Below are 116,035 nucleotides of genomic sequence, written 5' to 3'. Positions count from 1 at the left end.
GGAGGTTTTCAATGTTTAAAATCCCTTCTTGACCTCACAGTTTGTGAAAATTAATTCTAATACTTTTTGATTGGTTGAAAAACGGAGACACTGAGCATCCCGTGATGGGAACTGAAGCCTTCGCTTGGGCGTGATGGGGGCTTGTGGTCTGAGGGGCCAGCTCTGTGGAACGCTTTGGCTCCTGAGAATACAAGAGACTGACGTTGTGATTGTGGGGCACCGGAGTCTCTGTGTACCGACCGACCTAGGGGCTCATCTTCTGACATCATATCTTTTTGTGTTTTCATGCTGTTCATGTGTTCTCAAGGCAAAAGGACAGATGTGGCTTGCTATTCCCTCCTCTAGTGGACTGTGTTTTGTCAGAACTCTCCACCATGACCTGGTCCGTCTTGGGTGGCCCTGCACAGCATGGCTCATAGCTTCATTGAGTTACACAAGGCTGTGGTCCACGTGATCATTTGGGTTAGTTTTCTGTGACTGTGGTTTTTGTTCTGGAGCGCACTGACCGTGTGTGAAGTTCACAAGCAATGGCAAATAGGGAAGGCTGAAGGACAGTGAGGAGTATTGATACTTTGCAGCTTCTGAGCAGGTTGATGACCCTGACTCTGGGAAAGATTGAGGGCAGGAGGAGAAGGGGGCCACAGAGGATGAGATGGTTGGATGGTATCACCGACTCAATGGACGTGAATTTGAGCAAACTCCTTGAGATAGTGAAGGACAGGGAATCCTGGCGTGCTGCAGTCCATGGGGTTGCAAAAAGTCAGACATGACTGAGTGACTGAACAGTAACACCCAGAGTCTGGGCAAAACGCATGCCCGTCCTTTCCCTCTCCGTGGTGAGCAGAAATAAAGGGAACGGCGGGACCCACGTGGCTCACAGGGACCCTTGGGTCAGAATCTAAAGGGCCAGGCCAGCCACGTGGAGCGCAAATAGCACTGTGAGTGACCTTGTGAAGGGGCTTTCTCTTGTGATGGCAGGGATGGAAAAGGGCTTCCAGAAAGGACGGAGAGTAAGCCTTTGGATAAAACCGTGCTTGTTTCCAAAAGAGTCAAGCACTCGGCTGTCCAGCCGTCTAGGATCCTCAGCTTGGTACAGTTCTGCACTCGGGCCTTCTCTTTCTCCCGAGAGGCCCACTCTGGTGCCCACAACCTGCCTGCCACAAGTGAACCAGAGGAGGCCCCCCTGCTCCTGGCACATGCAGGAGCGCAGGACGGAGTGGAACTCTGGGCCCCAGTCACACAGCAACCGAGGGCCTTCCAGGACCCCGCGCTTCATGCCCTCATTGAAATTCAGGAAGCAGTCCCCCTTCCCTGGCTCAAGTGCAATTCTGCCGGGCTTTTGTTCCGTCTGTGAATAGTCCTCACTGGACGCCAAGGCACAGTGACTCAGTAACAGGAGCCCATCGCCCAGAGACCAGGGCTCCCGCCACCAGAATCACCACAGAGGTAAGTGCGTGGACAGCTGGGGACCCCTTGGGTGGGGTACATCTGTGATCTCTTGTCTGGTCACCACCCGGGACCTGGGGTAGCCGGCACATCAAGGGATTCGTGGATGCAGCTGCCGGTGGACAGTGAGATGTTGAGGGGGCAGCCCCAGTTCAGCAAGGTGCCTAAGTCCCTCCATGAATCTGGAGTGGTCAGGGTGGTTTTACTGGGAGAGTGATTCTATTCGCTTGTGAAATTAAGTGCTGGTTTTCTTCTTCAGATTCACAGTACTTCCATACGTATGATATTTCTTTTATTGAAAACAACTTGAAAACAAGTCTTTAAAAAACTTTTAAAATACTTTTTAAAACACTTATTTTTGGCTGTGCTGGGTCTTGGTGGCTGCACGGGCTTTTTCCAGCTGTGGCGCCTGGGGTCTGCTCTGTAGCTGCGGTGTGGGCTTCTCGTTGCAGTGACTGCCCTTGTTGGGGCGCACAGGCTCCATGGGTGTGGCTCATGGGCATAACTGCCCCTTGGCGTGTGAGATCGTCCCGGAGCAGGGGCCAGATCTGGCATGTGGACTCTGTACCAGTGAGCCATCAGGGAAGCCCAGACAAGTGTTTACTAAAAGTCACTTCTTTGGGAGGTTTTCAGAGTGATCAAAGTGTAATTTGTAATCTTATCGCACATAAGGACGGGGCTGCGTGGTGAGTGCTGTGCTGCGGCTGCTCACGCCAGCTTTGGCTCCAGCCGGCCCATGGCCCGCGAGGAGCAGTGCCGGGAGGGCCTGGCCTACGACCGGATGCCCCCGCTGGAGCGCGGGAGGCCAGACGCCGTGGGCTACGCCCCGGACACCAAGCCCGGCGACCTTCAGCTGTCGTCGAGGCTGCCCCCGTGCTTCAGCCGCAAGACGTGGGTCTTCTCTGTGCTGATGGGGGTGAGTGCTCCCCGCCAAGGGGCCCCTCTGCCTGCGTGTGGCTCCCGGGACCCGGGCCACTGCTGCGTCTGAGAGCCTCACGGGTGTGACGTGCTCACTTGCTCGTGTGCTTTCGATTCTTTCCCTGGTGGCCGCTCTGGTTCCCGGCTGGGTTGGGACAGTCTGGGGCCCACGCTGCCCGTCAGCCAGGTCCCCTGTTGGGCCAGGGTGGCCTGCACGACCGCCACCTCCTGGGGGCTCTGCAGAGATGGGGAGGAGGGGCTCCGCTCTCAGGACGGGCCTCTGGCAGGGTGAATAGCGGAATGGGGTCCTGAGGCAGGAGGCCAGGGCCATGGGACAGTGAAGACCGAGGGGCAGGGCCAGCAGGGAGCTGGGGGCAGGCCCAGTGGACCTTGCCTGGGGTCCTGGGACATCCCTTTTCTGACAGCTTGTGTAGGCACTTGGACAGTAGAGAGAGCCATTTTGGCCTGAGCGAGCACAGCCACCTGGGCTGGCCGCTGGCTCAGCTCTCTGTGGGCAGGACCTTGGGGCTCTGTGTGCCCAGGCCAAGACCCAGGATCCAGGCTAGGCACTTGCCCCTCCCTGGGCCCAGGCCCTACAGGCTGGCCCTGCAGCACCCTGGTGGTCCTGCCTACCCTCCCCCACACTGCGACCCTGCCCCACTGAGACTGGAACCCCCCGCTACGTGTGTCTCAGAGGAGCCTCCTTCCCCTGCCCCCATGTGGACGCCAGCAGCTGGTCAGCCTCCTCTCATTCACGGGGGCCAGGGCTCTGTGCCTTCGGCCGCAGCGCATGGTCCTGCTGTCTGCTCCTCCCTTGGGGATGTACCGAGGTCCCCTCTGTCCCCGCACCCTCAGGCCCCGTGCTCCTATTCCATGGTGCACGAGGCCCCCGTCCAGACCCCGGGTCTGAGAGACCTCTACCTGAGACCTCCACCCCACGGCCTTCCCTGTGGGGTGAATTTCCACCTCCGCCTCCTGGAGCAGGACAGGGTTGTGCGCTGGGCGCCGTCCCCAGGCCCACTGCATGCGTTGAGGTGAAGGCGTCTGGGAAGTGGCACTGCTGCTTCTTGCTTTTGGTTTTGACAGTCTCCCGTCCCCCTAGTGAGTGTTGAGGCCCACAGCCTGAGCCTGGGGGGGTGGGCAGCTGTTGTCCTTCAGGAGGGCGTCAGGTCCAGCAGGATCCAGGCGTGGGTGCTGTTAGGCCGTGGACAGAGGGTGGGCTGCCCAGCCACCTGAGCCTCAGGCCTGCTGGCGTCTCCTGTGCTCATGCTGTCCCGCAGAGCTGCCTGCTTGTGACCTCGGGGTTTTCTCTCTACCTGGGAAACGTGTTTCCTTTGGAGATGGACTACCTGCGCTGCGCTGCAGGCTCGGTGAGTAGCGGCCCTCTGTCAGCACCGAGCTCTTGACTCTGAGGTCGACCCGTAGCTGTTGCTCGCTTCTCATTCAAAAATCCTCTCTATACTTCGGCTTCTGCCACTTCTGAAACGGACGAATGAAGCCAGCCTGCCTTCCTCCACCAACTCCAGGGTGAGAAGCGGCCCTTCGACTTCTCACAGGTGGCTGCGTGCTGCTCTGGGCCGTCCCACGAGCCGGCAGGGAACCCCCTCCATGGTTTGGGGGCTGCACCTGCCCTCCCCAGAGCTTGTGCCTGCTCTGGACTCAGAGTGCTGAGGCCCAGGGGAGAAACAATTGCACGGAGAAACAGCCAGTGACCTCTGGCCAGCTCGAGCACGGGGCATGTTCCCTGGGGTCTCGGGGGGGTGCCCTCGCCCACCTGCTCCAGCCCTGTCAGCACTCCCAAGTGTCTGAAAACTCGAGACCAACATTTCCTTACCCTGTACCCGCGCAGGGTGCCCAGCCTCTGCTCTCTTAACGAAAACCTGTTGAAAGAATTCCACTCACCTGCTGCCCTTCTGTCTAGAACCTCCTAGGTGGCCCTTGCTCTTCACCACTGGAGCAGCCCTGTTTGGGGGTCACAGCGACCTCTGACCCAGATGGCTCCAGAGCCGCACTGACCTAGACAGATGTCCCAGCAGAATCATCAGGGGTGATGGGGTGGGGGTGGGTCAGGTGGTCCCACTGGCTCCTCCCCTGGCGCAGCCCCCGTCCACCCCCTGCCAGGCTCTGCCCCTGCTGCCCCCTCCAAGGCTGGGGGCCCGGGGCTGCAGCGACACTGGCGTGGCCCCCGAGGCTCAGGCCCCCGGCCCCTCCCTGCTGCCCAGGCCCCCTCTTTCATTGTCCTCGGCCCTTGGGACGCCACAGTGGGAGCCCCCGACAAGGACCCCAAGGGGCCTGGGGTCTCCTGGGTAGTTCTTAGCAAGCCGCGCCTGGTCTCGGGTGGTAGGAGACGACATCTGCTCCAGGCGCATCTGGCTAGGAGTCTTCACCTTCAGGTGTCTTTCCGTCATCAGAACAGTTAAAGCTGTTCCCGGAAGAATTATTTCGAAAGACCCAGAACCCTCCAGCTTTGAGCGAGACCCCTGGGCAGAGGGGACATGCCTCGGGCCCTGCAGGTTTTTAGAACACAGAGCAGCCAGCGGGATGCTCACCCACTCTCTCTTTTCAGTGCATCCCCTCAGCCATCGTGAGCTTTGCCGTCTCGAGGAGAAACGTTAGCGCGGTGAGTCCAGCCTTCTGTCTGCATAGCTTGAGGGCGGCACCGGAGGCCCCAAACTGCAGGGTGTGCTGGGGGACGGGCCCAGGCTGCCCTTGTGGCACCCCCTTCTTCCTGCCCCCATGAGGACAGACGGGCCGAGCTCACAGGCACCCCCGCTGATGCTAAGTGCCTGTCCTCAGGATGGGTGGTCAGTGCCCAGGAGTGAGGTTGAACCTCACACACAAGTGAAGGAAAGCCTCCCGTCTTGTCTTCCAGATCCCCAACTTCCAGATACTGTTCGTGTCCACGTTTGCCGTCACCACCACCTGCCTGATCTGGTTCGGCTGTAAGCTTGTCCTGAACCCGTCAGCAGTAGATGTGAGTCCGCAGAGAGCCATGCAGTCTCCCACAGCTGCAGGCACCGAGGGCTCGGCTCCTGCCGAGTCTGTTCAGCCCCATGGGCCTGGAGCGAGTGTCGGCGAGCTGTCTGCTGGGCAGTTACATAGGGATGTGTACCGTGGCTCTCGAGTCTGAGAACCCCACCTGTGCTGCTGAAGAAAAGCACTGTCTTCAGCGCGGTCATTGGTGTCAGTGGATGGATTCACTGATTTTTTGTGTCTCTTTCACGACAGTTCTTAAACGTTCAGTTCAGTCGCTAAGTTGTATCCGGCTCTTTGCAGCCCCATGGACTGCAGCACGCCAGGCCTCCCTGTCCATCACCCATTCCCGGAGCTTACTCAAACTCATGTCCATTGAGTCGGTGATGCCATCCAACCGTCTCATCCTCTGTCGTCCCCTTCTCCTCCCACCTTCAATCTTTCCCAGCATCAGGGTCTTTCCCAATGAGTCTTAAACAGGGTCTTAAACATTAGCAGTACATAATAGTGTATTTTGTTAAGTGTGTGATGCTGCTGACTAAAGTCTCATTATTACTTTATTTTCTGCTAAGAAAAATGGAAGAGCCTTGTTATTTAAATCACAAGGAAGCAGAGAAGGATCTCTAGGAAACAGGACCTGATTAGGGATGCCACTGCTCTGTGTGTAACAGTGAATGCGTGTCTTTAAGATCAGGAAAAGGGTGCGGAGGCCAGAGACACCCCAGCCAGGCGTCTGGGCGAGAAGGTGACAGACGCTCGGGTCTGATAGGAGCCTGTCTGCTGCCTGTTCTGCAGGAGACGATTCTCTGCTTTCTCGACGTTTGATCATTAAGTGCACGTAGCAAGGTTGTTGGGTGTGAAAATCCACGTAAAACAATTATTTATGCCAGAAACATATACTGTTGAAAATGTTACTGAAATACAGGTATTACTTTATGAAATACAGTATCAGGTTCCTGGGCATAAATGCAGCAGAAGGTCTGGAGACTGTAAGAAGCTGCAAAGCCTCACTGTAACTGCGATGCTTCTTCACTAAGGAAACCCTGTGTAGAGGTGCCGCCAGCCTGTGGGCCCACAGGCAGGCCCCAGCAGGTCCAGGTGGTACCAAGGGCTGGGGCGGAGCCCCCTTAAAGTTCAGGTGGGGGTCTCCCCGCCACTGCACAGCTGCCCTGCCAGGAGAGGATTTCCAGGCAAAGGCCTGGAATTTTTCGGTCCTTTCGGAAGAGGTGCAGACCTCAGAGACACTCACATGACGACCAGGCAGCGTGCTCCTAGCAGCCCTATTGATGGTGGCAGAAATCCCAGACCAGAACATAATCCAGCATCCATCACCCAGGACGGCGCCTCCCACACAGAGTGGATGGAGAGACTGAAGATGCGCGAAGCTTCGCACACAAATTCTCCTACCCGGTGGCCTCCCCTGGGCTGGGCCCCAGTGCCCACTGTTAACCAGACCCATGGGCCCCTGCACCTCCAAGGTCCAGCCAGGCCACGTAGAGGATGTGACGCTCAGACACCTGAACACACGGAAGGACCCCAGGACCACGAGGTCGGGACCCCCAGTATCCAAACAGGGTCACATACCGTGAAACAGGAAGCCCAAAAGCCCCCCCGTGAGGCCACCAGGGTGAAGGGGCTGCTCCCCTCCCCCTTCTCCCTGCCGAGCAGGAGCTGGACTTGCCCCTCCCCAGGGGGAAGCCACGCGGAGCTCCAGCAGAGCCTCTGCTGCCTCCGTCCCCGCACTCCCCACCCAGGCTGCTCGCTGTCCTCCTGGGCGCTGCCTTCTTAGGGAAGGGCCCAGCTCCATGGCCTCCAACTCTCCCCTCAGCAAACGAGGCCAGCGTGTCACGTCTCCGTGGGCTCCTTGGATGCCCAGAGGGGCCATGAACCCAGCTGACACAGCAGGGTCCATCCTCCCTGCGGCCGGAGGCTGCCCGGTCACGCAGCCTTCCCTGCACGTGGCGTCTCCAGCCACTGCGTTGTCCCATCTGATGACTGTGGTGTGGCTTCCAGTTGCTACAGGTCACCCTCTGATCACTGCCACTTCTGAAGCCCTCTTCCCAGGCGGGTACCCTCCTGGACTTCCTTTCTGTCTGCTGGCTGCTCCCGTCCTCAGCTTGTCCTGAGTTGGGTCTCTCCGTGGTCAGCGGCTTGGGCTGCGCCACGCGTGTCAGCCCCACCCCCACCCCCGCGGGCTGCTTGGCGGCCGAGGCGAAGCCAGGCTTGTCCGTGTGGCTTCATGACTTCAGCTGTCTTCCTTCTTCAGAGTCGACTGCTCTTAGTTCCAATATATTAGAGGATAAGTTTGCTGAGCTCCTCAAAAAGTACAGCTGAGATTCTATTGCGATCAGTTGAAGTTTATAGAGTAACCTTGTGAGAACTAACAGCTTTGTTGTGTGACGTCACCCACCAGGGGCACAGACTGTCTCCCGCTCACAGCATTTGCCCTGTATCAGAGTCAGAATGTTCCTGTACTGGTTAGACAGTCCTACATAATTCACGGGCGTGTTGCTAGTGCACAGAGAAGCTTCTGAGTTTCCTTTTTTCCCTTTATTTTCAAGTGTTAGAGACTCAGAAGAATTTGCTTGCACAGTGCGGAGCATTCCCGGGTGTCCTTTATCTAGTTGCCCCAGTGACAGCGTCTTACGTTGTCACATCAACTGACAGCATGTGTTAATTTAGCCTTTGTTGGAATTGAAGCCGTTTTTAGAAATGGGTTCCCATAAGTGGACTCTGTGTGCAGAAGCTGTACTGGACCCCCATCCTCCGAGCTTTCCTGCTGGTTGCGCTGGCTGCTCTGTGTAGGTCTCTGTGTCACCCACACAGGACAGTTTAAGCGCCCTGCTCAGGCGACCCCTCCAGTTCCTTTGTCTTCACGGCTTTGGCCAGGACTTCTGGCACCCTGGGCCTGTGTCTTTTTCCCAGTTTTAAATGGGCTGGATCTAAGCTTGCCGTGCGGTTTCCTCTTCTTCCTCTCCGGCCGTGCTGCCTGCAGACAGTTGCCTTAGGGCTCGCCCAGCGTGGGGCGTGGGCTTGGTTGCTCTGCGGCACGTGGGAGTTCAGTTCTCCAACTGGGGAGCGAACCCGCATCCCCTTCCGTGGAAGGCAGCCTCTTAGCCACTGGCCCGCTAGGGCAGCCCCTCCACTAAGTGTTTTATACATAACTCTCACCAAGTGAAAACCTTGTCTTCAGCTCCCGGTTTGCTGTACGTTTTTTGTTTTAAAAATACAAACCTGTGCTGCTTGTTCTTGGACTCTGAGGTGCTCTGTCATCACTTAGTTTGTTAAATGCACCAGTTTTTCTGGTGGTGAAACGTTCCTTCCTGAGATTAGCTTTACCTCATCACAGTGTATTATTTTCAGTGTTTTGATGGGCTGACCAGCCAGTCTGGTGGTTAGGGTTGTTCGTCAAGTTTCCTGAGTGAAATGGACCTATATTTCCTTTGTCTGGTTTTAGAACCAAGGTTTTCCTGTCTCATAAAATGAACGCAGAAGCTCTTACCTCTTTTTTGCTTTTTTGCAACATCTTGACACGGTGAGAAGTCACTGCTTCTGGAAAGTCTGATCGAACTCACCTGTAAAGTCATCTCCATGAAGACTGTTGGTGAGGGGGCATCTTTCATCATTAGTATTAAAGTTTTCTGTCTGCCGTGGGGCAGCTCAGTCAGTGCACCGCAACTACTGGGCCTGCGTGTTCTAGAGCCTGAGAGCCGCACCAAGAGAAGCCACCGCAATGAGAAGTCTGAGCACCGCGGCTAGAGAGCCCCCTCTTGACTCCCCTAGAGAAAGCCCACGCACAGCAGGGAGGACCCAGCAGAGCAAGAAACAGAAAAGAACCGAACTCGGGCCCGGGCACGAAAAGTGCCAAGTCCTAATCACTGACCGCCAGGGAATTCCTGATGAGTTGGTTTTATCAGTTCAGTCCAGTTGCTCAGTCGTATATGACTCTTTGCGACCCCGTGGACTTCAGCACATCACTTGTCCATCACCAACTCCCAGTTCAGTTCAGTTCAGTTGCTCAATCGTGTCCGACTCTTTGCGACCTCATGAACTGCAGCATGCCAGGCCTCCCTGTCCATCACCAACTCCCGGAGTTTACCCAAACCCATGTCCATTGAGTTGGTGATGCCATCCAACCATCTCATCCTCTGTCATCCCCTTCTCCTCCTGCCCTCAATCCCTCCCAGCATCAGGGTCTTTTCAAATGAGTCAGCTGTTTGCATCAGGTGGCCGAAGTATTGGAGTTTCAGCTTTAGCATCAGTCCTTCCAGTGAATATTCAGGACTGATTTCCTTTAGGATGGACTGGTAAGATCTCCTTGCAGTCCAAGAGACTCTCAAGAGTCTTCTCCAACAACACAGTTCAAAAGCATCGATTCTTCAGTGCTCAGCTTTCTTTATAGTCCAATTCTCACATCCATCATGATTACTGGAAAAACCATAGCCTTGAATAGACGGACCTTTGTTGGCAAAGTAATGTCTGCTTTTTAATATGCTGTCTAGGTTGGTCATAACTTTGCTTCCAAAGAGTAAGTGTCTTTTAATTTCTTGGCTGCAGTCACCATCTGCAGTGATTTTGGAGCCCAGAAAATAAAGTCAGCCACTCTTTCTACTGTTTCCCCATCTATTTCCCATGAAGTGATGGGACCAGATGCCATGATCTTCATTTTCTGAATGTTGAGTTTTAAGCAAACTTTTTCACTCTCCTCTTTCACTTTCATGAAGCGGCTCTTCAGTTCCTCTTCGCTTTCTGCCGTGGGTGGTGTCATCTGCGTATCTGAGGTTATTGCTATTTTTCCCAGCAATCTTGATTCCAGCTTGTGTTTCATCCAGCTCAGCATTTCGCACGATGTACTCTGCATATAAGTTAAATAAGCAGGGTGACAATATACAGCCTTGATGTACTCCTTTCCCGATTTGGAACCAGTCTGTTTTACCATGTCCAGTTCTAACTGTTGCTTCTTGACCTGCATACACGTATCTCAGGAGGCAGGTCGGGTGGTCTGGTATTCCCATTTCTTGAAGAATGTTCCACAGTTTGTTGTGATCCACACAGTCAAAGGCTTTGGCATAGTCAATAAAGCAGAAATAGATGTTTTTCTGGAACTCTCTTGCTTTTTCTATGATCCAACAGATGTTGGCAATTTGATCTCTGGTTCCCCTGCCTTTTCTCAATCCAGCTTTAACATCTGGAAGTTCACGGTTCACGTACTGTGGAAGCCTGACTTGGAGGATTTGGTCGTTACTTTGCTAGCGTGTGAGATGAGTGCAACTGTGCGGCAGTTTGCACATTCTTTGGCATTGCCTTTCTTTGGGATTGGAATGGAAACTGACCTTTTCCAGTCCTGTGGCTGCTGCTGAGTTTTCCAAATTGGCTGGCACCTTGAGTGCAGCACTTTACTACAAGAGTTATCCCAGGTGTCTCTTGACTTCCTACTTTTGCATTCCAGTCCCCTATAATGAAAAGGACGTCTTTTTTGGGTGTTAGTTCTGGAAGGTCTTGTAGGTCTTCATATAACCGTTCAACTTCAGCTTCTTCAGCATCACTGGTCGGGGCAGAGACTCGCATCACTGTGATGTTGAATGGTTTACCTTGGAAATGAACAGAGATCATTCTGTCATCTTTGAGACTGCACTCAAGTAGCGCATTTTGGACTCTTGTTGACTATGAAGCCTACTCCATTTCTTCTAAGGGATTCTTGCCCACAGTAGTAGATGTTATGGTTTTATATCACTCAGTTAAATTGACTTGTTGGGTACTGTGTGAATTTAAGCACAGGTGTGGATTCTTGTAACCGTCAACAGTCAGGATGTGGGTCAGCCTTGTGACCCCCAACAGCCTGGTGTTTTCCACCTGAGGCAGCTACACACAGAACTGCTGTAAACATGGGCAGGCTTTGGTGTAAATGTAAGTTTTCATTTCTTTAGGGTAAATACCCCAGAGGGACCAACTGCCAGGGAAGCTTGAGGTCAGGGTTGGCAGACTACAGCACAAGGTCAGTTCCAGCCTATGAGCCAACAGTGGTTTAAGAACAAAAATCCACAACCAAGAAGGAAAAGACTTGCCTGGTGTCTGACTTTGGACAGGAACTGTTGCCCAGACTTCAAAGAGGCCACTAAGCCCCTTCATGGGACTGTCTGTGTTCACTGGATGAAAGCGGAGAAGCCAAGTTTATAAATGTGTATGTCTTCCTTGGGCAGATCAACTTCAATCTGATTCTGCTGCTGCTGCTGGAGCTCTTCATGGCGGCCACGGTGATCATCTCTGCACGGTCCAGCGAGGCACACTGCAAGCAGAAGGTGGGTCCAGCCTGTGGCAAGGCTGCACCACAGCCCAGCTGCAGAGCGAGGGGTCGATGGCCCCGGGGAGGCAAACACAGGGATGCAGACCATCTCCTCCCTCGTCTGATGCTGACCAAGCATCTTCCCCACCCCGAGTAGTGCCACAGACAGAGCCAAGTCCACCTAAAATATCACCTTGTAAACTAGGACTCCAGCAATCACACATTTCCATGTGCAAAGAGAAAGTCCATGTTTGAGTTTCTGCTCTCAAGCCTGAAGATGCAGAAGCATCACCCAGAAGCTCCCATTTCAGACCATCCCTGGAGCGATGGCCTGGACATGGCCGCCCCTGTAACGGGGTTTGTTTCTTTACAGGGTTCCATCTCTGAGAGCAGCAGCGTTCTGTATGAAGTGACATTTCCTGCTCGGGTCCTGAAATCCTACTCTGTAAGAAAGGCCTTTTCCCCTCTACTTTGCTTCGTGGAGTGGTGGGGGCAGGGAGTGCGTGATAAATACGGGACGGGCATGTCCGCGGCCACAGGCGCCGTGCTGGTCGGCAGTGCACCCGTTACTCTCAAAGTGTGTCCACAGATCACATGTTAGTTGTGCTTTAAGCCCTTTCCAAAATCTTTTAGTCCACTGGTTGTATTACTGAAAGGCCTGTTGAAAACCTCCCAGCCTGAGTGCAGATTACGCATCTGTCTCTGTAACTCTGTAGCTTTTCACCGTAGAGTTCTGGAGCCTGGCTTTAGGAGGCACGACCTTAGAATCCCTTCCTTCTGCCTGCCCCTCCACCCGCCTCCCCGCGTCTCTTTTTAAACCATTACAAGCCACTCTCCATAGTCATGGCTCCTGCCAGGACAGTGGCGCGCTATCTGTGCGAGCTGCCTCCTGTCCCTGTCTCCCGCCAAGTCTTTCCCTCTCCTTCCAGTCCTTTCTTTCCTTACGTCTGGGTGGCCTCTGTGCAGCGTGTAGGGGCCGTGCAGACGGAGCCAGGCCATCCGGAGCCAGGCCACCCGGAGCACGATTCCTGCCGCCTTCGTATTTACGTATTTCTCTGTGTTTTTCCTATTTTCTGTGCCTTTTCCCACTTTCCTTTGAAAAGTTTCCTCCTTCCTTTTCCCCCAGATTGGGGTTGGAATGCGCATTTTCAATATCCCTTTGGAAATAATCCTCCATGTCACTGCATGGGGTGGAGGGGGCGCCCTGCTCCTCGGCCCTGAGCTCGCAGGAGCCTCCCCACCTGCCTCCCGGGGCCCTGGGTAGCCGCCCCCGGCCCAGGCGATGCTGACCTTCGCTGTCTGCCTGCCCCCAGGTCATCGAGGTGGTTGCGGGGGTCTCGGCCATCCTTGGGGGGGTCATTGCTCTGAACGTGGACAACGCCGTCTCGGGCCCGCACTTCTCGGCCATGTTCTCCTGGATCTTAGTGGCCGTGAGTACGCGGGGTGGTGCCCGTGGGGGTGGCCAGCTTCTGAGCTCAGCTTTGGGCAGTCAGGCAGGGTCGCGGTGGGAGGGCCAGGGGCACCCGGGCTGTTTGGGACCAAGGAATGAGCGAGTCAGGCTGTCGGCTTAGCTGATTTATGTTTGTATTATTTTCCCAGGGAAATACTTGCTTTATCATGCTGTGTAATTCTGTAGTGCACAGCATCCACACGGTTCACATTTCGGAATGACACACGTGCGTCGTTTTACACCGACGGCAGCTACAGCACAGGCTCAGCCGGGCAAGTGCTTGCTGCTCGGTCGCTGCTGTGGGCGGGGACTTTCACCCTTGTATGAGCAGGTCTCAGTTGGCTCACATAGTTTAATGCTGTTCGCCGCTGAAACTGGAAAGCACCCTGTGGAGCGCCGGCCCCCGGCCCAGCCACCCTGCGGCTGTGCTGCGCCGGGGTGCCTGGATCCCAGTCTGCTTGCGGCAGTTACCAGGGTCCCCCGTGCCCCGAGTCTGCCTGCGTCGTGTGACGCCCCAGCCGCACAGTCCCCTGCGCCCTGTGCTCCCACACCGGCCATGTGGCCGCTGCCTTCACCGCTGTGGCCACGTGGACGGCTGGCTGGGGTTTGGGCACACCTGGGCTCGGCAGGCTGTGTGGGCGGGGACGGCGAGGGCGCCGGCGCCTGGCGGGGTGGCTGGGTGTCCAGAAGGCGGCTCGGGGGTTGGCGGCCTCGAGGAAGTTCCGCCCCTGAACTTCCCCCTGCCTAGGTCCTGGCTCCTTCAAATGAGTGGAACAGGCCTTGATTACTAACAAAGCGGCAGGGATGCTGGCCCAGTAGAGGCGCCCCCGTGGTTGAGGCATGATGTGCAGTGGCAGTGTCTCTAGGGCCCGAGTCTGACGGCCCGCCCTGCTGATGGCCCAGAAATGCCAGGGGCGAGGGCCAGCTGAGGGGACCCAGCAGACGAGAAGGCACAGGCGAGGGCCAGCTGAGGGTCCCCACAGAGAGAAGCACGAAGCTCCGTCCTCACCTGGACCCTGAGCCGCGAGCAGACCCACCTGGACCAGGACATGGTGGGCGCGACTGCAGCTGGACGCAGACCCTGCCTTGCACGCAGCGGCTGTTGAGTCCCTGCCACAGCCCCGGCGCGACGCTGAGTTGGGAGGGAACAGGAGACAGGCGCTTGGTGTTTGGTGGGGCGCCCACCCCCCGGCCGGCCCCCAGCCTCTGTGGCGCTGAGCAGTGGGGCGCAGGGAGCCTCTGCCCTCCAGCCCCAGTGGCCGGCTCTCCCGGCCACCAGGACGGCCTGAATGAGCACGGGAGGGCACGTGTGGGGCCGGACGCGGGCTGTCAGCTCTGAGGCCTTCTCTTTCCTCCTCTCGCAGTGTTTCCCCAGCGCCATTGCCAGCCACGTGACGGCGGAGTGTCCCAGCAGGGCTCTGGTAGGTGACGCCCGGCTGGGCCCAGGGGCCTCCTGAGCAGCCCGCTGGCCTGAGTGGGGTGGGGCGAGCACCGAGGGGCGTCTGCAGGGCCTGCAGGAGGGCTGGGCAACTGTGGAAATAAGCAGCTGCGGCAGGTCTGGCGTGAGGGTCAGGAGAGATTCCCGGGACTCAGCAGAGGCGGCGTCCTCCTGCCCCAGCGAGGATATTGAATGCCGACTGTTGCCAGATCCAGTTTGAATGCCCCGAGGCGTGAGCGTCTGAGCTCCGCCGACCCCTGGGGCCACGTGGCTTGTCTTGGGAGGTCAGGGGAGCAGGTTGGAGGGCATGGGGAGGAGGCCACAGACCATTAAGTGCTGTTTTATGAAGAGAGTGAATTGTGCATCAATTGAGAAAACAGCACCCAGTGCGTTTTGACTCAAGGAGCACACTGAGCACAGAGACTCAGCAGACACCCCCCTGCCAGCCCAGGCCGTGCGGGGCCCTGATCCATGCTGGCGGGTGCTGGCCTCCCCCGCGCCCGCCCCGCTTCCCGCCAGGTGGAGGTGCTGATCGCTGTGTGCAGCCTGGCGGCCCCGCTGCTCTTCACGGCCTCTGGGTACCTGTCCTTCAGCATCATGAGAATCATGGATGTTTTCAAAGACTACCCGCCAGCCTTCAAGGTCTGTGTGCTTTTGTTTTAATTAAACCCGTAGAGACACGGTGCCGCTGAGCCGCTGCCCGGGTTGGGAATGCCTGCCTTCACAGGCGTGGCTCATTTTCTCAGCCCTTTCTACGTTCGTGTTTTAGAGTCACATTCATCCAGTCTCATGAGACACCCCATTGGTTCCTGGGTAAGCTGACGGGAGCGAGAACCTCCTCTTTAAGGAGATTCTTGCGGGTCCAGTGTCCCCCCCCACAGGCTCGGGCATCAGGCAAGGTTAGTCTCAGATGCCCTGGATGATCCCAGTAAGACAGTGTTCTGAGAAATTTCAAACATATCAGAAGAGTTGAAAGGTTACTGCAGTCAACACTGAGGTTCTCTGGTGGTTTGTGTCCGTGTGTGTGTGTGTGTGTGTGTGTGTGTGTGTGTGTGCTGACGGGTGGGCAGAGCACGCACAGGCATTGTTTTCTGGAGGCATCTGAAAGGGAGTGGCAGACGCCTGAGGTGGTCCTTGGCCTTCGATCCTCTGCACATCAGCAGTGAGGTCAGTCCCTGCACAGCTGAGGCAGCCGGCGTACCAGCTCACAGCACAGCATCCCCTCGGACTGTCCTGAGAAGCCCCTCTGAGGGCAGCGGTCCTCGGAGCAGTGAGGCTCACCCTTGCACTCTGGTGTCTTCAGGTCTGGGCAGACCCCGCTCCCCGCCAGGCGCTGGCCTTTTGGAGTACAGGCCTGTTGCCTGGGAGACGGCCCCCGTGGGTCTGTGTGCTGCCGCGTCGGCAGGAGTGAGTCCAGGAGCGCTGGCGCTGCCGTGCCGGCCCGGTGGCAGTGGCTGCCAGCGGGCTTCCCGGGAGCTGCAGCTCCGTGAGGGAAGGAAGTCCCAGCGCCGGCGCCTGTGGGTCAGCGCTGTGGCAGCATGCTGCCTGGGCCACAGATGGGGCCAGGGTGTGCCCCTGTGTCTGCCCAGGAATCCGCCCCCCACGCCCGGGGCACATGCGCTGGCCGCTGTCCACAGCACGCTGCATCCCTGTTCTCTGCGCTCCCAGACGCCAGCCCATCAGCCTCTCCCAGCAGGTGCTCGGGATGGCCCGGCTCACCTGGCCCAGGTGATATCATTCCTGCGGGGGTATCATCACTCCTAAGCCCGGTCAGTGGACAGAGCTGAGAAACGTGTGTACTTACAGATCCTGAATGTATATTGGTGTCTCCAGTTCAAAATTTTACATGTTAGGATTCCCCCAGCCTCTGCTATTTTATATTTGCCTTATTTTTCTCTTAGTCCAGAGACCTTGTTTCCTGGTAGCACTGACTGTGGTTCAGTTCAGTTCAGTTCAGTTGCTCAGTCGTGTCCGACTATTTGTGACCCCATGAATCGCAGCATGCCAGGCCTCCCTGTCCATCACCATCTCCCAGAGTTCACTCAGACTCATGTCCATCGAGTCCGTGATGCCATCCAGCCATCTCATCCTCAGTCGTCCCCTTCTCCTCCTGCCCCCAATCCCTCCCAGCATCAGTCTTTTCCAATGAGTCAGCTTTTTGCATCAGGTGGCCAAAGTACTGGAGTTTCAGCTTTCGCATCATTCCTTCCAAAGAAATCCCAGGGCTGATCTCCTTCAGAATGGACTGGTTGGATCTCCTTGCAGTCCAAGGGACTCTCAAGAGTCTTCTCCAGCACCACAGTTCAAAAGCATCAATTCTTCAGCGTTCAGCCTTCTTCACAGTCCAACTCTCACATCCATACATGACCACAGGAAAAACCATAGCCTTGACTAGACGGACCTTAGTTGGCAAAGTAATGTCTCTGCTTTTGAATATGCTGTCTAGGTTGGTCATCACTTTTCTTCCAAGGAGTAAGTGTCTTTTCATTTCATGGCTGCAATCACCATCTGCAGTGATTTTGGAGCCCAAAAAAATAAAGCCTGACACTGTTTCCACTGTTTCCCCGTCTATTTCCCATGAAGTGATGGGACCGGATGCCACGATCTTCGTTTTCTGAATGTTGAGCTTTAAGCCAACTTTTTCACTCTCCTCTTTCACTTTCATCAAGAGGCTCTTTAGCTCCTCTTCACTTTCTGCCATAAGGGTGGTGTCATCTGCACATCTGAGGTTATTGATATTTCTCCCGGCAATCTTGATTCCAGCCTGTGTTTCTTCCAGTCCAGCGTTTCTCATGATGTACTCTGCATAGAAGTTAAATAAGCAGGGTGACAATATACAGCCTTGACGTACTCCTTTTCCTATTTGGAATCAGTCTGTTGTTCCATGTCCAGTTCTAACTGTTGCTTCCTGACCTGCATACAGATTTCTCAAGAGGCAGGTCAGGTGGTCTGGTATTCCCATCTCTTTCAGAGTTTTCCACAGTTTATTGTGATCGACACAGTCCAAGGCTTTGGCATAGTCAATAAAGCAGAAATAGATGTTTTTCTGGAACTCTCTTGCTTTTTCCATGATCCAGCGGATGTTGGCAATTTGATCTCTGGTTCCTCTGCCTTTTCTAAAACCAGCTTGAACATCTGGAAGTTCACGGTTCACGTATTGCTGAAGTCTGGCTTGGAGAATTTTGAGCATTACTTTACTAGCGTGTGAGATGAGTGCAACTGTGTGGTAGTTTGAGCATTCTTTGGCATTGCCTTTCTTTGGGATTGGAATGAAAACTGACCTTTTCCAGTCCTGTGGCCACTGCTGAGTTTTCCAAATTTGCTGGCATATTGAGTGCAGCACTTTCACAGCATCATCTCTCAGGATTTGGAACAGCTCAACTGGAATTCCGTTACCTCCACTAGCTTTGTTCATAGTGATGCTTTCTAAGGCCCACTTGACTTCACATTCCAGAATATCTGACTCTAGATGAGTGATCACATCATCATGATTATCCGGGTCGTGAAGATCTTTTTGTACAGTTCTTCTGTACAAAATCCCTCATTCCATAGTTTATCAGGCTAGACCATTTAGGTATGACCTAAATCAAATCCCTTATGATTATACAGTGGAAGTGAGAAATAGATTTAAGGGACTAGATCTGATAGACAGAGTGCCTGATGAACTATGGGGTGAGGTTCGTGACAGGAGACAGGAGACAGGGATCAAGACCATCTCCAAGAAAAAGAAATGCAAAAAAGCAAAATGACTGTCTGGGGAGGCCTTACAAATAGCTGTGAAAAGAAGAGAAGCGAAAAGCAAAGGAAAAAAGGAAAGATATAAGCATGTGAATGCAGAGTTCCAAAGAATATCAAGAAGAGATAAGAAAGCCTTCTTCAGCGATCAATGCAAAGAAATAGAGGAAAACAATAGAATGGGAAAGACTAGAGATCTCTTCAAGAAAATTAGAGATACCAAGGGAACATTTCCTGCAAAGATGGGCTCAATAAAGGACAGAAATGGTCTGGACCTGACAGAAGCAGAAGATATTAAGAAGAGGTGACTGTGGTTACTGCCCCCTTTATCTGACCGCACACACACATGCGCAGAGTGACGGCCGTTCCCGCCAGCCGCGCCTGCTGGGCGAGCTGACGGCTCCTCCACTCACTCCTTCAGGGAAGGAATCCTCTCTGGGTGGCCCTGCTGCACAGCTAAGTTTAATGGTTTCTGTTTGTATTCAGTTTGGGGCTTTGGTGCTTTTTTCCCTCTTGTTAGGACTTTTGAATATATAAAATTTTACATGGTTCAAAAGTCAAAATCAACCCGAAGGCAAACTGAGAGGGGCTGTAGTCCCATCCACGGCCTCCCACTGCTCCCACAGGCAACCGTGTGTGTCTTTCGTTTCCTTCCTTCCTAGGGAACAGGCCACTCTAATCATGCCTCTGTTCCTTGCCTTTCTTTTTTTAAACTTAATTTATCCTGGTGCTTCCTCATCACCCAGAGGACAGATGCATTTATAGTTTAGTTGGATGTTGGCAAATCCCCTGGGAGGCTTCTGTTTTTCCTCCACTAGCGGTATGAGAGCACCTGTGCCCCGTAGCCCGGGAGGGGTGTCCCCCGGGGCCTGTGACATGGCTGAGAGCTGGAGCCTCAGGGGGGCCAAAGCATGTGTTTGAACACACGGGTCAGTGAGGCCCTTTCCTCTGTCCTGGGCTCTGCCTTTCCCCTACAAGCTCGCCTGTGTCTCTCGCCCGTTTCCAGCGGGCTTTGATAACGCCGTCAACACAGGAAGCCCAGTCCTCCGTCAGACACGGAAGATGCAAACTGCGGCCTCAGCTGGGCAGCTGCTCCGTTCTGCTTGCTGGTCTGTCTCGCATGGAAGTTCTGTTGGTGTTTTACACAGTTAAATTTGTCCATGTTTTCCTTCACTGCTTCTGGATTTTGAGTCACAATTAGGAAGGCTCACACTCGTGTTTCTGCTGGAGTTTAGCCTGGAGCTTGGCGCGAGGAGTGGGCCCGGTCGGACTTTACTCGACTGGCTTGTCCGTGAATAAAAGGTTCAGCTCCTCTTATTAGAAAGCCCCTCTTTTTCTCAGTCATCTGAGACTCTGAGCTTCTGTCTGCTGGGTCTCTTTCTGCCCTGACTGTCGTCTCACAGCCAATCAATCTGTGCTGCTCTGCCCACCCCAGAGGTTGGCACCAGGGCATCACCACCTGGCTGGCTTGATGACGACTGCCCTGCATCTCGGGGCTTCCTTGCTTCCATCATTGTTTGTTCTTTTATATGAATTTTATCTTTTAGATTTTTAAGAAACACTTATTCATTTTGAGCTGCTTCGGGTCTCGGTTGCAGCATGTGGGGTCCTTCCTTGCAGCCCGTGCATCTCTCTCGTTGGGGCCTGCGGGCTCTCAAGTGCAGACTCGGTGGTTGTGGCACTGGGGCTGAGTTGCCCTGCAGCAGGTGGGATCTTAGTTCCCCAGGCAGGGATCAATCCAATGGCCTCTGCCTTGGGAGGCAGATTCTTAGCCACTGGGCTACCAGAAAGCTCCTACGTGCATTTTAGAGTCCCCCTGCCTGACTCGTGTTGCGTTTTTAAAAAAGCTGGACTCACCCGTAAGTGTGCAGGTTAACTTGAGAGATGGTGAGTTTTTTTTTTCTTTGTCTTAATGTTTGGTTGCTTTGCATTTCTGAGGTTGGAAGGTCACCCTGCAGTGTGAGGAGGGAGCCAGTGGTCTGTGGGTGTCTCTACAGACCCTAGGCCTCCCGATGTGTGGGTGGCAGCCCCTTCCCCAAGCCGTGCCACACCCTGCTCCTATGGTACCGGGCGGACGCCTCCTCCCAGTAAGTCCAGGCCCCCCAGCTTCTGCTGGAGCTGGCCTACTGGTCTTTCTTTGGAGCCCGTGTCCCTGTTTTTCCTCCAGCTCTGGGCTTCCACTGGCGTCTCACACAGAGCTCGCCTTTGCCTCACTGGGCACTCTCCGGGAGGCCACAGGTGGTTTCAGCGGCTCCTCTATGGACCTGCTGGGGGGCCTGGAGGACAATCTGTGTCATGTTTGTGTAGATCTTCCATTAAGAAGGACGACAGAGCTCAGACCAGAACTGAGCTCCTCAGCTCTGGCTCACTGAGACTGGGATCACTGCCCCGGCTGGTAGGGCCCCCAGAAATGGGAAGCTGGAACCACTCCAGCCCAGGGCTCAGGGTCTCTGCTCTGGGAGCCTCCTGGCTGAGGGTGGCTCCCGCAGTGGGTGGGGGCGGCTGGGGGGCAGGGCTTGCGGCCTGTCATCCCGCCCCACCCTCCAACCCCATCTCCCGCTCACCTCTTGCCCCCAGCAATCCTACGACGCGCTGCTGCTGCTGCTGATGCTGGAGCTGCTGCTGCAGGCGGGCCTCAACACAGCCACCGTCGTCCAGTGTGTGCGCTTCAAGGTGGGCGCCTCCTGGGACACCATGGGTGCACCGCCCAGCCCGCAGGAACGCCCGGCAGCCGGGGATGTGAGTGACCTCTGAGCCCGTCTGGAGGGGAGGGGAAGGGCGGCCTGCCCTCCTGGGACCCTGGGCAAAGCGACGCCACCCAGGCTGACTTCTTTTAAGACCTGTTGGGTCACTTTCTCTTTAAAACAAAGAAAAATCTTGAAAAGGTGCAATACATTTATACACTTTTTAAGCCAGCCAGGCAAACACAAGTCTATTGCTGAAAAGATATTATGGGCTGAATGCTCCCAGTCTTACTCTTATAAGTGAGCTGAGAGCTTGGCAGCCATCTTCTGGACCACAGGGCTCTCCCTTCAGCAGCCCGGCCGGAAGGGGAGCCCGCCCCGCCCACTGCAGGCGTTTGTCCAGGGCCCGAGGCGGCGGCTCTGGGAACTCACGGCAGCCCTTCCACGAGGCTCATGGCCGCTGCACTCCGCCCAGGCCCCGCCCCTCGTCCCCGCAAGTGGACACTCCTCCCTGGGTGCTGTCTGCTGCGGCTTTTGCTGGGCACACCCGCCCGCTGTCCCCCGGGTGGCATCATGCTCTGGGCACCTGAGGAGGCCTCTCTGGGTGGACTGGACATGCCACCTGCCCAGCTGCTACCTGGGCCCACCCAGCTTACTTACTGGCTGTGCAGCACATCCCAGCAGGGACCAGGGCCCTTCCGGAAAAACTGGGTTTAAGTGTAAAAAGAGGTCAGAAACAGGCCCGTGGGTTTCTCATGGGGACACCACGAGTCGAGTGGGGGCTGCCCTGCGCTCTGCACAGCGCCTCCTGGACATGCCCAGCGCTGCCAGCCCCCCAGCTTCACCCCTGGACGCTCCTCAGGTGGTGTCATTTGGTGGTCCTTTCCACGTGGCTGTGGTCAGTCTCTCACAGGCACGTCTGTGTCCCCGGGCCCCACGTGAGGTTCACCTGCTTCCATATCAGGACGTCAAGGTGCAGCGTCAAGCCAGTGGGTCCTCTTGGCTGGTTCCAGAGCTGCCGGTTCTGGGGCTCAGGAGTGACGATCTGGGCAGCGGTCCGCCCTGTTTGGTGACCACTGGCTGCTTCAGACGCCCTCCCTCCCAGGGGTCACGGCCCTGGAGCTGCCTTCACAGCCTCCAGGGCCAAGTCCAGCCTCGTGGTGGCGGGGGCATCTGTCTCCTCCCCCAGGAAGAGCTGGCGGGACTTACCGCTGCGCCCTGGAAAGTATCATTGCCCGTCTGCAGCACTCACTGAGCACCTACTGTGTGCCGAGGCTGCTCTGCCGGGTGCAGGATGTGGGCACGCAGGAAGAGGCCTCAGGAGGCAGGTGTGGGTGCCAGCCCAGCCCGTGCGGAGGACAGGGTGGGGAACATCTGGGAGAGCGGAGGGGCTGGCGAGGGGCTCGGCCTCCCCTGCTTCCTGCACGGGGCTGGGCGGCCCCGGACAAACACGCTGTCCCATCTCAGGTGCAGGTGGCCAGAAACCCCCTGAAGGAGTTCGACAAGGAGAAAGCGTGGAGAGCCGTCGTGGTGCAGATGGCCCAGTGACCGCGCAGGGGCCGCCGAGGCAGGGCAGCCTGACGCCAGCTGCCTCTGAGCTGCAGCCCTGCCTGCCCCTCCCCTTCCTGCGGGCGCCGGGTTCAAGGTGGAGTTCTCTCATTTCTGTGGTTTAATTTTGAAATAGGCAAATGTTGACTGCTTTGTGCTTACTGAGGGGGGATCAGTTCACTGCTGCCGAGATGGCCTGGCCGTAGGAGTTGCGGCACGGGGCCCCTGGTGAGGAAGGGCCAGGCCGGAGCCGAGCCCTGCCGGCGCTGACCCCTGGGCAGCCCCGGGCTGCAGGCTGCAGGTGCGCTCGCCGCGCCGGGCCTGGCCTCCCTGCCCGGCTTTGCTTTGCACCTGCTGTGTGCCCCTCCCTGCGGGGACCTTGCCCATCTCCGCGCCTCCTATCCTCCAGGCCAGGAGGCAGCCTGCCAAGCTTCGAATCCCCCCCAAGGGGGCAGAGCTGCTTCCTGCCTGCCTGCAGAGCCCACAGGGCTGCACCCTCAGAGCTACAGGCGCAGGCAGCCCCCACTCAACCCGCGGTGTCCCCATGAGAAACCCACGGGCCTGTGTTTCTGACCTCTTTTTACACTTAAACCCAGTTCTTCCGGAAGGGCCCTGGTCCACGCTTGGCTGTCCTGCACAGCCGGTAGAGACCCAGCTCAGTGCTGGTCAGCATGTTCTTGTCCTGAAGCCTCTGTCAGCAACTCAGAAGTCCACCCTGACCACTGAGGCAGCTCGGTGTTCTCCGGATGGGCCACTGTCCACAGCCCTGAAAATGGACGGGCTGCATCTCCGTGCCTTGATGGCCTCGTGTCCCAGGCAGGCCGGGCAGACACAGGCCTTGGTCAAGTCCCCAGACAAGCACGGGAGCGTTGAGGGGCTGCCTGCACGCGAGCAGACCCCACCCACATGCAGCCCGAGGGGGCCGCCTCCCCTCCGCAGCTCCTCAGGCTGGAGAAAGCCACAGGGATAGCGCGGGTGACACGGCTGTCTTTGGGGCCAGGAAGCTGGAGCCTGAGAGCTGGCGTGAGCCCCTGGGGGCTGGGCACAGGCACTCCGCACTCCAGAGACCTTGGGACATTCGCACGAGTGGGGTTTACAGCTGCGCAGTCCTGTCTGTCAGTGTGCGTTTGTATGATATAATGTAGTACTGCCTGAGCAATAAACGCTAACACATCGTTGTGGCCAGTGGCCTATTTCACTTTGGGTCGCCCTGCGTCTCTGTGCCCAGGTTCTGAAACGACTGAGGTAAAGCATGGGGAGAGGGGTGCTTTTAATTCATGACTTGCCATAGCCCTGAGCCAGTCTGCAGGTGGGATGGCTGGAGACTGGAAAGGCACTGGCGCCTCCCCCTCCACCCCAGGCCCCTCCCCCACAGAATGGGCACAGAGCCTCACTTTGGAGTTATCTTGGGAAGTTAAGTGCAAAATAAAGATGTTTAAACCAAATAAAGATGACATCTAGATTTTGGAACGTTACCAGGAGCAAGGCACTGTTGGGGTAGGTGGATCTTTCCTATTCACCCCTCCCTCTACAAAGATGCTGGACCAGAGAGGCTGGACATCTGGATGGCCGGGATGCTGGCTGGTGCTCGGAACTCCCGGGGCGGCACCTCAGGCCCCACGAGTGACCCAGCGAAGACGGCACAGCTCCTGGAGGCCTGGGGTCGTCTTCCCGAGAAACACTGGATGTTAAGCGGGGCGGAGCCTGACCTGGATGGTCGGCTTATCCTGCAAGGGCGGGGTCCCAAGTGTGTGACCTTGGGGTCTTTATGACTTGGGGGCGCTCTGACTGCCAAGGCAGGTCTGTGTGACCCCGACACCGCGCGAGGTGGGATTGCGTGACCCCGGGCTGGGCGCATGCCACTCGTGGGCCCTCCTCCCCGCGGACACCATGCTCCGTGCCCCGCGCCTCGGTCCCCACGCCGGCCGCGGCCGCGTCTCAGACTGCAGCCCCCGCCCGGAGCGCCGCTTAGGTGCTCTCAACCGTGGCCTGCGGGACCCCACGCCCCCGACGCCCACCGCGCGCCGCCGCGCTCGGGGCCGCGCCCGGGGCCGCGCCAGGAGCCGCCCCCGCCGCCGCCCCCGCCGCACCCCGCCGCCCCGGCGTCCGCGAAGCCCCACGCCCCGCGCGGGCAGCGGCGCCCCGCCTGCGCGGCTCTGCCGCTGGCGCCCCCGGGCTGCACAATGCGCCGCGCCGCTGGGGTCCGTCGCCCGGGGCAACCGCAGGACGCGAGACAGCGCGACGGGGGCCGGGGGCACGCAGACAGGCCCGGGTGAGCAGTGAGCCCGCCTCCCTCCGAACCCTAGGCCTGGGCCCGCCGTCTGCCCTACCCCGCCCCCGCCCCCGGGATTCCAGACCACTCCCGTGGAGCCCCAGACCTACCCTTCCTTTAGAACTCCAGGCCCGCCCAGCCCTCCACCTCTGAACCCCGCCCTTGGGGGCCCAGACCTGCGTCTCCCCAACCCAATCCTGCCCCCCAACCCCCAGACTCCCCCCAACACCAGACTCCCCGACCTCAGACTTCCCCCTCCACCGCAGCCCTGCCCTTCAACCCCAGACACCCCTCCAGACTCCCCCTCCATCCCAGCCCTGCCCCTGAAACCCAGACCCTCCCAACCCCAGGACCCCCAACCCCAGAGCCCCCCAATCCCAGACTTCTCCCTCCACCTCAGCCCTGTTCCCCAACCCCAGCCCTGCCCACCCAACCCCAGAATCCCTCCTCCACCCCAGACTCCCGGGCCTGCTCACACCTCCCCTTCCTGCCCCCCTCCACCCAGTCTATGCTCCCTCCTTCCATCCTGCGCTTACACCCCTTTGCAGGGGCCCAGGTGGTGGAAGGGAGCAAGGACGAGGTGCCGGAGGCCAAGGTTGAAGCAGGGATGGAGCCAGGTGAACCGAACAGGCTGCCATCCGAGCCCACGTCGTTGGAAGGGGAGCGAAGAGCAGAATCTAGTCAGTATTGTACTGGGCCCCTCGCCTTCCTGAAAGTGACTGTCAAGTTCAGGCTCTGGATGCCTCCATCTGTCCTGTTGATCTATCTGCCTATCCTAACATCAAACCACCTGCTTTAATTCCAGTAACTTCATAAGTCACTATTTCTCTTTTTTTTCCTTCAAGATGTGTTCAGGGTTTCTTGGACTTTTGCATTTTTAGAATCAATTATTAATTTACCCCCCCCCAACACACACACACACATACACACACACACACACACAGAGACAAGTCCTGCTGTGTGATTCCACTGATATATAGATGGGAAGAGAATTAATATCTTAGTATTCAGTGTCCTGATCATGAACATCAACTCTTTCAATTTTGTCGGCAAGGTTCCCACTTTTAGTTACAAGTATGTACCACCTCTTTGTTAGAATCACTCCCAGATAGTCCATGCTTAACACTACTGTGGATGGCATTTTTGAGTTCCATTTTCTAATTGTCTGTCAGTTCAGTTCAGTTGCTCAGTCCTGTCTGACTCTTTGCGACCCCATGAACCGCAGCACGCCAGGCCTCCCTGTCTATCACCAGCTCCTGGAGTTCACTCAAACTCACGTCCATCGAGTTGGTGATGCCATCCAGCCATCTCATCCTCTGTCATCCCCTTCCCCTCCTGCCCCCAATCCCTCCCAACATCAGTGTCTTTTCCAATGAGTCAACTCTTCGCATGAGGTGGCCAAAGTATTGGAGTTTCAGCTTTACCATTAGTCTTTCTAAAGAACACCCAGGACTGATCTCCTTTACAGTGGACCGGTTGGATCTCCTTGCAGTCCAAGGGACTCTCAAGAGTCTTCTCCGACACCACGGTTCAAAAGCATCAATTCTTTGGTGCTCAGTCTTCTTCACAGTCCAACTCTCACATCCATACATGACCACAGGAAAAACCATAGCCTTGACTAAACAGACCTTTGTTGGCTGAGTAATGTCTCTGCTTTCGAATATGCTATCTAGGTTGGTCATAACTTTCCTTCCAAGGAGTAAGCGTCTTTTAATTTCATGGCTGCAGTCACCATCTGCAGTGATTTTGGAGCCCCCAAAAAATAAAGTCTGACACTGTTTCCACTGTTTCCCCATCTATTTCCCATGACGTGATAGTTATACAGATACAGTTGAGTTCATTTTCCTGCCTTGGTGGTTGGTGACCTTAGTGAATACTCTTGCTAATTCTAACGATTAAATGTGTGAGCATGCACAGTCGTCGCCTGCAGACCTTCTCAGTCTTTATGCCTCTTATCTCCTTTTCTTGCACTACTGCACGGGCTAGCGCTTTGAGCATGACGTTGAGCAGATGTGATATAGTGGACATCTTCTTTTGTTTCTGAACTCCAGAGGAAAGTGCTCAGTGTTTCACCATGAAGTATGATGTTGCTATGAGTTTTTTTAAAAGCAAAACAAAAAGCCAGGATTTACTTTTCCATATTTCTTTAGCTGTCAGATTTTCTTTGGCAAATTTATTAAAAATACTAATTTTCATTTTAGAACTGAATTTATATTTCTATAACAGAAGTCCTAAATGGATCCAGGTTCACCAGGATACCTTCCTCTAAGCCCCATTGGTTAATATTTTCCCTTTAAAGTGTACAAGTAGTATGTTCTAAGTTGTCATTCACAAAAATTATGAATTAAACACCCATAAATTCTTGCTGCTATAAGTTTGAAAGGAAGTTCCCTTTTATTCCTGGTTTACTGAGAGTTTTAAAATGAACACTTGTTACATTTAATCATGTTTTCTTCTGCATATTTTTATTTACTTATCAATGGATTATGTTATGGATTTTCAAATATTAGCAACCTTTGTATTCTTAGAACTCTAATCATAATTTTCTTTATATTCTAATGCTTTGGTGGGCCATATTTTCATTACTGTACAGTCCTCATCATTTCTACTTGATTTCTCCTTTGAGCCATGCTTTATTTTTAAAGTGTGCTGCTTATTTTGGGGGGCTCCATGATCACTGCAGATGGTGACTGCAGCCATGAAATTAAAAGATGCTTACTCCTTGGAAGAAAAGCTATGACCGACATAGACAGCATATTAAAGAGCAGAGACATTACTTTGCCGACAAAGGTCCATCTAGTCAAAGCTATGGTTTTTCCTGTGGTCATGTATGGATGTGAGAGTTGGACTATAAAGAAAGCTGAGCTCCGAAGCATTGATGCTTTTGAACTGTGGTGTTGGAGAAGGCCCTTGAGAGTCCCTTGGACTGCAAGGAGATACAACCAGTTCATCCGAAAGGAAATCAGTCCTGAACATTCACTGGATGGACTGATGCTGAAGCTGAAACTCCAATACTTTGGCCACCTGATGCGAAGAGCCAACTCATTGGAAGAGACCCTGATGCTGGGAAAGATTGAAGGCAGGAGGAGAAGGGGATGACAGAGGATGAGATGGCTGGATGGCATCACCGACTCAATGGACATGAGTTTGAGTAAACTGCGGGAGGTGGAGATGGACAGGAAGGCCTGGCAGGCTGTGGACGGTGGGGTCGCAGAGTCAGACACGACTGAGCGACTGAACTGAACTGAATTTTTGAACATTTAGGAAAATTTCTAGTTACCATTTTGTCATTAATTTCTAGTTTCCTTCAGTGGTAAAGAATTTAATCTGTATCATTTTGATCCACTGAAGTTTGTGGAGGCCCTGTGGCCCAGTATGTGATCTGTGTTGGAAGAGGTGTGTGAAGAGACAATGTGTCCTCAGCCATGGATTTGATTTCTGGGTGTCATTTACGGCTGATTGATTCAAATCTGCTATATTTTAATGATTCTTTGTTTATGCTTTCCTTTTCTGAGCGTGTGCTAAGTCACTTCAGTCCTGTCTGACTCTTTGCAGCTCTGTGAACTGTAGCTCACCAGGCTCCTCTGTCCACGCGATCCTCCAGGCAAGAATGCTGGCCTGGGTTGCCACGCCTTCTTCCAGCAGATCCTCCTGACCCAGGGCTCGGACTCCTGTCTCACGTCTGCTGCCTTCAGTTCAGTCAGTTCAGTCGCTCAGTCGTGTCCGACTCTCTGCGACCCCATGAAGCGCAGCACGCCAGGCCTCCCTGTCCATCACCATCTCCCAGAGTTCACTCAGACTCACGTCCATCGAGTCCATGATGCCATCCAGCCATCTCATCCTCGGTCATCCCTTTCTCCTCCTGCCCCCAATCGCTCCCCAAATCAGAGTCTTTTCCAATGAGTCAGCTCTTCGCATGAGGTGTCCAAAGTACTGGAGCTTCAGCTTTAGCATCCTTCCTTCCAAAGAACACCCAGGCCTGATCTCCTTCAGAATGGACTGGTTGGATCTCCTTGCAGTCCAAGGGACTCTCAAGAGTCTTCTCCAACACCACAGTTCAAAAGCATCAGTTCTTCGGCGCTCAGCCTTCTTCACAGTCCAACTCTCACATCCATACATGACCACAGGAAAAACCAGAGCCTTGACTAGACGGACCTTAGTCGGCAAAGTAATGTCTCTGCTTTTGAATATACTATCTAGGTTGGTCATCACTTTTCTTCCAAGGAGTAAGTGTCTTTTAATTTCATGGCTGCAATCACCATCTGCAGTGATTTTGGAGCCCAAAAGAGTAAAGTCTGACACTGTTTCCACTGTTTCTCCATCTATTTCCCATGGAGTGATGGGACCGGTTGCCATGATCTTCATTTTCTGAATGTTGAGCTTTAAGCCATTGGCAGGCTGGTTTTTTACTACTAGGCCACCTGGGCAGCCCTTCCTTTACTGAGACAAATGGTTCACTGAAGTATCTCAATATGAATTTGAATTTTCTATGTCTTTTTAAAAAAAACCTCTGTCCACTTGTGTTTTCATATATTTGAAGACTTATTAGTAAGTATGTACGTTTGGAAGTTTATGAAATGTCTCTGAGGGCCAGCTGAGTGCCACGGGGGGCTGAACACAGGGATCAGACTGGTGTCTCCTGAGTCTGAATGTAACTGGTTTGGTCTTGCCTTTGCCTTCACGTGTGTTTTTCTTTTACAGAATTAAAACAAGGAGTTTCCCAAGACTTGGTTTCTTCCCCCAGATTAGACAGATTCAAAATAGCAAAACAACTAACAGACAAGGCAATCAAGGTAAATACTCTCTGGGGCTCAGTGGGGACGGAATCTTTTTAAGAATGGGATTCATTTTGGAGTTTGTAGCGCGAGTCCGTAGCCCGTGGCGTGCCCTGCGGCTGAGGTACGCCCCTAGTCCGGGCCCCAGCGTGAGGCTTGTGCCAGAGTTCCTTTATATTACACCCTTACTTTTGAACTAAGTGATACTTTTAAAATGCAAAAAGTGTAGACACGTACACGGTAGAAATCTCTCGTGCAACCACGTGGCCATGGTGTCCCCCTCATGTGACTGCAGCTGTGGACACACGTCTCAGACAAGGGACAGACTCGCAGTGACGCACAAACCATCCCACGCTCCGCCCAGGCCCCCAAGTGACGTGGCGAGAGCGCTTGTGTGTGAGAGGAGCTCTGGTGCTCGTATGGGCCCCGGGGACACCCACCCATGTCCCCAAGGGAGAGGCCCACCTTTCGTCAGAATGGGAGCATTTGGGGGGAATAGTGAACTCCTGGAGGTGGTGCTGGACAGGGAGGCCTGGCGTGCTGCGACTCATGGGGTCGCGAAGAGTCGGGCACGACTGAGCGACTGAACGGAACTGAGCTGAAGGAAGGGCAAGCGTTCTTCAGATGGTTCCACAGCTTCCACTCTGAGAACGGGATTCTCTTCTTTCTCGTGCGCTCGCCGCGCTCAGGCCAGGACGGTGGGGAAGCACGAGGGATCCAACAGACGGTGACATGTGGAGGCGCGCTCGACCCTTGATGTCCTTCCAGAGCACAGCGCACGTGAGAGTGCACCGGCCGCAAGTGCGCAGCTGGGGCCGCGATGGGCAGGATGCGCCTGGAGAGAAGCACAGAGCAGGAGGCACACGTGGCCCGCATCGGCCGGCGCGGCCGCCGCGGAGCACGTCCGCCCTCTCGGAAGCCGCCGCTTGCCCTAGTTATTCCCAGATCCTGGCAGCCACGGATGAACTTTCCGTGCTTCCTATCACTGTCCTTACTGGGGTTTCCTATAAGTAGAATTTAACCTTTAGCTTTAACTTCAGATTTTCTTTTGAGACCTTAAAACATATAAACGTTTAGGGCTGCAAATATCCCTCTAAGTACTGCTTTAGTTGCATTTCAGTAGATTTCATTTTGTGGTATTTTTGATGAGATAGAGTTCAAAGTATTTAACAGTTTGGACTATTTTCATTGATAGTGGGTTACTTAAAAGTGTGGTTCTTAATTTCTAGACTGGTAGATTATTAAAATCCTAAAGACGATGCTGTGAAAGTGCTGCTCTCATTGCATCAGCAAGTCTGGAAAGCTCCGCAGTGGCCGCAGGACTGGAAAGGGCCCGTTTTCATTCCAGTCCCAAAGAAGGGCAATGCCGAAGCAGCTCAACCTACTACACAGTTGTATTCATTTCACATGCTAGCAAGGTTATCTCAAAATCCTTCCAACTAGGCTTCAGCAATATGTGAACTGAGAACTTCCAGATGTACAAGCTGGGTTTAGAAAAGGTAGAGGAACCAGAGATCAAATTTCCAACGTTTGCTGGATCATAGAGAAAGCAAGGAAATTCCAGAAAAACATTTAGTTCTGCTTCATTGACTATAATAAGCCTCTGACTGTGTGAATCACAGCAAACTATGAAAAATTCTTAAAGAGAAGGGAATACCAGACCACTTTACCTGCTTCCTGGGAAACCTGTATGCAGGTCAAGAAGCAGAAGTTAGAACTGGACATGAAACAATGGCCTGGTTCAAAATTGGGAAGGAGTACATCAAGGCTGTGTGTTGTCACCCTGCTTACTTACATGCAGAGTACATCATGCAAAATGCCTGACTGGATGAAGCACAAGCTGGAATCAAGACTGCTGGGAGAAATATCAATAGCCTCAGATTTGCAGATGACACCACCTTAGGCAGAAAGCAAAGAGGAGCTGAAGAGCTTCTTTATGAAAGTGAAAGAAGAGAGTGAAAAAGTTGGCTTAAACCTCAACATTCAGAAAACGAAGATCATGGCATCCAGCTCCATCACTTTAGTTGGGGAAACAATGGAAACAGTGAGAGACTTTATTTTGGGGGGCTTCAAAATCACTGCAGATGGTGACTGCAGCCATGAAATGAAAAGACACTTGCTCCTTGGAAGGAAAGCTCTGACAAACCTAGATAGTATATTAAAAAGCAGAGACATTACTTTGCCGACAAAGGTCCATATAGTCAAAGCTACAGTTTTTCCAGTAGTCGTGTACAGATGTGAGAGTTGGACCATAAAGAAGGCTGAGTGCCAAAGAACTGATGCTTTTGAAAACTTGGACAGCACAGAGATCAAACCAGTCAATACTAAAGGAAATCAACTGTGAATATTTGTTGGAAGGACTGATGCTGAAGATGAAACTCCAATACTTTGGCCACCTGATGTGAAGAACTGACTCACTGGAAGAGACCCTGATTCTGGGAACGATTGAAGGCAAACGGAGAAGGGGACAACAGAAGATGAGATGATTAGATAACATCACCGACTCAAAGGACATGAATTTGAGCAAGCTCTGGGAGATAGTGGAGGACAGAGGAGCCTGGCGTGTGCAGTCCTTGGGGTCGCAAAGAATCGGACATGGCTAAGCAGTCGACTGGACAACAATAAAGAAGGTTGTTTCTGGTTATTTTGTTACTGATTTCTGGTTTGATTAACTGTGGTTGAGAATGTAATCGGTATAATGTATTGCCGTTGAAATCTATTCAGACCTGCTTTCTGCCCAGCGTTTTGTTAATTTATATAGACGTTGGTGTAGAGTGCTCTGCTCACAGTCATCAGGGAAGAGGTTTTCATTTGAGTTCTTCAAGTTTTCCAGACTTGAGGGGTTTGTTTCCATTTTTGTTTTGTCTCTGTGTTCCTTAATTTACTGAGAGAAGCATGTTACATTTCCTGGTGTAACTGTGGAATCGTCTGCTTGTGTTTCTCCCAGTTTTTGCTGTATGTAATTTATAGTTCTGCTAATGGGTGCAGACAAATGTATTATGCCAAGTGAATGTTTGCTTCACATTGTACAATGCTTTTCTTTACTTTAGTGACGGATATTTGTCGCAAAGCTTTCCCTGCTTCATACTTGGATCATTTTATTCTCTACCTATCTGTAGGCTTGTACTTTTGATCTTCTCTTGTGAAGAGCATAGATTGAGATGAGAAAAAGATGTAGTCTGGCACTTCCTACCTTTTCGCGGGAGCATTTTGTGTGTTTGTCCATAATTACAGTGCTGGCATATTCCCGAGGGGCCTCATCCATTCGGTTTCTGCTCTTTTTTCCTCTCCTTTCCTGCCTCCTTGTGGACTGGCTCCTTTTAGAACTGCATGTTCCCTCTCGTGTTAGAAGTTCTCCGTGTTGCCCTTTTCTAGTTCCCTTCTGTTCTGTACTCTGTTGGCTTGTTACAGCCAGTCAAGTTTTCTGGAGTCGTTCAGTCTGACGCTAGCTCAGCAGAGAGCCTGGGGATGTGGGCAGGGAGTCTTGCCAGAGCTGTGGGCGCCGAGACTGCTGCCGTCGTCACCCCCGCCCCTCCTCACTGCGGCCCCTGTCGTGGTGCACAGCCCTCGCCCTGCAGCGGGGCAGGCCAGGCTCCGGACCGTGTTCTGAGCAGAAGGAGCCCTGCGGTCCCCTGAGGGGGCACTGGAGCTGGGCTGCCAGCCTCTGGCCACAAGCCCGCACGTCCTTGGCAGGAGGCCCTGGCCCTCCCGCCAGTGCTGTGTGACGGACCACCACGGCCTTAGCTGCTTAGACGCACCCACGTGCTCTCTTCCGGCTCCTGTGGGCCATGACGGACCACCACGGCCTTAGCTGCTTAGACGCACCCACGTGCTCTCTTCCGGCTCCTGTGGGCCAGGGTCCAGGCCGGGCCCTCTGCTCAGTGTCTGTCGAGGCACCGAGCTGGCGGGTTGCATCTGGAGGCCCACAGCGGGAGGAACCCCTCGGAGCTCTCTCAGCTTGTCGGCAGGATTGATTTCCCTGAGACTAGAACGTGCGGCACCTTCAGAGCCAGCAGTGGGGAGAGGCCGTCCCTGCTGTTCTCCATTTCTGACCCTCTTTTCAGGGGCACCCCTGATTAGGCCAGGCCCACCCAGGGTCACCTGCCTTTCAAATTCAGAGTCTAATTAGGGACCCCGTGAGTCTGAGCCGCCTCCCGCTCCTGCCCCTGCCCCGTCCTGCTCTCACAAGCTCATGAGGCCTTAGGCTCACTGCTGCCCACGGCCCTGGTCCCCACCGCTGCCCACGAGATGTGTTCAGGTGGGTCCTCAGCAGTGTGGGCGCCCGACCCCAGCATGACCGTCCCTCTCCTTGCTCAACTGTCCGCTGGGAAGCAAAGGGCTGTCTGCCTCTGCCTGGCCCCAGGCAGCTGGCTCATCCCCACAGTAGTGGGTGGGGTCCCCCGTCCCTGGCGCCAGCCCTGGGTGGGGGCACCGCCCCTCTGGCCCCTCCTGGGCATCTGACTGCCCCCCGACCCCTCCTCAAACCTCAAGCACCTCCTCGTCCCCAAGTGTGCGGGACAGTCACCTTGGCACAGGAAAGAAAGACATAGCGCACAGATCCCGGGCCCGCCCCGAGGCCCGCCTTTCAGACCTCGACCTGCCCCGAGCTGAGGTCCGAGCCTCCAGAAGCCCCAGGGTCCTGCCTGTGCCTCCTCTGGGTGAGTGTGAGCGAGGCCTGTGTGTGCAAGGCCCCCACACCTGGGGCCGTGGGCACAGAGCAGACGTGGGCCTGCCTGGGGGCTGCCTGCCCCACCCTGGCAGCTGCGCTGATTCTCAGAGCAGAATGGAGCGTCTTCCCACCAGGACCATCCCTCACCCTGACTGCAGACTCCTCTTACAGGGACAGGCTTAACTCGTTTTCCATTCTTTAATTTCAAATACACTTGCAATTTGAGGAAAAGAAGATCTTCTCCATCTGCGGACACTACCCAGTGATCCGGACCGCCCTGCGGAGGAAGGGCTGGGTGGAAAAGAAGTTCCACTTTCTGACCAATCTCGTGCCAAGCGTAGACAGCGACGGGGAAACGGTGCCAGGTAGAGTATCGGCGTGTGTGTTCTGCGTGAAATGCGTGTGTCTGTCACGGAGACCCAGAGTGCGTGGGCTCCATGTGGAGCTGCGGGCCCTGCGCTGTGGCTCTCCCCGGGGGAGGGGCCGGCCTCTCGGCCCCGCCCCAGGCGTCCAGGCGGCGACGAGCCCTTTCAAACCCTGGTTCTGGTCACTTTCAGGTGTCTCCCCATCCACGTCCAGGCCTCCCCATGCCCGGACGTTGTCCGCTGTCCGTCGGCGGCCTGGCCCTCGAAGGCCTTCTGGGCCCAGCTCCCTCCTGGCCCCTGCCTGGCCCCCTGCCGCACTTGCTCCGCCTCGTCCTCCCCGAGCCCAGCCAGGCCTGTGCCCCCTCCCCACAGAGCCTGCACCCCCCTGGCTCCAGGGACTCCACTCGGCCTGCACGCAGTTCACGGCCCAGGACCGTTCAGTGGACGCTCGAGGGGCACCACGGCCCAAGCCTGACTTAGCCGGGCTCCTCATGGGACCCGTGGGGGCGCTGCTCTGCCCTGGGCCCCGTGGTGGGCCTGGCTGTGGTCAGTGACTCTCTGATTTCCTGTATGTTGTGTTTGCAGAAAACAAACGTGCTGAAGGCAAAGAGAATCAAGATGTGGCTCTGGAGAAAGCAGACGACGTCCACGATGTGATGGTAGGTCCTGTGGGCTCGTGGGGAGCCTCGGCCAGGCTCTCACCTCCTCCTCTGTGCCACACCCTGGGAGGCGGGGGTGGCGGCAAAGCCCCAGTCACACCCAGCTTGGAGGACGCGCCTTTGTACACGTGCCCTGTGTGTCCACGTGGGCCTCCCCGTGTGCCCGTGTCTGTGTGTCCACGTGTGTGCCTCCCCGTATGCCCCGTGTCTGTGTGTCCACGTGGGCCTCCCCGTGTGCCCTGTGTGTGTGTCCACATGGGCCTCCCCGTGTGCCCGTGTCTGTGCTCCCGTGTGAGCAGACGAGCTGAGCCTGCCATCTGTGGAGACCTCGAGGGTCAGGGTTGCACAGCCCCCAGGCAGCGATGGTGGAGCTGCAGTCTGCTGTACCTAGGACTGGGCTCCTAGGCCTTGATGCTGACTGGGCGGCAGGTCAGCCATCATGGGCTGGGCAGAGCTGGCAGTGGACAGGGAGGCAGTTGCGTGGGGTTGTGGGAGGCTGCTGGCAGGTAATGGAGGGTTACTGAGACTCAAGGGAAGAAAAGGAAGTTAAAACCAGGCCAGAAAGTGTGCACTGTGAGAATGGGATGCGTCGACCACATTGATGTACAGAGCTGCCGGCTCCCAGAAAACCCTGTGAACAGAACAAAGACCAGTCCCTCGGGGAGAAATTTGCAGGGCGTGTGACTGCCCAGATCTGCTGCTCAGAGTACGTGAAGCGCCCACCCACCAGAAGAGAATGTTGATCGAATGGAAAGCGGGCAAGGGCCTGACAGGCCGGTGGGCGCATCATGCCCGTTCCTAGCACGGATCCCTTTCTGCGAATCGACCACGAGGCTGGGGAGGTGCTGTGGGTCGGGGGTGTGGGGAGCCTGGGGGGCAGGAGTGTTAGCTCTGGACCGGAGGCGGGCCTCCACTCGGGCGCCTGGGTGGCCCCCATGCTCTCTATACATCCATCTGCGATGCTTCATCACGCCCTGTAACAGATGAGATTTACTTGGGCAAGGGGCTGCAGGAGCTGCCACGTCACTCTGAGAGCAGGAGGAAGGACCAAGGGCTTGAGCCCGAGTCCAGGGACCCGGCCGGTGGAGTTGGCAGCCTGGCCCCAGTAGGGGCCCCGGCCCGCCCCCGGCCCGCCCCCGGCCCGCCCCCGGCCCGCCCCCGGCCCGCCCCCGGCCCGCCCCCGGCCCGCCCCCGGCCCGCCCCCGGCCCGCCCCCTCCCCGGCCCGCCCCCGGCCCGCCCCCTCCCCGGCCCGCCCCCGGCCCGCCCCCTCCCCGGCCCGCCCCCGGCCCGCCCCCTCCCCGGCCCGCCCCCGGCCCGCCCCCTCCCCGGCCCGCCCCCGGCCCGCCCCCTCCCCGGCCCGCCCCCGGCCCGCCCCCTCCCCGGCCCGCCCCCGGCCCGCCCCCTCCCCGGCCCGCCCCCGGCCCGCCCCCTCCCCGGCCCGCCCCCTCCCCGGCCCGCCCCCCCCCCGCCCGCGCCCCCGGCCCGCCCCCCGGCCCGCCCCCCGGCAGCAGCGCTGTGTGATGCTATGCCGGAGGAGCCATCCTGCTGGAACACAGGGCTCAAGATGGGCTGACCTGAGCCACGGGCATCAGGTGGTCTTGACATGCTGTCTGCGGACGTGACCCAAAGGGTCTTCTCCAAGGTTTTCGGGTCATGTCCAGGGGCAGGATCGTGGAGAATCTTTTCCCCTCCTCATATCTCTTTGGTTAGAATTTTTGACCAAGCAGAAGAGTACAGACACCAAGGACTCCCAGTCTTGCTTCAGCCGAGGTCCTGGGCCCTTGCACCCTGATGGCTCGGGGCGGCAGAGGAGCCTGCGTCCTGGTGGCCGGGGAGGGGGCTCTCCTGGGGCCGCGGCCAGCGTGTCCCGGAGCGAGCACCTGTGGGGTGGGCAGCATAGACCCCGCTTGCCGCCCCTGCCGCCCGGAGTCCGAGCCCCTCGTCCCCTTGCGTGGGAAGCCATGTGCGGTCACAGCGGCTCCACACGGGCCGGCGGGAGGCCCTCAAGGAACGTGCGAGGCTGCCGTCAGGACTGGAGCTGCATGGGAACCACACGTGCTTCTCAACCTAAACCCCGAGCCCTTCGCCTTGGGCCTGCCCTACCCTCAGAGACCTGAGCCTTGGGTGCTGGGTACTGATAAAGGTTTCTTCTTGCCAGTCCAGGTTGGTAAAAAACGAAACACCCTACTTCCTCTGGACGATCAAAAGGGACGTCATCGACTATCACAGCCTGAGCTGCGACCAGATGCTAAACCACTATGGGAAGACTGCGTCCTTCACCACCAAGGTGAGTGGGGGGACTGGGGCAGGCTCCGGGCAGGGGGTAGCGCCCTGCCTCCTGAGATGCCAGCGCCTCCAGAGCTGGACAGCCCCATGGGGCGCCGGTCACCTCGCAGCTCCTCCCCAGGACTGGAAGCTCCTGGCCTGGCCAGAGGCTGCCTGGCATCTGTGTCAGAGACGCTTGGCACTGCTCCTCGCAAACCTCCCCAGAGCCTCTGCGTCTCCCACCGTGTCCCTGGGTGGGCCCAAGGCCACAGAATCACTCTCCTCTGGGCTGCAGGGCAAGCCCTAGACAGGGCCAGTGACCGCTGCCCCCGCAGCCTGGCCTGGGCCCTGGGCCCTGGAGCGGCTCTGGGTCTGTGGGGTGGCAGGGTGGGCCACCCTCACCTGCGCTGTGACTTCCAGCTGTTGGGGACACTGCCACCCACTTCTCACCCTCACTCACTTTCAGCCACCAGCCACCCCAGGCAGCCATTCCCCATGTACCCTGAAGGCTGAGGCTGGGGTGGGGCCAGCCGGGACAGATAGGCCTGCACGTGCCCCTCAGCAGCAGGTGGGACGTACCCTCAACAGTCAGAGAGGACCTCAGGCCACTGGTGTGCTTCTGGGCTGGGGGCTGCCTGCAGGGGTGCAGTGGGCCTGGGCTCCCTGCAGAGACCCCAGGCAGTGATGGCCTCATGGCTCCGGGGCGGGGGCCCGTTTCCCTAGACGGGCTGCCGGGCTGGGCCTGCCCAACCACAAGCGTGGCGTCAGGCAGGCGCAGTGTTGGGAGAGGGCACACTGTAGACTGGGGCGTTCCCTTCTCCGCCCCTCCCGGCTGGAGGCCGAGCATGCAGGGATGGGGGGTGGGAGGGTGGATGCGGTACCCTCTGCCCTGGGCACTCCCAGACGGCCCTGTCCACCCTCGGGCCTGCTGCAGCCGCCGCTGACGACAGGGTGAGCCGAGGCCCTGGCCAGCTCGCCGGGTAACCTGGGTGTTTGGCCAATTGGCTGGGGGGCAGAGAGGCCGGGGGCCAGGGAGGGTCTGCTCCCCAAGGTGCCCACTGAAGCCAGCGCCACCCAGCCAGGCCCACGGGCTCTCAGATTGGCCAAGCGGGCCTGGCGCAGCCTGCGGGCCTGACGTGCCGCTGTCTCCGGAGATTGGGCTGTGTGTGAGCATGCGGAGCCTGCCGTGGTACGTCCAGGCCAACCCCGACACCTTCTTCCCGCGCTGCTACAGCCTCTGCATCGAGAGCGAGAAGCAAGAGTTCCTGGGTGAGTGGGGCCGGGAGACCTGGGGCCTCTCTGTGGCCTGGCCCCCCGCCCGCAGGACAGGCCTCAGGGCTGGAGGTGGGCCAGGCCCGGTTCCATCTCAGCCCTCAGCTCTGTCTCTGGGCTGGGGACAAAGGCTGCTTCCTGGTTGGACCTGCCCAGGGGTACAGGAGAGAGAAGGACAGGACTGGGCAGGCAGGGGGTTGTGCGGGGGTGCCGGTGTCTCCTGAGCACCCATCTGGGGGCCGTGGAGATGCGGCCGCTGTCCAGCACACTACCCTGCCCCCGGCCCCCAGGCCGGCCCCCAGGAGTGAGTGGCTGGATGCAGGCCAGGCAGGGTCAGTGGGAGACAGTGGGCGGGGCCTTGCGAGAGCGGGTGTGGGCAGAGACCCAGGAGGGGCGCGAGGGCGGCAGGCGGGGAGCTCCTGGCCCTGAGCAGGCAGTGCGCCCGCGGGCCTTGGGCTCAGGGCTGTCCATGCATCAGGACGGGAAGGGGGCGAGGGGCGCTCTGCTTCTGGGTGTCTCCAGGGTGGCCGGAGCTGCTGAGGGGGGCCTCCCCTGAGGTGTGGAAGGAGGGGGTTTGCTTGAGAAACTGTGAGGATATCTTACAGACCTCTGGGTGGTCTGAGCTCAGAAGCAGAGGTTTTGTGGCGCCCTCATCAGGAGCGCTGTTGGAGGCATTAGAGTCTGGAGTCGGGGTGGGGAACAGCCGCTACTGCCCCTGCATGGTGACAGGCGTCCGGAGCCAGCCCCGGGCCCAAGCCTGAGTTTGGGGGACCCTGAGCCACCCGCACTTAGAGCTGTGGACCCAGCTTCCAGGGAGGCCCCTCTTGTGAGGGGGAGTGCACCGCTGCTGTCCGCAGAGGGCACTCCTGGAAGGATCCGTCTGTGCAGGGCTGAGGACGCTGGGCAGGCAGAGGTGCTGAGGGTGTCCCCGGACCGCGGCCCGGGTAGCACAGGAGAGCGGCAGCAGAGGGGGTGCCCGGCTCCGCCTCTGGGCCCGCGGGCAGGTGGATGCATGGTCGCGGGGGAGGTCCCGGCTGTGAGAGTCCTCTCTGCAGAGGCTGGGGGACGAGGTTGGACGGGCGAGGTGTGGGCGAGGGGGCAGTGGGGAGAGCTTGGCCCCCCAGAGGGCCACGAGGCAGGAGCCCGGCCCCGCACCTCCGGGCAGGACGTCGGGGCTGAGCGTGGCTGGCGCGCCGAGGGCCCGTCCCCGGCTCAGGCAGAGGGGCGAGGCCTTGTGTGCTTGCAGACGACTTCCGGCGCACGGTGGCCTCCAGCATCCTGAAGTGGGTGGTCAGCCAGCAGAGCAGCAGGAGCAAGCCAAGGAGCAGGCGGGAGGAGGCCCGCCACTTCGGGGCCAGCGGGAAAGGTGTGCGGGTGGGCGGGGCGGCGGGGCGGGACGAGGCCGGGGCGGGGCTCCCGGGACGCGGCGGCGGCTCTGCCCCGCCCCCAGTCTCAGCCCGCCGAATCCGACGGGAATGGCACTCCTGGCTCACGTCGGAGGCGTGGCCCACTGTGGGATTAGGCCTACAAGACTCAAATTTGAGTCTTTTTTGGTTGTTATTCACTTGAATAGAACAGTTTCAGAGCAAGACGGGAGCAGGAGGCCCAGAGATAGCACATGTACCCTCTGCCCTGCCTCCCCCACTATCAACATCTCCCCAGACAGTACATTCCTTGTAACTGATGAACCCACAGTGACACGTCATCATCAAAGTCCACAGTCTATGCCAGAGCTTCCTCTTGGTTTGGACAAATGTACTATCACACGTATCCACCAACATAGTATTGTTCAGAGCAGTTCACTGCCCTAAAAATCTGCTCAGTGGTAAAGAATCTGCCTGCCAACGCAGGAGACATGGGTTCCATGCCTGGGTCAGGAAGATCCCCTGGAGAAGGAAAGGGTAACCCACTACAGTATTCTTGTTTGGGAAAGCCCATGGACAGAGAGGCCTGGTGCGCGACAGTCCACGGGGTTGCAAAGAGTCAGACATGGCTGAGCAACTAAACAGCAATAAAAAGTCCTCCACGGTCAGCCTGTTCACTCCTTCAGCCCTGACAGCTGATCCTTTTATCGCCACCACAGCTCTGCATTTTCCAAGATGTCACAGAGCGGGAATCATAAGCTACATGGGATTCAGTCTTCTCTCCTTAGTAGCGTGCGTTCAAGGTTCCTCCGTGCCTTTTCATGGCCCAGGAGCTCACTTCTCTTTGGCACTGAATAACGTTCCCCAGTCTGGACGGACAGCTTCTTCCTCGAGCCATCTACTGATGCCTTGGGCATCCAAGGGCATCTTGGTTGCTTCTGAGTCTTGGCCATTGGCATTAGAGCTGCATACAGAGTTTTGTGCAGCCCTAAGTTTTCAACTCACCTGGTAAATACCAAGGAGCACGACCGCTGGATAACATGGCAAGAGTGTGTTTCTTCGTTTGGTGAGAAACTAACCGCCAAACTGCTCCAGAGTGGTTGCTGCCCCGTTTTGCGTTCCCACCTGCAACGATGCGAGCTCCTCTTGCTCCTCGTGCTCACCAGCATCTGGTGCTGTCACTGTTCTGCATCTGATGGGTGTGTAGTGAAGTGAAGTCGCTCAGTCGTGTCCGACTCTTTGCGACCCGTGGACTGTAGCCCACCAAGCTCCTCTGTCCATGGGATTTTCCAGGCAAGAATACTGGAGTGGGTTGGTGTCTAATTGTTTTAACTTGCATTCCTCTGACAACACATGGTGGTGAACGTCTTTCAATATACTTATTTATCATCTGTATGTATTCTTTGGTGAGAATTTTTTCAGCCTCCCTCCATTTTTAAGTTGGGGTATTTGTGTTTCACTGAGGACCAAGTGTGTGCTCAGAAGCAGAGGTTTTGTGGCAAGCTCATCAGAAGTGTGCTTTCTCTTCCATCAAGGGGCTGGGAGTCCAGTTGGAGGGGGAGGGGCAGAGAGGGGTGGGCACAGCGCAGTGGGAGGGCAGCTTCCAGAGGGGAAAGGTTACCTGCCCAGACCCAGATGTGGCATCCAGGGTGACTACCCAGAGGCGTGGGACCCCTCAGCATGAGGCCTTGAGGTGCAGACAGGTGGGGTGGCCTTTGCCAGTGGCACCCCTAGGGTGCCACTCCATGGGGCGGTGGCCCAGGCTCCATGGGGGCAGGCGGCAGGGGTGGGCGGTGGCCCGGGCTTTGGACTCCACGGGGGCGGGAGGAGGTCGGGGCTCTCAGTGCCTTGCTTGGGTTTCAGTTCCCGAGGGTGCAGGACCGAGGCTCATGGGCCTGTCGGGGCAGTTCGTGGATGTCGCGTGCAAGGTGTGCAAGGCCTACCTGGGACGGCTGGAGCACGAGGACATCGACCTCACCGAGGACAGAACCAGGGACCTCACGGAGGACGAGTGGGACGATCTGATCCAGCAGTACTACTCGCTCATCCAGTAAGACGCCTGTTGGCGGGCTCCGGCGCGATGTGAGGGTCGCCCAGAGGGCTCCGGGCAGACTTCCGGGCGTCTGGCGAGGTCTGGCCTCTGGGGCATCTGGGATGCTTTTCTGGGTGTTGGGGTGCGCAGGCCCCAGTAAAATGGCACCCGGGGTGCCTGTGGGCACTGCTGCCTCCAGCACCTTCCACACCCTTCATGTCCTTGGTGTCACTCACGCCTGCAGCAGCGTGGGGGCCCCTTCACGGCCAGGCTGCCCGCTGGGCTTGGGCGGTCAGGACTAGCCAGCCATTGTTAGGCCCAGGCCTCCTGACTCCACGATTTCCAATTGCCGCTCGATACCCGCGGACCTGCTGCTCAGGGGCGCGAGCTGTTTTGACGGCTGACAGGGGAGCTGCAGCAGAGGCAGGCCAGCACCCTTGGGGAGCGGCGGTCGGCCAAGAGAACAAGGCTGGAAAGCTGCCCTCGTTCTGGAAGGTCTGCCTGCGGCCCGCACGCGCCGTCCCAGGGCTATTTCTGCTGCTTTAGCCCTCCTGCCCTTCTTTTGGGTCGAGTGTTTCCTTTCTTTTCTATGGGCTATGGATGCAGTGCAGGGCATGCCGTGCGCTGATGGCATTTGTCCCGCGGGGTGAAAGTGTGCGAGGCCACGGCTCCTTCGAGTCCCAGCGCCCCCACCCGTGTGGCTGTGGAAGTGCACCTCCACGGGGTCGCGCAGACGTGACTTCTGCTCAGCTCGAGACCTGGTCATGCAGACGTGACTTCTGCTCAACATGAGACCTGGTCACGCAGACGTGACTTCTGCTCAGCTCGAGACCTGTGAGATTTACCCGCTGGTTAGTTAGCGCCGAGTCCGGTTCCATCCCCTGACCGCAGGGTGCCCGCTCCTGCCGCGGAGGGGCAGTCAGACACCAGTCACCGCCAGGCTTAGCCGATTTCCAGACTGGTTCTGCAGCTCCACGAGCCAGCGGCAGTGCGGGTGCATCACCCACCCCCCACGACGCCAACACACACCGTCACACTCTGGTCTCCCTCCTCGGTCATCTGCTGTGCTCTCACTTTGCGCTTCTCTGATGACTGTTGAACCCAGGTTCATGTGCTTATCGGCCATTTGGACCTCTTTTCTCATGACGTGCCTATTCTAATCTTTTGATCTTCAAGGAGAAAGAAGTGAGTGCTCTGTTTATAAACCTGATTTATCGCCTTTGTTGGAGATGTGTACTAAGTGTGCCGTCTCCTAGTGCGTGACTTGTCTTTTTACCTCTTAATGGTATTTTTTGATGAGGTCCAGTGTTAATTTTTCCCTATAATGGTAAGGCTTTTAGAGTCCTGGTTAACCAAACAGTGTCTACTCCACATCATGAAGATGCTCCTTTATGATTTCTTCTACATTCTGTGGTCTTCCCTGGTGGCTTAGATTGTAAAGAATCTGTCTGCAGTGCAGAAGACTCAGGTTTGATCCCTGAGTAGGGTGCATCCCCTGGAGAAGGGAATGGCTATCCACTCCATTATTCTTCCCTGGAGAATTCCATGCACAGAGGGGCCTGGCAGACTACAGTTCATGGGTTCACAGAGACTTGGGCACAACTGAGTAACTAAATCAGTTCAGTTCAGTTCAGTCTCTCAGTCATGTCCAACTCTTTGCAACCCCGTGGGCTGCAGCACACCAGGCCTCCCTGTCCACCACCAACTCCCGGAGTTTACTCAAACTCATGTCCGATGAGTCGGTGATGCCATCCAACCATCTCATCCTCTGTCATCCCCTTCTCCACCTGCACTCAATCCCTCCCAGCATCAGGGTCTTTTCCAGTGAGTCTGTTCTTCGCATCAGGTGGCCAAAGTATTGGAGCTTCTCCTTCAGCATCAGTCCTTCCAGTGAATATTCAGGACTGATTTCCTTTAGGATGGACTGGTTGGATCTCCTTGTAGTCCAAGGAACTCACAAGAGTCTTCTCCAACACCACAGTTCAAAAACATCAATTCTTCAGCCCTCAGCTTTCTTTATAGTCCAACTCTCACATCCATACATGACCAATGGAAAAACCATAGCCTTGACTAGATGGACCTTTGTTGGCAAAATAATGTCTCTGCTTTTTAATATGCTATCTAGGTTGGTCATAACTTTTCTTCCAAAGAGTAAGCGTCTTTTAATTTCATGGCTACAAGTACCATCTGCAGTGATTTTGGAGCCCCCCCAAAATAAAATCTGTCACTGTTTCCACTGTTTCCCCATCCATTTGCCATGAAGTGATGGGACCAGATGCCATGATCTTAGTTTCCTGAATGTTGAGTTTCAAGCCAACTCTTTCACTCTCCTCTTTCACTTTCATCAAGAGGCTCTTTAGTTCTTTGCTTTCTGCCATAAGGGTGGTGTCATCTGCGTATCTGAGGTTATTGATATTTCTCCCGGCAATCTTGATTCCAGCTTGTGCTTCTTCCAGCCCAGCGTTTCGCATGATGTACTCTGCATGTAAGTTAAATAAGCAGGGTGACAATATGCAGCCTTGTCCTACTCCTTTCCCGATTTGGAACCAATCTGTTGTTCCATGTCCAGTTCTAACGGTTGCTTCTTGACCTGCATACAGATTTCTCAGGAGGCAGGTGAGGTGGTCTGGTATTCCCATCACTTGAAGAATTTTCCACAGTTTATTGTGATTCACACAGTCAAAGGCTTTGGCATAGTCAACAATACATGCTTTATTGTTTTTCCTTTCACTTTTAGCTTTTTGTGATTAATCTTAATTTCTGTGTGAGGTAAGAGATAAGCATTAAGGTTCCTTTTTGTATAGAATAGACATGAATTTTGCTGGAACTGGCTTTTGGCCCTGACTAGCCCTGGTCTGTTTTGGTGACTGTCTCATGCACACTTGAATACAACGTGTATCTGTGTTGCTAGGTGGCAGGTTCTTAAAAAATATCAGTGAAGTCAGGTTAGTTATTTAAACCTAAACTCTTGCCGATTATTTTACTTGCTTGTTCTCTGAGTTACTATGAGAGCTGAGTTTAAATCTCTGATTGTATTTGAGACATCAATAGACATAAAGAGGATATTTCACAATAAGGTGATTCCATCAAAGGAATCCACACAATCTGGAGTGGAATGTAGTGAATACCGCGACAGAATATGAAAACAAATAATCGCAGAATTAAAAAGAAAATAGAAATGAAACTGATTTTTGTATGCTGACTTTATATTCTGCTACTTTGCTGAGTTTACTTATTAGCTGTTCGACTTTGGGGAAAGTTTGAGAAGAACTGGTAGAAACCCTCCTTTAGCCGTTTGGTTGGCCTCACCAGGGAAGCCGCCGTCTCTAGAGCGTCTTTTGCTGGGAGGGCTTTAGCTGCTGATTCACCCCCTGGGTGAGTACGCGTGCTTGGTCGCTCAGGCGTGTCCGACTCTGTGTGACCCCACGGACTGTAGCTCACCAGACTCCTCCGTCCATGGGATTCTCCAGGCAAGAATACTGGAGTGGGTTGCCATGGTCTTCTCCAGGGGATCCTCCTGACCCGGGGATCGAACCCACGTCTCTTGTGTCTCCTGCATTTGCAGATGGGTTATTTACCACTGGGCTTCCCTGGTGGCTCAACTGGTAAAGAATCCGCCTGCAATGCGGGAAACCTGGGTTTGATCCCTGAGTTGGGAAGATCCCCTGGAGAAGGGAAAGGCTACCCACTCCAGTATTCTGGCCTGGAGAATCCCATGGACTGTATAGGGTCCAAAAGGGTCGGACACGACTGAGTGACTGCCGCTCCCTTAGCTCACTGCTGGCGCCGCCTGGGAGGCCCTTGGCGAGGGTAGGGCCTTCGTGTTCTCTGTGTCCACATGGTTTAGCTCTGACAGGTTCGATGTTTCTCAGAATTGGTGTAATTCATCCAGGTTATCCAGTTTGTTCCTGTACAACTGTCCATAATACTCTTTTATGACCTTTTTTATTTTTGCAAAATCAGTTGCAATGTCCCCAGTGTCATTTTTGCCTTTAGCAATTTGAGTTTTCTCTGTTTTCCTCTTAGCCCTCCTAGCTAAAAGTCCATCTGATTTGTCGATCCAGCCAACTCTTGGTTTTATCACTTTCTCTATGGCTTTTCTATTTTGGTTAATTCTGCTCTAGTCTTTATTATTTTCTTCCTTCTGCTAGCTTTGAGTTTAGTTTCTTTTTTTCTTTCTAGTTTCTTAAATTGTAAAATTAGATTATTGATTTGAGATTTTACTCATTTTTTAATGTGTTAGTCGCTCAGTTGTGTCTGACTCTTTGTGACCCCATGGACTGTACCCCGCCAGGCTCCTCTGTCCATAGAAATCTCCAGGCAAGAGTGGCTTGCCATTCCCTTATCCATTTTAATGTAAACCTTATAGCTACATGTTTTCCCGTTTGTACTATTTTTGCTGCACCTCATAAGTTTTGGGCACCAAGGAAGCCCAAGACTAATCTACAGACTTGTTGTAACCCCAGTCAAAACCCATGCAGGGCTTCGCCTGCCCCGGGGGGAAAGGATAGAAGGAGCTGACAAACTGAATCTGAAATTTATTTGGAAATACCCTGGTGGCTCAGTGGTAAGGGATCTCCCTGCCAATGCAGGAGACGGAGGTTCGATCCCTGGGTCGGGAAGATTCCCGTGGAGTAAGAAGTGGCAATGCACTCCAGCATTCTTGCCTGGAAAACCCCATGGACAGAGCAGCCTGGCGGGCTACAGTCCAGGGAGTCACAGAGAGTCAGACACGACTGAGCGGCTGCACAGCAACAGCAGCAGATGATTCACAAAAAACCAAAGCCACTGCGATCAGGAGAAACAAAGCTAAGGCTTAGAAAGACCAGCTGTAAATCCACAACAAGTAAGACAGCGTGGTGTTGGGATGAGGCAGGTGAGTAGGCTGATGTAACTGGGTAGGCCCGACATAGCCCCTCACACATCTGAGCGCTTACGTTCCAAGTGTCGCTGGGTTCAGTGAGCAAGGGTCAGTCTCTCCTTTAAATGGTATCTGAGCAATTAACATCCTTATGAAAAGACAGAGTGCCTTGAATCCTGCCTCAAAATATACACAATTAATGTGAGATGTGGCATGTAAAAGTTTTGAAACTTAACAAAACATTGGAGTATATCTTCATGACGGCAAGGAAGGCAAAGATTTCTCAAGTAGTTCACTAAAAGCACTAACCGTAATTTAAAAGTTGATAAATTGTCCTTTATTGACATTAAGAACTCGGTTTATCAAAAAACACCACAAAGAGAATGAAAAGACAAGCCATAGACGTGAGGAACATATTTACAGCACAGATGTCCAACAGAGGCCCCAGAGCCAGGATACGGAGGAAATGCTCAGGCAGAGACATTGCTTTGCCAACAAAGGTCTGTCGGGTCAAGGCTGTGGTTTTCCCCATAGGCATGTGTGGCTGTGAGAGATGGACCATCAAGAAGCTTGAGCCCCGAAGAACTGATGCTTTTGAACTGTGGTGTTGGGGAAGACTCTTGAGAATCCCTTGAACTGCAAGGAGATCCAACCAGTCCATCCTAAAGGAAATCAACCCTGAATATTCATTGGAAAGACGGATGCTGAAGCTGAAGCTTCAATACTTTGGCCACCCGATGCAAAGAGCCGACTCACTGGAAAAGCCCCTGATGCTGGGAAAGACTGAGGGCAGGAGGGGAAAAGGCGACAGAGGATGAGATGGCTGGATGGCATCACTGATTCGATGGACGAGTTTGAGCAGATAGTAAAGGACAGGGAAGCCTGGCGTGCTTCAGCCCTTGGGTCACAAACAGCTGGACACGATGGAACAACGGAACAACAACAAATCCCTGTAAACCAGTGAGAAGAACAGCCCCTCTGGACACGTCACAGAAAAAGACACCAAATTGTCAGTCAGCACATGAAGAGACAGCATCGCTGGACTCGTGGTCAAGAGATGCCACTGTACACCAGCCAGAATGGCTGAAAGCTCAGCCAAGATGCGCAGTGGCTAGAGCCTTATCCACTGCGGGGTGGGGAGTGGGGAGTGGAAACCTGTGCAGCCTGTCTAGAAAAGCCTTGGGCGCGTCTTACCCCTTTAGGTGCCTACATGCCCTGTGACACAGCTCTGCTCTGCTTGGGCATTTGTCTAAAGGGAAATGAGAACGCACCTTTGGAGAAACTTCATTCCTAACCTAGAAACCACCAGTTCAGCTCAGTCACAGTCGTGTCCCACTCTCTGCAATCCCATGGACCTCAGCACGCCAGACTTCCCTGTCCATCACCAACTCCCGGAGCTGGCTCAAACTCACGTCCATCAAGTCGGTGATGCCATCCAACCATCTCATCCTCTGTCGTCCCCTTCTCCACCTGCCTTCCATCTTTCCCAGCATCAGGGTCTTTTCCAATGAGTCACTTTTTCGCATCAGATGGCCAAAGTATTGAAGTTTCAGCTTCAACATCAGTCCTTCCAATGAATATTCAGGACCGATTTCCTTTAGGGTGGACTGGTTGGATCTCCTTGCAGTCCAAGGAAGTCTCAAGAGTCTTCTCCAACACCACAGTTCGAAAGCATTAATCCTTCGGCGCTCAGCTTTCTTTATAGTCCAACTCTCACATCCATACATGACTACTGGAAAAACCATAGCTTTGACTAGATGGACCTTTGTTGGCAACGTAATGTCTCTGCTTTTTAATATGCTGTCTAGGAACCAACAGTGTAAGGGACTTGCTGCTGATGCCTGCAATACCACATGCTATTGAGCAAGGCAGCCCCTGGTATGAAGTTCAAGGCTAGGAGGCGTCCACACGGGAGGAGGCAGAAGGGTCTAGTACCCGCGGTCTCCAGGGCAACCTCTTGAGGGGCTGGAAGTGATCCCATCTGGGTCTCATTGCCTCTCCGTGGGCGCCTGTGTGAGAAAGGGCCGCCCTTGGCCCGCAGTCCCAGGAGCAGTCAGAAGGTGGCAGCAGCGGACCCCACACCCACTGCCGAGCGCGGCACCTGCCGGACTGTGGAGCAGGCTAGGGAACCCGGGGCGGTCAGCCTGCTCAGTCCTCCTTTCCTTCCACGTTGAGGCGACCACGTGAGGTCCGCCCACGTGGTGTGCGTGTCATCAGGACCAGAAGGGCAGGTGCGGGCCCTTTCTTACTGTCAGCATCTGAGGGGACAGTGCTTGTTCTTGGTGACTATGGGGTGTCTGGGCCTAGAGCTTGGCCAGGTTCCCACCATGGGCTGGACGCCCCTTTCCTCGCACTCCCTGCCCTCGGGGGGAGGTGAAAGTCTTCCTTCTGTGATGCACAAACTCCCTCCTGCCCAGGGGACCACGGCGAGAGGCTGAGGCTCAGGGTGCTCTGGGGAGAGACCGTGGGGACCCTCCCGAGGAATGACCAGCCCCGCCTTCCTTCTGAGCCCACGCCGAGTCTGCACGCGTGTCACCAGCGTCCGCTGGGCCCCTGGGCGGCTCTGCCCCTGGCCAGCAGGGTGGGCTCCGGGGGACCTGCCTCGTTGACCCAGCGTCAGGTCTGGCCTCTGCTGCTGGGTGGGAGGGCTCAGGACCACAGGGGACTCACACCTGCTCCCACCGGGTCTGGTCGTCACCCTGGGGCAGGCAGAGCGTGTGCACCGCCCAGGCAGGCCAGGGCTCCCTTTCGGTGTGTCCTGTTAGAGCCAGGGAGGCGAGGCGCCGTCTGACCTGTCACCTGCATCCCTCGCACCAGCGAGCCTCCTGCTTCGTCACCCGCGACCGTGGCTCCTCACCGTGGGGGCCTCTCTCGCACCACTGGGGACCCCGCATCACTTCCCCCTCCCAGTTGCCCTCCTCTCCCCCGTAGGGTGGCTACAGCATTGCACACACACCTGCATGTCCCAGAAAGGTCCATCCCCACGCCAGGGCCGTCACGGGGGCGCAGCAGGCGGGAGCCCAGCAGCCTTGGCTGCAGTCCATCCTCGCGGGGGGCGTGTTGTGGCGGGGGGCTGGGGGTGGGGGGGCGGGTCCATGATGCAAGCACTAACCCCACGCAGACACTATGCCGTCCGCCGGCCTCAACCCCCTGTTGAGGTGTCTTCCTGAGCCGGCCCCGTGGCTGCCGTGAGCTCGTGGCCATGAGCCAGTCTGCCCACGGGGCACTAAGCTGGGCCCTGGTCCCGCTGCCACGGGCAGCTTGGCTTCCCCATGCGGGCCTGCAGCGCCCACCCTGATGTGGGGGTCCCCAGCACAGGGACCCTGGCTTTCGGCTCCCAGCACCTTGTCTGGGCCCAGGCACAGCACCCGGGGGTGTCCCTGCAGTCTGATCCTCAAGTAGGCGGTCCCCCCCTCCCTGCAGGCCACGTTCCCAGGCGGCCCTTGGGTGGGCAGGGGCACGTTCCAAGGCTGCCTCCCACCCTTCCCTCGGGGCGGCCGCCCTCAAGACCTGACGGGCTTCTGGATTTTGCTTTGTAGCGGCGAGGCCTTCATCCCCAGTTCCAGGAATCACTTTTCCCAGTGCCAGGCTCTGCTGAACAAAATCACCTCTGTGAACCCTCAGACCGAGATCGACGGGCTTCGGAACATCTGGATCATCAAGCCTGCGGCCAAGTCCCGCGGCCGAGGTGAGTCTCAGCCAGGCGCCTGTGTGGACAGCCGGCCGAGGTGAGTCTCAGCCGGGCACCTGCGGCCAAGTCCCGCGGCCAAGGTGCATCTCAGCCAGGCGCCCGCGTGGACAGCCGGCCCGCGGTGCGTCTCAGCCAGGCGCCCGCGTGGACAGCCAGCCTGGGGGCGGGGGCTGGGTGCTGGGCTCCCTGTGGGCGCCGGAGTCACGGGTCCCGGGTAGCAGGTGTCCCAAGACCCTGCTCATCACAGCTTCTGTTCTGTTTTGCCAAGTAATTAAGATTAATTAGAACATTCCATCGCTGCTAGACTAGAGGGAGATCCCTGTGTCCAGCATCTGGGGGCCTGGTCCTTGGGTGGTCCTGAAACCCCAGGAGGTGCCCGTCCTGCGCCCCTCGTGAGCCCTGGCCCTGGTGACCCCTGTCTCCAGCTTGTCACTTCCTGTGTCACAGCTGTGACCGCGCCCTCTTCTTCATCCCTATTGGTAACGTGGGTTCTTCATTTAAAGTAGAGTTTGAAGGCGATTTTCTAATCTTACAAGCGCTCCCAAAGAACCATCTTTCAGTTGCATTTTTTTTCTGTCTTCCTGTGAGGGATTATTCCCCTGGGTGCTGACTTAAATGCTGAGCCTATTTATTCCCGAATGTCCTTCTGCAGCTTAGAAATCTTCAGGCTGTGGAGATGCCTTCACAGCACCACCTTGCCTGCGTCCTCTTGTTCAGGTCACGGGATGTCCTCTGTCTCCTAAAAAAGAGACATTACCTGATGTCTAGCTAAGTGGATATTACCTTTTGTTTGCATATTCTATTTGCCCCTCTGGTTATTTGAGGAGTTTTATCGTTGTAAATTCATAAGCAGTTACTTATGTGATTTTTAAAAATCTTTATTAGTAATAATGTGTGACATTCCTACATTCAGTCCTGAACATCTCCCATCCTGATGCCTTCTCTTTCTTGGGCTTCCGCCTGCTCTCAGCCTGCACCCCTGGGCCGGGGCAGGGCTCCCTGGCTCTGTCCTGAGCCCAGACTTTCCTCGTGCTGGCCACACTGCCCCCTCAGGGACGCTCCACAGGCTGCTCAGACCCTGCTGGTCAGAACTGAATGCAGCCTGTTCTGCCTGGTCACTGGCTGTGCCCCAGCCCCTTCCCCTACCCTGGTGCCCCCTGACCCCTGCCCCGCCCCACAGCCCTGCGCCCCACACCCTATCTCGCAGCCCGGTACCCCCATCCTGGTGTCCCCACCCCCTCCGCCCCACCCAAGTACCGCCACCCCCGACCCCTGCTCCAGTGCCCCCACCCCTGACCTCAACCCCTGACCCCACCCCGATGCCTCTGGTCCCTGACCCTACCCCTGACCCCTGACCCCACCCCTGACCCCCACCCCGATGCCCCCGCTCCCTGACCCCTGACCCTGACCCCCACCCTGTGCCCCTTCTCTTCTTGGTCCAGGACAATATCAGGGATCTGCAGCTTCATGCTGGACTCTGGTTTCAGGATGGCAAGGTTTCAACCTGCCGTCACAGAAGAGCCAGGTCTCTGTTCTGTGAGGAAAGCTCCCTCGTGTCCTTTGCCCCTGGCCTTGCAGGTGGCGTCCCCCACCCACCCCAAGAGCCAGACTGTGCCCATAGCGCGGCAGCTGCCTCAGGGTCAGTCACGTCTCCTCGCTTGTCCATCACAGGAGGCAGGGAGGATGGGGGGCAGTACTTTGCCTGGCGACGCAGTTCAGCTTCAGCGGTGTCCCAGCAAGGAAAGCAAGCGAGGGCTCGGTGTCCCAGCAAGGAAAGCGAGCGAGGGCTCGGGGCCTGTCGGCGACATTAAACGCCGCAGCCCAGGGACCCCAGCCCCCGCCCCGCCCACCGTCCCGTCTGTCCGATCACCCTGGGTGTGAGCCTCCTGGACCCTCGGAGCCCCTGGAACAGCCCAGCGCTGCCCGCTGGTTTCCCTGAGGCCACAGGCCGCCTGCCCCCGGCTCCCCGCCCCACCCCCGCGCCCCGCCCCCCATGCCCCGCTCCACCCACCCGGTCCAGGGCTCCGCCAGCTGCCGCCTCCTCACAGGGCCTCTGTCTGCAACTCTGCCCTCCCTGACCTCACGTCTTCTCTGAAGCCCCGGGCTGGCCTCGCGGCGCGTGAGCAAGGGGGCTGCCCTGGCTGCGGCCTTGACCGCGAGGGCAGGGCCCCTGCGCCGTGCCCCTGGGGGTCCACGGGCAGCACGCTGGGGCTCGGGGCTGAGCGGCGGCCTCTTGCAGACATAGTGTGCATGAACCACGTGGAGGAGATCCTGGAGCTGGTGGCTGCAGACCAGCCACCCGCCAAGGACAACAAGTGGGTGGTGCAGAAGTACATCGAGACGCCGCTGCTCATCTATGACACCAAGTTCGACATCCGGCAGTGGTTCCTGGTCACCGACTGGAACCCACTGACCATCTGGTTCTACAAGGAGAGCTATCTGCGCTTCTCAACGCAGCGCTTCTCCCTGGACAAACTGGACAGGTCGGTGGGGTCAGCTTGGCACTATTCAGGGCGGGTTCCCACCAGCACCGGAGTGCCAGGCTGGTCTCATGTGTCTGGTGGGGCACCGGGTCCTGGCTGGGGCCAGGGAGGTTCTGCAACCTCCCTCTGCAAGGGGCGGGTTCTGGCCCCCTGCCCATCAAAGCCAGGGCCCTGCATCCCCAGGGGGCATGTATGTTCTCCAGGAAATCCTAAAAGCACCGTCTGCCACGTGCTCGGGGGCACCGGCTGGCATGGAGCCACACTCCGTGGTGGCTGCCACTGCTCCTCTGCTGGGGAAGCTGAGGGGCCAACCGTACTCTTGCGCCTACCCTCGTGGGCCACGCTCCGGGTGCACACCCTGCTTCTTGTATCTGTCTTATGGGTCACAGGCGGGCCCCCAGCCAGAACCAAGTGGCAAAGGACGCGTTCAGATGAAAACGGCTGACAGGATGCATGTATTTTACAGTCTCCTATAGATGCTATTCAGCTTAAATCTTATTTAGAACAAGGCCAGGGTATAAATGAATTCGCTGAAATTTTCGGTTAGTGAATCTCTCTCTCATGGGGGCGCCAGCCCTCCCCCAGCAGCAGGAGGGAAACAGCTCCTAGGGTGGGACTTGCCGGCGGCCCCTCGTTGGTGGCCCGGGGCTGGTTGGCTTCTACGCAGACCTCCCCTCCCCCAACGGGCCCCCCCCCCCAGGTTGAACAGGAGAAGGGGACCCCTTAGGGACCCACCTGTAGCCGCCCTACGCTAGCGGGCAGTGTCTGTGGGGAGGGGTGGGGTGGTGTTTCAGGCGGGGCTTTGGGCGGACTCGGGGCGGGGCCTCTGGTCGGGGCGGGGCATCGGGCGGAGTCGGGGCGGGGCCTCGGGTCTGGGGTGGAGTCAGGGTGGGACCTCGGGTCTGGGGCGGGGCCTCTGCGTCTCTGCCCGGGAAGGAGAGGGGACTGAGCAGCTGACACCTGACCCCAGCCTTGCCCCGCAGCGCCATCCACCTGTGCAACAACTCTATCCAGAAGCACCTGAAGAACGACAAGGACCGCAGCCCCCTGCTGCCCTGTCACAACATGTGGACCAGCACCCGATTCCAGGAGTACCTGCAGAAGAGGGGCCGCGGGGCCGTGTGGAGCAGCGTCATCTACCCGTCCATGAAGAAGGCCATCACCAACACCATGAAGGTAGCTCAGGGCCACGTGGAGCCGCGCAAGAACAGCTTCGAGCTGTACGGCGCCGACTTCATTCTCGGGCGCGACTTCAGGCCCTGGCTGATAGAGATCAACTCCAGCCCCACCATGCACGCGTCCACGCCTGTCACAGCGCAGCTGTGCGCGCAGGTGCAAGAGGACACCATCAAGGTGGTGGTGGACCGCAAGGCCGACCGAAACTGCGACATCGGCAACTTCGAGCTGCTATGGAAACAGGTGTGGGGGGTCAGGCACCTCTCCCGCTGGCCATCTCGGGGTGGTTTCTCCGCCCATCCCGGGGGGTCTCTCCGCCCATCCCGGGGGGTCTCACGTGGCCCAGCTGGCCTTTGCCGTTGTTGCAACCTCTCATCCCCAGGCACCTCCTCCTCTGTGGTACCAGGCAGGACAGGGGTCCCTCTAGGCCATTCCTCTTCTCTCCTGCGGTGTCCTCCCTCCTCCTGGGGTGAAGATCCAGCCTTCCTTCCTGGGTCTTTCCAGGGGGCTGCTCCCCTGGGGAGCCCTCCTGCAGGTGGGGCAGCAAGACCCTGCGACCTGGCCTCCCTGGGGTGGGGGGACCCAGGGTCAGGGTTAGAGTTAGGGAAGTGTGGCTGGGGCTTCTCCCTGAGGCCTCAGACCTGACTGAAGACTGGGAAAGGGCCTGCCGGCTCCCCTGACCTCGCCCTCCTGTTCCCAGCCTGCAGTGGAGCTGCCCACGTTCCAGGGCTCCGACTTGCTCGTGGAAGGCGTGGGCCTGAGGAAAGCCAGGAAACAGATGCCAGTGATCCCCAGCTTTGACTTTGTGCCTCCGCTCTCGGACATCCATCTGCTGAAACAGAGGTGCCCCTCAGCCATGCTGGACCTGGCCCGGGGACACCCACCCATGGCCCTGCACCAGGAGTTGAACCTGAAAGATGGGAAGGTACCTCCTTGCACCTTGCCTGTGCACTTACACAGACTGGTGGAGAGGAGTGCTAAAGCCAAGAGTGGCCACAGGGCGTCCGGCGGGAAGGTCGAGCTCCCCTCCTGCACCTCTCAGCACTCAGACAGTAAGGCCCCCCGCCCCGCTCTCGCCAAGGCCGAATCCGACAGACGCTCGGATCCAGACTCATTACACGCGCACCCTCTGCCATCCGTGCTTCCGAGTGTGAAGACAGCGGAGGGTGCTCCGTTTCAGCCACCCAGACCACCAGGTACAGTGCGGAGCTTGCGCCTGTGCGAGCCTGGGGTCCGTATCTTCCAGGGCAGGGCAGGGCCTCTGGTCTGGGCACTGGCCTGAGCTCGGAGCACCTGGGCCTGGTCAGGTTGTCAGGACAATGGGGGCCTGCTGCAGCAGTTCCGGGGCCCCCTGAACACCAAGTGCCCTGCACAGGACCAGCTGGGCGACAGCCTTTGCCCCTCTGCCTGGGGGATGTGGTACCAGTGAGGGGCTGCGTTGGAGATTTGAATAACGCTGCCTGCTGGGGGCAGGTGGTGGCTGGCACAGGGCCCGGTGCTGTTTTCTGAAGCTTCTGATGGAACAGTCCATGTGTGGCCCAGGAGCCTGTCCTGGGGGTGGGCTTCGAGCACAGGTAGACAGATGTGGGCAGTCCCAGGTCTCTAGGGGTGGGCTGTCTGCAGCCCAGAGCTGTTTCCAGCGGTTCTGGCACCCACATGTGGCCGAGAGAGTAACTGCAGCCATGGCCCCGCCTGCTCCGTCCCAGGTGCACCCCCTTCCACAGACTCACCAGGACACTTGCACCTGCTGTGTTTCTGCCACCCAGCTGGGTTCTCAGTGTGTCTCTCTCTCTCTCCCCGGCACTAACAGCCTCTCTGCCATCTGTCTGTCTCCCTGCAGATCGTAAACTCTCAGGGGCTGCGTTCTTGCTGCACCCCCACCCCCCAGGCTGTGCTGGACAGCTCGCAGATGCTCAGTACATGCGCGAATCGCCCCCTAGGATCACCAGCTCCAGGCACGAGGAGCCAGTGCTTTCAGAGCTGGCAGGGCCCTCGGAGGCCACGTCCAGTCTCACCCGCTTTCCTCACTCCGTGTCGTCTGGCACCGAGGCCCGTCAGCCCTGCCACTCAGCAGCTCACCTCTCCGTGAGGGCAGTTCCCACTTTTTTTCTGTAATACACTGTGCTTCCTCCCGGCATCTTCCTAGGAGTGAGTGTCAACTAGACACACACACCTTCAGCCTAAAAAGCAGTACTAGCTGCTGTAGCAAAGTCCCTCAAAGTTGGTGGCTCAGACCACATTTTTTCGGAAGACCAGAGGTCCAAAACCGCGGTGTTGGCAGGGCCGGGCTCTGGGAGCCTGGAGAGCCTGCTGCCTCTTCCAGCTTCTGGCGGCCACTGGCAGTCCTTGCCCCTTGGCTTACGGACACGTCACGCCAGTCTCTGCCCTGCTTCACACGGAGATCTTTCTGTGTGTTGCTCTGTCCAGAGTTCTCGCTCTTTCAAAAGGACAGCAGTTGTTGGGTTGGGTCTCACCCTCCTCTGATGTGACCTCATTTTACCCTGATTGCATCTTCAAATAGGTCAATTCCAAGAGTCCAGGTGGCCGTGAACTTAGGGGGCGGGTACAGTGGGCACTGAAAGCACGGCCAGAGGGACCGCGTGTTGACCAAGGTCATGCTGAGCCTCGGCTCCCTTTGGTGCCAACACTTGGTGCTGACGGGGGTCTTGTTCGCCTCCGGAGGAGGTGATGGTGTGCCTTTGCTTTCTCCTGTTTACTAACAAAAGGGCTTGTTTTCAGACACATACCAGCCATCTAGGTCTCCTCTCCTGCAGAGCGGGTCTCGGTCTGATTGTCCTTAGGATCGCAGATCTTTCTTGCTGGTGTAATCTACTCTCGGATTCTCCTCCTTTTTCAGTTGACTTGTGTGGCAAACACTGTCTTGCACGCTGTGACTTGTCTTTTCGCTCCTTGATGGTAACTTTGGATATAAAGCCACGGTGTTGTTGTACTTCAGTTGCTTAGTCGTGTCCAGTTCTTTGTGATCCCGTGGACTGCAGTCTGCCAGGCTCCTCTGTCCATGGCATTCTCCCAGGCAAGAATACTGCAGTGGGTAGCCATTCCTCCTCCAGGGGATCCTCCCGACCCAGGGATCAGACTTGAATCTCCTGCACTGGCAAGCTGTTTCTTTACCACTGAGCCACCACGGAAGCAAAAGTCAGCTTAACTTTTAATGAAGTCCAGTTGGTCAAGCTTTTCCTCCAGGTGGTAGTTTTTGCGGCTCGTCTCCTTACCCCGAGGCCGTGAAGACCTCCTCTTCTGGGAGCACTGTTGTGGCTGATACATTCCTCTCTTGAGCGCTCGGGAGGCAGGTGGTGGGAGAGGGAGACCCCAGTTCACCACCGCCCCCCCCCCCCCCCCCGCTCACCTGCAGGCCCTTCTGGGCTCTTGGTCGGCTCCACTGGTTGGTTTGTCTGCTCTGTAGCTTTGCCGAATGTCTTCATGCTGGTCAGACAAGTCCTATAACCTTGCTTCCCTTCCTTGAAAATGGCTGGGCTATTCTTGATCCCCTATGCTTCCATTCAAGTTACAGGATTAGGTTGTCAAGCTCTACCAACATAATTTTTGCAGTTAAAATTTTTTAAATGTTTATTGATATTAAAGCCATCAGTTCAGTGAGAACTGACTTCTTTACGTTATTGAGTCTTCGAATCTATGAATGTGATATACCTACTCATAAATAAATCCTTTAATGCCTTTCATAAGCTCTTAGATGTCTTTGCCATGGTATTGAGCTTTTTCCTGTTGGATTTAGACTTATATATATTTTATTTTGTATTCTATTTTAAATAGTATCAAACTTAAAAATATTTTCCTACAAATTGTGGCTGGTTGACAAAGAAGAAATTGATTTTTGTGAGTGGATTTTTTTTTGAAAATCCAGCTATCTGGCTATCATTTCTATGAGTTCATTAATATATTTGAGAATTGTATTTTTAACATAGACAATTATATCGGCTAGTGAGTTTTCCTTTTCCCTGCAACCATCGTAGCTTCCATGTCTTTTTCTTATTTCATTGACTGTAGGACCGTGCTCACCCATTCACTTTTCTCGTCCCATTGGGTCACAGGCACACGCATCCTGATTAATAGTGCTTCTTGGTTCATGACATAGTTGCATGGTTCGTCCTCACATGGCCTACTTTTATTTAGACCATTTTGATAGTGTAATTAGAACTTGCACACAGGTTTTAATTTGGGTTTTAATGTGGCCAAAGTTATCAATCTTTCTTTTAGTCAGTGTTATTTTGACTCAAGGAATTTTTCCTTACCTTGAGGTTTAAAACTTTATTTACCTACATTTACTACTAAGAGTTTCAAATTTTGTTTTTGACATACAAGCCCTAATCCATCTGGAGTTGACTTTTGTATATGTTGTGAGAAAAGAATCAACTTTTATTTTTGTCTGTGTAGATAATTTTTCAATTATTTATCGAAAAACTCATTTCTATCTGCTTGTGAAAGTAGTGTTGCACGTGTGTATGTGGGTGTGTATTCCTGGGGTCTCTGCTCTGTCCCACTGATGAGTTTGCCCCCCTGCCCCAGGGCCACACTGTCCGTGTTTTCCGGTGGGACAAGTTTCCTCTCTGCTCGTCTTTGTAAGAATCTTGGTCGTTCTTGACCTCATTCTCTTCTATATAAATGTCATAACTGTTTTATCAAGTCCAACAAAAATCCTGTTGAGATTTTTGTTGGGTTTGCATTGAATTCATAGATCAATTTGGGGGAAATGGATAAATTAATGAAATCACGTCTTGTGTTCATGAACAGAACGTGTCTCTCCGTTGACGTAGATCTTTATTTTTTATTTTTTAATATTTATTTCCATTCATTTGCTTATTTGGCTGTGGGGTCTTAGTTGCAGCGCGCAGGATTTTTCAGTTGCGGCATGGGACATCTAGTTCCCTGACCAGGGACTGAACTGAGCCCCTGCATTGCGAGCTCGGAGTCTTAGCCATTGCACCGCTGGTGAAGTCCCTAGATCTTCTTTAAATTTTAGAATTTCCGCATCAGAGAGTATATACATCGTCCATTTGATTTTTTGTTACTTGATATTCAGATACTACTGCACACAGTGCCATCTCTCTATATAAATTTTCTCACTGTTTCTTGCTGGTGCATAGGATGGAATTGATTTCTGTATTTTAATTTTCAATCTGCACATTTCTAGACTCTGCTGTTATTTCTGAAAATTTGCATGTTTCTTCTTTTGAGTTTCTATGTATAATTGTTCTACTTAAATAATTATATCATATGCAAGTTCAGTTCAGTTCAGTCGCTCAGTCGTGTCTGACTCTTTGCGACTCCATGAACCGCAGCACGCCAGGCCTCCCTGTCCATTACTAACTCCCAGAGTCCACCCAAACCCATGTCCGTTAAGTCGGTGATGCCATCCAACCATCTCATCCTCTTTCGTCCCCTTCTCCTCCTGCTCTCAATCTTTCCTAGCATCAGGGTCTTTTCAAATGAGTCAGCTTTTTGCATCAGGTGGCCAAAGTATTGGAGCTTCAGCTTCAGCATCAGTCCTTCCAAAGAACACCCAGGACTGACCTCCTTTAGGATGGACTGGCTGGATCTCCTTGCAGTCCAAGGGACTCCTAAGAGTCTTCTCCAACACCACAGCTCAAAAGCATCAATTCTTTGGTGCTCAGCTTTCTTTATAGTCCAACTCTCACATCACATGACCACTGGAAAAACCATAGCCTTGACTGGACAGACCTTTGTTGGCAAAGTAATGTCTCTGCTTTTTAATATGCTGTCTAGGTTGATCATAACTTTCCTTCCAAAGAGTAAGCATCTTTTAATTTCATGGCTGCAGTCACCATCTGCAGTGATTTTGGAGCCCAGAAAAATAAAGTCAGCCATTGTTTCTACTGTTTCCCCATCTATTTGCCATGAAGTGATGGGACCAGATACCAGTTTTCTGAATGTTGAGCTTTAAGCCAACTTTTTCACTCTCCTCTTTCACTTTCATCAAGAGGCTTTTTAGCTCCTCTTCACTTTCTGCCATAAGGGTGGTGTCATCTGCATAGCTGAGGTTATTGATATTTCTCCCGGCAATCTTGATTCCAGCTTGTGTTTCTTCCAGTCCAGCGTTTCTACTCTGCATATAAGTTAAATAAGCAGGGTGACAATATACAGCCTTGACATACTCCTTTTCCTATTTGGAACCAGTCTGTTGTTCCATGTCCAGTTCTAACTGTTGCTTCCTGACCTGCATACAGGTTTCTCAAGAGGCAGGTCAGGTGGTCTGGCATTCCCGTCCCTTTCAGAACTTTCCACAGTTTATTGTGATCCACACAGTCAAAGGCTTTGGCATAGGCAATAAGGCAGAAACAGATGTTTTTCTGGAACTCTCTTGCTTTTTCCATGATCCAGCGGATGTTGGCAATTTGATCTCTGGTTCCTCTGCCTTTTCTAAAACCAGCTTGAACATCTGGAAGTTCACAGTTCAGTATTACTGAAGCCTGGCTTGGAGAATTTTCAGCATTACTTTACTAGCATGTGAGATGAGTGCAGCTGTGTGGTAGTTTGAGCATTCTTTGGCGTTGCCTTTCTTTGGGATTGGAATAGCTTTGTATTAATGTGTCCCACTTCAATCTTTTTGCCCCTAATATCTTGTCTTATTGTACGTCTAGGACTTCCTACATAATATTTAGCACCATTGTTGAATTCCTGATTTTAAAGGGAATGTTTCTAACATTTTCTCATTTATAATGACATTTTCTGTAAGTCTTAACAAAGCTATAGATGTGATATATAGATATAAATGTATGCATACTCCAGCATGTTAAAGTAGTTTATTTCTAATCTTTATGAAGAATGTTTACTGTGAGTGTGTAATGAATTGTCTCAATTTTTTTGCATCTATGAGGTTATAACTTTTTTCTTCTTATTAGGATTAAAATGGTAAATAACATCAACAGGTTTTCCTTTTTCTAAGAAGTTGCCTATAGCACCTAACATCAATCAATTTTTTAATGTTAAACCAACCTTGCATTCCAGGAATGATCCTAACTTGGTCTGATGTTGAATTTGACATATAGGGCTGGTTTTGCTTTCTTGCATGTAGTTAAAATTGATTCTCAACTACAGTTTATTTACATTTTTTCTAGTTCAGACTATTACAAATAGTGCTATTGTGAACAATCCTGAATTTGATGAACATGTATTCATCTTTCTGTAGGAATGGAATTTCTGGGTCAGGCATTCAACTTTGGTTGGCACTCCCAAGGAATTTCCCAGGAATGTATGAGTCTTCCAGTTACTCCACCGTCTTCCAACAGTAGCTATTCCCTGTCCTTTAATTTCAGCCATTCTAAGATTTGGCACTTTCACTGCTGTGGGCCCAGGTTTGATCCCTGTGGCACCCCACTCCAGTGCTCTTGCCTGGAAAATCCCATGGACAGAGGAGCCTGGTGGGCTGCAGTCCATGGGGTTGCAAGGAGTCGGACACGACTGCGTGACTTCACTTTCATTTTTCACTTTCATGCATTGGAGAAGGAAATGACAACCCACTCCAGTGTTATTGCCTGGAGAATCCCAGGGACGGGGGAGCCTGGTGGGCTGCTGTCTCTGGGGTCGCACAGAGTCGGACACGACTGAAGTGACTTAGCAGCAGCAGCAGGGAAATAAGATCTTGCAAACTGCCTGCATAGTCAAGAAACAAATTTTAGCACCTTTTAATATTGACAGTGCAGCTCAGCATACTCTTGAAAAGGATCTTTTTGTATTTGATTTGACGGATTTTCCTGTAACCTATTCCTACTGACTTCTAGGAGTTCTTTATATATTCTGGATACAAGTCCTTTGATGGGTATATATGTTGGTGTATATATATTAAAGATGTCTTTTCTCATTCTGTGATTTGCCTTTCAGTCTCTTAATAGTATCTTTTCATGCACGTAAATTAATTGCAGTATACTCCAATATATTGTCTTTATGATTAGCAATTATGTTTTCTGTTTTTGAAATCTTTGCCTACCTCAAAATCATAAAAAATAGTCACTTCTGTTTTCATCGTCAAGTTGTATGGTTTCACCTTTCACATTTAGAGGTGTATTCCACCTGGAACTGTTTCTGTGTGCCGTGACCGTAGGAATCAAGACTCTCGGGTTTTGTATGGACTTTCAGCGGACGCCGTGTGAGCGCTGCGTCCGTCATGCTGCGCCGCGCTGCCTCCGTAAGACAGGTAGCTGGCTGTGTTGTTCTGGCTTCGGAGTCTACCCTGTCCCAGCTGTCTGCTTTCCTATCTTTATCAGGTCAGGTCTCTGCAGCAATGATGTCGCAGAACAGGCACACCTCCTCCCCAGCCTCAGCGGTGTTTCTTCAGCAAGCACCTGCTTCTCCCACACCTTCAGGTCAGCTGCAGGGGTGCTGGGCTCCACCAGGGAGGCTGAGCCAGGCTCCAGGCTGCGCAGCGAGCTCTGATCCACCCCACGTGTCTCTCCTCCTGGGCGAGCGGCTCCCCTGGGTGTCGTCTTCACAAGGCAGATGGTATCCGCTTGAGAGGGGGAGTCAGGCACATCTGCCCAGTGAGTGAGGAAGGGCACTCCTCAGAGGGAGAGGGGGAGCGGAGCGGGCGTGGTCAAATGCGCTGCAGGCCGCCTTCGGGCCGTCAGGATTCACCCTCCTTCTGCGAACAGCACCACGCGCGCCACCGCCCCTCCAACAGCCTCCCCAGCCACAGAGGCAGGCTCCGAGGCCGGGATCTCGGGATTCCACGCCACCCTTCTTCACCTGGACACTCGTGAGCCAGAGACAAGCCTTCCAGGCCGGGAGTCGCGTTCCCCTCCCCGTGAGCGTGGCTGTTGCTTGGATGCCGGCACAAGACACGTGACTCCCGGGTCAGAGACGAAGGCTCAGCACTCCTGGTAACTCCAGCCTGTCTGGGGCAGTCCTGCAGAGTGACGACCATGGCCAGGAGGCTGGCGCCCACACGGGGCCTGCATCACGGCTGGGAACGGTGAACTTGGCCCACTCGCTGCTTTTTCAGGAAGCAGTAAGAAGCCTGGAAGGAGATGCCACCTCACCTGAGACGCGGCCCCGGTGAAGGCTGCTCGGGGCCTTGCTCGGCCAGACGCACCTCCAAGGAGAGCACAAAAGACCGAGAGCCCTCTACCAACCAGAGGCGCCTGCGTGCACGTGCGCGCGCACACACGCATGCACACACGCACACCCCAGAGTGGGCCTCGCACAGGGCGTGAGCGCACCCGAATCGCCCCGCAAGACGCCGCGGCCCCTTCTGTCGGGGAGGGGGACTCTGTGCCGCGATTAAACCCCTTGATCCATTTTCCGCGAGGCTTGGCTCTGCCCCGTCTCCCCATCGTCGTCCACTCCCGTGTTTGGTTTCAAGACGTATCTTTCTCTCTGTCCGCCTGGGACTCCGGGACCAATCCATGCCCACCCCCGACCCCCCCCCCCGACCCCCAGGAGCCTCCTGCCCCACCTGCCCCTTCTGAGTGCCTGGCAGAGCGCGAGGCAGCCGCCGTCGGCCTGGTGGGGGCTGCACCCCTGAAGGTCCATCTCCCTGCAAGTGTCTCCGTTTTGTCTGTGGCTGGAGAGCGGATGAGAGCCAGGCTCCCCAGCGAGGCTCTGCCGGCTCCGCGGTGCTCCGCCCCCTGGATTCTGCCGCCACCTCCTTGCGGGCCGCCTCCCCCCGTACTCAGGTCCCTAGGCTTGGCCACCACACGGAGGGGCAGGACACCACTGCTGCCCTGACCCTGGCCCTCCCTCTCCCGGGGCCCACTTGGGTTCAGGGAGGCGACTCTGCTGGGCTTAGGCGCCTCCTGCCCGTCGTAGGAGTCAAGCTTTCTCCTGCAGCCGCTCGGAACGAGCATCCTCCGGGACTGCTCGGAGTGCACCCATCCTCGAGAGTCGCTCCAGAGAGGCGCCTGGCTGTGCCCACAGGGCACACGTGGCCCCCTGGCCCCAGTGCCACCACGAGTAGTGTCGCTGTGGCTGACGTTTGCCTCCGTGTCAGTCCCGCTGGGAGGGGAGGGGGTCAACCTCCTGCAGCCCTCCGGCCTCCACCAGCTGGTTCCCAAGCCCACAGCGCCTATTAGATGCTGTTGAGAGGACCTCCGCGTGTGTCCGGAGCGGGTCTGCGCTGCTGGGACGGCGCGTGGTGGAGCTCGAGTGAAGCGAGTCATCGGGGTGACGCCGCTGCGGCGGAGGCGGGCAGGCGGCCAAGCTGCACTTGCTTCCAGGCTACCGGCCGGGCTCCCGCCAGAACTGCAGGATGCTCGCCCCGCGTCGCTGGCTGCCTGGGGCGAGTTTGTCTCGCGACAGCCAGGCAGCCTGGCCAGCATGGCCCGCCTCCACCCCCGGTCCGTGGGTGGCAGCAGGTCACGGGCTAGGCCCGGCCAGCAGCAGGGGACTTCGCTCTGCACAGTGGCTGTCTGGGCCCTCGGGTTCCCATGTGTGTGTTAGGGTCAGCCTGTCAATCGCAGGAGTAACAAAACAGAGAGACGCAGAGAAGGAAGGAGCGCTCAGCCACTCAGTTGCGGGCGACTGTGACCCCATGGTCTGTAGCCTGCCAGGCTTCTCTGTCCATGGAATTTTCCAGGCAAGAATACTGGAGTGGGTGGCCTTTTCCTACTCCAGGGGGGCTTCCAGACCCAGGAATCTAACCCGCGTCTCCTGCCCTGAAGGCGCATCCTTTACTGTTGAACCACCTGAGGAGCCCAAGGAAGGCTGGGGGAGGGGGAGCTGCCAGGATTTTGACTGGGGTCGCCTTGACTCTGCAGAGGGGAGAACGGGTGTCTTCCTTACGCTGAGTCTTTGGAGGCAGATCTGATCTGCTCCTTTACTGAGGCTGCCTCTCGCGCGCTCTGGACCATGCTTGGCGGTGTTTCAGGGCAGCAGTCCGGCACACCTTCATCGCGTTTCTTCTCTGGCTGCTTGATGCTTTCAGTGCCGCAGAGCAGGGGCCTGGAGAGCGGGGACAGTGCTCTCTGGAAGGCTTCCTGTGCCCCTTCCCACTCTGTCCTCCCGTCGTGTCCGCTCTCTGACTTCCAGCAGCCTAGGCTGTGCAGCCACCCGTGGACCCCCCCAGAACACGCTCACCCGTGCCGGCCTCTCTGGCCTTGGGGGGTGCCTGGACTTCTCATTGCAGCGGCTTCTCTCGCTGCGGAGCACGGGCTCTAGACACGCAGGCTTCAGCAGGTGTGCACAGGCTGGTTGCTCCGCAGCACGTGGGATCTTCCCAGACCAGGGATCAAACCCATATCCCCTGCACTGGCATCCGGATTCTTTCCCACTGTACCACTAGAGAAGTCCCACGCTTAAGTCTGAATCCATGCAGCTTTGAAATAAGTTTTGAAAAGCAGTAGCTAAATTATCTGATGCTGTTTCCTGCCCAGGATCTCCCGGATTGTTCTGTCTTCTGAATTTCCTTTTACATTTTAGAATCAGCTTGCAGATTACTACAGAGACAGCCTTGAGGGAATTTGACTACAGTCGTGACAAATCTTTCTTTCTTTTGCCTTTTCATACTGTTCATGGGGTTCTCAAGGCAAGAATAGTGAAGTGGTTTGCCATTCCCTTCTCCAGTGGGCCATATTTGTCAGAACTCTCCACCGTGACCCGTCTGTCTTGGGTGGCCCCACACGGCATTGCTCATAGTTTCACTGATTTAGACAAGGCTGTGGTCCATGTGTGGAGAAGGCAATGGCAACCCACTCCAGTACTCTTGCCTGGAAACTCCCACGGATGGAGGAACCTGGTAGGCTGCAGTCCATGGGGTCGCGAAGAGTTGGACATGACTGAGTGACTTCACTTTCACTTTTCACTTTAATGCATTGGAGAAGGAAATGGCAACCAACTCCACTACTCTCGCCTGGAGAATCCCAGGGACGGAGGAACCCGGTGGGCTGCCGTCTATGGGGTCGCACAGAGTTGGACACGACTGAAGCGACTTAGCAGCAGCAGCAGCAGCAGCAGCAGTGGTCCATGTGATCAGTTTGGTTAGTTTTCTGTGATTGTAGTTTTCCTTCTGTCTGCCCTCTGATGGATGAGGATAAGAGGCTTATGGAAACTTCCTGATGGAAGCACTGGCTGAGGGGGAAACTGGGTCTTATTCTGATGGGCGGGGCCATGCTCAGTTCACTTCAGTTCAGTTGCCCAGTCGTGTCTGACTCTTTGCAACCTCATGGACTGCAGCACACCAGGCTTCCCTCTCCATCACCAACTCCCAGAGCTTGCTCAAACTTAAGCCCATCGAGTCAGTGATGCCATCCAACCATCTCATCCTCTGTTGTCCCCTTCTCCTGCCTTCAATCTTTCCCAGCATCAGAGTTTTTTCCAGTGAGTCAGTTCTTCATATCAGGTGGCCAAACTATTGGAGTTTCAGCTTCAGCATCAGTCCTTCCAATGAATATTCAAGACTGACTTCCTTTAGGATAGACTGGTTGGATCTCCTTGCAGACCAAGGGACTCTCAAGAGTCTTCTTCAACACCACAGCTCAGAAGCATCAATTCTCAGCGCTCAGCTTTCTTTATAGTCCAACTCTCACATCTGTACATGACCACTGGAAAAACCATAGCTTTGACTATATGGACCTTTGTCTGTAAAGTAATTCTTCTGCTTTTTAATATGCTGTCAAGGTTGGTCATAACTTTTCTTCCAAGGAACAAGTGTCTTTTAATTTCATGGCTGCAGTCACCATCTGCAGTGATTTTGGAGCCCCCCAAAATAAAGTCTGTCACTGTTTCCACTGTTTCCCCATCTATTTGCCATAAAGTGATGGGACCGGATGCCGTGATCTTCACTTTCTGAATGTTGAGTTTTAACCCAACTTCTTCACACTCTCCTTTCATTTTCACCAAGAGGATCTTTAGCTCTTCTTCGCTTTGTGCCATAAAGGGTGGTGTCATCTGTGTATCTGAGGTTATTGATAGTTCTCCCGGCAATCTTAATTCCAGTTTGTGCTTCATCCAGCCCAGCATTTCTCACGATGTACTCTTCATATAAGTTAAATAAGCAGGGTGTCAGTATACAGCCTTGATGTATTCCTTTCCCAATTTGGAACCAGTCTGTTATTCCATGTCCCGTTCTAACTGTTGCTTTTGACCTGAATACAGATTTCTCAGGAGGCAGGTGAGGTGGTCTGGTATTCCCACCTCTTCAATAATTTTCCACAGTTTGTTGTGATCCACACAGTCAACGGCTTTGGCATAGTCAATAAAGCAGAAGTATATGTTTTTCTGGAACTCTCTTGCTTTTTCTGTGATCCAGCAGATGTTGGCAATTTGATCTCTGGTTCCTCTGCCTTTTCTAAATCCAGCTTGAACATATGGAAATTCTTGGTTCATGTACTGTTGAAGCCTGGCTTGGAGAATTTTGAGCATTACTTTGCTATGGTGTGAGATGAGTGTGGTTGTGCAGTAGTTTGAGTGTTCTTTGCATTGCCTTTCTTTGGGATTGGAATGAAAACTGACCTTTTCCAGTCCTGTGGCCACTGCTGAGTTTTCCAAATTTGCTGGCATGTTGAGTGCAGCACTATAACAGCATCATCTTTTAAGATTTGAAATAGCTCAGCTGGAATTCTATCACTTCCACTAGCTTTGTTCATAGTGATGCTTTCTAAGGCCCACTTGATTTTAGGCTGCAGGATGTCTGGCTCTAGGTGAGTGATCACACCATCGTGGTTATCTTGGTCATGAAGATCTTTTCTGTAGAGTTTTTCTATGTACTCTTGCCACCTCTTCTTAATATCTTCTGCTTCTGTTAGGTCCCTACCGTTTCTGTCCTTTATTGTGCCCACCTTTGCATGAAATGTTCCCTTGGTATCTCTAATTTTCTTGAAGAGATTTCTAGTCTTTCCCATTCTGTGTTTTCCTCTGTGTTTCCAAATTTCTTTGCATTGATCACTGGGGAAGGCTTTCTTATCTCTCCTTGCTATGGAGACAGGCTCAGTAAGTCTTTAATCCAATTTTCTGTTGATGGGCGGGACTGTGTTCCTTGTTGTTTGACCTGAGGCCAACCTATGGTGGAGGCAATGAAGACGATGGCGCCTCCTTCAAAAGGCCCCATGCAGACACTGCCACACTCAGCGCCCCCGACCCTGCAGCAGGCTGGCGCCGACCCACGCCTCCCCAGAGACGCCTGGACCCTCCCGGGCAAGTCTGGGTCAGTCTCCTGGGGGTCGCTGCCCCTTTCTCCTGGGTCCTGGTGTGTACCAGGTTCTGCGTGTGCCCTCCAAGAGTCTGTGCCCCCAGTCCTGTGTAAGCTCTGTAATCAAATCCCATTAACCTTCAAACTCAAATTCCCTGGATGTTCTCAGTCCCTTTGCCAGACCCCCAGGTTGGGAAATCTGTTGTGGGTCCTAGAACTGTTTTAACAGTGTGAGAATTTATTTGGTATAACTGTTCTGCAGTTTGTGGGTCGTCTGCTTGTGGGTCGTCTGCTTGGCAGCTCTTTGGTGGAGTTAATGGCGACCTCCTCCAAGAGGGCTTATGCCACAGGCTGTGTGACCCAGGTCTGCTGCACCCAGAGCCCCTGCCCCTGCGGCAGGTCGCTGCTGAGCCACACCTTTGCAGGAGACACTCAAACACTCAGAGGCAGGTCTGGTTCAGTCACTGTGAGGTCTCTGGGTCCTGGTGTACACAAGGTTTTTGTTTGAGCCCTCCAAGCATCTCTGGCGGGTATGGGGTTCGATTCTAAATGTGATTTTGCCCCTTCTACCTTCTTGCTGGGGCTTCTTCTTTGCCCTTGGATATGGGACATCTTTTTTTGGTGGGATCTCCTGTCGGCGATTGTTCAGCAGCGAGTTGTAATTTTGGAGTTCTCACAAGAGAAGATGAGCGCACATCCTTCCACTCCATCAATGAACAGCATGAAAAGGCAAAAAGACAGGACACTGAGAGAGGAACTCCCCACATCGGCAGGTGCCCAATATGCTACTGGAGAAGAGTGGAGACATAACTCCAGAGAGAATGAAGGGATGGAGCCAAAGGAAAAACAATGCCCAGTTGTGGGTGTGACTGATGATGGAAGCAAGGTCTGATGCTGTAAAGAGCAATATTGCATAGGAACCTGGAATGTTAGATTCATGAATCAAGGCAAATTGGAAATGGTCAAACAGGAGATGGCAAGACTAAACATCAACCTTTTAGGAATCAGTGAACTAAAATGGACTGGAATGGGTGAATTTAACTCAGATGACCATTATATCTACTACTGCAGGCAGGAATCCCTCAGAAGAAATGGAGTAGCCATCATTGTCAACAGAAGAGTCCAAAATGCAGTTCTTGGATGCAATCTCAAAAATGACAGAATGATCTCTGTTCATTTCCAAGGCAAACCATTCATTATCACAGTAATCCAAGTCTATGCCCCGACCAGTAACTCTGAAGAAGCTGAAGTTGAACAGTTCTATGAAGACCTACAAGACCTTCTAGAACTAACACCCCCAAAAGATGTCCTTTTCATTATAGGGGACTGGAATGCAAAAGTAGGAAGTCAAAAATCACCCGGAGTAACAGGCAAATTTAGCCTTGGAATACGGAATAAAGCAGGGCAAAGGCTAATAGCGTTTGGCCAAGAGAACACACTGGTCATAGCAAACACCCTCTTCCAACAACACAAGAGAAGACTCTATACATGGACATCACCAGATGGTCAACACCGAAATCAGATTGATTATATTCTCTGCAGCCAAAGATGGAGAAGCGCTATACAGTCAGCAAAAACAAGACCGGGAGCTGACTGTGGCTCAGATCATGAACTCCTTATTGCCAAAGTCAGACTGAAATTAAAGAAAGTGGAGAAAAACAATAGACCATTCAGGTATGAAAGTGAAAGTGAAGTCGCTCAGTCATGTCCAATTCTTTGCGACCCTGTGGACTGTAGACCACCAGGCTCCTCCATCCATGGGATTCTCCAGGCAAGAATACTGGAGTGGGTTGCCATTTCCTTCTCCAGGGGATCTTCCCGACCCTGGATGGTGCACTCTTTGCAAACTCTTTTATAGACTGTGGCCTGCCAGGCTTTCCTGTCAAGAAGGGGGTTTTCCAGGCAAGAATACTGGAGCATATTGGCCAATACTGGTTGCCATACCCTTCTAGAGTGCTGTATTTCCTGCTGCCTTAGCCACCAACCCCCCTGAGTACCTGGTGCTGCCAGAACCCCTGTGACCCAAGCAGCTGCACCACCTCCGCACCTGGCCCTCACAGGGGCAAACCCAAGTCCTCCAGGGCAGCCTCAGGAGCAAACCCCAGTGGAGGACCCACATGCAGAGGTGGAAATAAAACCACAGTTGAAACCCAGGGGCAGTGTGGCTAAGGAAGAAGACCCGGAACCTTCCCACCAGCTTGGCAAGCTGCAGATTAAGTCCACGCGATCAGCTAGGCAGACTCTGTGTCTGGAATATAAAAACGGGCACTGAGAGCTCCCACACAAGAAAACACACTAGTTCTGATGCCTGTGAACATTGGAAGCAAGAACACAGAGGACTAGGGCCAGATTAGAATCTGAGCTGCCCCCGCGGCAGGCCCAGGGGTCAGCATGGCGTTGGAGGGCATCCTAGGGGGTGAGGTGGACTGTGACTCCCTGCAAGGGAAAGGACTCTGACAGCAGTGACTCAAGAAAAACATTTATTATTCTTATGTTTTGACTTGTTCTGTAGGTTCTTTTGGATTTTTTTTTCTTTTTTTTCCCCTTTTCCCCCTGTCTCTGTCGTAGTTGTTAATTCTGTTGGCACTATGAAATCTAACTAAGCTTTTGAGCTTTTTTTTTTTCTTTTTTTTCTCAGTCACATTTTTTATTGTTGTTATAAACCTCTGCCTCTATATTGGGCTTTTGCAGTTCTGGGGAGTTGTTTTTTTTCTTTTTTTTTCTCCTTTTCTCTTTTTTTAAATTTTAATTTTTTAAACCTATTATTATTTTTTCTACATTTATTCCTCTGTTTGCCTTGCCTACTGTTCTTTCCCCCTTGCAGTTAATCTTTATATATGTAAATCTCCTTCATCTACCCCTGTTTAAACTTGCATATCCTTTCTGTTCTTTCTTTCCTTTCGTCTCAACATATTTGTCAGTTTTGTTTCCATTGATCTATTCCCCACTCAGCACCTTGCTTTAGTTCTGTTTTCCAGTTCCTGCTTTAGTTAGTTTTGGTCTTAGCTGGTAAATACACGTTTTGATTTCCTTTGTTTGCTGGGTCACTCTGTTGCACTTTAGTTTTGTTGGACTGTTTTGACGTTGCTCATGGGTGTATATGTGTACATGTATATTCCATCATTTTAATTATCATCTGCCTGATTTTGTAACTGCTGTTTGTCTGGAGTTCATCTTTGGTTTCTTGTTTTTGGATATTTACTTTAATCTCACTTAATGCCATAACAAACCACTTGTGGAATCTTCGTTCCTGACCTTAGATCAAGCCCTGAGCCTTTGGGGTGGGAGCACTGACTCCAGAGCCTAGATGACCAGAGAACTAACCCCAGGGAGGATCAGATAGTGAGAACTCACACAAGGGAAACCACTGGAATACAAGACCCGGCATCACCCAGCCCCCAGTAGCACCCTGTGCAGGACACGCATCTAAACAGCAAACAAAACAAAAATGCAAACCCAACCATCAGCAGACAGGATTAGCACCTCACTCAGCCTTGCCCATCAGAGGAAAAGCAAGCAAGCGAAAACTCAGCCCCAACCTCACCCTATACGAAGCTCACACAAACCGCTGGACCAACCTCAGAAGGGCAGACACCAAAAGGAAGAAAGAATTCAGCCTTGAAGCCTGGGAAAAGGAGACCTCAAACACAATAATTAAAAAAAATAATAATAATGAAAAGGCAGAGAAATACTACACAAATGAGGGAACAAACTAGAAACACAGGAGTCCAAATACATGAAGAGGAAATAGGCAAACTACCTGAAAAAGAATTCAGAATAATGATAGTAAAGATGATCAAAAACCTTGAAAGCAAAATGGAGAAAATGCAAGAATCAATTAACAAAGACCTGGAAGAATTGAAGAATAAACATGCAGAGACAAACAGCACAATTACTGAAATTAAAAATACTCTGGAAGGAATCAATAGCAGAATATCCGAAGCAGAACGAATCAGTGACCTGGAAGATAAAGCGGTGGCAATAACTTCTGAAGAGCAGAATAAAGTAAAAAGAATGAAAAGAACTGAGGGTAGTTTCGGAGACCTCTGGGACAATATCAAACACACCGACATTCGAATTATAGGGGTCCCAGGAGGAGAAGAGAAAAAGAAAGGGTGTGAGAAAATTTTTGAAGAGATTATAGTTGAAAATTTCCCCAACATGGAAAAGGAAATAGTCAAGTCCAAGAGGCACAAACAGTCCCATTCAGGATAAACCCGGGAGAAACACGCCAAGACACTTGCTAATCAAGATAACAGACTAAACACAAAGAAAGAATATTAAAAGCAGCAAGGGAGAAGCAACAAGTACATACAAGGGAAACTCCATAGGCTTAACAGCTGCTCTTTCAGCAGAAACTCTGCAGGCCAGAAGGGAATGGCAGGGTATATTTAAAGTACTGAAAGGGAAAAATCTACAACCAAGATGACTGTACCTGGCAAGGATCTCATTCAAAATGACGGAGAAATAAAAAGCTTTTCAGACAAGCAAAAGTTCAGAGAATTCAGTACCACCAAACCAGCTTTACAGCAAATGTTGAAGGGACTTATATAATCAAGAAATACGAGAGAAGAAAAAAGATCTACAACATCAATCCCCCATAATTAAGAAAATGGCAATAGGAACATACATATCAATAATTGCTTTAAATATAAATGGATTAAATGCTGAAACCAAAAGACACAGACTGGCTGAATGGATACAAAAACAAGACGCGTACATATGCTGTCTACAAGAAACCCATTTCAGACCTAAAGACACATATAGACTGAAAGTGAGAGGATGGAAAAATATATTCCATGCAAATGGGAAGCAAAGGAAAGCTGGAGTAGCAATCCTTATATCAGACAGAATAGATCTTAAAGAAGATTACAAGAGATAAAAAAGGACACTACATAATGATCAAGGGATCAATCCAAGAGGAAGACATAACAATTGTAAATATCTATGCCCCCAACCCAGGAGCACCTTAATACATAAAACAAACACTAACAGACATAAAAGGAGAAATCAACAGTAACACGATAACAGCAGGAGACTTTAAGACCCCGCTCACACCAACGGACAGATCATCAAAGCATAAAATGAATAAGGAAACACAAGTCTTAAATGATCCATTAGATGAGATGGATCTCATTGATATCTTCAGGACATTCCATCAAATGCAGAATTCACCTTCTTCTCAAGTGCACATGGAACATTCTCCAGGACAGACCACCTCTTGGGTCACAAATCAAACCTCAGTAAATTTAAGAAAATTGAGATCGTATCAGGCATCTTCTCTGACCATGCTGTGAGACTAGATATCAATCACAAGAAAAAAACTAAGAAACACAAACGGGGGTCAACAACACGTTTCTAAATAACCAACGTGTCACTGAAGAAATCAAAAGGGAAATAAAAAGATTTCTAGAAGCAAATGACCATGAAAACACGACAACTCAAAACCGATGGGATGTAGCGAAAGCAGTCCTAAGAGGGAAGCTTATAGCAACACAATCCCACCCCAAGAAATAAGAAAAACATCAAACAGACAGACTAACTTTACACCTGACACAATGCGGAAAAGAAGAACAAAACTCCCAAAATTAGTAGAAGGAAAGAAATCATAAAGATCCAAGCAGAAATAAATGAAAAAAAAATAAAAGAAACAATAGTAGAGATTAATAAAACTAAAATCTGGTTCTTTGAGAAGATAAACAAAATTGACAAACCCTTAGCCAGACTCATCAAGAAAAAAAGAGAGAAGAATCAAATCAACAAAATTAGAAATGAAAAAGGAGAGGTTACAACAGACAGTGCAGAAATACAAAGGATTATAAGAGACTATTGTGAACAACTATATGGCAATAAAATGGATAACCTGGAAGAAATGGACAGATTCTTAGATAAGTTCAGTCTTCCAAGACTGAACCAGGAAGAAACGAAAATTATGAACAATTCAGTTACAAGCATTGAAATTGAAGCTGTGATCAAAAGTCTCCCCAAAAACAAAAGCCCAGGACCAGATGGCTTCACAAGAGAATTCTATCAAGCATCCTTCTGAAACTCTTTCAAAAAATTGCAGAGGAAGGAACACTTCCAAACTCATTCTACGAGGCCACCATCACCCTGATACCAAAACCAGACAAAGACAACACACAAACAAGAAAACTACAGGCCAATGTCACCGATGAACAGAGATGCCAAAATCCTCAGCAAAATTTTAGCAAACAGAATTCAGCAACACATCAAAAGGCTCAAACAGCATGATCAAGTTGGGTTTACTTCAGAAATACAAGGATTCCTCAATATACACAAATCAATCAATGTGATACACCATAGTAACCAATTGAAAGATAAAAACCATATAATTATCTCAATAGATGCAGAAAAAGCCTTTGACAAAATTCAGCACCCATTTATGATTAAAACTCTTCAAAAATGGGCATAGAAAAAAATCTACCTCAACATACTAACGGCCATATATGATCAGCCTACAGCAGACATTACTGTCAGTGGTGAAAAACTGAACGTATCCCCCCTAAGATCAGGAACAAGACAAGGGTGTCCACTTTCTCCACTGTTATTCAACATAGTTCTGGAAGTCCTAGCTACAGCAATCAGAGAAGAAAAAGAAATACAAGGAATCCAGATCAAAAAAGAAGTAAAGTGCTCACTGTTTGCAGATGGCATGATACTGTACATAGAAAACCCTAAAAATAGTATCGGAAAATTACTAGAGCTAATCAGTGAATTTAGCAAAGTTGCAGGATACAAAAGCAATACACAGAAATCAGTTGCATCTCTAATACTAACAATGAAAAATCAGAAAGAACAATTAAGGAATCAATCCCATTCACCATTGCAACAAAGAAAGAATTAAATATCTAGGAATAAACTTACCTAAGGAGAGAAAAGAACTGTACTCAGAAAATTATAAGACATTGATGAAAGAAATCAAAGATGATATAAGCAGATGGAAAGGTATCCCATGTTCCTGGGTAGGAAGAATCAATATTGTCAAAATGACTATACTACCAAATGCAATCCACAGATTCAATGCACTCTCTATCAAATTACCAATGGCATTTTTCACAGAACTAGAACAAAAAAATTCCACAATTCATACGGAAACACAAAAGACCCCAAATAGCCAAAGCAGTCTTGAGAAAGAAGAATGGAGCTGGAGGAATCAAGCTTCCTGACTTCAGGTTATACTACAAAGCTACAGTCATCAAGACAGTAAGGTGCTGGCACAAAAATTGAAATATAGACCAATGGAACAAGATAGAAAGCCCAGAAATAAACCCATGCACCTATGGGCAACTTATTTTTGACAAAAGAGGCAAGAATATACAATGGGGCAAGGACAGCCCCTTCAATAAATGGCACTGGGAAAACTGGACAGCTACACATAAAAGAATGAAATTAGAACACTTCCTAACACTGTACACATAGCTAAACTCAAAATGGGTTAAAGACCTAAATGTAAGACCAGAAGTTATAAAACTCTTAGGGGAAAACATAGGCAGAACACTCAATGACAGAAATCAAAGCTTGATCCTCTATGACCCACCTCCTACGGCAATGGAAATAAAACCAAAAGTAAACAAGTGGGACCTGGTTAAACTTAAGAGCTTTTGCACAGCAAAGGAAAGTATAAGCAAGGTGAAAAGACAATCATCAGAATGGGAGAAAATAATAGCAAATGAAACAACTGACAAAGGATTAATTTCCAAAATATACAAGCAGCTCATATAACTCAATGCCAGGAAAACAAAAAAACCAATCAAAAAGTGGGAAAAAGACCTAAACAGACATTTCTCCAAAGAAGACATGCAGGTGGCTAACAAACACATGAAAAGATGCTCAACATCGCTCATTATTAGAGAAATGCAAATCAAAACCACAATGAGATACCACCTCACACCGGTCAGAATGGCCCTCATCAAAAAGCCTACAGACAATAAATGCTGGAGAGGGTGTGGAGAAAGGGGAATGGTCTTGCACTGTTGGTGGGAAGGTAAATTGATATAGCCGCTATGGAAGACGGTATGGAGATTCCTTTAAAAACTAGGAATAAAACCAGCATATGCCCCAGCAATCCCACTCCTAGGCCTAGACCCTGAGGAAACCAGGGTTGAAAAAGACACATGTATCCCATTGTTCACTGCAGCACCATTTACAACAGCTAGAACATGGAAGCAACCTAGATGCCCATCGAGGGATGAATGGATAAAGAAGTCGTGGTGCACATACACGGTGGAGTATTACTCAGCCATAAAAAGGAACACATTTGAGTCAGTTCTGATGAGGGGGATGAACCTAGAACCTATTATACAGAGTGAAGTGAGTCAGAAAGAGAAAGGGAAATACCACATTCTAACGCACATATACAGAATCTAGAAAAATGGTTCTGAATGAATTTATTTTCAGGGCAGCAGTGGAGAAACAGACAGAGAATAGACTTATGGAGACGGGGAGAGGGGAGGAGAGGGGGAGATGTGTGGAGAGAGTAACATGGAAACTTACATTACTGTATGTAAGATAAACAGCCAGCGGGGATTTACTGTATGGCTCAGGAAACTCAAATGGGCTCTGTATCAACCTAGAGGGGTGGGATGGGGAGGCAGATGGGAGGGAGGTTCAAAAGGCAGGGGATATATGTACACCTATGGCTGATACATGTTGAGGTTTGACAGAAAACAGTAAAATTCTATAAAGCAGTTATCCTTCAACAACAACAAAAAAGGCAGAGGAACCAGAGATTAAATTGCCAACACCCATTGGATCATAGGAAAAGCAAGAGAGTTCCAGAAAAAACATCTACTTCTGCTTTATTGACTATGTCTAATCCTTTGACTACTTGGATCACAACAAATTGTGAAAAATTCTTAAAGAGATGGGAATACCAGACCACCTCATCTGCCTCCTGAGGAATCTGTATGCAGGTCAGGAAGCAGCAGTTAGAACTGGACATGGAACAACAGACTGGTTCCAAATAGGAAAAGGAGTATGTCAAGGTTGTATATTGTCACCCTGCTTATTTAACTTATATGCAGAGTACATCATGCAAAATGCCAGGCTGGATGAAGCACAAGCTGGAATCAAGATTGCTGGGAGAAATATCAATAACCTCAGATACACAGAAGGCACCACCCTTATGGCAGAAAGTGAAGAAGAACTAAAGAGCCTCTTGATGAGAGTGAAAGAGGAGAGTGAAAAAGTTGACTTAAAACTCAACATTCAGAAAATGAAGATCATGGCATCTGGTCCCATCACTTCATGGCAAACAGATGGGGAAACAATGGAAAGTGAGAGACTATTTTTCTGGGCTCCAAAATCACTGCAGATGGTGCTTGCAGCCATAAAATTTAAAGACACTTGCTTCTTGGAAGAAAAGTTATGACCAACCTAGATAGCATATTAAAAAGCAGAGACATTACTTTACTGACAAAGGTCCGTCTAGTCAAAGCTCTGGTTTTTTCAGTAGTCATGTGTGGATGTGAGAGTTGGACCATGAAGAAAGCTGAGTGCCGAAGAATTGATGCTTTTGAACTGTGGTGTTGGAGAAGACTCTTGAGAGTCCCTTGGACTGCGAAGAGATCCAACCAGTCCATCCTAAGGGAAATCAGTCCTGAATATTCATTGAAAAGACTGATGTTGAAGCTGAAACTCCAATCCTTTGGCCACCTGATGCGAAGAACTGACTCATTGAAAAAGACCCTGATGCTGGGAAAGATTGAAGGCAGGAGGAGAAGGGGACAACAGAGGATGAGATGGTTGGATGGCATCATTGACTCGATGGGCATGAGTTTGAGCAAACTCCAGGAGCTGGTGATGGACAGGGAATCCTGGTGTGCTGCAGTGCATGGGGTCACAAAGAGTCGGACACGACTAAGTGACTGAGCTGAACTGACCGTGTCAAATCTACCAATCATTTTAAGGAGAACTGATGGCCTCATGATGCTGAGACTCCCAATCTACCCACTTGATGTATCTTGACATTTATTTACATACTATATTCTTTAGTTTTCCTAAGCAATATTTTTAGAGTGGATTTTTTTCTCATCAAATGAATTCCTATGTATCAGATGTATTTTCTATACTTTTATACGTGTATTTTTATCAATTGACTTTGCTACTTTAATAAATGGTGGGTTTTAATCTTTTTCTCTTCTCTTGGTGAGAACGTTTACTGTCGGTGACGCCAGCTCTGTGGTCAGCTGTGGCGGCCAGGTCTCACATCTGATCCTCAGGTGTCACCCACCTGCCAGCTGAGCGCTTGCCCCTCTCTCCCCACTCCCTCCTGGCAGCCACCTTTCTCTCTGTTCCTGTGAGTTTGAGTTATTTAAGATTCTACATACGAACGATATAAATGGTGTTTTAAAATTTATTTCCCAATTATTTGTGCCAATGTGTCGACGCCCCTGCGGCTCTTGCACGCTGCCCCTGCAGCCCGCCTCCTGCAGGGCTCCCCAGGAGCATCCGTCGCCTCCCTTTCCAGTCTGTCTGCCTTGTCCTGGTTCCTGCCCCCCTGCACTGAGGGGAGCAGGCAGGAGTCCACTAACGAGGCTGGAGTAAGGTCCCCACAAACACAGGCTCTCGAACAGAGGACACTGCTTGTTGGCTGGGGGTGGTTTTCTTTTCTGTTTATCATGCATACACAGGAGCTGCACCGCTCCCCCTGAATCTCCGGAGACGGTCGTGCCACTCTGCTCGTATGAGTGGCATCCATCCCCGCAGGACCGGGAGGCGGGCCTTGTCTTCCTTCGTCATCTCTCAAAGTCTGCAGGAAGAGAGGTGTTTCACTTTGTTTCTAGCATCGCCACCCCCACTGCCATCAGGGAGTGTCGCCGGGGGCTGCCGCTGTTTCCAGCTTCTCGAGAACCAGCCTGCGGCTTTGCTGAACCTCCGCTTTGCTCCCCTGGCTCTGGCGCCTGCGGTTTAATTTGTCTCCCTACAGATGTATATGCGTGGGCTTCCCTGGCGGCTCAGCTGGTAAAGAATCCGCCCGCAGTGCGGGGGACCTGGGTTCCATCCCTGGCTTGGGAAGATCCCCTGGAGAAGGGAACGGCTACCCACTCCAGTAGTCTGGCCTGGAGAATTGCATGGACTGTATAGTCCATGGGGTTGCAAAGAGTCAGACAGAACTGAGTGACTTTCACTCACTTGGGTGTGCACATATATATATTTAATTGGGGTGTAATGGCTTTAAGACGTTGGTCTCTGCTGTACAAGGAGGTGACGCAGCCATGTGTATGCTCGTGTCCCCTCCCTCGTGGACCTCCCTCCCCCCGCCCCGTCCCACTCCTCTGGGTCACCGCAGAGCAGTGAGCTGAGCCCCTGTGCCGCACAGCAGCTTCCCACCGGCTATTTAATGTTTCCAAATCAAGCAACCGACAGTGGATTAATCTCCAAAATATACAAACAGCTCATGCAGTTCAACATTAAAAAATAAACAAGCAAGCAACCCAACCAGAAAATGGGCAGAAGGCCTAAGTATCTAGAAGTTGCTTGGATCTTGATATTTGGCATTTCTTCTTTTCAGTACACGACAGGCAAGTCAAGGATGGCAGTTACCCTTTATTTTCTACTTTAACTGAATCTGAAAATTTTTTAAATGTAGTGTTTGGGGTATTATTCAGATCAATATTTTCTAATTTTCAGTACAATTCTTTGATCTCTAGGTCTTTTAGAAATCGCTTTCAATACATTCGCATCAGATTTTGTAAGCAGCCTGGATTTTTCTTGTCGGCATAATCGTGTTCCGACCGGAGCTGAGTCGCTGCAGCACCAGGCCTTCGCTGTGGGGCGTTGTGTGCGGTCAGTGCTGGTGAAGACAGCGTGCGCCGCGCTTGTCGAGTACCGCAAGCGCAGCCGGGTCGTTCAGTGTGGCGTCCACACCTTTTATGCTCTTTCTGCTTTTTCTTATCTGCATGTCCCAAGTATGATGACAACCTGTGGGGACCCATCAGCTTCTTATAATCCTGACAACTGTTGCTCTGCGCTTCTTCAGACTCTGTTATTAATTTTATCTCGGCTAGAATTTTCTCGGGTGTATCTTTTCCTTTCAGTCACTCCCTGATCTTGGGTCTTACATATTTCTGTGCATAAAATCTGATTTTTTTTTTTAGAGTGAAAGTGGGTTTATTCTGGGAGAGGCACACCCCGTAGACAGAACGCAGTCCCATCTCAGAGGCCAGAGCGCCGAAACCCTGAGTCCAAACTCGCCACTCTCCTAACCGGCGCATTTCACATTACGTCCTGTGAGATCGTCTGTGTACACAGACGGCGTGGATTGTGCACACAGATTGCTCCAGAACAATAAACACCTGCTTGCCCACACATTTCTGAGGGCCAGGGATCCGAGAGGGCCCTCACCTTGTGGTCCAAGCCCCAGGTCTCACGTGAGGTTCAGTCAAGGCTGTGGCCGAGGCTGGGTCACGTGAAGGCTTGACTCGGGGGCGGGGGGGTCCGATTTCCGAGGGTTCGCTCACCCAGACGAGGGCTGGAGGCCTCGTCCTCACCTCACGGACCCTCCAAAGGGCCGCTTGAGTGCCTTCACGGTGGGTGGAGCATCTGCAGAACAAGAAATTCCAGACAGGCCCTGGAGTCACGTCTTCTGTGGCTCAGCCTGAGAAGTCACACTGGGTCACTTCTGCCATGTTCTGCTGGCCACAAGCCCGGCCTGATGTGACGTGAGGGGTCTGCCCGGGGCCGGGGCACAGGAGGCGGGGTCCCCCGGGCGCCTTGGAGCCTCCCGCCCTCAGGACCTCTCACCTGACTGCGTCTGGTGTCTCTTTACCCTTCTCCACCTCGTGCTCCTCTTTCTCTTTGCCTTATTTTCATTAATGCTTTTGCCATTTCAGTTTCTACTCCTCCGGGTTTGGAGGTCACACACTCTGTTTCTGGGCTTTTAGCTGTTGCATAGAAATGACCAGCTGCATGCTGAGGTTAACGTCTAAAGTTCCGAAAATCCTGCTTTTATTCCCGCCCAGACAAGGCAGAGAACCTGCCTGCCAGCGCGGGAGATGTAAGAGACACAGGTTCACTCCCTGGGTCAGGAAGATCCCTCGGAGGAGGGCATGCCAACCCACTCCAGTGTTCTTGCCTGGAGACTCCCATGGACAGAGGAGCCTGGCAGGCTGCAGTCCACGGGGTCGCAAAGAGTTGGACACGATGGAGCGACTTAGCAGCAGCAGGACAATACAGTGACCTTCGGGCTTGGAGACATTAGTACTGTGTGTTCAGACCACACAGCGGCTCTCCGCCCTGCACCCTCCCCAGGTCTCAGGCTGCCCCCACGGAAGCTCTCATCTCTCCTCCGTTTCGGACTCTCACCTTGACAGAGACAGGCCAGGGGCGCCCAGCGGGGCCCTCTCAGCACCCTTCTCCTTGGCTGTCGCCGCTGCTCTCAGAGATACTCGGACAAGTGCACGGCTTTCCAGAAGCGAACTGTCTTACTTGCCTGCAAAATTTCCGACTGTTTTAAGGACGGGTCTGGGTGTGGGGTTTTATTTGTATTTATTCAAACTGGAAATCTCCAAGCTTTATTAATCGGCACACTCGTGTCTTTAATGGTTTATGAGAATCGCTCAGCCTTTAACCCTTTGAGTGCCGTCTCCATCCCACCGCCTATCCGTGCCTTGGGAGCTCGGGGGTGCTTGACCCCCTTCTCCACCCACCTCCTGTGTTCCTTCACCTCCCAGTCGCCTTCCGGTTTCCTGCGGGGCCACCCTCGTAGGCTCCTCCTCTGCCTTCCAGATCATTCTGTCCTCAGAGTCTAGAGCGCTGTGAATCCCGTCCACTGAAAGGCTTCAGTTATTATAGACTCATTTTTTAGAAACGCTGCTTTTTAATAAATTTGGCCTTTCTTTATGATTCCTTTCCTTTGCCTGAAATCTCTACATCGTATTGAAATCATGTCGTGTTCTGTGTCTGATAATTTTATCAGCTTGTGAGGTCTTAGGTCACCTTCTGTTTCTGCCGGCACTCTCACATTTTATTAGGGACGAATCGTTTTCTTTAAGAAATGGATTGCGGCGAGTCTCTGCATTCCTTCCAGGATGCGGGCACGGCCCCTCAGAGAGCCTGTGTGCCCCGGCGAACCCCGTCCTCGGGCCCTTATCTTCCATCTCCTGAGCAAGGCCGCCGGCATCACTTTAAGCTCATATATCTGAGGCTTGGTGCCCTCCGCGCCCCGCCCCAAGCCCAGGGATGAGAACTTGTCACCAGGCCTGTTTCCTGTTTGGGACTAGCTCGGGGCAATCTCCCTGGGATTTCCACCCCCGCTGCTCAGCACCAAGAACACGCTCCCTGGGGCTGGGAAGGTGTGTTTTGGGCTCACCCACGGTGCGATCTTTTGGGGTTGCCACTTTCTGAGGGGCAGGGTGTCTCTCACCCCTCGTGGGGGTGGTCTTCTGCCCCCCACACCCCTGAAGCCTTGGAACCTCGAGCCCAGGCAGTCCTGGCCCACAGGGCTGACCCCGCAGACTTCGCCTGATCACGTCTTGCTTTTTGCCTTTTGTTTATTTTAAGGTGTTTTTCATGTTTCACGGCCAGTTCAGTCCAGTCGCTCAGTCGTGTCCGACGCTGCGACCCCGTGGACTGCAGCACGCCAGGCCTCCCTGTCCATCACCAACTCCCGGAGTTTACTCAAACTCACGTCCATCGAGTCCGTGATGCCGTCCAACTGTCTCATCCTCTGTCGTCCCCTTCCCCTCCTGCCTTCAATCTTTCCCACCATCAGAGTCTTTTCCAAAGAGTCAGTTCAGGTTGCTGTTTTTTCCCAAAAGGACTGATCGGATCCAGAGCACCAGCTCCTGAGTGGACACCCCCACTTTGGGTCCTCCACGCGCTCCCCTCACGCCCCCTCATTCACCCCAGGATGTGCAGCACAGGGCTCCCCTGTGTCTCAGTGCTGCCCCCCCACGCCCCACCCCCACCCCCGCCAGCCCCTAACGGACAGCGCACTGCCCCTCTGCCCTGAGGGCCTAGCCCTTCCCGGGTCTGGCCTGGCCAACCCACCGCCATTAGGCCTGGACTGCACAGACCTGCCCCTTGGCCTCTGCGCCTGCTCCCCTGAGGACAGGGCCCCCGCCCCGGCTTTCTGCACCCCCACGTGCCGTGCAGGCCCCGGCACACCCCTTGGGACAGGCTAGCTCCCGTCCCTGGGGAGGCCCCGTCCCTGGGGAGGCCCCATTCCTGGGCTCAGGCTCAGCGCTGCTCCAGGCTCCGGGAAGTGGCGGGCTGCTTTGCATAGGAACCGGGTGGCCCCTCCCACCCCGCCTGCCCCTGGGGAGAAGTTACTCAGCCAGGCTACCAGCAGGGCTGCTGGTGGCTCCCGCTGGTGTGGCAGCTCAGCCCATGGCACCCCTGGGCTGGGCCCGAGGCCAGGAGAGCCTGGGGACGCCCCCACGCCCTCGCCAGCCCAGGAGCAGGCTGCAGCTCGCCTGGAGCCGGCCTTGGCCTGGTAGCCCCAGGCTGAGTCATGGCAGGCGCGCGGGGGAGGGGTGAGCGCGCACTGCGGGTCCCTAAGAAAGATCTCCAGCTTCTTGGAGGGCACTGACCCCACCTGCTGGCTGGCTCACGCCCCTGGTCTGTTGGAGGAACTGGAGAAATCCTGGAGAAACACCAGCACTCAATGGGGCTCCAGGCGCCCAGGCTCTGCAGGGTGGGGCCGGAGGAGTGTGTCCTTCTGGAGGACGAGGCCGCTGTCCGAGCAGCAGGGGAGGAGGCAGGATGGGGGTGGAGAGCCAAGGTCCCGCAGTCCCATCCTGTGCCCACAGGGCCCTGGAGCCAACACCCGCATGGTCAGCCGGCGTCCGCGCCGGGTCTCCTAAGCGGGCCCTGCTCCCGAGGCTGGACCCCAGGTGGGCTTTGGGGGAGGCTCGTGGGTGCCAATGGGGCTGTGCGCTCCAGCCATCCACAGTGTGCTCATAACCTCCTAGGAGAGTCCCCGGGTTTGCTCACTGCCCCTAGCTGGGACTCCTCTCCTGGGGCGGAGAAGATGAGCACGGGCCCCAGGGCCTCGCCCCCTGGCCTCGAGTGGAGGTCCCGGCTTTTCTGGGAGCGGGGAGCGAGTGGGCTTGGAAGCCAGCTGGGACTGACCTCCGGGGAGACCAGCGCCTCGCAGGGGGTGAGGGCTGCCCTGAGCGGGGCGAGTCCGAGGGGGACACGCCCTGGGACGCAGAGTCTCAGAGATCCGTGACTGTGCCCAGAGACGAGGTTCTGGGGCAGGGCCAGTGGGCCTGGTCTAGGGTGGCGGACGCCACTTCGCGGACTCACCGGAGCAGTCTGGAAGCTGGTGGGTGGCCTGGGGGGCGCGGTAGGGCGCGGGCGGGCGGGGCCTGGTGGGTGGGCGTGGCCGGGGCTGGGTGGGCGCGATCCGGGCGGAGGGCGCCGTCCCGGGCGGTGGCGGGCTCGGTCTCAGGGCCCTCCTCACCCTCTCTCTCTGCTGCAGGGCTGCCAAGGGCCCTCCCAGCGCCCTGCCTGGTGTGCCGTGGCTCGCTGCCGCCCGCCGGTCCCTGCAAGCGCTGCCGCTCCTTCTGCGCCGCCATCCTGCAGGGCGCCTCCTTCGTGCCGCTCGGCGACGAGCCCGGCAGCGGCCTGTGGACCCCGTGACGCCGAGCACCGCGGCCGGAGCGACGCGCCCGGGCCCCGCGGCCTCCAGAACGTGGCTCGTTCCTTTGAAAACCTCCACGTAGATGCGGGACCTTGCATACAGAGCTATTTTAGCGAACCTGTGCACCCTCACCTTGGTATTTCTTACGGAGCCTGGGCCCCCGGCCGGCTGCCCGCAACCCAAGCCCACCTGCACCCCGGCCCCCCCTGCACCCCACCCTGAGCCACGTCCCCACGCCTCCCTCCCAGTCCGCACCCCTGCCCTGGGGGAGGTGGACTCTGCCCTGGGTGCCCCTGCCCAGGCACCCTCCTCACTGGAGGGCGCCCTGTCCCCAGAGGCCCCTTGTTCACTCATTGATTCAACAAAAGTCTGGCTGTGCTGCTCCAGGTTCTTTGCACCCGAGCGTCTCCTTCCAACCTGGTGCTGAGCAAGGGGGTGAAGGGGCGCCCGCACTAGGTCAGACCCCTCAGAGTCCACCGCAGGTGGCCTTTCGGGCCCCCGGGCCGTCCGTGGGCCGTGCAGGCTGCAGAGACCGGAGGCGGGTGAGCCTCCGAAGCATCTCGGCTCGGGCTGGGGCGTCCCAGCCACCCGCGCCTGCAGGGGCTGGGGAGCCCCAGAGGACAAGGGTCCATCCCCACCACGCTTCTCCCCATGAAGCCACATGGTGGCTGCGTTTCTGATCCCCTGCAGCCCCTCTGTACTGGCACGACGTGCTCCGGACCCCGGGGGTGTTGGCTGGCAGGGGGGCCAGGACCGGGGCCACGTGGGGCCTCCTCGCTCCAGGAAGGGCCGGTGCCCATGGAGTCCCTGGGTGCACAGTCCCCACCTTCCCCCAGGTGAGAAAGCAGGTGGCAGCCTCGGGCATTCACCGGCCTCAGGCTGGTCCTGCCCGCTCGGCCTGGTGGACAGTGGGCACGCAACCTGTGGCCCTCCTGACCGGAGCCATCTGGCTGACCCAGGGAGCTCTGGCAGCCTGACTCAGAGGGGACCAGGCCAGGGGCAGCGGGGGAACTAGCACCTGGACTTCCCGGCCACCCCAGACGCCCCGGCCAACAGCTGACCGCACCCCACAGGAGACCACAGGTGAACGCTGCCCAGACGGCTCCACCCGCCATCGGCTCTGCCTCCCAACGGCGGGGGAGGGCAGCCCACAGCTGCTTCGGGCTGGGGCAGGGAGGCTGCGCAGGGGACTCTGGCTTCTGGATGGGGTGGGGGCACAGGTGGCGGGGACCGTGGTCCTGGGTGATGTTTGCCGGCGGGCCCCACGCCGGGTTTCCCATGTTGGTTCCTGCCTCTTGAGGCTTGAGTCCACAGCCCGTCTCAGGTCAGACGAGGGGGCGACAGGCAGGTGAGCAGCCAGGGCAGCCCTGGGGGTGCCCAGGGAGCCCGCCCAGGGGTGCTGCCAGCTGGGTCTGCTCCCCTCCACGCGCGTGGCACCCTGTTGGGGCTCCAAGCAGATCCCCAGCTCCCTGGGCCCTGGAGGGGGTCTCTGGGCTCTCCAGCAACTCCCTCTTTTCCATGCCTCTGACTCAGGGGACATGCCCTCGGGGCCAGAGGTGCTCAGACCTGCCAGCCAGTGCAGGAGGCAGGCTGGACCCAGGGAGAAGACCAAGGAGCCCTGAGCCACACCTCAGCCTAGGCCTGGGGGCAGGCAGGGCGCTGTGAGCGCCTGCGTGGTGGCCTCTCTGCAGAGGACCCAAATGCAGAAGGGGCAGAGTGCACTCCCTGCACGAGTCAGGCCCCAGAGTCGGCCTCGGGGTAGTGCTCTCTAGGGTGTGGACAGTGAAGCGAGGGCTGAGCAAAGTGGCGCTGCCTCTCACACCCAGAGGAGGGACGGGCACTCAGGACTGCAGGGGTGTCCCAGGCTTATGGGAGCTGGGGCTGGCGCCAGGGACGGCTCCCACCTCTCTGCCAGCCCCGCTGAGCTCGACGACCCGGGCACAAGCCACCTTCCATCCCTCGACTTTGGGACAGAGGCCTGAGAGAAGGGGGGACACCGAGGAGCCGTGGGGGGTGCAGGGTGGCTCCCCGAGCTCACAGGCCCACAGTCAGCCTTGCCCCAGCTGCCAGCCCCAGGGGCACCCAGCCGTTGGAGACACCGGAGCCCCACAGTTCCAGGATGTCTCCTCTGACAGCCTGGAAACTCCAGGGCGTCTGGCCAGGGGCCAAAGCCCGCAGGCGGAAGTTGTGGGCTGTGGCTGTGGCCAGCCCACTGGGAGGGGGAGTGTCTGCCCCAGGAGCGAGCTCACTCCAGCTGAGCCACAGGCCGGGAAGGAGAGGCACAGTCGCCACGGGCCGCCCCTCGCGCCCTCACTTGGCGGGCACCTTCCTGCAGCCAGATGCTGGCCGGGCGCGCCGTCGCCTTGCTCTGCCTGACCTGGGGCGCCTACCAGAGCCTGGCCATCCCCAGGGTCACGGAATGCGGCCTCTCCTGTCCCCAGGTGAGCCTGCCCCTCCTGGACTCTCCTCTGAGCAGCCTGGCCCACCTACACACGCTACTCAGAGTGACCAGCAAGGGGCCCGGGGCCCGGGGTGGTGGGTGGTCAGAGGCCCGCGGCTCCCCAAGGTGGTGGCCCAACCCGTGGCGCCAGTCATGGGAAGCGTTTGCCAGGAGCGCGTGGGGCACTGAGGCCCCGTGAGTGTCCTTTCCCGGGGAGCTGTGCAGCGGCAGCCTCCTGTGTTCACAAGGCCGTTTCATCATCCGGGGTGCAGGCTGGGGTGGTGTCTGGGCTTGTGTGGACACCCACCTAAGGAAATGCCGTGGGCACCGAGCTCATTCTGGGCAGGCAGGTGCCGTGGGGCAAGGATGTGGCTCGGAACGTGGTGTCCCGGGACTTTCACTGTCCCCACAGCGCCCTAGCCAGCAGCACCTGTCCTCGGAGGTCCCCCAGCTCAAGACTGGGGAGGCTAGCCGCTGCAACGGGCTGGGGAGCCCCAGGCATGGGCCCTCCTCCAGGTGGGGGTCAGCGGGGACCCAGGGAGACGCAGGGCAAGCAGGCTCAGGGAGCAGTGGCAGCTGGCGAGAGAGCTCGGGGGACCCTGGGGCACACAGTCAGTGTGCCAGGCACGCTCTCCAGGGCACGGCGTGCGTCTAGCAGAGGGTCAGGGAGGGGCAGGGCGGGCTCAGGGGGCCAGGGGTCAGGCAGAGCCTCAGAAGCAGGACTCAGGTCCTGTGTGCAGGGACCCATGGTGGGTCCTTCTGGCTCCTGGTGGGACTGGTGGGTGCAGAGGGAACAGCTGGGCTGAAGTAGGGGTGGGGCCTGGACCCGCCCGCGGGGATGGTGGAAGGGTGGGCAGCTTCAGGAGCACTGCGAGGTGGAGCTAGGACTGGGTCCCAGACCTCAGGGAAGGAAGAAGCCAGGATGAATCTTAAGACGCTGCTGTAGCGCCTGGGCCCAGGCTGGAGGCGTTCTCTGGGCTCAGGGAGCAAGTTTTCAGGGAGGAAACTCCGTGAAATGTGGGAATTTTGAAATAAGGGGTTTGAGAAGCCCACCAGACTACGGAGAACTGGTGCTGGGACAGCAGGGTGTGGGGGTGGAGTCAGGGTGAGGCTGCAGGGGTGTGACCGGCCCCCCTCCGTGGGATGGGCGCGGACGGTGCAGGAGGGGCTGTCGAGGGGAGAGGCCAGAGGAGACCCCCACCCCGCCACGGGCCCCCACCGCGGAGAGGGCGCGACCGGGCACCGCCTTGGCACCCAGCTGGGGCGGCGGGATCAAGGGCGGGAGGCTGGGGTGGGGGTGGGGGAAAGAGCACGGACCCAGCCAGGAAGGCCGGGGGAGGGGCCCGGGGGGAGGGGCCTGGAGAGGGATCCGGGGGAGGGGTTGGGAGAGGGGCCGCTGGAAGAGGGGCTGGGGGAGGGGCTGGGGGAGGGGCTGGGGGGCCCGGGGGAGGGGTCAGGAAGCCCAGGGTGGGGGCTACCTTGGGTGCCTCTGGAGACACCCCACCTACACGGAGACCCCCGCAGCGCTCTGGGCCGTGACAGCCTTCAGGCAGGGCGGGGCCAGGAAGGCGGGGACAGGCACAGCTGAGCACAGGGCGCCTGGGGGTGGGGCAGGGGGCGGTCAGGGCCCCTCCTCAAGCACCTAGGAAGGACCTTGTCCTCCCCACCCGATGGGGCGGCAGGGTGAGGACCAGGCCCGCTGGTCCCCTCCCCACAGACCCCGCCCTTGCCGACCCACCTGGGAAGCCCCGAGAAGCCCAACATCGGAAACCCCCGCGGGTGGGGGGTAGGGCGGGGCAGCCGCTTCTCGGTCCCGCCGCACCCCACCCCACAAAGGACAAAGACCGGCCCTCTCCCGCGTCCGCCACCCCTAGCTCCCCCGGGCGCCACTGTCCACCGGTGCTCTCTGACCTTGACCTTTGCCCCTGCTGGTCCCTGGGCAGGGAGAGGGGTTCTGGGCACCCAAGGTCCAAGCACCAGACCTCACCCAACCCCACCAGTAACCCGGGGCAGCGGCTTTGTGGTCCTCAGGCACAGGGTGGTCTCCAGAAGCGGGCTGTGCCCCAGGGCCAGGACACAGGTGTGCCTCAGCTTCTCCACTCCCTGGAGCCCCGCCGGCTTGGGAGGGGGTGGACTCAGGCCACAGGGTGCAGGGTGCCGGCTGGCTCCAAGGCTCGGGGCTGTGGGAGGAGTGGGGTGGTCAGGCGAGGCTGTGGCCCAGGCCCACTGCCCCCTTGCCTTGCTGGGCCTGCCCTGTGCCGCCCGCTGGCCCCTGGGCCGCTGGACTGGCCGTCTCACCCTCCACCCATCTGTTTGGTCAGGCTCTGGGCGAGGCCCCCAGGCGGGTGCAGCCCCTTTGCCCAGCTGACCCCCCTGCTGCCCCTGGTCACCTTCCTCAGCCCGAGCACCACGGGCAGGCCCCTGGGGGTCACCTCAGTGGGGTTTGTGTGGCTGGGGGCTGAAGGCCTTATTGTCTCAAGGGGCTGTCGTGATCAGAAGACCGGGTGATGAGGGGTGATGGTTAAAAGGCTGGGGCAGACGAGGTGCCTGGGCAGGGAGAGGGGACCCAGAGTGTGGGGCTCAGCCAAGAGTGACCCGGTTACCCAGATAGTAACATCCGGGGTCACTGGGAGAAGCTTGATGCCATCCTCGCAGCTTTTCTATAAACCTGAGATTACTCCAAAATGAAGACTATTTAGGAAGAGGTGTAGCGCTGGAGATGGACCCCCCAAGAGTGCCTGCCCCCCAGACCCAGGGGAGAGGAGCAGACCCCTGCCCCCCACCCCGTGCTGGCAAAGAGCCCCCACCTGTTGGAGCGCCCTGCCCGTGAGGGGGCCCCCACCCTCCCGAGCCCCTTCATCTCCCACCCTGACCCGAGGCGTCACTGCCTGGCCTGAGCCGGGTCCTTGCTTCCTGCTGCCTCCCCGCCCGGCCCCACGCCAGCAGCTCCGGGCGGTCCTGCGGTGCCTGGAGTGCCACGTGTGTCGGGGTGGGCCTGAAGGCCCAGGGGCGCAGGGCGCCGGGGTGGGGTGCCGGGGCGGCACGAGGCGGCCCGCCGGCCTCACTCCCTCTCCGTGTTCTGTCCGCAGGGCTTCGCCTGCAAGAGCCGCGTGAACCGTGAGTACATCTCAGGAGGAGGACGCGCGGCCCTTCCGGTCCCCGCTGACACCCCCTCCCGCCTCACCGGGCAGAGTGCCCTCCCATCCCTGCCGCCGCCTGGGGCAGGAGGGCACAGCCCCCCTCCACACCCAACTGCAGGCTTGTTGGACGTGGGAGTCGCGGTTTCCTATGCTATTGGAATTTGCTGCTTTGCGAAGTGGACCCGCCAGTCTCCACCTCACCAGCAATACATGGAAACCTCCACCTTCTCATCACATGCTCCGTTTTTGCCTACCGTAATACAATATCCTATTTTAAAAATAGCTTTATTGTCTTTGCAGACACTTTATGTTTTATTTTAAAAGGGGCTTAAGGGACGCAGTGGAGGAGGGCATGGCAACCCACTCCCGTATTCTTGCCTGGCGAATCCTATGGACAGAGGAGCCTGGCAGGCTACAGTCAGTAGGGTCGCAAAGAGTTCGATGTGACTGAAGTGACTTTAGCGCACATGCGTGCAGGGATGAATAATAAACAATAAGAAGAAGAAGGATAAAGCCACCGCCAGAGCCTTCCTAGAGAAATAAATGCTGTTTATGTCAGGAAGACACAGTTCTAGACATCTTTGTAGGCAAATATACTGTTCCTGGATAAACAGATGACAAAAATTTTATAAAAGTGAAATTACTTCATTCCATTTAAAATCAGTATTTAATTTAATTTGATTTTAATAGGAAAAACCAAAGAAATGGCTAAACGTTAATTGAATGCTTCTTCACCTCAAGAGGGGTTACTTCTCAAGGACCCCCAAGGTTAAGGTGTGAGATGAGACAGGACGCGGACCCGTGAGCCGACGTGTGCCCCCGCCCAGGCAGGCCCCTGTCACTGGTGCGTCTGACCGCAGTCAGTGGTCGTGGAGTTGAACGGCATCGGGTCACAGCCTGTGCCTGGACCCTCCCTGAGGGTGAGAAGCCCGAGGCGCCCCCGGCTAGTGTTTCTGCTGAGGGGCCTGCAGGCTCCTCTCCCGCCCGGGCTGGGCCCTTTCCTGGATCCCTATGAGCTTCCGACCCAATGACGCGGTTGTCCGGTAACCTCCAGGAGCGTTTCCCGTCCGCCCGAGCGCAGGCCTCCTCTCTGATGACGCCACCTCTGCCCGCGTCGCCGGCTCCCTCCGTCTCTGTCTTTCTCCGGGGCTTCTGCTGTGAGCATTCCAGGCCAGCTCGCCTCCCGGTCTGCGCTTGTCTGCCCCGAGATGCGCTCTCTGGCCCCTGTGCCCCTCGTCTCCTCTGAGCCCGCTGCACTGTGACCGCCGGGCTGGGCCGCGTGTCCCTGCCGCCGTGTCCCTCGCGGTGGGCCTCCCCTCCGTCCCGCCACGGCGCTTTCTCCCCTCCCACGTGCTGCCTTCCCGGTCCCCTCCTTCCCTCCCTCTCTCTCCTCCTCTCCTAGCTGTTTTAATGTTTTCTACATCGTCTGGGACGTTCTTTCAGTCTTGGTCAAACGTGGGCAGCTGCCTCTGGACCCCCTTCTCACTCACTGACCCCAAATCCATGGTGTTTCCCCCGCAGACCTGCTGTGTGCAAGGGCCAGATGTCCGGAGGGCCCCAGACATGCTGGGGGAACTCGGCCGGGCAGGTCCTGGGGGTGGTGGGGGTGCGGGGAGGGGCCCTCGGCTTCTAGGGGACCTGGGGGCTGTCACGGGCTCTCTCCCTCCCCCTCCCTTCCCTCGAACCCCAGTGGGAGACGTGATAATGCAGGACCCCACCCGGCTTCCTTCTCTCCAGATGGGGGTGCAGAGGGGGCTCGCCACGGATTCCCGGGCTTTGTCCCCCCAGCAGGGCTGCTGGGGGCGGGGTCACCAGGCAAGGGCACAGCTCAGGTCTGGGTGACACTCCGGCCTGGCCCACGTGCTCGGCCCGCTGCGGGGCAGTTCTCTGGCTCGGCGACCTCTGAGGGTTCTGGCAGGTATGGGGGGTACTTTGTGAGACACACTCCTGTCTCTGTTTGTGTGTCTCTAACAACACTGAGACCTGTGTGGGCTCCTCCCGGGGCGACGACAGTCACCCCGCGTCACAGACAGCTCTTCCCACTGTCCCTCCTCCTCAGCCTCGGGCTGAGAGTCACACGCTTCGGTTTCGATGCAATAGTATTCACACGCCTCCCCTTTCAGGGTTTCGTGAACTGGGGGGGATCTTTTCAGAAGTCTTCCCCATTCTGAGGTCATCGCGACTTCCTCCCTGTACTTCCTCTATTTCCATATTCAAGTTTTGTTTCTCAGATTCAGGTCTTTGACTCATCGAGCTCTGTTTCTGTGTGCTCTGAGGCAAGAGCCCGACTGTGCTCTTCGCTGCCTGGAAACCCGGCAGTGGCCGCACCAAGTGCTGGACGCCTCCACCCCCACCCCACCCGTCGTCAGACTTCCACACTGTCCGGGCGGTTCCCCGACGGCCTCTACTCCTGAGTGAGGCCACCCTGAGTCCTGGGGGCCCTCCCTACACACCCCATGCTGTGGACCTGCATACTGAGCCCCTGGATGAATAGATTTAAGCTGGACACTGACTTCTGCTTGAGTTCTTTCCTAAATTGTCCTGGGAGATGACAGCGTCGTTGAGGCAGTCCTAAATACAAGAGCAAGGAGGGCATAAAACAGAAGCGGGGTCCAGGCTCCAGACCCCAGAGACAGGCCCCAGGGCCCCAGGTGGGAGGGGCAGCAGAAAGCAGAGGGGAGTCTGAACCCAGCAGGCAGTGAGCGCCACTGGCGAGCACCCAGCACCTGCTCAGGGTCCCCCTGGGAGGCGGCCCTGCACAGAGAAGCTACAAGAAGCTTGAGGACAGCAGCGGCAAAAGCAACTGCAGGCGGATGAGGCCGAGTGGAAGGAAGAGCTAGGAAGTTCAGTTCAGTTCAGTTCAGTTCAGTCGCTCAGTCGTGTCCGACTCTTTGCGACCCCATGAATCGCAGCACGCCAGGCCTCCCTGTCCATCACCGACTCCCAGAGTTCACTCAGACTCATGTCCATTGAGTCTGTGATGCCATCCAGCCATCTCATCCTCTGTTGTCCCCTTCTCCTCCTGCCCCCAATCCCTCCCAGCATCAGAGTCTTTTCCAATGAGTCAACTCTTCTCAAGAGGTGGCCAAAACACTGGAGTTTCAGCTTTAGCATCATTCCCTCCAAAGAAATCCCAGGGCTGATCTCCTTCAGAATGGACTGGTTGGATCTCCTTGATGGTCTTGATCCCTGTCTCCTGTACAATGTCACGAACCTCATTCCATAGTTCATCAGGTACTCTGTCTATCAGATCTAGGCCCTTAAATCTATTTCTCACTTCCACTGTATAATCATAAGGGATTTGATTTAGGTCATACCTGAATGGTCTAGCGGTTTTCCCTACTTTCTTCAATTTGAGTCTGAATTTGGTAATAAGGAGTTCATGATCTGAGCCACAGTCAGCTCCTAGTCTTGTTTTTGTTGACTGTATAGAGCTTCCCCATCTTTGGCTGCAAAGAATATAATCAACCTGATTTCGGTGTTGACCATCTGGTGATGTCCATGTGTAGAGTCTCCTCTTGTGTTGTTGGAAGAGGGTGTTTGCTATGACCAGTGCATTTTCTTGGCGAAACTATTAGTCTTTGCCCTGCTTCATTCTGCATTCCAAGGCCAAATTTGCCTGTTACTCCAGGTGTTTCTTGACTTCCTACTTTTGCATTCCAGTCCCCTATAATGAAAAGGACATCTTTTTTGGGTGTTAGTTCTAAAAGGTCTTGTAGGTCTTCACAGAGCTGGGAAACCAGACCGCAAAGCACGTCCATCCAACAGCGACAGCAGAGGGCGCTGTTTGCAGCAAGGAAAGCAGAGCCCAGCCTGTGGCTGAAAGCGCGGAAACTGTTCAGGGAACCGTGGCCAAGGGGGCCTGTGGGCACAAGCCCAGGCGAGCTATGATAATAAAAAGAGAATGAGGGACAGAATGAGGTCCCGACAGGCAAAGGCAGTGCACCAGAACACCCCAAAACCCACAACTGCAGCTGTTCATTTCACAGTGGCTTAAAATAGCCAGTTCAGACTCCCTGCCACCCCATGGACTGCAGCACGCCAGGCCTCCCTGTCCATCACCGAATCCTGGACCTCACTCAAACTCATCTCCATCAAGTCCATGATGCCATCCAACCGTCTCAGCCTCTGTCGTCCCCTTCTCCTGCCCTCAATCTTTTCCAGCATCAGGTCTTTTCAGATGAGTCAGTTCTTCACATCAAGTGGCCAGAGTATTGGAGCTTCAGCCTCAGCATCAGTCCTTCCAATGAATATTCAGGACTGATTTCCTCTAGGATGGACTGGTTTGATCCCCTTGCCATCCAAGGGACTCTCAAGAGTCTTCTCCAACACCACAGTTTAAAAGCATCAATTCTTCGGGGCTCAGCCTTCTTTTTGGTCCAACTCTCACATCCATACATAACTACCAGAAAAACCATAGCCTTGACTAGACAGACCTTTGTTGGCAAAGTAGTCTCTGCTTTTTAATATGCTGTCTAGGTTAATCAGAGCTTTTCTTCAAAGGAGCAAGCATCTTTTAATTTCATGGCTGCAGTCACCATCTGCAGTGATATTGGACCCCAGGAAAATAAAGTATGTCACTATTTCCATTGTTTCCCCATATATTTGCCATGAAATGATGGGACCAGATGCCACGACCTTCGGTTTTTGAATGTTGACTTTTAAGCCAGCTTTTTCACTCTCCTCTTTCACTTTCATCAGGAGGCTCTTTAGTTCTTCTTCGATTTCTGCCATAAGGATGGTGTCATCTGCATATCTGAGGTTGTTGATATTTCTCCCGGCAATCTTGATTCCAGCTTGTGCTTCCTCCAGTCCAGCATTTCACATGATGTACACTGTATATAAGTTAAATAAGCAGGGTGACAATATACAGCCTTGACGTACTCCTTTTCCAATTTGGAACCAGTCCATTGCTCCATGTCCGGTTCTAACCATTGCTTCTTGACCTGCATACAAGTTTCAAAGGAGGTAGGTGAGGTGGTCTGGTATTCCCATCTCTTAAAGAATTTTCCACAGATTGTTGTGATCCACACAGTCAAAGGCTTTAGCATAGTCAATAAAGCAGAAATAGATGTTTTTCTGGAAATCTGTTGCTTTTCATATGATCCAACAGATATTGGCAATTTGATCTCTGGTTCCTTTGCCTTTTCTAAATCCAGCTTGAACATTGGGAAGTTCTCAGTTCACGTATTGTTGAAACCTGGCTTGGAAAATTTTGAGCATTACTTTGCTAGCATGTGAGATGAGTGCAATTGTGCAGTAGTTTGAGCATTCTTTGGCATTGCCTTTCTTTGGGATTGGAATGAGAACTGACCTTTTCCAGTCCTGTGGCTACTGCTGAGTTTTCCAAATTTGCTGGCACTTTAACAGCATCATCTTCTAGGATTTGAAATAGCTCAGCTGGAACTCCATCACCTCCAGTAGCTTTGTTCGTAGTGATGCTTCCTAAGGCCCACTTGATTTTGCATTCCAGAATGTCTGGCTCTAGGTGAGTGATCACACCATCATGGTTATCTGGGTCATGAAGATCTGTTTTGTATAGTTCTTTTGTGTATTCTTGCCACCTCTTAATATCTTCTGCTTCTGTTAGGTCCATACCATTTCTGTTCTTTATTGAGCCCATCTTTGCATGAAATGTTAGAAGACTCAAGAAAGTTGATAAAGATGTTAAAGAACAATAGGAACAAAAGTTAGGAAATTTCAGAAATGAGGTGACAACACTTGGGCTTAAAAATAAAGGAAATATCACTGCAGAAATTACGACTATGTTAGAAGTAGTGAATAGACCCAATACTAAATGCCTTGAGAGAAATAGAAGATGAAAAGGGGATTTTTTTAAAAATCAGAAACAAGTGTCATATTGTGTTTGAGTAGACTTCAGGTGGTGGACAGGGAGGCCTGGCATGCTGTGGTCCATGGGGTCGCAAAGAGTCAGCCATGACTGAGCGGCTGAACTGAACTGAGCTGTTAGTACAGGGAACTATATTTAATATTCTGTGATAAACCACAATGAAAAAGAAAGCTTTTTTAAAAAATAATGTATCTATATGTATAACAGAATCACTTTGCTATACAGCAGAAATTAACACAACATTGTAAATCAACTATATTTCAATTAAAATGAGAATACAAGGGACTTCCGTGATGGCACAGTGGACAAGAATCCAATGCAGGGTTCAATCCCTGGTCCCCGAAGATCCCACGCGCCTCAGAGCAGCGAAGCCCGCGCTCCACAGCTCCTGAGCCGGCGCCCTGGGCCCCGGGCAGCGCAGCTCCTGAGCCGGTGTGCTGCAAGTGCTGAGCCCTCATGCCCTGGAGCCCGTGCTCCACAACCAGAGAACCCAGAGCAACGAGCAGCCCACACACCGCAGCAAAGAGGAAGCCCCACTCACCACACTGAGAGGAAAGTCTGCGCACAGTCACGAGGATTCCATGCGACCAAAAATAAGTGAAGAAATGAAAATGTTCAGAAAAGAATACAAGTAAGGTTGGAAAAGAAAAAGAGTCGAAAGAGATGAAATGCCGAGTCAATAACAGAAGATGCCGCAGATAGACAGAGAAAGTCCAGAGTGCGGGCGCCGTGAGCCCCTGGAGAAAGCCGAGCCGCAGAGCAGAGGCGCAGAGCTGCAGCTCCGGGACAGCAGACAGCCCCAACACGAGGTGTCGAACTGGAGAGGAACAGCCCGGAAGACTCAACGTGAGAACCCACTCAAGCAAAATGGGTGGATGTTAAAGTGAAACATCTTTGGGCCTCTAAGCAAAAAGAACTTAGCAATTCAAAATGGAAAGGAAAGTACATCCGATTTTTCAAAGAGCTACATTTTACCCCAGAAGAGCGCGGACAGCAAAACCACAGCGCTTCGTTTCATGACGATAGACACGGTTCTGCGTCATGATCGCGAAACTCGCTAAGAGGCCAGACCTTAATTAATCCAACCACAAAAAAGAAGCAACAATTATGGGACTTGATATGGCTGCTTTTGCTACAACAGCAACGATGACAGCAGATGAATGCACCGAACCAGCACGCTGTACTCCTTAAGTTTACACAATGCTATGCATCAAACATATTTCCATGAAAGGACACTGGCCCAGGCTGGGACTCAGGGGCTCTTGTCCCAAGGGCCCCTCCTAGGGAAGGAGCATCAACCACGAGGCCCCGGGAGGGGTCAGACGGGAAACGGGGTGAAAATCTAACGCAGGGCTGTTTGCAACGCTGAGAACACGAGTGGAAGGGGAGGCGGTGCGGTATTCACAGCCGAGCGCCCGACCATGGAGACCAGCCGGTCGTGAGCACCAGGAGAGACGGGGACGAGTCTGTGCAGACAGGTTTCCGCCCTCTCCAGCCCACCTAGCGGGGAGTGCTGCGGCCCAGACACAGTGTCGGGGGCACAGTTTCACGCTGCTCTCCCCGGTGTTCTGAGCACCGAGCCTGGAAGAAAGGAGGTGCTGAGGCCCTGTGCAGAAAGCGCAGTGGACCTCCGTTCGGAGTTGGCAAGCAGCAGGACTGCCCGAGGCTCCGCTCTAAACCCACGGTGGCCCTGTGGAGGCTCCTGGACCATCGGTGGCGTGTGTCTCTTCCGGCCCTCCCTCTGGGTGCTCTGTTTATCTCTCACGCGTCTGCTCCAGGGAGTTCCCTGGCCGTCCAGCAATCAGGGCTCTGCCTTTCCCTGCTGGGGGCCGGGGTTTGTCCCTGGGAGAGAACCTAAGATTCCACAGGCCACGCAGTGTGGCCAAAAATGAAAGTCTGCTCCGTGCCCCTGAGAAATGGCTCTTGGCCATCCCCGGGCCGAGGATTCAGGCAACTCCCCTCAGACCGGGTTCCTTTTGTTTCTCGGTGAACCAGGAGTGACCTGTGACTATCGGGACCATTTCTAAGTCGTGGACTGAAGTTCCCTGGATCTGCCTGGGTGCAGACCAGCGCCGGGAGCCCGCAGAGACTGCAGGCTCTCCAGGAAGCTCCCTGTCCCTGCCCTCCCGCCGGGCCAAGGGTGGGAGGAGGCAGCAGGTTTCTCCGAATCGGGGCAGCCCTGGGCCTCCCGGTCTGGCCGAGCCTCAGTGTCCTGCCCCCCCGCTTCCTCAGCTCTCACGGGGTCGGGGAAGTTTTTTCACATGTATGTTTTCACACATATATGTAAGTTGTCTGTGCCTATGTTTCCCACATGTATGTGTTTACGGGTATGTTCCACGTGTTTTACATGTATGTTTTCACGTGTATGATTTTACATGTGAGTTTTTAACATGTATTTTTTTCCCTCCAGCACTGTTAGCTGTTCTCAGTAGAACCGGTCCAGACAGCACAGGCTCGTGTGGGATGCAGAAGGAAACCCCGACGGGTTTTCAGACGCACAGAGCCCTTCCTTCTCCTGCCCTGCCAACGCGCAGTTAAATCCCCTCCGTATCTTACCAGCTCCTGTGTTCATGACTCCCTTCGTAACCCACTTCTTCCTTCTGAGTTCATATTTCTCCTTTTTAAGATGCAGCCGAGGTGGTAGGCCTTCTCTTAGTATGCCTCTGGTTTATTGTGATGGCTTTAAACCTTCAAATGAGATCAAATGTATTTACTTCTCCTTAATCTTTATGAAGAATTTGGGGTTCACAATGCCTTCCACACAGTCACAGTGAGGTTGCTCTGCACAGCCTGTGGGACCTTAGTCCCTGAACTAAGGACTGAATCCATGCCCACGCAGAGCAAGCGCTGTGCCCTGACCACTCACCCAGCAGGGAAGTCCGTCACATCACCTTCTCCCATACACCTTCTGTGCTGTGAGCTTAACTGGGGACAGGAGCCTGTTCTTACTTTTATACAAGCAACTTCATGGCACCCGCGGTCGCCCTTCCCTTCTGTGGCTCCACCCTTTTTCCTTCTGACTCTGATCCTTTTCTTGACTGGCTGCAACAGGTCCTTGTATTTCTCCAGAAAAGGTCAAAAGACGCCGCCTTCTCATTTTCTGCACAGAGGAGGACGTTTCCACACATACGAGGGACAGCCTAGATGAGAGAGGGTTCTGAAGCGCCAGGCTCCGAGGATGGCCTCTCAGCAAGGCAATGTCAGGCCTGGGGACACAGCTTTCCTCACCCTACCCCCACCTTGCCGGACTAACCCCCCACTCCCGGGCTTGCCCAGGAGCCCCTGGAGCCAGACCAGGACTCGGCCGCCTCCTGCAGGCAGCCTCTGCTCCGATTCCAGCCACAGCCCTTGGGAACTGTCCCCCCAGGAAGCTCTGAATCGCCCATGTGACCCCACACCTTGGGTTCATCAGCCCCAAGGCAACAGCAGGCCGGGTGTGTGGTGGGGGCCAGGCCGGGGCAGGGGACCATTCCCAGCTCTGACCAGCGGGGAGGATTTTACCCCCGTTTAGAACTGCCAGCACACATGGGTAGGAAAAGGCAGACCAACTACTCGCTTACTTTGACCACCTGATGTGAAGAGCCGACTCACTGGAAAAGACCCTGATGCTGGGAAAGATTGAGGGCAGGAGGAGAAGGGGATGACACAGGATGAGATGGTTAGCTAGCATCACCGACTCAATGGACATGGGTTTGAGCAAACTCAGGAAGACAGTGAAGGACAGGGAAGGCTGGCGTGCCGCAGTCCATGGGTCGCAAACAGCTGGACACAGTTTAGTGACTGAACAGCAACAGCTACCTGCTGGCTTTATTATTTCTAAACCTCCATCATCTGGGGCGGTGGAACCCGCAGCCCCATCCCCTCCACGTGGAGGACAGGCAGACGTGCTGTTGGTTTCCTCGTTGCTGAATCTGGAAAGTTCTTACAGGTTCTGAACACATGCTCCTTAACAGGTGCGTGATTTGCAAATATCCCCCCCCACCCCACCCCAGTCTCTGACTTGTCTTTGACAGACAGGGAGACAGTGGACACAGTGGCCGACTTTATTTTTCTGGGCTCCAAAATCACTGCAGATGGTGATTGCAGCCATGAAATTAAAAGACGCTTGCTCCTTGGAAGGAAAGCTATGATCAACCTAGACAGCATATTAAAAAGCAGAGACATGACTTTGCCAACAAAGGCCCGTCTAGTCAAGGCTATGGTTTTTCCAGTGGTCCTGTATGGATGTGAGAGTTGGACTGTAAAGAAAGCTGAGTGCAGAAGAATGATGCTTTTGAACTGTGGTGTTGGAGAAGACTCTTGAGAGTCCCTTGGACTGCAAGGAGATCCAACCAGTCCATCCTAAAGGAGATCAGTCCTGGCTGTTCATTGGAAGGACTGATGCTGAAGCTGAAACTCCAATCCTTTGGCCACCTGATGCAAAGAACTGACTCATTTGAAAAGACCCTGATGCTGGGAAAGATTGAAGGCAGGAGGAGAAGGGGACGACAGAGGATGAGATGGTTGGATGGCATCACCGACACAATGGACATGGGTTTGGGTGAGCTCCGGGAGTTGGTGATGGACAAGGAGGCCTGGCGTGCTGCAGTCCATGGGGCCGCAGAGAGTCGGACGCGACTGAGCGCCTGAGCTGAATTGAACTGAAGGTCATAGAGATTATTGAAAATAGGTTTCTTTTTGAAAGTTTGGTAGTTTAGGGTTTGCACTGAGTGTGACAATCCACTTTACGTTCTGTGAGAGCTGGGGTCTGGAGCCCATTGTTTTCCAGTGGACACAGAGCTGAGCACCATTTGCTGGAACGACCGTGCATTCCCTGCTGGACTCGCAGCATGGTTGCCAAGAGTCAGGCACGCAGGCCTGAGCAGGGGTGGGACGCTAGGCTGGTGGCTTTTGTCTCTCAGTCCTGGGGAGTCTTTCCTATCATCATCTCACTCGCATGGCTCCCAAAAGAAGTCTGCCTCTCCCGTGCCTTGGTTCCGCTGTGCCTCACGCGTCTTTTCCTCTGGTAGCTTTACAGTTTTCTCTTTACTCTGGCTTTGAACAGACTGACTGTGGTGTGCTTATAATTTCTTCATGTTTCTTATCTTTCACTGGGCTTCTTGGATTTGTGAGTATATAGTCCTCACCAAGCTTGAAAATACGGTGGACTGTGATTTTCACCTGGCTCACAGACGGCTCAGCGGTACAGGATCCACCTGCCGGTGCAGGAGATATGAGAGGCATGGGTTCAGTCCCAGGGGCAGGAAGATCCCCTGGAGGAGGAAACGGCACCCCACTCCAGTGCTCTTGCCTGGAGCCCATGGGATCGCAGAGGCGGTGCTGTGTGGCTGAGCACAGAGGCACACTGGATATACACTTCTTTCGTCACTAATACTCTTGAGTCTTTTCTGGAATACAGTCCGCTTACTTGGAAACAGGTTAATCTTTCTGGGGTCTCTCTTTCAAGATCTGTTAGACGAGATCAGGGCAGCGCTCCACCCATGGCTAGTTATTTCTCTTACAGAAACAAGACCCTTGCGTCTGCTGCACCAGGGCCCCGTGAGGCCCTGGGTCTGTGGTCTGGCTGGGAGCAGGGACACCCCAGATCCACGGGCCGACAAGACTCTGTCCCCAGGGTCCCTCCGGCTTCTTCTCTTCCTGCAGCTCCTCAGTCCACGTGGGCATCCCACTCCTTCAAACACTCACCCTGCTCTCTGCGTCTCGGTCCTCCTGTGCTCATCCTGCAAACTCTGGCCACTTCCGGCCATTTGCCTCTGCCCAGATCTGCCCCACTTCTTCTCTTGGGGAGGTACCTTGGATGCTGTTACCCTATCCCCGCCACCTGGCAGCACCCTCGGGACAGTGGGCACGGTGAGGCTCCCGGGTTGCCCCCTCTGTGGGCATCGCCGTCCTGGCTTCCTTGCACCAGTGTTTTGAGATCGCACTTCACCTGCTGTCCAGGCTGAGCTCCGTGACTCCAACTTGACCTCCATCTTGACCTCAGCGGGGCCCACAGCTCTGGTTTCTTTCCCAGGAACATTTCAGACCTCACAGTTTCTGCTGCCTCTCTGAATCACGTCTGATCTGGTCAGGTCAGGGCTCCGCTGAGCGACGGGCCAGCTCTACTGGCTGGGTCTCAGCAGTGGTGCCTCGGCCCCCTTCTCCAAGGTCTGGGAGCCCAGCCACCAGTGAGGGGGGACCCCTCACTCCAGCTCCTTGTGCCACGGGGGGAGACGGCCTTGGGTGCACCCTCTGCCCTTCCCCCACCCTCGTGCATTCAACCGGTCACCCTGGTCCCCGTGTCCCCCTCCCCCTGAAGCCCAGGAGGGGCCTTGGCACCTTCGTCCTTTGCTTCCCCTTGGCCGTCAGCCTGAGGGCGGGTCTTCCTGCCACGCTGCTTGGGGTGTGCCTGCACCCTGGGCACCGCTGAGCACACATACCATCTGACACGTCACCTGGCTGGGACGCCAGGCCCTGAGTGCCAGAGGGAACCTGGGCTGCCAGCTCCATGGGGTGCAGGGCTCTCCGGGGCATGGTGGAGCCCGTGGAACTAACCCCATTGACCTTGAAGCATCTGCCTGAAGATTGGGCAGAGCCAAGACTGAAAACACCGCTCAGCCCCGGAGCCTGAAAGTGAGACCCCTGCTGCCTGCACGGTGCCCGGTCCGGCCCCCGCTTCCAGGGCCCTGACCAAGGCCGTTGGGGCCAAGCCATCTGTGCCAGTTGCTGCCCATGGACAGGGCTTTAGGCGGCAGGGGCCTCAGGCCCAGGCCCGGGTGCCCCCTGCAGACCTGTGCTGCTGCTCATCCTTGGAACCCATGGGGCCAGCCGGCACGCCTGGCGGGGGCGCCTCCTCTGCCTCTTTGCTGGCCAGGCGGGGGCCCTACTCCTGGGCCCAGCAGACAGCTCTGCACAAGGCTCAGGTGGGCCCACCACTCTTCCAGGGCCTGGCTCTCTGATGGCACTGAGGAGAGTAGGGAGGACCCCCCCACCATTTTGTGCAGCAGAGACCCAGAGCCACTCCCCACCCGGCCACCCACAGGGACTAGCCCAGGCACCAGCAACCCTGGCACTTAGCCTCCCTCTCCCCCAACAGGAAATATTTTCAACAGCTTCTGCCGGCAGCCCCCCGTGTCCATGCCCAGGTCCGTCCTGGGGTCCCTGGCGCTCTCCACCGCCATGAAGTGCTCCCCACCCGACGGCTGCTCCCTGCTCCTGCGCGTCAATGCCTCCCTCGCGCTGCACGGTGACTGTGACGGGGTCACTCCTGGGTCATGGGGGGCTCAGGGCTCCTTTTCTTCCCATGTCAACCTGACGGCAGGCTAGGGTGGGGCAGAGAGACCCTGCTCACTGCCTTCACAGGGGACAGCATGGTCTGACAGCCTGCGGACCCTCTCTCCACAGAGAGCCTGCAGGGCCTGGAGGTCTGCTCCACGAGCCTGGACACCCAGGAGACGCAGTGCCAGACTGTGCAGGTGTCCAGGGCCTCCCGCCAGCAAGCAGGGCAGCAGGTGAGGCCAGTGTCTGACCCGGACCCTCAGGTCCAGCCCCAAGCCTGTGCCCGGCAGCACAGCTGTCCCCTGGCCAGTTCTCGCTACCCTCCCCGCTCCACAGCCCATCCCAGCCCATGGACGGGGCACCCCTCCTCCCCTACCCCAAACTCTGGGTTCCAGCTGTGCAAGGTGGAGCTGGCCTGGCCAGGGGTAGGGGGTCAACACCCAGGTCCACAGCTCACCCCGTCCCTGCCCAGCTCCAGGTGCGCTTTGACTGCTTTGAGGTGGCCGTGGCCCAGACCCTCTACGTCACCCTGAGGACTGTCCCCCACTTCTGCGGGGTCCAGCTGGGCCAGCAATACCACATGGAAGGTAGGGACCAGGGAGCTGGCGTGGGCACTGCCCTCCAGCCTCCTGGAGGGAGTGGTGACTGCCGTGGGGCAGGAGTCACCCAGGCAGCAGGTAGGCCATGCGGGACAGGTCCCAGCAAGTGTATTTTAATTCTGGGTTGCTGTCTCCCCGGAGGGGTGGGCTTCTGGAAACCACACCAGCAGAGGCCCGGCTGGGGGTGGCCCCTGGGGCAGAGTGGGCTGGGCACAACACTTCCCTTGTCATTCGCAGACTGCAGAGAGGAGGACGTGGGGAAGAATGTGCCTGACTGCTTCGGTGAGGTCCCTCCCCAGGTGGGACCCCGGCCTCGCTGCTCCTGGGAAGACCCTTGGGTGGTGGTGGGCACCCACAGGCCTCCTACCGGGCTCTTCTGGGAACTCACGATGGTCCTCAGGCAGGCAACTTCCAAGACGCCTGGGTCTGGCAGGAGTCACCACATGCAGGCTGTCAGGACAGCTGGAGCCCTGTGCCTGGTGACCTCTGGCCCCAGCGTGACCCCTCCTCCTGCCCTCCTACAGCTGAGAAGCTCTCCTACTGGGTGGACCGCAGCCGCAAGGTCATTCTAGTACAGGTGCCAGAGTCGGGGGGCCCTGACTACTACGTGCGGCTCTGTCTGAAGCGGTTCACCTGCGAGGACGCGGGCGCCCCAGTGAGGGTGAGCCCCAGCCCCCGCTCACAGTCCCAGCCCCGCCCCCTGTCCTCCCCTGCCGCCCCGCCCACAGCCCCGGCCCCGCCCACCAGGCCCCGTCCACCAGCTGTCCCACCTGCTGCCCTGCCCACAGCCCTGGCCCCGCCCACAGCCACAGGCCCACCCTCCCTCTGTCCTCCCCTCCCGCCCCACCCCGCCCACCAGGCCCCACCCGTTCCTGTCGCCCCCGCCCACGCTCCTTCTCTCTGATGCAGGTAACAGGGAACAGGGTCTCCCGGAGGGTCTCTCTACCCTACAGCCAAGAGTTGTCCTGTCTGTGCCTTGAGGTCAGTAAGGGTGCGGCCTTGACACGCGAGAGTGGACGAGAGGATGGGCCGACTCTGTGCTGATCCCAGCCCCTTCCGTAGGTCTGGTCGGCGACCCCTGATGCGGTTCGAATCCAGACCTGCCCTTTCAAAAATGGTGAGTGCCCTGCTGTGCCCGGGAGAGCAAGGAGGGAGGGGTGGGAGATGGCGAGTCAGGGGTCCCCAAGGATGGGGCCTGCTGGTCCAGCGCACAGGGCTGACGCAAGGAGGGCTGAGAGTAGCGGGGAGGGCCAGCCTCAGCGCCTGAGACAGCTTCGGGCAGTAGGTCGTCAGAGCTGTGTTCTGGGCAAGCCCTCCAGGTGGTGGAAGCCCCGCGTGGGTGCAAGCGTCCATGTCAGGCAGCGCACAAGCACTCGCGGGCGCCGTGGCCTGGCCACCTGGGAGAGCCAAGGCCACAGCGGGAGGGGGAGGGGATCCTCCCCGAGGATAAGGGGTGTTCATCGACGGGGCACACAAGCGAACTGGGTGGGGCCTAGGTCTAGAGCCACGGGAAAAGATACCTGCCCAGGACCCAGCCTGCCCATCACTGAGCAGATGCTGGGTCCGGTGGCCTGTCAGCAGCTGGGACAGTGTCCCTCTGACTCCAGCCCTGGGGGAGGGTCCCTGCAGTCACGGAGAGCCTCCCGGACGCCATCCACTACCACCCGGGGAGCCAGGCGCTGAGCTGGGAGCCCGCCTGCCCCGTGAGAGGCCGTGTGAGCCTGTGCTGGCAGCCAGGGCCAGGGGCCCACTGCCTCGAGCTGAAGCATTCAGGCCGGCCAGCCCGCGGTAGGGTGAGTGTCCCCCAGGCAGTGATGGGGGCGGAGATGGATGGCCAGAGCCCTGACGTGAGCTCCCCCCAGGTGCAGTACCCGCTCGTGGACACACAGCCCCAGCTCTGCCTGAAGGTGAGTGGGCTGGACCACAGCCTGCCTCGTGCCCTCCCGGGGCTGGCGGAGGGATCTGAGGAGCCAGACAAGGGACCCACGGCATTGGGGCAGGGGACCCACAGCCAAATGTCTCCCTCCCTGGGCCTTGCCCAGCCCCAGGGTCCAGCCACCTAGCAGCCCCTCTAACCCCTCCTGGGCCAACAGTGGGAGGTGGGGGTTTGTGAGCAGTCCCAGAGGGCCGTGAAGGAGGCCTGCCTGTCGCTGGGCGCACAGCCACACCCTGTCCCCCGGCCTCCCGGCAGTTCTCCACGAGCCTGGGTTTCCAAGTGAGGTGCCCTTTCAAGCAGCCGAGGTTCCCAGGTGAGCCCTCCAGGGGACGGGGCCTCCAAGGGGCGGGGCCTCCAAGGGGACCAGGGCCCTCTGAGGGGTGGGGCCCCAACAAGGGGGGCGGGGCCCTCCAGGGGGCAGGCGGGGGGCTGGTCAGGGGCCCTTGCAGTGTGGCCATAGCCAAGATGGTCAGCGGTGGGTGGGCGCTGGGCCTCACCCCTGCCCCCGCAGCCTGGAAGATGGCCGTCCAGCCCTCGCCCGCTCCGGGCCACCTCCGGGTGGCCTTCTTCTCGTCCAGCCCCGCCCGCTTCCAGGTGTGCCTGTGCCACCAGGGGAAGACGTGGCCCCCCGCCTGCCGCCGACTGCTCCAGGCCACCCCCGTCCCTGCGGCCTCTGTGAGCCAGGTGGGGCAGGCCCCGTCCTGGCAACCCGGGGGTGGGGCTGACCCCCGACCTTCCTGCAGTCAGAGCTAGTCCCCACGAGGGCGGAGGGTGGCGAGCACCACAGTGACCTGGAGGAGCCTGGTCTGTGCCCCCACTGCCTGTGACCGGCCCCTCCCCCGCCAGGGTGACTCTGCAGGGGACCCTGCAGTGGCCTTTGTGGATATTCCTGGGGATGAGGCCTGTGCACCCAGCACCTGCATCCAGGTAGGTGTACCGCCCTGCCCAGCCTCCGCCCACCTCCCAGGAGCTGCCCAGGACCCTGGGCTGCTCTGGGAGGTCCCTTCAGCCCCACAGCCTCTCCGGATGGTGCTTCTGGGGAAGGAGGGGGCGTGCAGGGTGGGCTACAGGCTGTGCTGACCTGCTCTCTCTGCCCTGCCCCTGCCCGCAGGGCAGGAGGACCGATGTCCAGTTCTCCGTCCCCCAGCAGCTCTGTGGGCTCCAGTGTGGTGAGTGAGCGGGCCAGGCCTCAGCGGGGACTGGGGCTGGGAGGACAGGTACTCAGGGGCTGTCGGGGGCCAAGGGCTAGACCCCAGACTGGCCCGTAGCAGCCCTGTCTCCCACCGTCAGGATGCGGGGGACACTCTGCACAGGAGGTGGAGGACAGAGGGGCCACCGCCTCAGCGTCAGGCCAGGCTTCTGAGCCTTGACTTGGGGGATCAAGCTCCTCCAGGGCCTCGCACTGGGTCAAGGGTGTTGTGCCCTCCTCCCTGAGTGTCCACCACACTGACCTGGGCTCTGGTTCCAACTGCCCAGAAACTCGAAGTCCCCGGCCCACCTGTCGCCCACCCAGGAGTCCCAGACTCCTGGACTTCAGACTTGGCAGGATCTAGAGGGAACCCTAAACCTACGGGGCCTCGGTGTGGCCCAGGGGGTGACTCCTGCCTGAGGGCCTGGGGTAGGGGGGCAGTGAGTGGCACAAGGGCAGTGGGAGTGAGGAGCAAGCACACTCATCTTCAAGTGCAAACCTCTGCCAGTGCTGAAAAGCAGACAGGAAGAGGGGTGCCTGGGAATCCAGCGCTCTCACCACCCCGTCCACTGATGGGCAACTGGGCCGGTCTCGAATGGCCTCTGGGCGCAGCTGAGTCTCAGCAATGCCAGGGCGCCCCAGTCCCGCCCACCTCCCCTGGCAAATGCTCCAGGGCCTGCATCCACTTCTCCCCTTACCCCACCCCACCACAGCCCCCACCTCCCCGCCCCAGCGGATCGAAGGGGCGGGGCGATGGTCACCCCTAAGAGCCTTGTGTCTGGACCGGGGCTCCGATATTTGCCAGTCAGATGGCATGGTGGGTGGCCTGCGGCTATGACTGGAGTGCCATGCTGGGTGAGTCCCAGGGTCTTGTGATCAGTGAGAGCACCTGGGCCCAGCTGGAGTTGGGCAACCTGGAAGGATACTGCTCCAGAGATCAGGGTAAACTCCCCCGAAGATGGACGTTTGCCTGCTGACCGGGCACTGGCTTGGCAGGACAGGGCAAGGGGCCCTGAGAGGGTGGGGTCTCATTCCCTCTCCTGCTTTCCACCTCATAGTCGGAGGTGGGCTAGGGGGGCGCGTGAAAAGTGAACGTTGAAGTGTTAGTCGCTCAGTCGTGTCTGACTCTTTGCGACCCCAGGGACTGCCGCCTGCCAGGCTCCTCTGTCCATGGGATTCTCCAGGCCAGGATACTGGAGTGGGCTGTCATTCCCTTCTCCAGGGGATCGTCCTGACCCAGGGATCGAACCCAGGTCTCCTGCACTGCAGGTGGACTCTTTACCCTGTGAGCCACCAGATGGTTGAAGGGTGGGGGGTCTATGCCCCCACACACGGCTTGCCTGAGCCAGCCCCCCATTCCTCTCTCCCCAGCTGCCACCCAGGGGACAGCCGCCTGAGGCCAAGTATCTCACCAAGAAGACACGGGTGCCAGGTCCAACTGCAGGGATGCAGCAAGGGGCCAGCTCACGTCTTGACACCCCAGGCCTCTGTCGCGAAGGCTCGGCCTCAGGGCATGCACTGAGGGTCCTCACCTGGCCCCAGACTAGGGGCCTGTGTACCTCTCGGGTCTCCAAAGGCCTGCAGCTACTTGGGCCCTTGGACGATGCCAGGACTTTGGGTCAGATGAAGGACCTCCAGCCCCTCCTGAACCCTGTGTGGGGCCAACAGAGTGGCTCCATGGGCAGCCCCTTCCCCAGATGGCCCAGCCCCTGATGCATCTGTCTCAGCCTGGCCCAGGCTCCCTCTGGACCACCTGGGGTCAGGGCCAGCATCCCTGGCCCTGAGCACAAGGTTCTCTGGAGTGCAGGGTGTGACCCCACCCTTCCTGGAACTGACCAGGTCTGGGGGGCCAGGTCACCCACACACGTGCTGGGGTCCACACCCTGGGTGCCCCCACTGGCCCCCACCCTTCAAAGAGTCTGCTAAGAACCTGAGCGCCCACCACCCCAGCACCCAGCCTTCACCCTTGCCCCCAGAGCTGGACCACCTTCCTCTCCCCAGGCCCCTAGCCAGGACAGTGCGGTGAGGGACGGCCACTCCGTTGGCCCCAGGGGCCAGCTGCCAGGACGAGCCATTCTCAGACGCTCTGCACCCCCTGAGGTCACCACGCGCCACCTGTGCTCAGGAGCCACAGGGCGCCCTCGGCCCTGCCAGCCTCATTTCTGTGTCCCAGGCCAGCGGTCGCCCAGCAGTCTGCCGGCTGGGCCTGCCCTCACGGGACCCCCCTGCCAGCTCACAAGGACCCCCGGGCCGCCCCTGCCGGGCCGCTGTCTGGAGTCACCTTCACCTGACTCGGGGCACGCGGGGCACGCGGGGCCGGGCCCCGCCCCTGGCCTACGCTGGGCTGCGTCTGCGCATGCGCACCCCCGCCCCGCCCCCGGCCTGGGCTCTGCCTCGTTAGCGGAACACAGGCCCCTGGACGTCTCGTCACCGCTCCCTTAGTGGGAGCTGCTGCCCGAGCCGACAAGATGGGTCGGTGGAGCCCACATGCCCCCTCACTGAGAAACTCTTGTCTGCCTGGCTCGCCGCTTCCCTTGAGGACAGGGAAGGGGTCGGCAGGGCCAGGGAGCCCTCATGGGGACTGGGGGACCACGGGGCCGCGTGTCCCCCCTGAGGCGGGATGGAGGCCGTGACTGCAGCTGGACCCCTGCCCGCGGTTCGAGAGGGGCTGTCGCGCCCCCAGCCCGCAGATCCTGTTCCCCCACCTCGGCCAGGCCTGGCCCCCCGCGGGCTGTGCTCTGGGCTCACGCAAGTACTCCTGCCGTGCTCTGGAGACCCCTGTCTGCCCCAAGTGCCCCCTCTGCATCAAGGCACAGAAGGAGGTGGGGACCAAGGTCCCCACGCCACAAGTTCCGGCTTCTCACGCCTGGCCTGCCTCGGGGTCCCTGCCTGTGCACAGAGACTGCGGCCCTGATCCAGCGCCTCCCTCAGGAGGAATCCTTGACCTGGAGGGGTGGGGAGGTGGGTTGGCTGGCGGGGTTTGGGGGCTGGGTGCTAGAAACTGAACAGATGCAGGCTCCTCCACTTCGCAGCAGCCCTGGCCATCCCACGGGGGGAACCGGAAGCCCAGACAAGGGGAACAACTGCGCTCCTCTCCAGGACTAAGGACCTGCCTGGCCACAGGGCTGGGGTGGGGACGGGTGCTCCAGGGTCCCAGCTGCCCCGCTGTCCAGGACGTGCTGCCCTTGCATGGTGGTGGCACTCAGCCCAGGGCTCTGAGCTGGGCCGTCCACGCGCACCCGGAGCCCCGTGGCCTGACAGGCATGCTGCCGCGGCCAGTGAGAGGCCTTCAGCAGGACCTCCCCTCCCCAGCCCGGCCACACCTCGGCAGGAGAGCACCAGTGCGGTCAGGCCCCAGGGCCAAGGATGACCGGTTCCCTCCCCGCCCCCGCCCCCCAGAGCTCACAGGTAACCCGGGTCTGTGTGCCTCACCCATTCATCCCCTCATCCCCCCAGCAGTCCCTGAGCACCCGCTGGGCGCCACCCTCTCCCAACACCAGGAGCACACAGCACCGGCTCCGGGGCTGCAGACCACGTCTGCTCTGCCCTGAACTGCGGGGCCCCAGGTCAGGAGTCTCAGCCCTAAAGCCCGGGCAAACAGCCATCAGTCACCTACCTGGAGCTGACCTCTGCATGGGGAAGACAGCTCACAAACAGCTGAGCCTGTCACTTATGTGAGTGCCTGGTGTGAGAAGGCAGAGGCCGAGAAAGCAAACAGGAAGTGCGTGTGTGTGGAGGGGTGCCATTTAGAGCAGAGTGGCCCCCAGTGTGACCAAAGAAATGGGTGATACCTCGGAGTTGCTCGGATTCAACGTTCTTGGTGGTTCGAGGGGCATCCTAGTTTGCAGGAACGGTAGCTTGTGTAGAGGGAGTGGGCTGCTGTTGTGAGCTGTCTTTTGCAGTGAGGAGTGTGGAGCGGCTTGTCTTTGCCTGCTCTCTGCGCCTGGAGGTCAAGCCGAGGCCAGGGTTTGGGTGTCCAGCTGGAGTCGCCAGAGGAAGAGGGGGCAGCGGGGCAGGCAGGGCTGGGCGCTGAGTCCTGGCAGTGGGGCCTCCGGACAGCAGTGCCCACGGTCCAGGGGCATCTCTGGAGGCAGGTGTGCACCCAGCCCCCAGCAACAGGTGCCCCCTTTCCCCTCTTCCGGTCAGAAGGCGAAGGGCGGTCGTTCCTGAAGAACCTTCATGAGTACAACTTCCAGTAAGATTTTGATGATTTTAATTCTTTTAAAATGGATGCTTATTACGTTGAGACGACTGACCCTTTTTTTCCTAAAACTCTTCATTTGCACGTCTAAACATTTTTCCACGCTTCCCTGGGCGCCACTGACACAGCCTCGGGATAGGGCACAGAGGGTGGTGGGGCGGGTGTGAACACGGGCCCTACTGGAGAGTGGGCTCCAGGCTGGGCGCCCGCCCCCCCGCCCCCGCCCCAGGCCGGAGGATGCAGCGTCTGGGCGCGGGGCGTGCGGGAATGGGCTGGGGGCGCGCAGGAGGCTGCGAGGTCCGAGGACCGTCCAGCGAGCGAGGACCGTCCAGCGAGCGCGGACTGAGAGGGAGTGGGACTTGGGAGACGCCAGGGACTCATGACTGCTGTCGGGTAGGGACACTGGGGGCCCGTCTGGCCCTAGGGCGTGTGCGCAGCCGTGACCCCTGGGGAGGGCGTGTGCCCAGCCGTTGGGAAAGAGGCGCTGGGGGTGACGCAGCTCACCGGGTGGGCGCACCTGCCTCTGCGCCGGGAAGTGGCACCTGGCGCCTTGGGCGAGCGGCCCCTGCAGCTCCGACCTGCGCGGACGCGGGCTCAGCCGCGGGAGGACCAGGGGTGGGGGGCAGAGTCGGCAGCCACTGATACCCGCAACCTCAAGTTCTGGTTTCCGCCGGGGGGTGGGGGGCGCTGGCGGCCTGCGGGGGAGCAGGTGGGGAGGGGAGCAGCTGCGGGGCGGGCCCCCGGGACGAGGCTGGGGCTTGGGCGGCCCTGGAAGGCGAGGGGAAAGGGGCGCGGCTGCTGTGGGAAGCGGGCCGCGAAGCTCCGGGAGCCGGGCGGGGCGGGGAACTCAGGAGGGTCTGCGGAGTCTCCCGCCGCCCCCGCAGCGCGGCGGCCTTCTCTGAGCCGAGCGTGTGTGAGGACGCCTCCCTCGCCTTGGGCTGCAAGTGTCTGTCACGCCTCTGACCCTCCCAGGAGGGAGCGCAGGACACGCGATCAGCTCCCGGGCGCGCGCGCCAGGCGTGCGTCCCGAGGCCCGAGCGTGCCGCAGTGCCCTCGCCCGCAGCAGAACGCGTGCCAAGAAGAAAACCCCGGCGCGCGTCAACACTGCCTGAAACATATGTTTTTAAACTATCTTGTATGTCTCACTTTAATTATTAAATGGTAAAATTGACGTTTTGATTGAAGTTTTATTTTATATTGGAGTATAGTTTACTTACAATGTTGTGGTAGCTCCAGGTGTACCGCAGAATGTTAGTTATCCTCCCCCCCCCATTAAAGACTGACTTTTTGATTTCGGTGCACAGTTACATCACCCCCAGATTGCCCCTGCCATAGCTTTGGGGCACACTTCTCCCCACCCGTAACCCCTGGCAACCACTGATATTCTCCAGGATGGTATGATGTTCTCCATGGAGGGACTCAGGCAGAAGACAGCTGGGACTGGTCTCTCTCGCTCTGTAACACCTTTGAGACTCATCGGGGAGGTTGGTGAGTCACCAGTTTGTTCCTTTTGTGATGCAGTTGTATTTCATAGCGCAGATCACCACAGTTCACCCACTGAAAGACGTCTGGGTTGTTTTTAGCTGTTACAAATAAAGCCTCTAGCCGTATTCGTGTACAGGTTTCCGTGCGAATACACATTTCCATTTCTCCAGGTTAGATGTCTGGGCAGGGTTGCTGTATCTGGCAGTAAGTATACAGTGACCTGGGTAAGGAACTGAGAAAGCACCTCCCGGAGTGGCCGAATGGCTCCGCCTTCCCAGCATCAGCACTGGAGTGTTCCAGCTGCCGCAGTCCTCGACAGCACTTGGTAATGTCAGCATTTCTTCCTCGCTGTGTTTCGTCGCCCAGTCACACCCAACTCTGCAGCCTCACAGACTGCAGCTCTCTGTCGATGGAACTCTGCCCTTTCCTCCTTCGGGGGCTCTTCCCAGCCCAGGGATCCAACCCGAGCCTTCTGCATTGTCAGGTGGATTCCTTACCACGCAGCCATCACGGAAACCCATTTCTTCTTTAGTTTTCTGTTACCATTTCCTCAACAGGTTTTTCCAGCCCCGCAGTCTCTCTCCTTTCTTCAGGGACTCCGGCAGCACAAATCCAGCCGGGCTGTCGCGGCCCCGTGGGTCCCTGAGACCGTTCGTTCGTTAACGTCTCTATTTCTTAGACTGGTTTCTACTGATATATCAAGGTCAATGATCCCTTCCTCTGTTATCTCCACTCTGCTAGCAAAGCTAGCACCCAGTAAGTTTTGTTTTGCCTCACTTACTGAATTTTTCCGTTCCGAAATTTCCATTTGCTTCTTCGTATCTTTCTATTTCCTTGCTGAGTCATTCTGTTAATATTTTGTCAAGGCTGTTTACAGTTTCTGGTTAAAAGCTGGTTTAGAGTCCCAATCAGATAATCCAAATGATCTGTGGCAGCCCATCACCTGTGTCTACAGTCTTTTCTTGTGTGAGTGGGGATTTTACATTCTTTGGACACCTGGTGACTTCAGCTTCTACCCCCGACATCTGAGTGTTGCGGGCCTCCCCCTGCCCATGGAGAGTGCTGGTTTCCTATGGGCTCTGGTTCCACTGTTCCGTGATATTCAGTGTTTGCTGTTCTAATCAGGTCTGTCCCCGTGTGCATGCCTCGCACTTAGTCTGAGACCTGGGTGGAGGTCTGCTGGTCAGATCAGTTTTCCAGTCACTTTGTACATTAATTAGGGTCCGATCCACGCACACGCAGGCTAGTGGCAAGAGCAGGAGTTCAAGACTTTAAAGCTTCTGGTGTCATTTCCCTACATGTCTTCCTCTCCATTATTTTCCTGGTACTTTCCACTTACCTGAAGGTTCCCTTTTCCTCCACCAGAAACCATCCATTTCTGCATTTGTGACGCATTTGGGGCCAAATGGCAAGAGGTCATAGAGGAAGAAAGCTGCTAATGACTGAGTTCAGCAAGGTTCCAGCCCCCAAAATCAACATACAAAATCCAACCGCATTTCCATGGATTAGCAACGAACAAGCCAAAGAGGAAATTGAGAAGACAATTTCATTGACAATAGCATCGAAAAAAAATGAAATGGATAGGAGTAAGTTTAACAAAAGGAGGCAAGACTTGTACATGTAAATCTCATAGCATTTCTAAGAGAGGTTGAAAAGGTCTAGATAAGCAGGGACACATTCAGTGTTCATGGGGGTGGTTCCGTCGCAAAGTCGTGTCTGAGTCTTTGCAGCCTCACGAACTGCAGCACGCCAGCCTTCCCTGTCCTTCACTGTCTCCCAGAGTTTGTGGGGGAAGACTCAGTATTGATAAGATACCAATACTCCCCAAATGGATTAACAGATTGAATGCAATCCCTGGGCTTCTCAGGTGGCGCTAGTGGTAAAGAATCTGTCTGCCAATGCAGGAGACTTGGGTTCGATCCCTGGGTTGGGAAGATCCCCTGGAGGAGGGCATGACAACCCACTCCAGTGTTCCTGCCTGGGAAATCCCATGGACAGAGGCATGCACTGGTGGGCTCCAGTCCCTGGGGTCACAGAAGAGCCAGCAGCGGCCGCGCACACACACATCCAATCCCTATCAGAAGGTTAGCAGATTTAAGGGGGCCAGAAATTAACAATCTGACCATAAACGTGTGTGGAAATGTAAAGGACACAAAACAGCCAAAACAGTTTTTAAAGGAACAAGGTTGGAACATTTACAGTTTCCAATTGTAAAACGTACAAGGAAGCCACAGCAGTAAGGACAGCACGTTTGGGGTAACAGGACTGACACACGGGTCAGTGGAACAGGACCGCACGTCCAGAAGGAGGCCCACAGAGTCACGATCCAATGATCTGTGGCAAAGGTTCCACAGCTTTCAGTGGGGAAACGACAGTTCTGCAATAAACGGTGCCACGACAAGCGGATAGCCACACGCTGACAGGGGAGTTTGGACCCTCACCTCACGCCATACCCAAAAATTAACTTGAAGTGGGCCATGAACCGAAATGAAAGAGCTAAAGCTATGAAGCCTTTAAAATGTCGGAGAAAAGCTCTGTGCCCCTGAGTTATGCACAGTGTCCGGTATAGCGCTTAAGACAGAACCCAGGGGAAAATAGACTGGGCTTGGTCAAAAGCAAGCGTTTTGTGTTTCAAACTCCAGCAGTAAGACCGTGAAAACGGGGTAAGTGTCCACAAGGCATATGTATGTGTGAAAGAGCACTCAGGACAAGACACACACACTGAAGATTGTTCTGTATATTTATATAAAGGACACTCACAGCTCAAAATAAGACAGTCATACACTTAACACGGTTCTGTTTATTTTACCACAATTTACAGACATACATGGGCTTCCCTATGGCTCAGCTGG

At 55.4% G+C, this 116,035-nt stretch overlaps 3 protein-coding genes across 4 annotated transcripts; all 3 read left to right on the top strand.

The window, feature by feature from the left end:
- The first annotated feature begins 1,990 nt into the window (after positions 1-1,990).
- MLC1 (modulator of VRAC current 1) lies at positions 1,991-23,660 on the top strand. The gene is made up of 11 exons (XM_069581806.1): positions 1,991-2,362; positions 3,645-3,734; positions 4,931-4,984; positions 5,237-5,338; positions 11,538-11,636; positions 11,994-12,065; positions 12,934-13,050; positions 14,435-14,491; positions 15,028-15,150; positions 20,821-20,982; positions 22,395-23,660. The coding sequence occupies exons 1-11, from the start codon at positions 2,183-2,185 to the stop codon at positions 22,473-22,475; spliced, it is 1,137 nt and encodes a 378-aa protein (XP_069437907.1). The 5' UTR covers positions 1,991-2,182; the 3' UTR covers positions 22,476-23,660.
- Positions 23,661-25,258: 1,598 nt separating this feature from the next.
- On the top strand, positions 25,259-85,168 carry TTLL8 (tubulin tyrosine ligase like 8). Its single transcript, XM_069581805.1, has 13 exons — positions 25,259-25,427; positions 29,449-29,540; positions 34,418-34,556; positions 35,142-35,215; positions 37,375-37,503; positions 38,636-38,750; positions 40,000-40,119; positions 41,981-42,167; positions 50,550-50,698; positions 52,941-53,184; positions 54,168-54,603; positions 55,061-55,556; positions 84,924-85,168. The coding sequence occupies exons 1-13, from the start codon at positions 25,355-25,357 to the stop codon at positions 85,082-85,084; spliced, it is 2,415 nt and encodes an 804-aa protein (XP_069437906.1). The 5' UTR covers positions 25,259-25,354; the 3' UTR covers positions 85,085-85,168.
- A 2,164-nt stretch (positions 85,169-87,332) lies between these two features.
- IL17REL (interleukin 17 receptor E like) lies at positions 87,333-111,743 on the top strand. Of its 2 annotated transcripts, XM_069581802.1 has the most exons (17): positions 87,346-87,526; positions 90,615-90,642; positions 103,592-103,741; positions 103,900-104,006; positions 104,246-104,360; positions 104,610-104,654; positions 104,897-105,033; positions 105,282-105,353; positions 105,435-105,489; positions 106,002-106,165; positions 106,235-106,279; positions 106,564-106,621; positions 106,820-106,992; positions 107,155-107,235; positions 107,420-107,477; positions 108,639-108,782; positions 108,869-108,995. In XM_069581802.1, exons 1-17 carry the CDS (start codon positions 87,425-87,427, stop codon positions 108,892-108,894), a joined length of 1,560 nt encoding a protein of 519 aa, XP_069437903.1. In that variant the 5' UTR covers positions 87,346-87,424; the 3' UTR covers positions 108,895-108,995. The 2 variants fall into 2 exon arrangements, with proteins under 2 accessions (XP_069437905.1, XP_069437903.1); XM_069581804.1 differs by lacking the exon at positions 108,639-108,782 and having other exon boundaries at positions 87,333-87,526; positions 108,869-111,743.
- The last annotated feature ends 4,292 nt before the right edge of the window (positions 111,744-116,035 follow it).

Source organism: Ovis canadensis, chromosome 3, assembly GCF_042477335.2.
Source record: "Ovis canadensis isolate MfBH-ARS-UI-01 breed Bighorn chromosome 3, ARS-UI_OviCan_v2, whole genome shotgun sequence".
Lineage (NCBI taxonomy): Eukaryota > Metazoa > Chordata > Mammalia > Artiodactyla > Bovidae > Ovis > Ovis canadensis.
The sequence above is the reverse complement of the archived record's forward strand: the minus strand, read 5'-3'. Positions and strand labels throughout refer to the sequence as shown.

Excerpts from the sequence above, each read along its gene's own strand:
- MLC1 (XM_069581806.1), top strand. The coding sequence starts at position 2,183 with ATGGCCCGCGAGGAGCAGTGCCGGGAGGGCCTGGCCTACGACCGGATG. Across the intron at positions 13,051-14,434 it reads TCTCCTGGATCTTAGTGGCC|TGTTTCCCCAGCGCCATTGC; the intron begins GTGAGTACGCGG and ends CTCCTCTCGCAG. Across the intron at positions 20,983-22,394 it reads AACGCCCGGCAGCCGGGGAT|GTGCAGGTGGCCAGAAACCC; the intron begins GTGAGTGACCTC and ends GTCCCATCTCAG.
- TTLL8 (XM_069581805.1), top strand. The coding sequence starts at position 25,355 with ATGGAGCCAGGTGAACCGAACAGGCTGCCATCCGAGCCCACGTCGTTG. Across the intron at positions 42,168-50,549 it reads CAGTACTACTCGCTCATCCA|CGGCGAGGCCTTCATCCCCA; the intron begins GTAAGACGCCTG and ends TTTGCTTTGTAG. Across the intron at positions 50,699-52,940 it reads GGCCAAGTCCCGCGGCCGAG|ACATAGTGTGCATGAACCAC; the intron begins GTGAGTCTCAGC and ends GGCCTCTTGCAG.
- IL17REL (XM_069581802.1), top strand. The coding sequence starts at position 87,425 with ATGCTGGCCGGGCGCGCCGTCGCCTTGCTCTGCCTGACCTGGGGCGCC. Across the intron at positions 105,034-105,281 it reads ACGCGGGCGCCCCAGTGAGG|GTAACAGGGAACAGGGTCTC; the intron begins GTGAGCCCCAGC and ends TCTCTGATGCAG. Across the intron at positions 106,280-106,563 it reads AGCCCCAGCTCTGCCTGAAG|TTCTCCACGAGCCTGGGTTT; the intron begins GTGAGTGGGCTG and ends GCCTCCCGGCAG.